Source organism: Ammospiza caudacuta, chromosome 8 (genome assembly GCF_027887145.1).
Source record: "Ammospiza caudacuta isolate bAmmCau1 chromosome 8, bAmmCau1.pri, whole genome shotgun sequence".
Taxonomy (NCBI): domain Eukaryota; kingdom Metazoa; phylum Chordata; class Aves; order Passeriformes; family Passerellidae; genus Ammospiza; species Ammospiza caudacuta.
In genome coordinates, this window is record NC_080600.1 from 11,592,571 (window position 1) to 11,734,669 (window position 142,099).

Genomic DNA, 142,099 nt, shown 5'->3' on the forward strand with positions numbered 1-142,099 from the left:
GAGTCACAGGGTGAGATTGTCGGGGTGTCTGTGCAAGGCCAGGAGTTGGACTCAATGATGCTGATGTGCTGATTCTGTGTCTTCAACATCCTCTCAAGGGGAAGCAGAGGGCCAGACACTGACCTCTTCTCTCTCGTGACCAGTGACAGGACTTGAGGACATGACAGGGGCCTCTGTCAGGCGAGATTTCGGTTGCATCTTCCAAGGTTCTTCTCCCAGAGGGTGGTGGGGCACTGGACAGTCCCAAGGCTGCCAGAGCTCCAGGAGAGCTGGACACCACTCTGAGTCACAGGGTGAGATTGTTGGGGTGTCTGTGCAAGGCCAGGAGTTGGACTCAATGATGCTGATGTGTTCCTTCCAGCTCAGCATATTCCATGGTCCTATGATCTTTCCAAGTACCTTCCCAGAGGCCTCTCCCTGCATTTCCTTGGCACCCACAAGGAATGAGTGCACTTACAGCTGTGCACTTCTGTGTCCCAGTATCAGGCCCTGGGAAACACAGCCTGGTGGGAAATGGGGAGGGCAGAGGATGTGGAAAACGAAAATGCATTAACTAGGGAGCACTTGTCAGGGCTTGTTAAGATCAAACACACTGTGGCTCCAGGCTTGGAGCTTTTTATTCATCTTGCAGCAAGGAGAAGCAGCTTTGCATTTCACCCCCTCCTGTGTGTGGAAACATGCAGCTGAGGCTTGGGTTGCTTTGTTGTGGTGTCCACCTGGGCCCATGACTGCAGTCTGGCAGGTGTTGGCCCTCCCTAGGGGCTTGCTGGGTGTTTTCTACTGTTTCAACTGTAGAAATAATACCTGGCAGGAAGTTTTAGAGTTGTTTTTTGTCCTACTGCAGCAGTCTGGTCGCTAGCTGGTGCTACTGTTACCAAGAAACCTCCAAAATTGTTGAGATAAATAAGACTCACTGTAAAACTGCCTTTTTAGTGTTAGTGAGTAAGGCTTTATTCCTCGCCAGGAGGAGATGTGTGGGGCTAAAAACATTTCACACTTACCCCAGTACAAAACTTTTTTCACTTATTTATACATTACATACATATACATATATATATACAAATACATTATCTATAATATTATTTATCTATATATAAATACATTATAGAAATTTATGTAAATTACATAATTTTCATTAATTATTATTCTATACTGTATTGCTTAGTGGTTTCCTGCCCTTCATGCTAATTTGGTCTCATTCTTTAGTCCTCCATCTGTTTCTCGGACAGGGACTCTCCAACTTTCCAGGCTTCTATGTCCTCTGGTATCTTCTGGTTACTAATGTCCTTGAAGGGCCATGAATTTAAGATCCCAGATGTCCAATCTTCAGCTCACTTTGGCTCTGCTTATTGACGCTTGTCAGGATTAAACAACTAAAGGTTTCAGTGAGTTAATGATCGAAGTAACATTAAGAAAGAGCCTGTGAAGAAACTTAAAAAGTGGGCGCTGCTTACAAGTAATTGATCAATGTAGGGGAATAGAATATAGGTAAATGAAGGTAGTATAGCAAGTAATCTTATTCCCTAAAGAGTTGCAGCTGGGTTTGTTAAAGTTTAGGAGCAGGCCTGACTTTAACAGGCTACAGCTGTAGCCAATAAGAAGAGTGTTATAAAAGAGTGGATTGCTTAGTTGAGGGGGAACTGGAGTTGGTTTGCTACTGAGAGGATGAGGAAGAGTCAGTGCTTAGAGGAGGTGTCTGCAAGAAACATCAAGGAGGTACGACACTCTAGCAATATGGAACCCTTGCAATGTAACGACAATAGAACTCTTGCAATATAATGACAACAGATGAACAAAATAAAATGAGTTTAGTTGTATAATACCCAACACTACCAAGAGCTCTCAGCTCTTACAGAGGCGTATAAAGCTGCGTTGCAGAGTGTCTGGGTTTAACCTAAGCCCGCTGAACACCCTCAGGCTGCTCACGGGAACCACCTGGGCAGGCTGCAATTGACCAGAGGGCGACTGACCAGAGGACGGCAATTGACAAGAGGCAACTGACTAAAGGGCGATTATCCGCAGGCTGCCACAGGAGCTGCCACCTTTACGCCCCGGAGTGCACAGCCGTGGCTGTGGGGCCGGCCCGGGCAGCTGAACCGGCGGCTCCGGAGCTCCGCCCGTGCAGGGGAGGAAGGCAACTTTCCCGGGGCGCCGGGCGCCGTGAGGGCGCAGCCGGAAGGTCCCGCCCGGCCCGGCCCTTTCCGTCCCGCGCCGCCATGGTGGGCAAAGCCAAGCGTCCGCGGCTGCACCGCGCCGCCCCCCGGCCCGCCCGGGATCCGCCGCCGCCGCTCCCCGGGCCCGGGCTCGGCCCTGCCGCGGGCGGATGGAGCGCGGCGGCCGGGAAGGTACCGGGGGCGGGGACACGCGGGGCGGCAGCGGGCGGGGGCTGCTTCGCAGTGACTCCTCCGCCTTCCCCCTGCGTAAAGGGCCGGTCCCCGCACGGCCTAAACCCCACTGGGGCTGCTGTGGATCTGGCCTGGCTGCGGGGGTGTCCGTCGGTAGCTCCGTGCCCGCCGTGGGGATGCGGCGGCTGAGGGGATGGCGCAGGCCGGGTCCCTGTGGGCCATGGAAGCCCTGGTGCTGCGGGGCAGTGGAAGGAGGCCCTGTGGCAGCCCCGGTGCTGCGGGGCAGTGGAAGGAGGCCCTGTGGCAGCCCCGGTGCTGCTGGGCAGTGGAAGGGCGCCCTGTGGCAGCCCCGGTGCTGCTGGGCAGTGGAAGGGCGCCCTGTGGCAGCCCCGGTGCTGCTGGGCAGTGGAAGGAGGCCCTGTGGCAGCCCCGGTGCTGCTGGGCAGTGGAAGGAGGCCCTGTGGCAGCCCCGGTGCTGCTGGGCAGTGGAAGGAGGCCCTGTGGCAGCCCCGGTGCTGCTGGGCAGTGGAAGGAGGCCCTGTGGCAGCCCCGGTGCTGCTGGGCAGCCGCTGTTCCCCACGCTGCCCTCAGCCTAACAGCATGTGGCAAGGCACGGCGGGGATGTGACGGAGCCAGGGGCTGCTCCAGCACAGGGCACCATGGCAGTGCCAGCCTACAGTGCCACTGGTCCGGAGCAGCAGCATTATAATGTCCCCACAGTGATGCGGGTGTCCCAGCACTGCTGCTGCTGCTCCTGGATGCCTGGGCTGCCTTGCCATGCGTGGAGCAGTGGGAATGGTTATCAACAAGTATTGGGAGAGAAGGGGAGTCTTGCAGTGCGTGCCTTCCATTTTAGTTTAGCATAGATAGAGGTGTTTATACTGAATTGTTTATGATGTTCTTGTTTTCTCCAGCTGTGTTTTGAATACACAGTTCAGGTGCCGCCCCCTCACAGCAAGGACACAGCACCAGTAAATGTCTTTTATGTGCCTGAGCTTTGCTTGTGAGGAGGGAGGAATTGCCTGTGCCGAATACAGCTGGGTTTATGTTCAAGTTATGTGTTGGTGATGGTAGATAGTGTTGGCTAAAGTAATGAACTCTAATCCAAACAGAGTAGCTACCGCAGATCTTAGGGAGGCGTTGCATGCCTAAAGCATGATGCTGAAGATTTGGTGAGTTGCTAGTAGTTACTGGATCTGCCTAATGTCCATTGATCTAGGCTTTAATCCCCTAATCCTCTCATTTGTTGCTTATCTTTATTGTTCAGTACCCGTAATAAACCTGTCTTTTCCTAAGGATGCTGTTCCTCATGGAAGTGAATGCACTTGAGTGAGATGAGGTTGACTTGAGGCAGAAATATTTTAGGAGCAAGATGGTCCAAAATGAGGTTTTCTGAAACTTTCTTCTGTGTGGAAGAGCTGGGGGTACCAGGGGAGACTGTAGGGTGCCTTTGTGCCCTTGTGTGCTCAAGACAGACATCTGCTCACTACCTCTGTTCCTATCTGGATGGTGCTAGGTTTGATTTTTCAACTTTTTTAAACAAGTGTTGCCTGGTAGTGTACTGATTCCTGCTTTATGTTTCTTTTGCATTAGGACTGGGACTTCTCATCTTCTGGTGTATTTTCTGGGCTGAAAATTGACCCTGATACCCTGGTACAGAAGCTTGACTTGGACTCCAGAAGTATCATTTCCTCCAGAACAGGTTTGTTGTGTTTGGAATGAGTGCTGCTTTATGTTGTGAGCCAAGACACTGGGGACTGTATTTGCAGTGGCTTTTAGTGGAAAAGCCAGGAGGAGGAAGCTCAGGGAGCTACAATGCAAACATTGCTTCCTGTGTTCCTCTGAAGGCTGTTAGGACAGGTTTGTTTTTGTTTGGGCTTCTGCATGGATGTGCATAGTGATCCCCAGGTGGGGGACTAGCTTCAGGCAGTCTGTGGGACATCCTGGTGCAGCCAGAGACTGCTAGGGCTGAGAGCACAGCAGGGCCAGGGATTTACCCCGATCTCTGGGCTTGCTCCGTGCCTGCTTTTGCCTCACCACCAGCCAACAGCTAACTAACCAACAGCAGAGCATGGTTACTGCAATGAGATTAAAGGCTTCACCTGGAACAGCTGTTTGGATGTGTCAAAGGGCTGCTGTCCTGTAGGAAACCAATCCACTGCTGTGCTGGGCCTTGAGGGCTGTTCCCTGTGGTTGCCAACAAGAGAAGGCACCTCTCTCTGCAGTTTTTCCTCATAGTTTTCCTCAATTTGCAAGTGGGCAGCTGCTGTTGGTAACCCAGTACTTTGTCAGCAGGTTCTCCTTGTGTGCCAGCAGTGCTTCAGTCCCAGCAGCTAGACTGCAGCAAATCTTCTGCCCTTTGCTGTTGTGGGGTCTGTGGCCTGAGGATTCCCAGGCAGGAGCATCTTAACTCACAGGGAGTATGGAAAGTGAGAGGGGGGAAAAGGGAGGGCATGATAGAGCCCTTTGATTTCCAGTCCCACAAGAAGAAAATGCTCTTTTTGACTGCTCACTGTGAGATAGAGCTTTGTACCTGAAAGCAGTTTTCACTTCTACATGTCTGCAAGGTCTCAAAAAATTTCTCAGAAACCTGAATCCCAGTCCCCCACAAACTGAATGTAAATCTTTAAAAAATCCCAGAAGGAACAAACTACCAGACAGAGTCTGGTAGCACAGCAAGCTGTCCTGATGCAGAAAATGCATGTGACTCCCAAATAGCTTCTTTGCTAATTAAGTTAATTTATTTTGTTCATGTGGATAAATACTACATTGACTTTGTTTTCCTGTCCAGGGCCATAAACAAATCAATCACACAAGGGCAAGTGGTTGCCTGAGCTACCCTGCCCCTCAGTGACATTTGGGCACAGAGTGAGGAAGTGGGGAGGTTGTGTGAGGACACATTTGCCAGCTCTCTGCACAGGAGCCTTGGCCAAAACATTGTTCTTGAAACACTGGGCTCATTGTTGGTCACTCTCCTGGGAAAAGGACATGTGTGCATCTATGTGTGTGTGTGTGCACATTGCCATCTCTTTAATTAAATCAGACAGCATGTTGTTGGGGGCTGGCAGCTGCAGCCCCAGCCTTTCATTGCAGGCTCCATGTCTGGGTTATAAATAGAGCTGTGCTGATGATGCAGATGTGCAGTGCCTGCCTGCCTCTCTGGGGGCTCTGTGCTGCCTTCCTGCTCACAGCCCTGCTGACCCTGCTGCTCGGCGTCCTCCAGATGATCAGCTAAAAATAACTGCTTATCTGGGGGCTCCAAACTGCAATTCAACCAGGCAAAAAGGGATTTGAGTGGTTTTTTTACCTCCCCAAGCTGCTGTGCCCTTTCTTGTTGTTGCACTCTGGGGCCACGAAGAGGTTTTTTCGTTATGGAAATCAGTTCATTTTTTAATGTTAATTCAGTGAACTGTAACTAGGCTGTGCATACAATGGCAGACACCACAGAGTTAGAAAAGAGATTCTAGACAGTTGTCCTTTGTCTCCTGGCATCTCTGGTCAGCTCAGAGCCTGTTCTGCAGTAAGTTCAACTTGACTCTAACCCTCCCTCCACCTCTTCCTCCCTTTCCCCCTCAGCCTAGTGCACAGGGCAGGAGGGTAGGATTCTCCTACACATTGCTATTTTAAGATTTAATAACAAGACAAAAGCATGCTTCCCTCCCACTTGCTTTTCAAGCTCTGAGAAGGTCAAGTTGGCAGACTGTAGGTGGGCTCACTATCTCCTGTGCTTTTCACAGCTACAGAAGATTTTTTTTTTTTTTGCCGAGGCTGCTGTGTGGCAGTTGGGAAAACAGGTATTTGTCCTATGTGTGTATATATCTCAGATTACCCAAGAGGTAACGTGAGATATATTTGCATTCTCCAAGATTGCTGGTATCTGTGTTTTGTGTTTAGATCTGGCCTTAAGCTGTGACTCTCTTCCAAATAAAACCAAGTCTGAGGAAAATCTTGGAATTGGATTAGGTTTTAGGGGATGTCAGCTTGGAGCTTGACAGTAGTCAAAAAAGCCAGTTGGATGTTGGGAAGTAGGAGGAAAAGAGAATGTGGAGAACATTGTTGTGCTCTAAATAAACCCATGGTGTAGGCAGGTCTTTGATGCTATGTGCACCATCTCAGGGGCTAACTAACCAACAGCAGAGCATGGTGACTTTAATGAGATTAAAGGCTTCACCTGGAACAGCTGTTTGGATGTGTCAGAGCCAAAGGGCTGCAGTCCTGTAGGAAACCAGTCCACTGCTGTGCTGGGCCTTGAGGGCTGTTTGTAATTGCCACCAAGAGGAGACACCTCTCTCTACAGTTTTTTCCTTATAGTTTTCCTCATTTTGTAAGTGAGCAGCTTTTGCTGCTCTTTTGGCTGTAGTGGTTTTGAGGGAACAGGGAGGAACATGGTGTGTGAATTGCAAAGTCCAGAGTCTCAGGAGGGTTATCCCAGTTAACAGGAGTGCTTGTGTGTGCTGGTACTGAAAGAAGTGAGGCCCCTTTTTGTGGGAGGATAAACTGGTGGTGTTTGCTCTTGTTGGAGGAAGACCTGGTGTTGCTGGGGGATTCTGAAGACTATTGGTGCATCTGGTTGAGGCAGGGTGCCCTGTGGAAGGATCTGCTGCTCATGGCAGTGGTGTGTTGCTGCCTTTAGGTACAAGGCTGATTCAGTGTGCTTGTGATTAGTGTGAGGTACCAGCACAGGCTGTTCTGGCATCAGTAATCCTTGTGGCAGGAGAAGGAGAGGGTGGAACTGTAATGAAAAATGTCACCAAAATGGAATTCATTGTAGGTGAGCCTTGCGTTCTGTGATATAAAAAGCCAGTGGTGTAAAAAGGAAAGTATTTTAATAAATGGTAGCTCTGTGTCGTGCTGTGAAGCAGACCTGCTGCAACTGCTTTCCCCTGCTCTGCTTTTTGTCTTTAATCATTAGCTCAGCTTAACAGCAGCTTGCAGATGATTTCCACTGGTGTGTAGGTACCAGGAGCCAGTGCCATCCCTGGGAATGCTGGAGTTCAGTCTGTGAGTTCCCCTGTGCTCAGTGATTGCTTCCTGTCAGTGTCGTTTACTTAGCCACTGACGTAATGCAAACCAGAGGCTTTGCGTAATCTAATCCACGCAGGGACCTCTGTGCCTCCAGTGAGAGGATAAATCTCATTTGGGTGAGCCTCTGTGGCGTGGGAATTAAATGTTTCCTACCAAGTCAGAAATAATGGCCTGTCATATCAGGGTTGCTGCTGCTGCTCATTTGTTCTTGTTTTCTTTAGCTTTCCTTCGTCAGCGTTTGCTCCTTGAAGTAAGGGCCTATTCAAGCTTGGCTCTGGCTGAGCAGTTGCCTGTGAATGTCTCTTTTTTTGGAGTGGGTGATGAAGCACTTGTGGAATGATATGAACAACTGGATTAGTAGCTTCCTGCTTTATTTTCAGCTGCTCCTGAAGGGAACGGTGACAGGCTGTGTTGTTGAGAAAACAAAAGGGCAACGACAGCGAGTTCACAAACATTTGCAAAACCTGCTGCAAAATCATCCTGATTTCTGAGGTTGGACATAAAGACTTTTCATTTTACAGGGAGGGTGATGAGGCCCTGTCACACGATGCCCAGAGAAGCTGTGCCTGCCCCATCCCTGGAAGTGTTCAAGGCCAGGTTGGATGGGGCTTGGAGCAACCTGAGACAATGACTGATGAAAGAGGGGGTTTAAATAGATGCTCTCTGCAGGTTTCTTCCAACCTAGGCCACTCTGTGGGTCTGTGATTCTATAGCAGGGTGTGAAGCACAGAGTGAGGTAGGTGATGAGCCTGAGCAGAGCCTGTGCTCTGAAGACCAGGACTGCCTTGCAGCACAAGAGCTACTGTCAGAGGCACACAGGGGTGTAGAGGAGGAAAATGAGCATCTGACAAAGGAAGAACTCCCTTCTCCTCCCAAAGACATGTGGAGATAGGAGATGATAAAATTAGACTAAGAAGGAATTCACTGACAGCAGTGAGTTTCTGGGGTCTGCAGGCTATGTACAGCCTTGCTTTGCTCCTTTCTGAGGTTTTCTGTGAGTTTCTTTTGATACCAAGCCTCTGTTTGCAGAGTCACTGACAGATCCCTTCTGGTTTGCACCTCAGCTTCTGCTCCGGAGTTCCAGATCTGCTGGGTCTGTCACCTTATCTGCTTCTGCTTGGGCTCTGCTTCTGCTTGGGCTTTGCACCCACTTGTCCAATTCTGTTCTCCTTTTGTAGCCTCCAAGAGAAGCAGCAAAGCTGTGGTTGATTGGTCCTGCCTTAGCTTCATGCAATATGATTTACTGTCCAGTCTAGAGGTTTTTTTTATGGATGTTGTACCAGAATGTTACAGAGTCCCTGTAAGACCTCTCCTCTGACAGCATTGCTGTTCCTGCAGTGTCTAGACTTGTGGTTACCCCTGAAGTGGATCCACACCAGTGTGGAAAAATTGCAGCCATGACCAGGCCCCCATTATTCTTCTGGAGATCTTGACAGGATGCCAATCTTTGTGTCCTGTAGTTTATTCCTGTCTGTTTATTGGATTTCTGCATGTTTATTAGCTTTAAATATTAAGGTTCCTCCTCTTTTGTCCTCATCCCTCATCTGTTTTGATTTGATGTCTTGTTTGTTTGTTTTACTTTTCTGGCATACTTGGATGTATAAAATAAAAATCAATCCTGTTTGTTGTAATGAATGCATCTGTTCTGAATATTAGTTCTAAACTTCTGCTGCTTTTTTTTTTAATGCATGCTTGGGGGCTTTTGAAATCTGCTTGTGCCGGTCATTCACATCTCTGGTGTGGAAATCTGCTGGATCCTCACAATTCTGCTGCTGCTGCTTTTCTTCAGCTTTTCAATCTGTGCTGGCAGTTGTCAGGCCTGCCTTGTGTTTGTTTTGTGCAGAACGCCTTCCTCAAGCTGTTCCCCACAGTAACACAGCTCAGATGGGATAGGAGGGTGTAAATGGGCTGCTCCTCACACTGGGGATGGCAGGGAGTGCCTGCAGCACCTCCAACGTGTTGCTGAGAGCTCCCTGGGAAATGCCGGAGTGCTGTGCTAGACCCAAGTGATGAGGTGTTCCTCCTCCATCTGGCTTTGTTATTAGCTGCCCAAGCTTTGGGCTCTGTGGATTTGGGGAGGGGTGAAATGCTGTCCCTGGTGCTGTCAGTGATGCCCTTGGTGGTGTAGCTCTGAAAGCATTTTAATGCTTTTGAAAATACCTGATGGGTGTGTGGGTGCTGCCCTGGAAGGAGCAGCTGTTGGTGTGGTGTTTGAGCAGGGAATTCCTGCTTTAGCTCCCCCCTCCTTCCACCCCATTCCTTTTGCAATGTGCCTGTGTCCTTTGTGTCACCTGCAGTCACCTTAGTGTCATCCTGTCAGTCCAGGATGTGTCCCAGGACTGAATGTGCAGGTCTCAGCTCAAAGGGAAACTTCCCTGTACAAGCTGGTGTTGCTTCTGACATTGTGTGTGCAAGTGTTTGACACCTCCAGTAATGAAATTTGCAAGAAAGGAAAAGGTCCCAGAGAAGGGAAAATGCTGTGTGGGGATTAAACTCTTTACCTCTCCTCCAGGCTCAAGGCTGGCCACTCTGGTATCTTGATCAAGTGACAGATGGCAGTTTACCTTATCTGGGTAAATTGCTTTGGGTAGCAAATTAATGTACATTGCTTCTGCCTTGCTGTTCAGCTGAAATTTATTTGGTTTTTTCTTTTGACTGCATCATTAGGACCTGCTTTTATCTTGATAATGCCAGATCACCTTTTAAGGGCAGATTTGTTGTCTGAGAGTTTTGTGACAGGCTGTTAGAAAGCTGCACTGTTTGGGAGGAGCTGAGGTAGTGGTTTGTCATCTGGGAAGCCTCCCCAGTGAGGTCAGATGGCCTCAGTGTGCAGGACACCTCAGACAGATTCTGTAGCTCCCAACAACCTGCCTCAATGCTGGGAGGTTTTTCTGTTCCTTTGGTCCAAAGGATTAAAGTCAGTGGGATCTTCCTTCAGCAGTCAGATTGAGCAAATTCTGTATCAGTGGTGAACAGCTGTGGGGTTTGGTTGAAATGGAGAACAGACCTGCTGTGAAGTGGGGATCCTACTGAAAACTAAAAACATTGGTGCCTTAAAGAGTAATTTTTAAAAAAAGGTTAAAAATCTGTGCTGCTTAATGTTGCTTTAACAATTTGTCTGTGCAGTGTGGTGCTGGCTGTGAGAATAGCTGTGGGAAGCTCCACTTTAATTAAAGTAAATGCAATTAATTGAGAAGCAGTAAATGAGCCTATGAAGCTTGCACTGTTTTCAGTGCTTTTACTTCCCTTCTGCAAACAGAGCCTTTCCATGTTGTGAGTGCCTTCTGCCAGATCACAGGAATCAGTTGTGTTAATATTTATGGAACCAATTAACTTTTTTGTTTTCTTTCCCTCCCTCTAGCTGTGGCTAAGTCTCTGTTCTTGAAATCAACATTAAAAAACCAAAAGACTCCAATTAGCTCGTGGTTGAGCACTACACAAACATTTTTCCAGGGAGCCCAAACCTTCCAAAATGTTTTGCAGGCTGCTCCAGGGGAGGAGGCTGTCAGTGGGAAGAGCTTGAAGTGAGTCCTAGCAGTTTGAAGGATGTGTCAGATTGCTCTAGTTTCTTATTATGGTTGGTTCCTTGGCTGTGCCTGCTGTGTAATGCTCACCAGCAGCACTGGTGGAAGGTACATGCCTGCCCTGGAGCAGCCTTTCCATGCTGCTGGATGGATGGAGAGAAGGATAATGGCTCAGTGAGAGATTGGAGACTTCTTTGGAGAAGCTCCTGCAGTGCCGCTCTGTGGTTTTGCAGAGTTTTCTTCCAGACTTTGTGAAAGTTGGGTGCTCAAACATGAGTTTTTTAGATCAAACTTACCAGTGCCTTGTGCCACTGAAGGGTTGCTGAATTTGTGGCCAGGGTGACCCTTTGCTTTCCTGGCCAGCAGTGGTGGGGCATGGCAGTTGCATGTCATGCCTTGTCCTGCTCTGGGTGATCACGATTCCTGGAGCTTTAAAAAGATACTGATCTAGCCTGGTATTCTCCTGTGAAATAAGTTTAAAATGGTTGGACATCCTTACACAAAAATAGATCAGTGCTGCAGCTGTGGTGTTACAAAAGAGGGTTATGAACTGAAATCCCTGTCTTTGCTGGACTAATGTTAAAGCTTTAACATAATTAAGTTATAAAATTATAAATTCTACAAAGAGAGAGGTGGAATGGCTCTGCACTGGTGCCAAAAGGGCCTCCCAGCACGAGTTCCAATAGTGCAAACCTCTTGTGGGATGGGAGAGGGATGGCTCAACACTGCAGGAATTGAGAAAACAAATCTGAAAAGGAGTGAGGAAGCACTTGTGGAAAGGGCAGGTTGATAGCTCTGGAAATCAGAGCCATTTCCTTTTCACCAGCAGTGGTATGGTGCTGTGTCAAGCTGTCAAATGTCTCTCTGAAATACGTGTCCTGGGAGTTCAATAAATACTCTGGTTAGGAAATTGGTGAAGGGTGGATGGCATGAGAGGTTTCCCTCTTCTGAGTTCTGAGTTGCCCCTTCTGACTTGTCTTGAAATGTTTCTGAGGTGCAGGAATAAGTGAGCTTTTTCCTTACCCCTCTGGGAAATGCCTATGTGAAAAGCTGCTTTTTTTTTTTTTTTTTTAACTTCTATGCTATATAAATCACATTTCTGATTTACTGAGTTAAATCTCTGCCCTGCTAATGTGGGTCTGAGTTACAGGCTGTGTTACAGGGACATCTCAAAATTTCATGTCTGTCATTCAGACCTAGTGGGATCTATAGTGTTTTTCTCTTCTCTGCAAGTTATCCTTTATTCTGGTCTTTGTGAGCAGTTTATTGACTGAGGTTTTCTTTATGCTTGGGTGAAAATGTACGTGTCAGCTGAAGATCTGTTTATCCCCTTCAGCATTTCAGAGTAGCACTGCTGATGCTCATATGTGGCATAACTGGTAATAACATCTCATTTGGGCTTAGGTTTTTATTCAAGTGGCTTGTAGAAGGGGTTTTAGTTGTTTTTTTTTTTTTAATGAAGCGTTTAACACAGTAAATATACGTTCTCTGAGCTAAATGTGGGAAACACAGCTATGCAAGGATTAAATGCAGTGGGTACTGGAATATTCTGGGTTGTTTGAAATGATAATTTGGACAGATTTAGATTGAACTAGCAGTACTGCAAATGTTCCATAAGGCAAACCACAGAAAATTCTGGGGAAGATCCTGCTGCAGGAGAACAGGCTGTCCAAGCAGTTCTTCAGACAAGAAGGGACTGTGAGCTGGAAGGCACATAGTGATAGTGATAACCAGCTCCAATGAAATGTGGTGTTGCAGAGTCCCAGGCAGGAAATCTGAGGGAAAATGGGGCATACAAACTTGTTCCCTGGCCCATGTGTGCTGTGTTTTTGGTTGCTTGGAGAACCCACAGCAAATCCATAGATCTACGTAGAGAATTTTGGCTTCTGTCATCGTGGATGCTTGTGCCTGGTGTGGCTGTGCATGTACATGTTCTGGGCTGATTTCTGCTGCATTTCTTAGCTCCATGGCTTTTTCACTTTGTTTTTCCTTATGTCTATTTTTCTCTCCAAGGTTATTTGTAAATTCAGGTCACTGAGTGTTCTTATGTAACGGAATGGGCTTCTTTAGCATGGAGAGGACATTCCCAGCTGCAGTGGGTACAGGCTGTGTCTGTGCACGCAGCAGTTATTTCACAATGTGGTTGGAGTTGAAATAACCTGGTGTGCCTGTCAACAGGGAGACATGGGAAGGTTTTTTGCACACTGCAGGAATTCTGTTGTCAGAAATCACAATTTTAGAATGGCTTTGTTCAGTGACACTTCTGCATTTTGCTCAGCAGAGCCTCTGGCTATTGCTTTTGCTTCATGCCAGTAATTTGTGACTGCAGGGCTGGGCTTAGGTGTGCTCCTCTGCAGCTGCAGGTGTGCTTGTTGTTTTAGTGTCTGTACCTGACTAGGTTTTTATTTATGGAAATAGCATGCAGATGTCTAGATACTGTTTATGTGGGAGTTATTACAAGTTCTTCGTGTGTTTTCTTTCTCCAAAATAGAGGGCATTGACCTGTTTGCCTGTATTGGGTGTAAGTGGCAGGACAGAAGCCAGAGCTGTCACATTCTGAGCACAGGCAGGTCCAAAGAGCTGAAGTGCACCCACTGCAGCCACAGCTGAGCCTGTCAGGCACAGTGGTGCTGTCTCTGGGAAAACATATCATTGAGAAGGAGTAGGAATAAAGTGTGAGAGCCCTGTAAAGACCAGGGACAGAAAAGGAGGAGAGGAGGTGCTCCAGTCACCAGGACCCCAGCAGATGAGTGTGAGGAGGAGGGAGCAGCAGAGAGTGACTGTAATACCATTCCCTGGCTCTGCGCACTGCTCAAGGGAGCTGGGAATGAAAAAGCCAGAATGAAGGCGTGGAGCTAAGAAGGGGATGGGTGGGGGGAAGGTGTTTTAGTGTTGGCTTTTCATCATCCAATTCTGCTTCAGTTGGCAATACATTACAGTAATTTCCCCCAGGTCAAGTCTGCTTTGCCTGTGATGGTAATCGCTGAGTGATCTCCCTGTTTACCTCAGCCCACAAACTTCTCATCTTATTTTTCTCCCCTGTTCTTTTGAGGAGGGAGGGAGCAGCTGGGTGGGCAGCTGGCCAAGGTCAGCCCACAGCATCACAGTAGCTCAGTAAAAAGTGAGATGAAACTCAGTACCAGGTAGAACTTTCCCCGTGGTGGTTCCTTACTGTGTTTTTCAACTGAATGTCTTCTGAGCGTTGTGCAGATGCAGGGACACTCTTGTAGAAAACTGAATTCCTTTGCTTTTAGGAAAGGCTCACAGATGTTGAAGCAAGTTATTCTTCCACATGTCTGTGGTACCTGTACACCTGTAACAAGGTCAGGTGTGTACCTGTAACAGGTCACAGGCATTTGTGTCCTCAATGTCAGAATTAGGAACTGCTCCCCTCCCTCTCTGCAGGCAAGGAAAGGGAGCAGAGCAGGACACAGCCACGCACTCCAGTCTGAATTCGGGGAAGTACAGAACATCTAGGTGGGCCTGTCTAGGTGTTTCTTCTGCCTGTCCTTGCAGTGTAGGAGGTGCTGCTCCAGCTGTCTCTGCATTGCTGGCAGTTTTGTAGCACAGGAGGATGTACCTGTGGCAGAGCAGAACAGATATCTTTTGAAAGTGTTCTTTTTCAGATGTTAGATGTGCTCATTAGAGGGCAGCAGAATAACTCTTCCTTTTTCTAGGTCAGGTCTATATTTTTGATTATTTTTCATCTCTGCAGGGCATAGAACAAAATTTTCCAGTTCCTGCTTCAGTTTTTCCTGGTGCATTAAGTGTACAAAACAACAATGCCCATATGAAAACCTTAGCCCATATTAAGAGATATGGAATATTTATAGTAAAAGTTGCTTCTTTGAAGCTTAGGGGGCTTGCAGGCTTATATGAGAGAGAGCTTCTCTAAATTAAACCACAAATGGTCAGCACAGTATGTGGAGAAACAGCCAAAAGAATTATTTCACAGCTAACTTGTTTTTTGCTCAGCTTAATTCTTATTTGACCTATATGTCCATATGCATCTATGGATTTATTTGCTGCACTCCAGCTGCTGCTGCCACCTTTTTCTGCTTGAAGAAAATGCTAAAGAACCAGTCTTGCTTCATCCAAAAGTAATCTTTAAATGAGATCTGATAGTCCACCCCCCACCATCCTCTGGAATGTAAATACTATAAATAATTGTGGCACTGTCTTTAAAGGCTAAGTGGGGCTGGGATTTGGAGTCCAGCATCACAATACTTAAAATGCATTATTTATTATGTAACACTCATAGAAGGCGGCTGTAGCACTGACTTTGTAGCCAGGGTGTTTCAGGCCTCTGGAAGAGCTGGGTGCAAATCCTGGCTGGGGGTGAACATCTCCCATGCACATCTTACTGGAGATGTTGTGCATGTTGTTGACTTTTGGAAGAGGGAAGGTGGTTCAAGACAGCGGGAATGGCAGGAAATTTTGTTTTGTTTTTTAGGTTTAGCAGCATCAGCCATTGGTTCCCAACAGCTGACTGATTTTGGAAGGTCCTCAGTGGAAGCAAAGCTTCATTAACCAATTTTTGCTCCTTGGCCTGACATGGAGGAGCAGGTGGGAGGGTTGGCAGGGGGAGACAGCACATCTTTCTCTCTTACCCACTCTGTTGTGTGTCTTGCCATCCTGCAGGCTTCTTCATCTCCCTGTCCTCTACCCAGAGGTGCTAAGGGACAGGTCCCTCAGGAGTTTGTGAGTGCCTTGTGTTCGTCACATGCATGGGGGCTCTACCAAAGCAACATGTACTTGCCTGCTGACAATTTTGTGGCACAATTCTGCCCTGAATTATTTTTGGAGTGGCAATATCCAAACCCACAAACTGCTGAGATGGAACAACCTTTTTGATACTGTCAAAATGTTGTTCCTGGCACAGTAGCTTGGATCAGTTCTGCCTCCTGGAGATGTCCAGATTGTGCTTTGCACTCCTGGTTTGGGATCCACCATGTAGCTGGCGTTTCTTCACGTCATGCTGCGACACCTCAGCACAGTCAGGGCTAATAGGGAGCTCCTCATCAGGGAAGCAAAGCTGAACAAAGCCATAAAAATGTGAACAATGGCTCATAGCTCTTGGCAGCTCTTGGGCCATTAGGTAAAATTAATATCCTGTCAGCAGGGTAAAAAGATGAAACTCAGTCTTACACCAAGTGAGAAACATGATGAGTCTGTGGGCGTGTGGATTTAACTCTGTTGGACTGTGATCCATATTAGGAAATTAGCAGGCACAGTGCTCATGCCACAGCCTTCTTCATGCAGAGCAACACTCTTCCTGCCAGCATCTTCTGTGCAATGGAGGAGGATTGCTGCCTTCCCTCATGTAATCAAAGTCTCTGCTGGGAGCTAACATGGTGTTTTGTTGGGGTTTTAGGTGTTCTCAGTAGGTGGTTTTTTTGGGTGTGGTGAGCCGAAGAATTGCAGATACTGCTTGGTAAAGGGTGTGTAGCTCTTTTGTTCAGGGAGCCCTTTCTCCTCATGAGGATGCCAGTCCTTGTTGCCCTGTAAGCGTGGGGACACTGAATGAGAGGTGAGGGCCTGGATGGGCAGTCTCAAGGTTTGCTGCTGCAGTCCCAGACCTGACGAGATCAGGGCAATGCCAAATGTCTGGCACCTCTGAGAGCTGACAAGGAGTGTCCAGAGAAGCACCTACTCATGGTAGTTAGTTCTTTTGCCATCCCCTGTTATTTCTTTTAACATCATGGGTGTTCTCTGCACAGCTCTGTGCTGGCAGCTGCTGATCTCATCTCTGCGTGGGGTGGATGGGGCTGGACCCGTTGATGCCAGTGCAGGCAGTGTAAATGAGACTTTGTCTGCCTGTGCTGCTGGCAGGCAAGAGCATCAAGTACAAAGTGGCAGAGCCCTGTCACTTTTTTAAAATTTGGCTTGCTTTAAAATTGCTTGCTTTCCTGGTTGTACCAGGAAAATATTTGAAGTTGGGGTAGTGGTGCTGACCTTCAGGGCTGAAATAAAGGTGAAGAGGTGATGGGCTGGAGGAAAAAAACCCAACAAAACAGCTTCTACCTCTTTTAGAGGGGATCACACCTTGTTTTTCCTTTTTTAAAAGATTTCTTCTGCATTTAACTGAGCCAAATGGGTATATTGGAGTAGAGAGACTTGCTCTAAGACCTTTGTTGAAAAACCTTTTTTTGTGGGCCAGACAAAGAGCTCCCTGACAGGAGGCAAGCCTACTTTGTCAGGAGATGAAGAGTTGTGTGGGAGGTCTGCAGTGAGGGGAGGGTCCCAGGGGTCTGTTGGTGGTGGGATGGTGCCCTGTGTCCCTGGAGTGGGAGCAGGGTGTGGATGTGGGTCTGTCCAGGGGGGAGGATGCTGTGTGAGTGTGTGTGTTGTGTAAGATGACAGAGCTGGTGATCCTGTCGGTGCCTCAGGGCTTTTGGGAGCTCTGAATTGTCAGTTGGAGCGGAAGAGCAGTTGAGACAGCACGAAAGCAGCAGCCACCAGAAGTGGCAGTGGCAGCCAGAAAAGATGTGAAGCAGTGTTTGGACCAGTTCCACTTAGAGGGAACTGTGCTTCCAGGAAGAGGGAAGGAGACCTGACATGCTTGGGCACCGCCTGGAATGAGTGTTTGCATGGGCTAGGCTTGTTGAACTGTTTAATCAACATCACCACTGTGAAAAAAACCCCATCAGAACTGGTAGCTCACTGTGTCATGTTTGAATGCTAGAGCTAGTAAGACCCTTTCAAGATTAAAGTGCCATTATGATCCCACGAAGGCTTCATGCAGACATAGGATCACCTTGATCTGTCCTTTAGGGGCTCCTGCTTGGCAGCTTCAGTCTTGACCTTGTGATGGAACAGTTCCTTATCCATGGTACTCAGTTGTACAGTGCTGTGTGAAAACAGCCATCTTGTTTCTGGTCTAGGCATAAACCCTCTGAGCAGGGAGGGCTGTGTGCTCCTGTGGGGCAGGAGGGGGTGCCTGCCTTCAGCAGATGCTAAGCTGCAATAGATGCTGAAAGTGGACTTGAGTTCCATCTCCCCCCCCAATCACAGACCAGAAGAGCAAGGATATTATGCCTTGTACTTCCCCAGGTGGTTATTTTTCCAGCTCTATTCTTCAAATCTTTGCTAATTTTGAAGTCTGCTCTATGTGCCCCTAAGAAGGGGAAGAATGGGAAGTGTTCTGCATTGCCAATCCTGTGTGTCAGGTGTTGCCCAACTGAGCTGGGGGCTGCAGATCAAACATGTGCCTGGCACAAGCTATTTGGGAAGTTTTCCTGGGTATTCTCACCCTCTTTATGTTAGTGTTTAGTCCTCTGTGTGTGCAGCAGTTTACAACGCTGTTTATGATGCAAATGGTGTTTGCACTGACTCATCAGAATGTCACTGGATCGAGCTAATAATTCTTAAATTATGTAAATAATGAAAGTCTGCTGGTGTTAGACTGGTTGAGTTGTGCTGCTCTTTTCTGTGTCTAAATCTAAAGTTACTTTGTATGTATTGCCTAAACAGACTATTGGATAAAAGAAATGAGTATGATTATATTTAATGTGTCTGCTCAGTGGTAGAAGATGTGGCTGGACTTGGTGTTTCCTCAGTGCTCCCAGAGTGCAGGTGTGTGGCTTTCCTGGAGTGTAGGAGCCCTGACAGCTGCAGATGGTGGGATTAACTCCTTGACGTATGCTTGTGCAATAGATAGGGCAGCATGGGGAGGGGACCACACCATGCTAATCTGCCACACAGACTTAACAATCAAGGGCAAGCTCTGACATGTGATTACTTTTTTCATTTCACTGTCAATGCATGGAGTGTTGTGAGTGGGGAAAAGTAACTCATGCCACAGGGAGCCTGAGACCAGGCATGTTAGAGAATCCAAGGAGGAGTACCAGGAGAGGAGAATTAATCAACAGTTAAAATAACACAGTGGAGATTTTGCCATGGTCCTAAAGCTCTGAGTAAGGTTCAGAGTAATTACTGCATAAAAAGAATTGATTGGAGCAGTCAGGAAGTGTCTCTAGAAACTCTCCTTCTGCTTTTCTTTCTGCTGTGTGTAGGCATTGCCCAGATCCTTGTGGCTGTAAACCTGATGGTGGGTTTACTGAGCTTCCTTAGCACAGGGGCAGGAAAAGCCCGTGTGCTCCACCTCAGAGGAGGTATAGGAGCTCACAGCAGTGTCTGCAGCCAGTGCTGTCCTTCCTGAGCTTTCACACTTATCTGCAGATCAGGTTTTTGGCATTGATGCCAGAAGTGTGAAATATGAGCAATGACTCAATTGATCAGAGCTCTTTGGCTTGGAAAAGAGCTCTAATCAATTGAGAAAAAGAGGAGCTAATCAAATTGGTTTGCCCCAGAGACTAAACTTGCTCCCAGTGTCTTCCAGTAAGATAAGCGGGGATAAAAGAAACTGGAAGATTCTGTGTTAAAGGTGGGCAGAGATCCATCAGTAAAATGGCAGTGAAGTTGCAGGACCCCTTGCACATGATTGTTCTGAATTTCTGGTACCCACATGGATTGGAAGCAGATCCTCCAAAATAAAAATTCCTTGGAGGTGCTGCATGCAGACACTCTCTACCTGGGCATTACACCCAGCTGTGGTCAGGCCTGGTATGTTCTTAGCTCAGTGGTGCTCTTTGCTGGACAGCAGGCTCCGGTTCAAGCCCTCAAAGTGCCTTCTGTTAGGGCTTTGTGAGGTGTTGGTGTGCAGCCTCTGCCTGTGGCTGGCCATACAAGGTGCAGGACCAGGGGGCTGCCCATGGGTGCTGCAGTTTTGGGCTGGAAGTGCTAAAAAATGGCTGTTTTTTGTCTCCTTAAGCTACAGCTGGAGATGGGGCAGAGGGGCTGCCAGTGGTACAGCTAAGCAGTGCCAAAGTGGAATTTTCTGTTCCTGCCCTGATCCCAGTCCCAAATACATTCATGCAGTCACCCTGCCCCTTGACTTTTTTAGCCTAAAGTCATCATTACAGTATTTCTGTTGCAATATGAAAACTGGAATGAGAGTGTTAAGAATTTTATCTTGTAGGTGCTTTTAATACAATTCTGTGGCAGACCTGCTGGAACTGAGAACAACTGATTAAAATACTTAGAGGGTACAAGTTAAGCTTTGGGCTTTTTTGCCTGTTCTGCCTGTAATGTTTTTGCAACTGCCAGAAAATTGGTATTTCTTCCCAGTCTGTTCTGCAGTCATTAGTTTGTACTGACTTTCTTCTTTCCTGTGCTTCCTGCTGTCCTTCAGATCCATCATGGAATTAATTGGTGGGGGGAAAAGAACAGGGAAAGAAATTTGTCCACTGCACATGGCAGGAATTAGCTGGCAATGCTGTCTCAGGTTAAGTACAGAATTGTAGCATGCTTTTTTTCCTGTAAGCTACCAAGCATCTGCTGTGTTTCTTGCTTCAAAATAGGATATGCAGGTTTTGTCTGGAAAATAAGGCCTATGGCCAAGACTGGAAATGTTGGTTACTTAGCCCTGGGGAGGAGAGATTAGAGTTTAACAAGCAAACAAGGGCAAGAATACAGTAAGCAATAGAAATGCTGACCCTGCTGCCTTCAGGAAAGGGTAACTTGAGCCCAAGTGGTTGGGATGCCACTGTTTGGAGGCCAGGAAAGAGCTACTGTTTGGAAAGCAGAGACAGGGATCTGTTAGAAAGGTCGGGACTGATTGGATTAACTAGGGCAGCACTGAACGATCATCAAAAACAAAGTAAGGTGGGGCAAGGCTTTTTTAAACTTCCCATTGGTCAAGCACTGGGAACTCTTAGAATAAGCTGGAACTTTTGTTTCTACACCTTTGTCCCAGCAAAGGCTGTGTCTGTGCTCCTGGCTTGGGTCTCACTGGAGCCAGGACTCTGCCCACTGCAGGGTTCCCCCAAGCCTTCCTTCTCACCTCATGCCCATTCATAAAGCAGACCAGACATTGAGTCCTCTGCTGGGTTTCACTTCTAATTGTTTTCTTCTGTTTGCTTACACTGCAGTTCAAGCTGTGCCTGTTTATTCCTTGTGAAATTCCCGTGTGCACATCTGAAGGAAAGTTTGTCATGTTTGCATCTTGAATTTAGAGGCACATATTCTTCCCTGGCTGTGTGCTCTGGGTCACACAGGGCAGAGGAGTGGCTGAGGGAGTGACACTGATTTTATGTGTATCCTATGCTCTGTCATGTGCCTGGGACCAGTCAGCAATCTGCTGTTTGCTAACACACAACATGTAACTTGTAGGGCTGTGGCAATCAGGGTACAGAGATGTGTGTCTCCAAATCTTATGCGTATCTGCTGTATTTTCTTCTTTTTCTTGAGGTCCCTGTGGGGGAAAGTCTAGTGTCCAGACATCTCTGCATGATTTTTTCATGTCAGCATCTCTGCATGTTTTTTTTCCTGTCAGCATCTCTCCAGGAGCCATATCAGGCACTTTGTGATTATATGTGTCTGAAAGCTGCTGCATCCTTGATGGCCTTGAACAGCCTCTTACCATCAGCTTTCTGATAGTCCAGAGATGATAGTTTTTGTTGTGTAGTCTTGGTGGGCTAATCTTTTACCAAGCTCTCCCTTCTGGGTTTTGGGTGTTGACATCCCAGTACCCCTTAAGAGTGAGTAGGAAAATAAGAGAGGACTCTAGGAATGGTGGAAAGCTCATTCCTGGAACAGTTATGGGACCTTAGGAGGAGATGAGAGGCACAGCAGGCTGAACTATACAGCTTTAACTCAGTCTGTGGGGAAGAAGAGAAGGTGCTGTAGCAGTGTTCATGGTAACTGTTTAACAGACAGATATGGGAGACACAGAATTCACTCCCAGAGCTTTTTGTTCAGAGTGCACATCCAGGTTTCTCTGTAGGAGTCCTCTGCCAGCTGCTCCCCTCCTTTACCTTGTGTCTAGCAACAGGGGCTCTTCTGGAGTCCTGTGTCTGAGTGTGGCTGGGAAATCATAAAAGTCAAAGTTGTGGTGTCATGCCAAGTCCTGCCTCTGGTCATCTCCTCTCTCCCATGCCGCATGCTGCCTTTTTCCCATTGGAGCTGTGGCCTCTGCATTTTGGCTGGCTGTTCTCCTAATTAGGTCCTTGGGAAGAGGCAGAACCCAGCTAAGAAATCGGTAGCTAAAAGTACTAAAGGAGAAGGTGAAATAAGGGAGGAAGGAAGATCTTTCAGGCTGTTGATGAGCTGGTGTTACAGCAGGTCAAAACCTGCTGCTTGATGTTGACCCCTGAGCTATTTCTGAAGCTGCTTCTGTTTTTTTCTTCCAGGCTGCAATCAGAGTAAGAATTGGTGCTGGAATGTTTGATCAGGGACTTTGTTTCTTCCTTCTGATGGTCAGACATTTATTTCTCTATGTTTTCTGTGTGTGGGAGAACTGTGTTTGCAGGGTGAGGGTTGGGGTGAGTCTACAAATGATTTTCTTATTTGTCTTGTTTCTCATGGCTTGGTTGGTGCTGTCACTGCTGAATCTCTTACTGTGACAAGATCATCCCTACCCACCCAGAAGGCTTGGCACAGGAGCTGGTGTGCTGTGTCAGAACAAAAACAGCATCCAAACTGGGCACTCCCATCTCTTGACAGCAGCCAGCGGGAAAAACCTGGGGAGTATAAAGCAACACTTTACTCAAAATGCTTAGCTGGTACTTAAAGCATCCCGTGCCTAATAACTATTACAAAAAACTAGTGAACTGCACAGGTAGAAAGCTGTAGGTACCGCCAGTGCCAAATCCATTGAGTGCCCCTGTTCCTCCAGCTGTGAGAGGTTCTGCAGACATTCCCTCTGTCCTTGCTTGTGAACCTGTCCTGAGGACTTGGGAGTGCTTGTGTGCTCATTCATGTCAGGCTGGAATGGGGCATCAGCTGCCCTAGAGATATGCTGCTACTGGTGAATTTTAACTTGTGTCTGAAATAGGCTGTGGGTAATTTAGACCTTGGGACTGAAGGCTGAGAGATCAGTCCAGCTGTCTCACAGCTCCCTGTGCTCCTGACCACATCTCCCTTGGTTTGGCTCAGCTTGTTCAAGAAGCAGGTGAATGACCTGGTGCAGGAGAGTTGGGTTTGTGTGCAGGAGACAGGGTGGAAGATGCAACAACAAATGCTTGGATAAGGTAAGCCAAGCTAAGCTCTCATTTACCAGCACCCTGAGCTACTGTGGAGTCTGCTTGCTGCTGTCTCTGTGCCAAGTTTCCAGATGTCATGTGTTGATAGTGCCCATGGTATTGATACTGGTTCACATCCCATGTCGATCTTTCCAGGGGAAGCAGCCCTGCCTCTGTGTCATTAACATGGAAGTCAATTACTGTTGATTTTTTTTTTTACTTTAGTTCCATTAGAGCCAAGCAATCCAATATTGCATTCAGTATTCCCTGGAGCAAGTCAGCACTTTGCAGACCCCTTCCCTGCTCCCCAAAGCACCCCCAAGCATCCTGGCAGCATCACTGCAGGAGCTGAGAGTGTCTGCATTCCCTTTAGCAGTAGGTGGGGCATTGGCACACAGAGACCTTGGAGTGGTGTTCTGGAGATGTTGCCTGTGCAGGCATGTGGTGGAAGAGGCTGCCAGTTTGCCGAGAAAACAGATTTACTGAACAGAGAATTTAGTAAATGAAATCAGGGCTCCTTCCTCCTCACCCAGCCAAGGGTGAGGGCTGCCTACCTTAGGTGTGGCTGAATACACTCAGGCTTTTGGACTGCTGACCTTTTTTTTTCTTAACAAATGTTTTGGTTAAATCCCAGCTTGATTGTGGATGCTGAATCACTATTTCTGATTAATGGAACTTTTTTTGAGGAGGTGTAGGGAAGCAGAGGTGTGACATCTCAGCTTCCTTGTCCTTGAGCTGTGCAGCTCTCTGAACAGTGGTGGCAGGGTGGTCCTTCCTACTGATGGAGTATCCTCTCTGCTGAAAAGGCAGCCTGAGATAGCTACTTGCCAGTGTTAGAAGGGTGCATTCAGGGCCATCCAGAAAATCCCTTTCCTTAGGTCTGGATTGCAATACACCCTTTAGATGCTAATTTAGCAAACCTTCCAAGAAGAGGCAGGGAAACTGTTAGCTGGGAAGAATGCTTTTGTGGCTCTTCAGAGGATTTCTCATGGTTTTGCCCATGTACTTTCATTGCATCCTTGTGTTTCTGGACACTTGTGAAGAAGGGAAGGCTTCAGGAATAAATTTTAGACTTTTTAGTCTTTTCCTACTTTGTCCAAGCCCATATTGCTGTTGGAAGAGTTGTTACTGTGGGAGATAGAGGGGTGCAGAGATCAGGCTTGGATGTTACTTTTGGATCAGCTGTCAGGTTTCAAAAGTCATAGGTTTAGATTTTTCTGGAAAACACTGATTGGCATAAGCACAATTGTTTCTCAAATGGAAGTTGCTGAAGTACTTGATGCCCTTCTAGCAAACTAGGCACTGAGGAAGTAATGCTAGGGGGGAATTATCTCCTCTCCCAGCTCCTCTCTGCCTTCTGCTGTGCCCCTGCATGCTAATTCCTTCTCAGCTGATGGAAGGAGAGCATCTGTGCCATCTGTGCCTCATGTGCCCTGTGCAGAAGAGCAGGCTTAGTGAGTAGGGTGCTTCAGGTCACCAGGCTAGGAACAGAAATGATCCTCCTCCTCTTCTCCCTGTCTGCCCAGATGGGCTTTGGTTTTGCTGTGACCTTTTTACTGGAAGACAAACCTCTCTGAACATTTAATGGTGTCCTGTGGGTGCCCACCTTCCTGTAATATCCTTGTTCCTGCCCCTTCCCTTGCTGTCCCTACTTCTCTCCTTTTTCTCTCTGCAAGAGCTTCATCATTATGTTGCTGTCATTTGAAACTATGATTTCAGCCAGTTTTGACAGTCTTCTCTTGACCTTCATGCTCAATTCTTCCTCCTTTGCTGTGGAGACATTTGTGATGTGATCTCTCCTCTCTGTGCTGCTGAAGCTCCTGTATGTAACTCCCACTTATTGCTGATCTTGTGGTTGTTTTGTTTTCTACCCTGGAGTTACATATCTGCACAGTCTACTCAGGGCAGTTTCTGGCTGGCATTGTTGCCTGGGAATATAATTAAGTATTGATCACTGGGCATTCAGCAGTCACATGAGTTAACATATTAATTATGTGTAAGAGTTTGTCATTCCAGTAATGTTTGTTCCCTACTGGCTGGCATAGTGTGTGTATTGAGAGGAAGGGTGTACATGGACCTTGGAGTGGTGTTTGCTTTCTCTTTTGCCTTTTAATGGTTATGAATCCCTTGACCAGTGGTGCTCTGGGCATTGCTCTTTTGCTGGTGCTGTTGTTTTTTGCCTGTTCCTGCTTGTTCTCTGCTGATCATAAATTTTCAGAAGCCTTACACTACCTCAGTGGTTACTTCTGACGGCAGCCAGGCTGGAGTAATCCCAGTTAACATCTTGCTTCCAGACTATCTGCCAGTGGTTGTCTTGATTGAGGAGCTGAGTAGCTGCTGGCTGGAAGATGTATGTGTGTGCCAAGCCTCCACATCACAGAGAGTGCAAAAAAATCCACCTTGTGCTCCTTGCTCCCTTCTTCACTGCTCTGACTCCTACCCCACCCTTAGCCCTACAGAGGGGATCCGTTGTGGATATGTGGCTTAATATGGAAAAAAATGTTTCTCTGCTGCAATGTCTTGCTACCAGTACACATTGGATTCTGTCCATTAAAATTCTTTGAAAACCTCTGGCCAAAGGCAGCTTTTAATAGGAGCTGTGTGATTACCCTGAAACAGTCCTTGCCAGCTTCCCCTGTGCCACAACTGGTGTGAAACATCATAAAGCCTGACCTCAGTGTGTGGGGGGAGATTATTCACATGTCTGGAGATGGGCAGTGGAGCTGGGGAAGGGTCTGGAGCAAAAGCCTGATGAGGAGGAGCTGGGGGAGACTCAGCCTGGAGAAAAAGAGGCTCAGGAAGGACCTTGTCACTCTCTATAGCTCCCTGACAGGAGGGTGCAGCCAGGTGGGGCTTGGGCTCTGCTCCCAGGGAGCAAGGGACCAGAGGAAATGCCTCACGTTGTACTGGGGGGGTTTAGGTTGGATACTGGGGTACTGGGGGAAGTTCTTCACTGAAAGGGTGATCAGGCATTGGAAGGTGCTGCCCAGGGCAGTGGCAGACTCACATCTCTGGACGTGTTCACAAGGTGTCTGTGGTGCTTAGGGAGATGGCCCAACGATGGAACCTGCACTGGTGGTTGGATTTGATGATCTTAGAAGTCTTTTCCTGCTATCCAACCTAAACTTTGCCTGACTCAGCTCCCTGCCCTTTCCTTGAGTCCTGTCCCTGGTCACAAGAGTGAAGAGGTCAGTATCTGCCCCTCTGCTTGCCCTCAGGAGCATGTTGAAGACCGCAGTAAAGTCTCCCCTCAGTCTTGCCAGGCTGCACAAAGTGACCTGAGCCCCTCATAAGGCTTCCCCTCCAGACCCTTTCCCATCCTTGTGATCCCTCTTTGGAAGCTCTCTATCAGCCTGATGTCTTTTTTGGTACTGTGGTGCCCAAAACTGCGCACAGGACTGGAGGTGAGGCCACAGCAATGCCAAGCAGAGTAGGACAATCCCGTCCTTTGACCAGCTGAAAATGCTGCATTATTTTGTTTGTTTTATTAGTTTCTCTTCTTTCCCCAAGGTATCACTTTGCCATCAGGTCAAGTGTGCACCGTCTCCACTTAGCAGGATGGAAAGGCTGAGCCATGGGATTGCTCCTGCCTCTCTTTTTTCCATCTCCATCTGAGGAAAGGTCCAGCTGTAGCCCTTGCTACTGGCTGCATCCCTGCCTTGTCAGATGATGCAGGGAGTGGTTCCTGCAGGCACTTGTTTCACCAAGTTGCACAGTGAACACGGTCTGGTTGCCTGTCCTTCCTCATTTCAGTCAAAGAAATGATTTCAGATGATGCAGTCTGTCTGAATCCCTCCATGGCCTGTTTTTCCCAGGAAGGTGGCTCTGAATGCTAAACCTGGCCCCAAGAAATGAGGAAAACTGGGTACTTCTACAAACAAACTAATGAATCCATGGAATGTATTGTGTGTAGGAGTGGTGGGAAGGTGGGGCTCTGCACTAGCAGATCCTGGTGTTTGCTGTAATCCCTGAGAAACAAACAACTCCACATCTCGTTCTGGGTGATGTCTCATACCTCCTCCTGTGTGCAGCTGGTCTGCTGCCAGTGCTGCAGTGCCAGCTGACAGTTACCTATTTGTCTGTCTGCCTTGCAAGTTTGTCCCTCTGTGCTTTTGTCCCTCTGTCCTCTGAGCATCTTTAAATCCATGTTTTGTCTTCTCTCCTTCCCTATTTTTGTCTGCTCTCTCCCCTTTCCCCAGAAGCCCATCAGGCCCCTGCTTTGGCTTTGAGTGGAAATGCAGCATAAAAAGCTGCCTGAGGCAGGCATGGCTGGAGCTGGATGATCTTTAAGGGCCCTTCCAACCCAAATAATTTTGTGGTTCTGTGATAAAATGCAGTGTCTCCATTGAATCCACCCACTGGGAATGTAATAACAAGTACAGCTGAGCAGAGCTGCCTCCCCTAAGGTGCTGAAAGGCATAGGTGAAAGAAACACCAGGTGCCAAAACAGTATGAGAGGGGTTATAGGAACCAGTGGCTGGAAAACTTCCCCAGGGAATGCCAGTTTAATTGTCTGCTAGCTAATATGCAGTTAAAAGACAAGGAAATGAAGGTAAACTGTTTGTGCTTTTTGGATAAATAAGCACCAGATAAAATCCAGTAGTGTAACTATTTCAGATCTAGGTCTTTCACTGTGTAATACTGCAGAGATACTGAACTACTGATTTTTAAAGCTTCTCAAAGGACAGGATAGTCAAAGGTAATCTTATTAGCAGGAAAGGAAAAGATATTTTGGGGAAAATCTCTTTCAAATGCAGGCCTGCAAGGCATTGTCAAAAAGCATAGTAATTTTTCGGTGTTCTGCCCTAAGGAGAGAATTTACCCATCGGTAAACATGAATTACTCCTGGTCTCAGAATAAATCTCGTTCCAGAGATTGGCTGCTGTTCTGGCTTTTATAGAAATGGTGCTCTGGTCTTCTCACTGCCCTTTATTGAAACTGCAACATCCACACCAATAGCTAAGGTGCCTATATCGCTGTTGCTAAAATACACATTTTTATACTCAGTAAAAGGACTCTTGCCAACTGTCCAAATTGTGCTGCAGACTCACTGGAGTCTACTTTGGTGGTCCACTTTGACCAGATAAAGCAGGTTGTTTAGGGCTGTGTCTAGTCAGGTTTTGAATATTTCCCTGGGTGGAGACCTGGGGGCTCCATAACCTCCTGACAATTTAAAAAATCATGAAAGTTTTCCCAAAAACTGTGTGCTCCTTGTCACTGGGCACCATTGGGAATAGTCTGTCTCCTTCCTCCTCTTCCTTTCCACCAGGTATTATGCACATGTATAGGATTTCCTTTGAGGCCTCTTTTCCAGCCTTTGCTCAAGTAAAAGACACTCCAGTTCCTTAATAATTTTAGTAGCCCTTACCTGGATTAACTCTCCCATTCATGTGTTCCCCTTGTCCTGGGGAGCCCAGGAGGGGACCCATTGCTCCAGATGTGGCCTCACACATCCAGATGTGGGGCAGAGGCACTCAGATGCTGTCAGACCTGCAGGAGCAGGGGAGCAGGTTTAGTGGCTGTAATCCCAACGAGGATCATGTGCTGCTTATCTGCAAAACTTCTGCCAGGGCTGGGTGCTGCACCTTTGGCAAGGCTGCTCTTTGGGGAAGTGAGGATTGCCTGTGCTCCCTAGGAAGTTTTTCCCCAAGAGTCTGATCTTAGGAATGTATATCCTTTTTTTATATATATGTATTCCTGCATCTTCCCCTGTGTCTGAATTGCAGCAGAGGAAGCTGCTTTAACTGGATGGCAATGCTTAATGCCCCTGTACAAGCTCACTAACTCTTGTTGGTTATCTTGAGCCAGTCAGTGTTGTTTCCTCTGGTTGAGGGATGGTCCAGGCTTCCCTGGTGCTGCCTGAAGGAGCATTTGGCCTCAGCTCCACTGTCTGCAGTTCTTGGAGGTGTTTCTCTTGGGCTTTTATATGGGGTGGTGGAAGCAAAGAAAATGTTCATTCTCCTCTCTTGATGGGGCTAGGGGCATGAAGTTGCTCTCAGTAGCCTCTGGTGGGGTTTCTCTGCTCACAGTGTTCAGGCAGGATGTTGGAATGGTCAGGTTTCTTGCCTTACTGTGGAAAATCTGCTGCAGACCTACAGCTCTCTCTTCCAGCTTGACTGCAAGAAGGCTTTGCCATTCATACAATCATAGAATTGTTAAGGTCAGGAAAACTCTCTAAGACTGAATCCCACCATTCCCCCTGCACTGCCAGGTGTGCCCCTAAGCCATGTCCCCAAGTGCCACACCCACACCTTTTGAATGCTTCCAGGGCTGATGCTGTGGGTTCTGCTGCTCTTGTGGCTGAGTGACCTTTTGTAAGGCTGGAAGCTGCAGCAGAGCTTGCTGAGAGCTGCTGGGCATAAATTAAATTCACTGTGATCACAGGTATTTAAATTGTTTTTGGGGGCTGCACAGAGAGGAAATATATGCCAGTGATAGCAAGGAAAAAGTCAACTTCTTTGCCATGCCATTCCTTGACAAATGAGAATATTTGCACTAAGTAATTTATGATACTTTTGGAGAACTCTTTTGTTGGATGAAATGCACACACCCTTGTTGCATGTACATAGAAAGGGGTGTGTGTGTGGGGGGGGGGTTAAAATGTCTTTTTTTGTAAGCAGACTCATTCTCCCAAAGCTGGAAAGGGGATTTCTTGAAGGGGATCACACCTGATCTTGGAATGTCCCTGACATGGTGTGTGTTTCCCAGGGCACCTTTCTGTGGGTGAGCCTTTCTGCATTTGTCTTGTGGGCTTTCAAGTTTTCCATGTCAGGGAGTACTGACACCTATCCTTTTATTTTCCTTTCTTCTTTTTACTTTTCCCCATGGCAGGGGTTTGTGATGAGTTAGTCTTTAAGGTCCCTTCTAGCCCAAACTATTCTATGATTTCTTTGTTTCCCGGAGCCTGAAATAGCAACACCAACCTCCTGTATTAGACTCTGCAATTCTTGGCTCAGAAACCCGGGTTCCCTGTGGCATTTCAGCCTTGGTTATAAAAATAACCTTCAGCTGCACAAGTGGCTTTAGGAGCAGTGACACACTGGGCCACCTTGAGCATCCTCTGTGTGCCTGTCTGTGACTGGGGCTGAATCTCTTCTGGGGAGGGCTGCTGAGAGCATGAAAGATGAGGCGCTAAAATGGACAAAGCCTTGGGCAGAGGAGAAGGAGGTGCTTTTACCTTGTGCAAGGGGCTGAGTGTGCCAGCAGCACTTCAGACACAGTGTGTAAGGACAGCCTTTGTCTCTGAGGTCGTCTTTCACAGCCTGCTGTGTACATTGTGACTTCCCAGTCACCTCCTGAGGGGATGTGCTCCCCCCTCTAATGGAACATCACTGAGTGCCCCTGTGAGCTGAGGCTGAGCTGGGCTGCCTGGGAGGCCTTGTGCCCGTGCTGGGGCTGCTTGGAGCCTGGGGATGTTTACCAGGCCTGGCAGAGCCATGACCTTGCTGTGAGGACACGGCTGCACTGCTGCTCTGGGCTTCCAGGGGGAGGCCAGGCTTGGAAGTAGGCTGTGCTTCAGATAACCAGGGCATCTGAAGGGGCAGAGAAGGCAGATCCCGCTTCTTGTAGGATGCCTTTGTTATAAATATGTAATTTAATAGTTGGCTCTCACAATTAAGAGACAGATATTTTATAGGTGTATAGTGATGTTGTTGTAATATGTCATTCCATAGTCCTCTTTCCTCCCCCCCCCTCCCCCCCCGTAATAGCCATGGTAGTCATGACATTTAGAGGAGGCTGGCTTGTTACCAGGAGCTAACATAATACCTGACCTCCAATCAAGATGTAAAAAGTAGTCTCCACCAATGGATGGCAGGGAAAGAGTAGACTGACAAAACTTTCAGAGGAACTAAAGATATAAAAGGCAGAGCATCTATTTTGTTGAGGAGCCATGTGGCTGGTAGTCATGGTGTGGGGGCTCCCAGCACTGTGATTTTTCCTTATTCAGTCCTTTGTTGCAATTAAATTTTACAAGTGAGGGTCATTGCTCACACCTTCCACATTGGGGCAGGAAGAATGCGTGCATGCTGGTATAATTGTGTGAACAAAAATAATGCAGCTTGTTTTAGATCATGAAAAGCAAATGCTGTATCCATGGAGAAACCTGCCCTGGCCCAGGAGGAGCTGGCACCTTTTCCTCCAATGCTGGTTCCCAAGCCTGCTCAGGGTGCAGCAGGGCTTGGATTGGGCAAAATCCAAATGTGTTTCCTGTGCCCCATACATACAGGTACCAAGCTGTCCCTAGGGGCTCCTGTAACAGCAAGAGGACAAAGAGTTTGGGTACAGCCCCTTGCCCCTGTCCTTGCCACCCCTAAGCCTTGGTCACCAATGTGCATCAATGCTTTGGGAGCAGTGGAGCTGGAGGTCACAGACTGGGAGCTGTCAGTGGGATGAGGGCAGGGAGCTGTGGAGCATCCTCTCAGCCAGAGGACATCTTGGCTGCTTTTTGCCTGGCCCGTGTTGTCCCTCAGCTCTGTTCCTAGAGGAATAAGAACACCTCAGGGGCCGTGCAGTGACAGCTGCCAGGTCACAGCACTGTTGCCTGTGCCCCAGGAGACTGTCCTTACCATTTCCCAGGCTCTTTATTGGACAAGAGCAGTGCGCCATTTACAAGTGACACTATGTAATTTAAGAAAACAACCCCAAACCACACCCAATATCTGCTTTTGGATGTAGTCTGACTTCCTTCATTAACTCATCTCACAGCTGTAGGCATATGCTCATTCTTGCTATTACACAACTGAGGCTAAAATTAAAACATCTGTTGTTATTTAACTTGAGTTTGCCAAAATACTATGTTTTGAGCAGCAACAGCTTTACTGTTGTGTATCATTGGGGTTTTGGAATATTAATTAATGTTACATGTTGTTTCTTAATGTCTCATAGCCCAGGAGGAGCTTTGCAAATGCCTGGTGCTGAAGGACCCTCCTCTGTCCATGTGGCATTGCACAGGTTTATTGAATATTTCTGGTAATGGCCAAATGCTCCAAGTAATGGAGTTTCCTGGAACTGTCAAACCCTCTTGGCTGCAGAGCCAAAATCAAATAGTGGGATCTTGGGGCAGGGAAGCCTCTAGTGTTACAGTTTTAACTCACTCCAGCTTCTTTCTGAATGCCTAGAAAGGATCAAATGGGGATTTCTAAGGTAGGATTTATAGACATATTTAGTCTAAGGAGTTCTTTATGAAAAGTAGTCACATATATATGTGTCTGCGTGTGTATATATATTCTATTTTTTTTAGTCTGAGTCCTTTACCAAAAAGCCCTGAAGATTTCTGAAATTAAGGAAGCCATCCTCAAAAATCTGCTTCTCTGTCATGAAAGCAGCATCCTAAGGATTGCCAGGAGTAGTACCAAATGCTTGATGTAGGTGGCAAAAAGCTATTGTGGTTTTTTTTAACCTGTTTGTATCTGGCATGTCTTGTACTGTACAGATCAGAGGGAAGAAAGAAGAAAGCACGTTCTTGCTAAAATGAATGATTGTCAAATTTACAGTGTGGAAATTATCCTTAGTTAATGTGATGGGGTTTGCTCACCTTTCCCTTAGCCATGTAATGGGGTTTGCTCACCTTTCCTTCATTCATAGGGTTTCAAAGGCAAGTGTTGTTAAATTACCTGTGGAATGGGCTGGAGAGGGGGATTCAAACCCTTCTGATTTCACAGGAAAATAATTAAAATGGAGCTGTGGTTTGGCTTGATCTCAGAGGTGCTTGCAAGCTAAATAAAAACAAAAGGCTGCCTTGGGGACAGTCTGTGCTGTTAATTAACCAGCTGAATTCTGCCTTCACTGTCCTCCAGTGGCTTTGCAGCGGTTTTGGCACTCGACATCACAGCTGGAAGCTGCCAAACAACTTTGCACCCTCAAGCAGCTGAGCAGCCTTCTGAGGGCAGGCTGGGATATGGAAATTGGAGTGTCTAGAGAGCCAAGTGATGGAAAAGGGCAGGAACTGGCTGCTGGCAGAGGAGGGATGCAGCTCCTTTCCCTCAGGCACTCTCTGGTTATCTGTGGCCACCTTCCCCCTCCCTGGCCAGCAGCAGGGTTGGGTTCCTGCCAGGAAAACAGCTTTTGTGTTTCCTTAAATATTCCACTACTGTTTTGGGGAAAAAAAAATACCAACCCAAACCTGAATTGCTGTTATTACTGCAGCTGGCTGAATCGGGCCTTTTTATTTTCATTAACAAATGCTGCCAGGCCATGTTTTTCCAGTGAAGTCATGAGTGTGTTTCCAGATGAGGGGCAGATCTTCCCAGCATTGCCATGGCTGAAATTTGGGCAGGCTGGAGCAGCTGTGATGTCCTGTGCAGGCAGCCTTCTGGAGATCATTGAGATGGGATAATAATTCCATAATAATGATAATATGTATGTCATAATTGACTGTCATTCATCCTTTTGTCCCCTGAAACCACAGAAATGTGGGGTGATGGGGCTGGGCATAGCTCAGAGTTGGTTATTGGATCATGCAATTTATTCTTACAGCATCTGCTTTGATACCACAACAAATGTGGTTTTACTAAGTGCTGTTTGGGAATTTATTTTTCTGGGAAATGAGGCTGTGGAAGCTCCAGCTTCATTCTCCCTTAGAAGCTCAAAACATGATGGTGATTGTTGGTTTTGTGGGAAGGTCACCTTAGCCCCAGCAAGTTTGTTCTGTTCTTAAGAAATTATTAAAGGATGCTTTTGTTCAAATCATCCCAAAGGATCTGTAGCTTCAGAGAAGTTATCCTCAGTGAGTTGTTTTCATAATTGTACTGAACTCCTTTCTTTGGGAAGGAAAAAAGGGGTGCTTTTTCTTTTCTACCTTTAAGAATAAGCTAAGGTGAATAGTATGATCTTTAGGGAGCTTGTTACTCTATAGGAATTCTAGTATTTCCAGCACATTTCAGGAGAAAAGTTGGCTCAAGTCAATTTAGGTTAAATGTGTGAGATGAGATACAATTTTATAGCACTTGCAACGGATCTCCAGTAAAAACATTTGTGATGATAGTTTACTTTATATTGGATATCTGTGCTCAACAGCTGCTTTCCAAATACTGAATTTGCTAAGTAGTAGGTACTAGTCTATTTTACAGGTTGCTAGTGACCAGCTCCTCCTTAGGGCTGCCCTTGGATATATTTCAGAACATTCTCCTTGTGAGGGTGGGCAGGCCCTGGCACAGGCTGAAACGGTGGCTGCCCCATCCTTGGAAGTGCCCAAGGCAGGTTAGATGGGGCTTGGAACAAGCTGCTCTGGGGCCCACAGCAGGGGGGTTTGAAATGGGATGAGGTTTGAGGTCCTTCCCAATCTGTACCATTCTGTGATCCTATGCTGATGATCTGATCTGCTTATTTGTTTCTTGTTTTTTAACTCACAGCAAGGCAGATTTGATTTGTTTGGCTAAAAGTTGGGGTGCAGGGTAGCCTTTGGATCTGCCTGCTGTGCCAGCAAGTTCAAAAGCTTCAAGGGTTGAACAGAATCTATTGTGCAGGAGCCAGGCTCCATCTCATGTCTCTTCTCTTCTAGGTTTGCAAGAAAAAACAGTACTTTCTAAAAAAGAGAAGATGAAGCTGAGGAAGGAAAGATGGCTGCAGAGTGAGTATTCCTGTGACACAGTATCACAAAGCATAGTTCTGATGGATCTCTGTACTCTGGGTTTGGGTGACAGAATCCTTCTCAGAAATCTTCATCCCTCCCCAGCACTGGCATAGAAGTTCCAGGTATTGTTTCTCAGTGTTTAGCACCAAGACTTAGTCATGGCCCCAGTTCTGCTTTTGATTTTTACTATGTGTAATATGTGTGACTACATAAACCCTTTGTTTTTGCAGAAAGGCACTGTGTCCATATAAGTTTAGCATATTGTTCTATCTTTTACAACTCTGGTACAGATGTGAGTAGCTGTCTGGTGGAGCTCCTCCTCACCCAGGAGCCAGAGGGATGGCAGGAGAGGCTGGAGCTGAGCTCTGTGCTGCCATCAGCTAATCCCAGACCTCTGGTGAGACCCTGCAGTGGGCTCTCCTGCCCCCTCAGTAGGGGAGAGCTCTGGACACTGCTGGCTGTGTTACTGCTGTTTCCCACATGCTGCAGGTCAGTGAACCCACTTAGCAGACAGTCTGGCCTGTCTCGAGCACTGAAATATGAGCTAACCAAGCCCAGCCCATGGCAGAAATGCTTCTCTTTGCCTGTTTTTGCTCGGAGTGTCTTAGCACAGGAGGGGACTGTGCAGTTGTACCCAGTGTGGCAGAGGGGTTCCTTGTGTCACCTGAAGGTGTTCTTGGGACAGGCTTTGTTCCTAACACCTTCTTGCCCAACAGAGTTGGACACAGACTATTTTTGGGGCAGAGGCTTTCTGCTACCCCAAATGCTGTCTGTGCCTGAGCTCTAAGCCCAAGCTCATTAACCTTTCATTTCACCAGCTGCACTGAAGGTGTGTCTGGCTTTTTCTTAGATAAAATGGTATGAATTTAACACACATGAATGGAAGGAAACCTCCTCCCAAACAACCAGCCAACAGCTTCTGAGTGCCTGGACATCTTCTTTGGACACAAAACACAGATGGCTTTGCTAGTCAAGTTCAGCTGCTTTGGGAAAGCCCAGGAGCAGGATCCTTACAGGGTCTTATTCTAGCCCTCCTGATGCCTTTGTAGCATCAGTCTTTCCCAAGATCATGCGTGCTGTTTTGGCCCTGCTGTGGCCTCTTCCCTTTCTCTTGGCTTTGAAATTACTAAAATGAGGGAATACAAGTGAAATGCAGAGACTTTGCTCTGGGGAGAACAAATATCTGCCAAGACAGGTAATTTAGCCTGAAGTTTACTGTCTTGGTCATGTTAAAAGTGCTTTACAGGCACAGTAGTACCTAAAAACTCTGCCAGTTCTTTGTGGAGAAAGAGCTTTTTGTCCCCCAAAAAGAGAAGCCAGCTTGGACTGCTCAAGTTATCACTACATCTCTGTTTTCCTAAATCTGAGTTTGTTGTTTCTTCTTGTCCCAGGGCTGCTTTTGTGACACTGGATGCCAAGACCCTGGGAACCAAAGATCAGCCAGTAGTGCAAATGCACAACTTTCTCCCATTCCAATAAGTAATCTTAGGAGAGACTAGAGAGGGGAAAAAACTTAAGTAATGCTTCAGACATTAGAAGTATGCACATTTAAAAATACATATGTTGCATGGCTCCTCATCTGAACAAGACTTCATAGGAAAAGAATTTAGCATGTTTGCGCAGAATCAGGTGTCTGAAAATTTTCAGCACATACTGTTTATGAAAGCACTGAAGTAGTCAGCTTCATAAAGCCAGACCAAAAAAAGAAGTCATGCAGAACAGAAAGCTGTGTTCTTGGCAGGAATTGCTGTGAGGAGAAGTGTTTCCAATCCTGATTTGTCACAAACATCCATGTGCAGCAGAGCTGCAGTTCATGAAAAACTGTTGCTCTTCTACTCAGCTGAGCTGGAGAATGAGCAAGGCAAAGGTATTAAAGGAGCAGCCACTGAATTTGAGTTCAGCTTCCTTGACTGTGGGAGCAGGATTAGACCCAGGCTTGTGGTCTGTAAGTGGGACTGGCTGCTTTTGTGCTCCCACCAAAAATACTTCTGGCTTCTGTTGGCCTCTCTGTGTCACCAGCTCTGCCCCAAGGCTTCTGGCACACTGTCATGTCCACACAAGGAGTTTGTAGCTCATCATCCCTGCAGTTGTCCAAGGGATTTGTGGGTCAGGTGGGGCATCTTGGAGTTGAGCTGGAGGCCTGTAGCAGTGCTGGGCTTTTGTGGGCTGTCCTAAAGGATGTATTCTGCTGGTGCTCACCCTGGAAACTGCTGGCTTTGGGAAGCATGAGCAGCTGTGGGACTTACTGCCACATCAGAGAGCCTCAAGGACTGAGGCAGAAGCCTGTGGCTTTTAATGTTCACCTCTTAAGACAAAGAAGGAGACAGATACAGCATTTGTGGAGCTCTCTGTGCCTGCACCCTTGTCAGAGCTGCTGCTGGGAGACCAGGAAACCTGGTCCTGAGAAAGGCTATGTGCATCTGCCACTTGGGGCAGTGCTTTTCCAAGGGTCCAGTTTATCCAGCATCTGTCTGCTTGCACTCCACAATGAGTCATTGAGGTGGAGCCTTGACTCTCTTCAAACTAAGTAAACAACTGACATTTAGTCCATCTTTCCTGCCTCTCCTAGGAGACTGTTGTTTGGTCCCAACAGCAACAGAGAGGGGGCTGTGCCTGTTTAAGGCCAGATTTGGAGTTAACTGTATTTGTGTTGTCCCTTCCCCTCTTGTTTCCCAATTCCATGCAAGGTCAGTGTGGTTTTTGCCACATCAGGACTCCTGTGCAGTTTTGCTGAGAGCAAAGAACAGTGTAAGGGATGGAAAAGGACAGAATCTGGGAATTTCACTCCCCATTGCAATGTCAGAAGGGATGTATATATTTACAAGCAAATACATCAATGGAGGGAATGACCCAGCTGCATTTTGTTCATTTTTTCCCTGGTTTATATCACTTCTGTAAATGGTAAAACTGATGAATTTCTTAGCTCAAGGGTTATCTCCTGCAGGTGTTCCCCCTTCTTGCAGTAATGCCTTGTTTCTGATGCAGAAATAGAGAGTGTGAAGATGGCCAAGCAAAAGCAAAAAGCTGAAGCGAAGCGGAAAGCAACGCCTGTGGTGGGAGACATGCAGCCCTTGATGGAAGCCCTGCCTGAGCTCTCCTACCTGACCACAGGGAGCAGGGCAAGGAAGCCTCTCAAAAGGTTGGTGCCATTTGGAGATGGACTGTGTGTTTCCCTTCTTCCTGCAGGGTGGAGGGGCCTTCAGCTCAGCTTGTAGCTGCAGGCCATGGTCAGGAGAACAGGGTCTCATTGGCAACTCTGTTTTAACCATCTTTATGCTTTACTTGGCACAAGAAAAAAAGATTAAATGTGTCTTCTGAACTCACAGCTGAGAGGGGCACCATATTGCTTGGATGGGGCTTGGCATGAGACAGGCTGGGAGCATCCAGATGTCCTAGAAGTTGCAGGAGTGGCATGTGGGTGTCCATGTTGTGATGCTGCTTGAGCTCACCTGATAACCTCATCTTGTGGTGTTGCAGGCTGGCATTCCATCCTTCCAGGCCTTCATCCAGGCTTTATCCTGAGGCACTTCAAGCCTTTGAGCAGTGCCCTTTGTGCTGTGGCCAGACTCTTTGTTTTGTAGTGTGACTTTGGCCAAGAGCATGGCTGAGCTGGCTGTTCCCTGTGCACTGTCAGCTCTCTCTCTCCCTATCCCAGACCTTTGCCAAAAGCCTCTCCTTTGAGAAGCCCAAGTTGGCACAGTGGAGGTGGGAATTTGACATGGGCTGATGTCACCTACCCTGCCTGTGACCTGCTAACCCCAAACCAGCCCCCCTTGGTACTGACATGGAGGAGCTACAGGCTCTTCTTCCCCTTGCTGGCTTCTGGCTGCCCAAATGTCTGTAGAGGAGTGTTTGAAATAATCAGGAGGCCTTTATAGGATTTGAATCATTACAGAAAGGAAGGGTAATACTCTGGTGATTTGTCAGCAGTATTAATAAAAGATTAGATTCTCCAGGAATTTCATCTCCTGCAGGGTAAAAGCGCATTACAGGGAGGTTTTTATTCTGCTTTATAATGAATGAAGGCAATGAAGTGTAATGAAGCTGAGCTGCTAACAGGGTCCAAATGAACAGGCAGCATGCTGGTGATTTTGAGGGGAAATCCAGCAGGAAATACACCCTAGGATAGCTTTCCTTTAGGCTTTGCCACCCTCTGCAGAGCTGCTCACCTCTGAAGGGACAGCCATGGTGACTTGGTGGCACACACAGATTTGGCAAGCCCTGCTCTGGTGACCAAGGGCTGCCATCCAGCTTGAGAAAGGATTTTCCTGATCTTCTGTGAGCATTCCAGGCAAACTAGGACCAGAAGTTGTCCCTGTGCTGAGCTGTTAAAAACGAGGGGAGGGAAATGAGCAGGAACTGATTGAATTAGAGGTGGATGATGGAAATGAGTGACATGGAGCAATGTGAGGCAAGGGCAGTAAGAAGAAAGGAAGAATAGGGGAAAAAAAAGGCAATATAAGGGGATGGAGGGTAGTATGCCAGAGAGACAAGTAGGAAGAGGAAGTCACTGTAACAAGAGACCAGATCCTGCTGTCTTGAAGAGGAGGTGAGAAATTGTTGTGTTTTCTGACTTTTGGGGTAGATTAGGTGGGGGTGGCCATAACCCCCAGCACCCACCAGTATGGGAATATTCCTCCTTGACCCCTGCTGCAACAGAGAGGTGGGATTCAGGCCCTCTTTCTCCCCCTTGCCTGTGTGCTGAGGCTCTGCTTCAGGGCGAATTGGGGTCCCCAACCTCTTTTTCTGTTAATTTTCCTATCTGTGTCATCCTGAAAAATGGAGATTTCTTCTCCTTTCCTTACTGTCCAGTTCTACCAGCAGCTCCTGTTGTGCACCACAAGTCCCCAAAGCAATCTCTGTGCTTCCTGTGTGTCCCTTACTGGGGCTTAGTGCTGGCTTTGTGGTAAATCTCTGCTGCTGCTTGGCGTCGGGCGTCACGAGGGATGGTATTACACCCCTGGTCCCCTTGGACTTTGCCCAGGGATAAGGAATGCATGGAGAGGTGGCAGATCTGTACCTGCTGCTGTGCCTCTTCTGCACACAGTGCACCATCCTGCATTATAGCACATAGGGCTGGCAGCTCCCTCCTCTTGCTGAGCGTCCCTGGTGCTGCCAGGGTGGCTGTGGAGGCTGGAGCTCTGCAGTGTCAGCAGCAGGGAACATGAGCTGTGCAGAGGTGACACGTGTGGTGGGGAGGGGAGGTTCCATGGAATCTTGGCTCTAAGCAACAGGATCAGTTTGACCTGGAGGTCAGTGATAAGCAGAAAGGGATGTGGGCATGGACAGCTAATGACCAGTGCTGGCTCGGAGAGGTCTGGTGTTCCTGTAATGCCTCCTGCTCTCTCAGCCTCAGGTGGAGGGAGTTTGCATTTCCTTGCAATGCCTGGTTGTGGAAATAATTGCCTTTCAGGAGAATTTCCATGCAGGATAATTAATTACCTGTTCTTTCTGGAAAGGCAGATGCAGAATCTCCCTGGACTGTTCCCATCTACACAGCCATTGCTGAATTAATGCTCTAACACTCACTTGTTTTGTTTCTTCTCTCCATAGCCACATAAAACCAAAGGCAGCACCAGCAGACTTCTGTCTGATGAAACAAGCTCAGAAACATCAGCTCCTGTAAGTACCCATTTGTCAGTGTCCAGTTCCTGCTGAGCCTCAGGGAATGGTTGAGACTGGAAGTGGTCCATGGGGTGTCACCTGGTCCAACCCTTGTGCTCAAGCAGAGTTACCTAGAACTGGTTGCTCAAGAGCCAAGTCCACATGGCTTTTGAATATCATCAAGGATGGAGAACTTAAATGTGTCCAAGTAACTCCTGGACTTAGTCTGGCAATTCCTTTTTCCCTGTATGTTGGATAGCTTATACTGCCACCAAGAACTTCATTTACCCTCAGCACATCTCTCCTGGGGCTAGGCTCTGTGATCTGCCAGTGTTTGCTTTACTATTTCTTGGATTTCTGTCAGTTTTGAGCCATTCAGCTGCAAACTGAGTCTGAACAGTCAGGCTACAGATGCAGCACTGCTGTCCATGAATACCTTCTCTGTCAGAAACAAGCCTGTGTTGGTGCTGGGATGCCTTTCTCACTCAGCTCTGCCTTGCTTTGCTTTTGGTGGCCTGGCAAGTCTGTGCTTTTTGTGAGAGAAAAAATTTGGAGGAATATCTTGAGGTTTCTTTCCCAAGGTATTAGTTTGGATGAGAGGTTCCCTAAGCTTCACCTTAATACCCCAAGCCAAGCTTCAGGAGCATTGGCTCCTCTCTCTGTTTCTCTGGCAGGAGCTTTGAAGGGGAGGGAAGTAGCTGAGCACTACCAAGTGTTTGTCTGGCAGGGCTGTGGAGAGCCTGGCAGTCTGGGGGAGATGAGGGTGCTCTAGTGGATGTGGCTGTGTGACAACTCACAGGGTTTTTTTTATACTCCTGCTCTGTTCTTGTCCCTCCCTGCTTGCTTGCTTTTTGAGACGAGGCCATTTCCCCAGGAAGCAGCTGTGACCAGGCATGCAGAGGTAATTCTGTCATGGTGTCCAGCTAGTGGTGCATGTAGGATTACCAAGGCTCAATATTCAGCCATAAAGAGAGTCAGTAGAGGGGCTCTCTAAAGAGAATTTGGTGTTGTGCTGGTGCAATCTGAAGTAATTTTCATTCCTGGTGATTGACCAGATCCACAGTCTCTTGTTTCTGGTTTACTAGGGAAAAGCTCTAAAAAAAACCCCATTCCCAAGTGATGCTGGACACTGTCATAATTGTTTGTGTCTCTGTGGCATGAGATCAAAGTCCCTGGCTCCCATGAAGCTGGCAGCAATTTGAGCTTTGCCCTTGGCTAAATTAGGTTTATTCTTGCACTGTCTTTCTCTGAGATTTACACTCAGGATCACTGTGTCTCAGCAGAAATCTGCTACTTTATGAGTGGGTCCTTATCTGCTCAGTTCCTTTCACACGAGGCACTTAGAGAACTGGTGTGTTATTTTTCTTTCCTCAGAGAGGAGGAAGTGGCTCGGTTTCAAGAGGTTATCAGCGATCCCCAGTACAGAGCCAACCCCCTCGTGGCCATCAGCAAGCACCTCTCTGAGAGGCTGGGGCAGGGGGAAGCAGGGGAAGCCCTGTAGAGCTCCAGCTGGGCCCAGACATGCACAGGCTGCAGAGGAGCACATCCCCGGCACCACATCCCAGCCTCTTGGCTCCTTGGAAGCGGTTCAGCAGATGATGAAAACCAAGAGCCCTGCTTTCTGTCTGCAGGAATAATGCAGCTCTCTCCCGACAGGGCAGCTGCTCCTTCACAGGGTGTTCTGAGACATTCTTGGGCAGGCATTAATCTCCCTGCAAAGTGTCTTGGTACATTTGCTCTTCTTGGGAGCAGGTATGGTTTCTGAAATTGTGCCAAATGCCCATGTGTCTCTTTTCTGTCATTCCCCCTCTCTCCCTGACAACTTTGAGAAGAGGTTCTTGCTTGCTCTGTTCAGGACCCCAAGCCCTGGAGGCTTTTGGAGTTTGTCATGACCAGTGCTGCTGTTCATGGAGATGGTTTTCTGTGAGAAATTTGGCTTTGGAATAAACATACTTTGATACAGCACTGAGTTTGTCTGGCTCTTGTTTTGGTAAATAGGAAATGAAATATGAGTTTCTTTCTCTGGAAAAATGACTTAAAATAATTGTTGTTTCCATGTGTACAGTGAATCAGGAGACTGCTACAAGCAATGACAAATGACTGCAGATCATGTCTAAATCAGGGACTTGCCTTCCTCCTGCCCTGGAGGGGCTTCCTGTGAGTGATGCTCATCCCTTTTGGCCTTTGTGTCTTGTTTAGCCTGCCCTGTAGGAAGCATCCCAATACATGTCCAGCCTGCAGGCTGTGAACTTCAGCCAGTCATTTTTGGGATTGGGAACCTCTGGAAAGGATTTTCCTTTACCAAACACCAATGTTCACAAAACCCCAGTGAATTTTCATGGGGCACAGCTGAAGGCAGGGCCATTCCCTATTAGAGATAGTTCTGATTTGACACCCAAAAATACCAGTGCTGTCTTTTGAACCATAAAAAAAAAGTTTATTGATGCTTGTTAACCTTGGGAAAGCAGCCTGCTGCAGTTGACTCTGACCCCAGTTAGTGCCTGAAACCAGCTTCAGTGGAGGTGGCTGGCACCTTGATCATACTTGTCTTGCCTCAGTAGCAATGCTGCTGTGTTCTGTCTCCAGGCTGGCGCTGCTGAACAAAGGCTTTGTCTGGTGCCTCTTGGCTCTGGCAGCGCGGGCGCTGTCGCTGACTCTGCCTGTTAGAGCAATGCCACTCCTCTTCCCACAGGGCCTGGCAGCAGCTGCCTGCTGGCACAGGCCACAGAGAGAGAGATGCTGACTCTGCCCATCCTCCATTCTGTGGCTCTCAGGCTGGCCAGCCCCTGCTGCAGCCATTCTTGTGCAGAAAGGGAGATGAAGAAGGCAACGACATCCAAGAATTGAGATTGTTCAGCCTGGACAAGACAAAACTTGGGGGAGACTGAGCCTGCACCCCCCTCCCTCGGTGTCTACAGGGGCTTCAAAGAAGGCGGGAGAGGACCAGGACAAGGGGCAATGGCTTCACACTGCCAGAGGACTGGATAAGATATTGGGAAGAAATTGTTCCCTGTGAGGCTGCTGAGGCCCTGGCACAGGGTGCCCAGAGAAGCTGTGGCTGCCCCATCCCTGGAAGTGTTCAAGGGCAGGTTGGATGGGGCTTGGAGCAACCTGATCTAGTGGAAAGTGTTCCTGCCCATGGCTGGGTGTTGAAACTGAATCAACTTTAAGGCTCTTCCCAACTCCAACCATTGTATAATTCTCTCATTCTGTGATTCTAAGTACAAAGGAAGATGGAAAACTGGAAACAGCAATGAGATAAGGAATGGTAACAGCAACAATGTTAATAAAAGAGTACAAAAGAAGGGGGTGATTGATGTGCAGCAATGCTCACCCAGACCCTGAGACAATGAATGAGGACAGACAGTGCTGCTATGTTTTTCGTTGACTGCAAGCCAGTCCCACATGAGGTGGTATGGAAAAATCCCTGGGTCCTAATCAAAACTTGGATACACCTCTGCAAAACCAGCTCCAAGCACTCCAGGCATCACTGCCATGAAAGGTTCTGTATGAGAGTAGGTCTCTCTGGGGTGGCAGCAGTGTAGGGTCCCTACCCCTTGGGCTGCTGGTGGATTTCCCAGCACTTTTAGGTGCTACAGCCAGAGTTGGTCACTGGAAATGTGGACACCAGCAGTGGAGTTGTCCAGCACTTTTTCCTTGCTCATCCTGCTTGCTGGGTCCCATTGGTTCCCTTCAAACCCCTGGGAGCCAACAGAGCTGAAGCCTTACGATGTGGGAAGCAAAGGGGTGACTGATCTGGTAGAGATGCTGAGCAAGGTGACCCCCAACCTTTTTACAGCCTGATGGCTGTCCCCACGTAGAGATGTTGGACCAGTGACCTCCCTCCTGTACCCAGCCTGGTGGCCCTTGGATGGGCTGGCGCCCACTTGGCTGCGTGTGTAGCTCTGAGCCCTGTGTTTGGAATTGTTGGTCCCCCAGGAACTTAGCAGCAGTTAAGCATGTGAGTGTTTAGAGCTCCAGTTCACAGCCTGCTGCTGCTGCAGGCATCTCCTGCCCCCGCCATCCGAGCAGTTGAGCAAAGGACTTAAAATCTGCCAGGAAACAGGCGTCTGAGACACAGAGTCGCCTTCGCAGTTGGCGTGTTTTCAGCATGATAAAAGCTTTCACGCCTTTTTTTTTCTTTTTTAGATAGCACGGTGGGAAAAAAATAGCTTCCAAGCTGTAAGGAGTAGTTGTGCCAGAGGGGTGGGTGGGTGGGGGCCCAACCCGGCAGCTCCAGACTTGGCAAGAAATGAGTAAGCAGTGAATGCATCTCAGCTCGGCTCTGCAGAAATTTGGGGCTACTTTTTTGAGCTGTTCTCTTTCTTGTTGGGGATTTTGCCTTTGAAGGCTGTGCCTGCAAGTGGGAGCCAGGGTATCCTGTCCATCTGGTGGTGCCAGTGGGTATTTTCAGCTACACACAAAGCAGTGGGTGGAAGGGGATTCTCCCTTCCCATCAGCTGCTGGGTAGTGTTGTTGGTGTGCAGGGATAGTTTTTAATATCCCTGCTCTTCCAACTCCCACGTTTTTCCATGGTACCTGTGATGGCCCATTGGCTGGTTCCTGCTGGAGCAGGGCTTGCATCAGGGCAGCAGCACAGCCTGGAAAGGTGCAGTGAGTCACTCAGACACAGTCTAGCCCTAGGAAATCCCTTGGGTTGTGAGCACATAGCCTACGTCCTTCTTCCTTCCGCCTGCTGCCTTGGAAAGTTTTCCTTACGCACCTCATCCAAGTCTCCTTTGCCTGTGGAAAATGTGGCTTTTGCTGGGCTGAGAGCACCTTTGGTTTGAAGCCATGAGCTGCCTTATGTGCCCATGGCTTTCTTTAAACCCTGGAGCTAACTAAGTATGTGAGATGGCTTTTGCCAGCCTTGCCAGCCCCAGCACTGAGGCATGTGCTGATGCTCTGGATATTGGGGTGGAACTGGCTGCCTCCCAGGTTGCCACGGAAACCTTGTGGCTGCTGGGCTCCACATGGCTTGTCCCAAGTGCTGGGGGGCTGCCATGGGCTCCTTGAGGTGACTCCCAGGTTGTCCAGCTGAGAGCAGAAAGCAGTAACAGCCAGCCTACACTGGAGCTCATCTGCCATGACCAGAACCTCCGTGGATGCTCAGGTTTAAAAACTGACCTTGTATTGGTCACTGAGCAGGTTGCTTCATGACATGTTGCAATTCCAGCCCTCAGCTACACTTCTTACTGTGTACTTAGGGTGCCAGTGGCAGCTGGTGAATATTTGGAGCCGTTGGAAATATTGGGAGCATGAGGTCCCTGCTGCAGTATGGTTGCTCTCCTCTGCTCCCTGGCTAGGGCACAGCAGGACTGACTGCCTCCCCATGCATTTCCTCACCACAGCCACTGCTCAGTTTGAGCTTTGAGCCTCTGTGGGTCATTCAGGGATGTATCTGTAGGTTTGCTGTCTGGGGGTGAGGAGTTGTCTCCCAGCTCACAAAAAAGACCTGCACTCCTTACCCTTCCATAACCTGGCACGTCACCAGTCACACCCCAGCCCACAGGAGAGTCTGCCTGGGGCACCTTGCCAGGGATGCGCCTGTAGGTGCCAGCACACCCCTCCAGGCACAGTGACGTTCCTCAACAATCCTACTGTGGGCAGTGTTTCTGACCAGCATTCAGGGAGCTCCAGACAGCTGAAACCCCAGTGTCTCCTGCTCCTTCTGGCCCAGAAAGGGCTGGCAGAGCAGAGATTTGGCACTATGGACGTCCTGCCACTCTTGCGTGCTCCAGCATGTGCAGTGAGTGCTTTCCCCATGTGGGGTTATTTCCTTTCCCAAATGCCCTCTTTCCTGGCTGATCCTTACATTTCCCACACTTGTATCTGTTTCTTTTGCCTTTTATTCACCCCTGCAACCAACCCAGGTGGGTGCTTGCAGGAGCAGCCTCAGGGAACCCAAGGAAATGCAACTGCATGCAAATTTGAGCTGTGAGATGGTTTGGAAGCAGATGAGATTGGCAGCAGCAGCTCCTCTCATTGAGGTGTTGCATAAGAGAGGCACAGAGGTGAATCACTTGATCCAGCTTTTTCTTCAGCGCTCAGCCCCAATTGTGCCTGCCCAGAAGAACAGGTTTCACCATTTTTGCCTGTTGGCAGCACTGCCCTTGGTGGCCATCCTGCATGGATGTGCTGTCAGTGCTGTGTCCTGGCCTTCCCAGAGCACTCAGGTAGGATGCAGCAGACCTTCCCTTGAGAGCTGTTCCTGCTCTTTGCTTCCTCACCTTTCACCAGTCACTAATCCCAGGAGGGCTCTACCTCTTATCCCATGGCAGCTGAGTTTCTTTAAGAGCTTTTGGGTATTCTTTAAGTGCTTAAGAGCATTGCCACACACCATTTTGAAATCCCCATAAAGTCCAGTTAATTGGATCACCCTTATCTCCATACTCACCGTTTCCTTGCAAGGGAAAGCCATGCCCTGCATGCTGACTCTTCCCAATGAGATAATTATCTGGGATCTGCTGATTCTGCTCTGCACCATGGTTGCTTTGTTAAACCTGGCTTTGTGTTTTTATTTTGATGAGCAATTTAATGCTGGCCAGACATTTTTTTCTGGGAGAGGCAGCTGGTGTGTGGCTCTGTGGTTTCTCTCTGTCTGGTCCTGATGCCTCATTGGGTGCTCTGGCAACCCAAACTGGGACTGGCATCAGGAGTGAGGTTGCTGACAGCAGGACAAGGATTTTTGTGGTGGCTTTCTTTTTCCCCTAACCAATTCAGTTTTCCTTATGAAATAAGTTAAACATGTGCAAACATATTTAAATAGTGCAAACAAAATACAGTGCTTGCTAGCAGAGTTTTTAAGATTTAGATCTCTGCATCTGGATTCTCTGAGATTTTCCAGAATTCTTGATTACAAGTAGGATGCATAAAACGTTATCTAAGGGTTTCTCTGTGCTTTAACACTCGGTGTTCTGTGCCAGATGAGGTGTGTTGGTGACCTTGTTTGAACTCTGTGTGATTTGTACATGAACCACACAGGTCTGCCTGCATCTGCTCCTTGTGACTTGTCATCCCCAAACATCTGGGGAGCCACAGTTGTCCCTGATGGTGGGCAGTGAGAAGTGGGGTCTGGATCCATGCTCAGTGTTCCTAAACTGAGAATTTCTGTGGTTTAATGCAGTGCAGGTTCTCTTTGAGACTGAGTAAGCCATGACCAGGGGGTTGCTGCTGGTCTGTTTGCTCAGGGAGTGGGTGGGATGCAGTTTGCTGTGCAGGATGTTGACAGTGGTGTACAACACATTGTTTGCCTGATGCTCCCTGGACTTGGTTTCAGCAACTCGAGTAGGAGAGGAAGCTTAGACAAAGAAATGTCCCAAACAGGAAGGTGCTAGAAAGGGAACAAATGTCAGGCCCTGAGCAGGTAAAAGCAGATGATACCAGGATATCCTTCCAAGTGAAGGAGATGAAGGCAGAGATAATCACCCCGGGGCAGGCACCTCTTTGTTCCAGCTCAGCCAGCCCGGGGCTGGGGGGATGGACAGACCATTCTCAGCTGAACACTTGATCTGTGTGTAAAGTGTGGTTTGTCTGGCTTCAGCAGGAACTGTTTGAGGGGTTGGTGGACAGAAGCCAACCCGTGGAAGGGGAGAGGCAAGAAGAGCTGCATCCCTGGGGGATGCTGCTGCTCCTGCTCCCTGCTGTCCCCAGGCTCGGCAGGGAGGAAGGGGGAGCTCAGAGCCCTGATGTGGGACAGGGCCATGGGGACATCAGTGTCCCAGCTGTCAGCCCAGACAGCCTGATGGGTTTATGAGCACATCCACATCCCTGCTGCCACGGCCTGGAGCTGTGCTGGTGGCTCCAGGCTGGAAGCCGTGTTGGTGCTCCCTGGCTGTGTTTACAGCTGTTTTGGATACATTAGCAGCTGTCCTGGGTACATGTAATCACTGCTCACCAGTGTGATGGTTCATCTAAACACCTTCCACTTCACTGGCAGAGCAACCCCTGTCTGCCTCATGAATCCCTTTGCTTTGGGAGCAGGAGGTGTTACTGTGGGAAGACACTTAACTCTTCCCACTCGACTGTGGGAAGACACATCGACTCTGTTGGTGTTCCTGCACCCAGCTTTTGGCCCTCTGTGTAAAAATAGAGCTCGTGCTGCTTTAGGGGTGCTGTGCCCACGATGCTGATGTTGGAGGTGGGTCCAAGAGAACACTGGGATGCTCATCATTGCTCAGTGTGCAGGGCAGGTGCATCAGACAAGCAGTGGATGCTGCAGGCACCTGGGGTGAGCTCTGGATGCTGCTGCTGCTGCTGCTGCTGCTGGTGAGCAGTGTAAACAGAAGCGGTGAACCAATTTAAGCAATCCTTTTCCATGCATTTTTCCAACTTCTCACATGTCTTGGGATTTTTGAGTTGGAGATGTTATTGTACTTGAATAGCATTTGCTGGATCTTGCTTCCAGATTTTCCTCCTCCTAATTTCCAGTGATAACTTTACTTTTTTTTTATTTTTTTGATCACTCCTTGTCACAATTTCACAAAAGGTCGGCTCTCTCTGTCTTGGTGCCAGGGTCTTGTAGCTGAGCAGTAACAGCCAGCCTACACTGGAGCTCATCTGCCGTGACCAAAACCTCCCTAGATGCTCATGGTTTAAAAACTGATCTTGTATTGGTCACTGAGCAGGTTGGTTCATGACCTATTGCTGGGCAGTGCTCAGACTGCCCCCAAGGCAGTTCTGCATTTTGGTGTCTGGTCCTGCCTGCCCACTGTGACCCCAAGGGCACATTTTGCCATGGGTGGCACCCACAGCCCTGTGCCTATGGGTGTGAGAGGATGAGGAGGAGCCAGAGTCCTTCCTCTGCCCTGTACAGGTGGGATAAAAAGACCAGGACCATTGGTGCTCGTGTGACATTGCACTGGATGTCACTCTTCCTCCAGCCCTGAGGATGGAGTTCCCTGTGGATATGGAGATCCCTGTCTTCAGGATGTGTTCCCGGCCCAGTGTGGGACCTCTCTGTCCTGGGGCTGCCCTGATCCAGCTCTTTCCATGGATGCCATCAGGCAGGGCACTCTGCTTGGCTGTCACCTGATGTGTTTGCTGACAGGCAGTCTGGCACCAGCATCCTGCCTGTAGACCCAGCTCAGGACACTGTGTAGGCATTGAGGACACACCTCAGCATTGTTCAGGGGTCTACACAAGCAGGTTACTGCAAGAGGAGCTGCCAGACTGCCTTGAAGCATGTGCTGGCCTTAGAAATTCCTGTTTCACACCATCTATGAAGCAGCTGAATCTCTCATTAGGCAGCTGTGCTCCCCAGTTGTCCTGCAGCAGCAGCCACCACCCTGGTGACAATGCCATTGTCCTTCCACAGCCCTGCCAGCCTGCCACTCAGCAAGGAGTGGGTTAACCATCCTCCCTCCTCCTTTCAGCAGCATGGATTTGGAAACAGGTTCCCCAGGCTTGGCAGCTGCCCTGCTGAGGATCATATGGCGACAGCAGGGAGAAACTCCTAAGCTTGGATCTGCTGCCAGGGCTTTTCAGGGATGCAGCTTCTGTTGGGTTGGTGGCACAGAATGGTGGAGGAGGTGCTGGGTCTGGCAGTGCATGCACCACATCCTCAGGTGAGGTTAAGGACTCCAGGAGTAGGTCTGTATGAACTGGCATGCTGCATGCAAGGTGTGGCTCCAGTACGGCGGGTATGGGATGGAGAATCCATCCAAATCCTTGCTCAACTGTGCACCAGGACCAGCACACAGGGATGTGTTCAGCACACAGGGATGTATTCAGCACATGTGGGGACTCCAAGGAGCAAAACCAGTTTGCAAATCAGGTTTCCCTGAGGTGGAAAATCTCTGTCAGAGTGTGGAAATCGTGGAGCTGCTTTTGACTTGGGGAGTTTGAAATGCGCCGTGCTCACTTCTGGCTGCCTAATATTTCCAATTTCCCAGGACTTGGATGAAAAAGCCATTGTTAAAGAGCCATTCATTTATTAAAGTGGGTTTACAGAAAACAAACTGAGCCAAAAAACCCCGACCAATAAAAAAAAACCCAAAAACCCACACCAAGGTTTGAATTACTTGGAAAACTGTGGTGTTTCATAAGCACCAGCAGCTGAGTCATAGTGGCTCAGCTCAGCAAGGACAGTGCTGTCTGGGGAGGGAGCCCCTTTCATTCCACAGTGGCAGGGAGCTGTCTAATCCATGGTGGGATCCATTAAGTGGGACAAGGAGCCTGGGAACACGCTCTGCCTCCCACCCCAGCCTTGTCCCTGCCATATTTTGGGGTCAAGTTGAAGGGGACCACAGTGGGTGACCCAGTCCAACCTCCCAGCTCAGGCAGGATCATCCCAGAGCACACAGCACAGGATTGTGTCTGGCACTGATTTTCCCAACATCCTGGTGGGACACAACCACTTTGGTGACACACAGGAGGAACTGAGGAACGTGGGTTTGTTTCTTGGCTTCAGTGCTGATCCTAAGGCAGGGGGAAAATGCAATAGTTAGTGTTACATTTCCTGAGTGTAAAATGGGGTAAGAAAACACAGACAGGCCTTCCCAAGGCATTCCCAGAGGTGAAGGCATCAGCAGCCAAAAGCTGCCTGCCCGTTTTTCCTGCTGCTCCTGAGCAGGGCAGAGGCGAAGGGCGGTGCCTTGAGAGAAGGAAGTATAAAAATAGGTTGTTGTTCCAAGCACTGGCTTTTGTGTGCTCCTCTTTACCCTCTGCCTGCATGGATCTCTACCTCACCAGGAACTGGGAGAGAAGGAAAAAGCCACAATGCTGCACCTGGAGCCCGTGCTGGGCAGTGAAGGGACATGGTGATGTGGGTGGCACCACCTAAACACTCTGGAGAAACAGTGAGAAAGCACACAGGGTTCTCAGCACAAAGGTTTAGCAATGCCAAGGTGGTTGATGCAGCAACACGTGTCAGCACATATCCAGGACCATAGGAAACAGCCTCAAGCTGTACCAGGGGAGGTTTAGATTGGATATTGGGAAAAATTCCTTCACTGAAAAGGTGGCCAGGTAACCTCAAAGGGGCAGAGAGGTGGGAAGGTTAAGATTTCTCTGAGCAGTTGATGTCTGTAGTCAGCTGTGGCCAGGAATGAGATTTTGGGACATGATGAAAGTGTTCTGAAGGGCACAAATGAGGAGTGGTATCAGTCTGCAAGCCTGAATTGGCTTTTGCAAGTCTGAATCCCAGTTCCTGGTGGGGAAAAGATCCTGAGACACAGAAACTGGGGAGAGCAAGGCCAGCACTGCATTCCTCTGTGTGCTGCAGCATCCCACAGGCTGAGCTGGGCTCAGCACCTGCAGGTGTCATTAAACTGCAGTGACTTGCAGTGGTTTTAAACTGACAGGTTTAGATTGGATTTTGGGACAAAATTCGTGGCTGTGAGGGTAGTGAGGCCCTGGCACAGGTTGCCCAGAGAAGATGTGGCTGCCTCACTCCTGAAGTGTTCCAGCCAGTTTGGACAGGGCTTGGTGCAAATAGTGAAAGGTGCCCATGCCCGTGGCCGAGGGTGGAACGGCATGAGCTTTAAGGTCCCTTCCAACCCAATCCATTCTGTGACTGTATGTCAAGGGCAGAATGCAGGTCAGAAAGCTGCTCCCTAGGTGGCCACAAGCCTGCTGTCACAAACAGCCCAGGTTTAGCGCAGTTATTTAATCCTTTCCGGAGCCCCTGCTCCGCAGGAGGCTGATGCCCTAAGACACATCAAGAGCCATACACGCGGTGGAAGCACTGATGAACTTTACTGACGGTGTTTGGGTGGCGATCTCCCTCCTTTCTGGAAAACACTGTTTGGCCTTCTCGTCTCGGCGCGCTGGGATGCGCTCGGACACGGACACCGCATCCAGGATGACGCTGGAATGGCAGAGGCTGGGCCTTTGTGCCCCGTGGGCGGTGCTGGGTGTGCCGGCAGTGAAGGCTGGTGCGGGACCCCTCCGGGTGCGGGGTGTACGGTGCGGGGTGCGGGGGGCCCGGCCGGGATGGGCTGTGGGTGCGGGACCGCGGGGTGGGGGGGGGGGGGGGGGGCGAACCGTGCACCGCGCGGCCCCGCCCCCGCGCCCGCCCAATCAGCGCCGCTCCTCCCAGAGCCCGGCCCCGCCCCTCGCCTCCCCGTTGCCATCTCCGCCGCGCGCGAGCGCGCGAGCGCCGTCGGCCCCGCCCCCGCCCGGCCCCGCCAATGGGAACGACGGAGCCGCCCGCGGGGCCCCGCCCCCGCGCGCGCGGGGCTCGCGCCGCTGGCGGGCCCGGCGCGGCCTGCACGTCGGCGGCGGCGGCGCGCGCACGGAGCCGCGGCGGCGGCGGCGGCGCAGCGGGGCCGCCGCGGGGCTCGGCCGGGACCGCGCATGGCGGAGCGGCGGCGGCGGGGCCCGGCAGCGGCGCGGAGAGAGGTGAGCCCGGGCTGCGGCGGCGGGGCGGGAGCGCCCCGCGGGACCTGTCCAGGTCCTGACGCGGTGGCAGGTGCCGGTGGTTGCCGGCCCGGCCGCTCCGCACCTGTTGAGGACGGCGGGGGCCGGGCCGCGGCGGAGGTGCCGGTGCGGGGGCGCAGTGCGGCGCGGAGCGGGGCCCGGCCGTTCCCGGCGGGGGCGGGCGCCCGGGCGGGCTCCCCCGGGCAGGGGCCGCGGCGGTGGCGGCGTTGGGGCCATTTTGGGGGTGGCGGCACCACGGGAAGTTTGGCCTCGGCCGCCCGAACCGGGGGCAGCTCCACAGCGGCACCGGCCGCCCGTCAGGGCCACCCGGGGCCGCGGAGAGCCCCGGTGCGGGGCAGGCGCTGCCGCGGGGGGTGCCTGCCCTTCTCCCGGTGTTCCCTTCTGGCCGTGCTCCTCCGCCCTGCCCTTCTCCCGGTGTTCCCTCCTCGCCGGGCTCCTCCGGTCCGGCCGCCCCCGGCACCGCCGCCCGCCCTCTGCAGTGGGGAGGCGGCGCGTCCTTGGAGAGCAGCTCGGGCGTGAAACGCGGCTGCACATCCCAGCGCCTTTGCTTCCCGGCTGGATAACCCCGCAGAGCCCTTCTCCATCTGTTGCCCTGGCCCCCGGTGGGTTTCCGTGGTCCTTTGGGATTCGGTTGGATCTGTGCTGTGTTCGGACCAAAACTGCAGTCGTGAGATGTGTGGTTGTGCTTTTCAAAGTCCGGTTTGCTTAAAAAAACAGAGATAAAAGGCTTCCAAAGGGCGCCTGTCTGGTGCCCGAGGGGCATCGCTGGCCTGGGCTGCTCCTGCTCTCTGCCCGTCTTCACCTTGCACCTCTCAGGATTCAGGTGAGGAAGCACTGGCCATGGCAGAGAGGTTTACAGAGCATTCAGGACTCTGCACTCAGGCTGCACAGAATTGATGGATGAGCCATCATCAGCCATGCTTGGCCTGAGCTTAAATGGTTTTTTTATAATTTTTAATTTTTTTATCTCCTTGTTTTGGTGATATATAAAGGAAAAACCAACTTCGTGTAATTTTTTAGCATAAACACTATCAGGGTCTCATTTCTTACTGTTTTTTATTTTATCCAAGTGGTGGTGAGCTTACTGGAGCTGTTGGGTTCTCCCAGGCACCCTGCTTGCTCTGTGAGTTACTGTCACTCCTGAGAGTGAAGTTGTAGCATTGTTCTTGGAGCTGTTTTATGCTAGAGAGTGGCAGCAGGCCAACCTTCCTGGACGCACAAGATGTTTAGAATAATTAGTGATGGAATACCCCTTGCAAATAATTGTTTGGGTTTATCTAGCACTCAGTTGTAGCAATATCTACCTCTAAAAATAGGCAGGCCTCTGTGTAATGAGCCTCGTAGTATAAACAAGTCATATCTTGAATGACTGTTGTTACTTTTGGGATGTCCAAGATAGATGCCTTTGGGAGTTTTGCCAAATCTTCTAACTTTTTTTTTCCCCCTCTGCAGTGAGCTATGTTTCTTGGCCCTTACTCCATGCAGTTGTATGCACTGACCAGAGGCAAGGCTCAGTAACCCTCGCTGTTCAGGGCTGGCACAGCTGCACAGAAAAGCTTCCCAAGGTTGAGCAGTCCTGGTTTTCCCATGCAGTCCATGCTCAGGTGGCAAGCAGTGGGCTCTGCCAGGTGGTTGCATCACCCCTGATGGCACTCTGGGGCACTGCCCATCATGAATTCAGCACAGAGCCCCGCTCATCCGTGCTCTGACTCCACAGTTTTCTGTGACACAGGGACAGAGCAGCTCGGGTGTGATCCTGGTTGTGCTGCTCCTGCTTGGGATGCCTTCCAGGTGGCCCAGGGTGCAGCTGTGTGAGCACACCGTTCTTGCTTTCAGGAGTCAGGAGCGAGGGTGGCACGAGGAGTGTTCCCATATTTTGCTGGGTGCTTTGTCAGAGCCCAGGCTCTCACGTGCATGTGCTTTTTGGGGTTTGTTTTCAGCAGCCAGCACGCTGTATTGCTGACGTTGAGGAGCACTGGCTCCTCAGCTCGAGAGAGAAAAAATAGCCAACTTTTTCAGCAGGAGGAGTGCTTGCTCTGTGTTTTCTGAGAAGGTAGCACTGTGCTCAGTGTTGGAAACAGGAGTGTCTCATAGCTTTGATCACACTGCTCACGGACCCCAACCCGCTTTGATGCTGCCCCCAGTTATCCAGATTTATCTGCTCAGTTAGAAGCTGAGTGCCCTTTTGTGGGCTGTGTTTTGGGAATGGAAATGCAGTCCCATAAGCCCTCAGTGGCAGGCCTCTGTGAGCACAAAGTGGCAGGCTATGAGCACAAAGGTCTTCTGGAGAACTTTTAACTAAATGGGACTTTTTTCTCTTTTAAAAGCCACCCATGTTTTGGTTTGAGTAAAGCCTAAGTGGCTTGGCTTACCAGTTCAGACAGTTTGGGACTGGGACCAGGTGAGGCTCTGCCATTCCCTAGCAAACTGATGCCTACACTTGGCAAACCCCGGACTGCTGCCTGTAGTTGTTCCCAGTCACCCAGTCAGAGAGCCCTGGACAGACCCTGGGTGTGCCATGCCCTCTCAGCAGTCCGTGTTGCCAGTGTCACCTGTGCCCTGAGGAGGTTTTGGGGATGGCAGTGCTGGCTGTGTTTCAGGTGGGGAGTGTTTCCCTGGCTGCAAGGGCTGGGCTGGGTGTTGGTGCCAGGGTGGTTTCAGGTGGGTTGTCCCCAGGTGCTTGCACTGAGTGCCTTGTTAGACTCTTGCATTTGACATCAGGAGCTTGAGGGTCTTTGCTTGGATGCCTGAGATATCTGCTCTGATGAAGACAAACCAGAGCTCTTGCTGTTCCTGCAGCTTCTGGAGCTGGTAGGTGCTTGTCACATTTGAAACTCAAGCCATCCAGCTGCTGCAGTGTGGATTTCAGCTTATGTTGAAGTACTGAACATTGAAACTGTATGTTTGGGTTGTATTTATCAGTGGATGCTGTTATTTATGTATCTTGGTTTGAAAGGAAATACCTTTATAGTAGAAATGCTGCCTGACCAAAAGAAAAAAAAAGCCCCCCCAAAAAAACCTTGGTGAAATGATTATGTAAGCAAGTGAAATGGCATTCTAAAGCAAAAGTTTCTTTCCTGTTTGGAGACAGCGTGGCTGGGTTTTTTTCTCTTTCCTGCTGTTTAACATTTTTAAAATCCTTTTAGTGAATGTTTTTTGTATGGAAGGTATGAGAAATAGTTGTTTTTGCAATTTAAGTCCTTAAAGAGGTCATCGGCAGGCTGTGGGAGTTAGCAGGAGCCAGATATGAGTATTTGGGCCTGTAGCTGACCAAAGCAGCAGCACATGAGTCCATTTAAGCCATAATAAAGGTAAAAAAAACCCCAAAGAAATTAATGTAACTGCTATTACTGTGTGAGCTCAGAGGATGCTCGGTACAGTCATCCTCTTAGGAATGTCTGGTTGCAGAGGGATTCAGGATCCTTTCCTGTTCCCTGCCTGTGGGTCAGCTTTGCTGTGTGTCTGTCCCCAAGGCAAGGGAATCCATCTCCTCCACAAAAGCTGCCGGGGTTACCTTGAGCTTCTGTTCCCAGCAGGAGCACGGGCTGAGTCAGTGCTGCCTGCCCAGGGCTGTGACTCACTGCTGTCCCCTGAATGCACAGCCAGCCTGCTGCCAGCACTGCCAGCCTGTGCCTGTAACCCCATTCCAGAGCTTCCTCTGTGAGTATCACCTGCTTACAGGGCTTTGGGAGTGCTGCACTGCTTTCCTGAGCTGTGTGTGCTGGTGGAAGTTGGTTGTTACTGAGCTTTTGATCTGTGCGATGCTGAGCATCTGTGGACGTGCCAGGGAGCTTCTCATGTGTGCAGTATTATAATTCCATCTTTGTGGCCTGTGTTCCTTCTTTACACTTTAACTTATTTTTTAAATTATTTTTTTAAGCTTTATGTGCTTGAAGAGGAAGGATGCTTTTTCTTTTGGAGAAATGTTTTCCCTGATGCTCCAGGGTTAGGTCTCTTTGTGGTTGAGAGCTATTCTGTACTTCTAACTCAGGATTGCTTCGTGAACAATGTCTTTATTGAGAGCTCTGGCTATCTTCCTGTGCTTCAAAGCTCAATTTCCCATTGCCTGGCGTGGTTAGTGCCCTTGAATGAAATTGGTTAACAACTTTAAAATCCATCAGATTTGGCAAGAGAGTGGATTTGTCCCAGGTAAGTACTGAGCTGTGGGAGCACAAGAATCTGTGAGGAAGGAAATCTCAGATGAGTGCTCTGCTGGAAGAAAAGCTGTTGCTGGAGTGCAGATATTATTGGACATCAGAGGAGCTCTGTGGTAGCTCTGAGACAAACAGGAAATCAAGTTTCAGAAGTAGTTCCAGTAAAAGGTAGGTCCTTATTTCCCTAAGTATCCCTTGTTTTCCTTTGTAAAAGCAGAGATGAGTGATCTAAGGAGCAATCTTGCATCATCATAGGAGATGGAACAAAACAAAAGGTTTAGGTACAGTCCCTCACCCTGCCCCTGGGGGCTGAAGCATGAGGGAGACAGCAAAGATTTTAAATTTCCCTGTAAAGGCTCTTGCAGTTTGTTTGGAATAAAGTCCTTTTATAGGTGTAGCAAAGCACCGGGGTCAGGATTTTTCCATGCAGAGTGCTTTTGGCAGAGATGCAAAAGGAAGGGCTGCTCAGCAGATTGCAGAGGAATTTTTGGGTTTAGTTAATTTTACAGAGATTTTAACAGAATGGCGTTCTTGGACCTAGGTAAGGTGAAGAGTATTCTGAGTACCCTCATTTGGAGAAAACATGTGAGGACTATACCCTATTTTGAATTTCAAGTAGAAATATTCCTCATTTGGGGTTGAGTTTGGTACTACATGGCAGAAAGTACTTTCTGATTACTTTGCTTCCTGGTGCTTTTGTTATTATGGTACTTTTAAGTTGCATAAATAATTTTATGATGGGCCTTGGGTACAATTATATGTGAGTACTATACCAATGTCAATTTGTCTTTGTTCCAAACTCAATTTACCAGTGGCTCCTCCTTTCTGCTATTAGTTTTGTCATATCACCTCTGAAAAGAGATGAACTATTTAAAATTTGATCAAAAAGAGAACAAGCATGTATGCTAAACACCAGTTTCTTTCATTTGTCACATGTAATGTGAATATGAAGTTTTTACGTAGGAATTGTGAGGCAGCCTCAACCAGGAGGATTTTTTTTCTCATTTGGTCTGTGTAGGTTTTGAGGTTTGCAAAGGTAGTTAATACTTTCCCTGCCATTCTGAAGGCTTCTCCTGAAAGTGTTCAGTGTGTCTAAAGTGAGGTTAATTTTGATTTATGTTGATTAACTCAGCTCTTCAACTTTATTTGCAAAGGAGCCTTTAAGTTTAAGGTTTCACTCTCTTTTTCCTTGCTTAGTTATGCTCTAGTGTTTGTACATCATCTACTGGAAACCTATTAGAGGGGAAAAATACCTTTGACTTTCTTTAGATGCAAATTTTATAAAAGCTTATTTACAGAGGCCCTTCTGTGTCAGATTGTGCTTTTTCACCTCAAACACTGAGCACAGATACCGAGTACTTAATAAATAAAACAACTCTAAAATTCTTTGGATGGTTCCCAGTAAGAACACAGTAGGATCTCTAATTAAAACATTCTGATCAAAACTGGACTAAGATAACACATTTGAATGCTGCTTTTGGCCTTAGAGTTGCCATGTTTTTCACAGCTAAAGGATCAGTCCTGGTATTTTTAAATATCTGAAAAATGAGAAGAATTAATGTAAGCCGATGGCTGAACTGCTTTATTTGGGAGGAACTTGTAGTAAAGCTGGCTCTGTGAGGGAACCAGGCTTATAGCCCTCCTCCACTGCCCAGGTTTTAAAGCTTGCTCTTGATATGCAAGAGTAGCTCATTCTGGGAGATGAAAGGAGGAGGAGATAAATTCTTTTGTTGCGTGCTTACTCACTTTTATAACCATGATAGCCTTTGGTCAAGTTTACGCCTGGAAGGCACTTTATAGTATGGGTGTTTCCCACAGTATGGAAATTACCAAGGTGTATTAAGTAGGGAGAGAACTCCTTTGCCATAGCTTCTGAATCTGGAACACAAATAGTGGCCTTCTCCTTTAAATTTTGGTAGTTTTGGTAGCTAAAACTGGTGAGCTGATTGAGCAGCACCTTTGGGATGCTGACTCTGTGCAGGTTTGCACCCCCTTGGACCTGTTGCCTGTGGAGTCTGCACAAAGTCTGAGTGTTGTTCACAGGTGTGGAGCCACAGGCAACTGCAGAATCATTATTATTTGTTAAACCAGAGTCATCTTTTCCAGCTGGACTAGAGCATATTCCTGTTTATTTTACCTGTAAGCTTTTCAGAGCAGCTCTGTGGCACGATGCTTGTATTTTCTCAGCCATGGTGGCTTTGATGTCTTCTCTGGGGCTGCGGCCCCTCTCTTGGTTTAGAAGCACTTGTACAGCCAGCAAAACCATCCTTGCAGTGCTGGCAGCAGACAGGCTTTCCTGGGATTTACTGTGTATTATACAGACCTTCTTGTAGTGATATTTTTACAGATGCTTTTTGTCTCCCGCCGCTCACCAGTGCCAAGTGGTGTTCTGCAGTTTGATGTCATGTGATACTCTGTTTTGATAACAAAGAGGAGCTGGAAATTAATGCTTAACTCAAACCAGTGATCCTGGCAGTTGTGGCTTGGGTGTGTATGCCAGTGTTTTAATTGGAGCTGGGAGCATGCTTCTGAGTGTACAAAAACATGTAAATGTGGCACATAGCTTAGTAGTGGACCTGGTTAGACTCAGTGGTCTGAGGCTTTTCCAGACTTGACAATTCCATGGTTCTGTGACAATCCTGCCTGTCTTTGCCTGTGTGCTTGAGGGGGGACAGCTTGCACAGGCTCCCTTTGGAGGAGGGTGAGTGCAGAGATGAGCTCTAAGGGGAATGTCCACTGCTCTAAGGTTGTGATTGGGTTGTGCTTCTGTTGCTAATGGCTGCTCAGAGTTTGATTAATAAGAAGCTAAATCGGGGCCCTTCACTGCATTAGCAGCTCTCAAGAACATGAGACAGAAAAGCACAGCTGATGTGAGCCAAAGCAGCAAGGGCTGCTCGGGAGTGTGTGCCTGTGCTTTTGGCAAAGTACTGCCAAAGGGGTGAAGTCTCCTGGAAAATCTTTTGTGAAAGCGGAGAAAATCCTGTCTTCACTCCATAATCTACCATACATGCTGGAATTGGTGGGAGCTCCCCCCTCTCTTTCACGAGGACTGTCAGGTCCTTCCATCAAATCAGCAAAATCTGCTTTTTCTCGTGTCTTTGAAACTCTTGCATTTAACATAACAGATTTTTGCAACTCTGCTGTTTTCCCTGAGGATGATAATGAGTTGGGCAAGCTTCCCAAGTGGGGGAAAGGGTGCATTAGTCTGGAAACTTTGGGTAGTTTGTCTCTGTTTGATGCTTTTGTATGCAAGTTAATTTCCCCAGACCTCAGTGCTGACAAATATGGATAACGAGGGATAGTGAGTACTACTGTAGCTCTGTTGTTTTTTTTTCCCTGGTGCAGCCTAGTTTATCTTCTTTTATCCCCTGAAAGCTATTCTTAGTAAGTGGTTGTTTTTCTTGAACTAAATGAGTGAATAATCACAATTTCATTCACTGTCCTTACATATGTTTAAATATAGTATTAACCTAATCTTCTTACATGCTTTTCCTTCTGCACCCCCTGAGTTCCTGAAGGAATCAGGTTCACTGTTAGTAAGATCTATGAATGAACTTGCCTGGAAATGAAATACTTCTTTTGAGCTTTGGCTCGTGTTTATTGCCAAGATGGTAATTTATTCATATATTTGGACAGCAGCATCATTCCTCATGCACATAACTTCTGTGCTGTCAAGAGAACTTCTCCTGCGTGCAGATTCCTCAGATACAGCCTGTGAGATGGTTTTGTTGGTTTTTTTTTCCCTGCTCGGAAGGGAGAGCGCTCGTTGGGTGGGAAAGCTTTGGTGCTCCATGTTAGGAAGGAGGGAGGGAGGGAGCTCTCCGTGGTACCGAGCGGGGCCGGGGCCGCCGGGCTGCGGGCGCTTGTGCCGCGGGGAGGAGGGAGGGAGGGAGGGAGGGACGGGCTCGTCCTGCCCTCCTGCTCCTGCCACATCCCGCTACGTAACACACCATGCAAACTATATCCCACGGATTTTGTAAATGTTATTAGATAGGATGGATCTAGAGAAACAACTTCAGCAAATATAGCTAGTGTTCTATAACTCTGTCCTGTTGTTTCTCTCATCCCTGTGTTTCAGATCACGATGGCTAGCTGGGCTTTTTTTTGCAGCGCAGGTAATACCCAGTGCTACTGGGTAGTGTTCCCAACCCCGCTGATTATTTTCCATCTCCCTTGGCCTCCTTGTATGCTTTTTCTCAGTAGCTCAGTGAGGTTTCAGTCAGCAGCTCAGCTGAAGGTGGCCATGACTCTGTTGGGGCCACTTGCCCAGCCTGGCTGTGAACACCCCCAGCTTCTCTCAGCATCTGTGATGCCCTTGCTGGCTTTCAGCCTTTTTCAAGTTCAGGGTTCACAGAATAGCCCGTGTTGGAAGGGACCCTCAAGGATTATTGAGTCCAGGGCAACCCCAAGAAGAGCTGTGGCTTGTTCTCCTTTCAATATTTTCTTTCTTCAATCCTTTGTTCTATAGATTTGCTTTCTTTTAAAGTTTGCTTTCCAGACTTAAGCGAGGCTCCCCAATGGCTGTGAGAGCATTTTCTAAGTAACTGCTCTTGATGGCTTTCAGTGAGTGTGGAAGGAAGTAGAAGTACATTTGATTATTGTAATAAAAGCTCTGTTGAGGAATATGGCTATTGACTGTTGCTTTCTTGCCAGAGCATCACCTGATCTGCAGGACAGCTTAGCTGAAGCAGGCTGCTTTTAAAGCTGAAGAGAAATAGCCAATATTTTCAAGGTCATAGCTTTTAGAATGCTGTGGTAGAAAGTAGGGAAAGGAATTTTTCTGCTGGTAGCTTTCAGTACAGCAGAGCTCCTCAGCATTATTTATGGCTTTGGCTTGAGTATTTTTGCATCTTCCTGGGTCACAGACCTTCCTTGCTGTCTTCTGGTGGTTTTTTGCCTAGGTTTGGTATCATTTCTGTAGTCCAAATTGGACATAAATTGTAAAAACACAAAATAATACAAAAATTGTATTAATGGGTATTTTTACATCCAGTGGTACTTAAAATGCATCCAAACACCTCTTGCTCCAGCAATTGTCCTGGCAGCACTGCTAGTGAATACTACTTTAATATGTGTGCAGTGGCGTGGTTTTGAATAAATGACTTTTGGATCTATCTTAGGAGGCTGCTGATGTTCTTATTGCTGGATTTCACCTCCTGGAGCTAAGACTTGGTTTCTTGTAAAGTGCATGTTCACAGTGCATAGGTTATCCCTGAGAGAACAGCCAACTGCCTGCATTTCTGAATCAGTAGCTGCTTCTTTACTTCACAGAAAATGCGTGCAGTATGTGCATACATTAAAGATACATGCATATGTATAATACTTTATCTTCAGTACTTTGTCCAGAATAAAACCTTCAATCTAAAAATAACTATAGTAAAAGGACACCAAATTCCACTCAACATGGAGTTTTTTTGGCATGTGAACTGATGGACTCTTTGCTTCTGTAGCTGAGCTCTCGTAAGTATTCTTGATGGCCTTAAATGGCTCTTTGTGGTTTTGTTGTCCTGAACCTGAAGGAAATGTTATGTCTTGAATTATTTGCTCCCCTGGGTTTGTGTGCCAGGGGAATGGGGATTTTCCATCCTCTTACCTGGGGCAGGTGCATCACAGGCTGTGCAGAAGCAGTGCTGGTCTCCTTGGAAATCTGCTGCTGCTGTAAAATCTTGGGGGTTTCTCTGGTGGTGTCATCCTTGGACCTTATGGCTGTGCTGCTGTAGGTGTTGGGAGCAGCAGAGACAGAGGAAGGGTGTGGTGGTGCTGCTCCAGGTGTGTGTGTGCCCTGTGGGATGGAGGGATGGCAGCAGGCATCCTGGGTGGCTCCACTTTTGCCTGGAGTGGAAATACAGCTGAGCAGGGAAGACACAGCTCTGGTGTCCAGCAAAATCCCAGGCGAGTGATTTCTTCAGTCCTTCACCCACGTCCCAGGTGAGGGCTGGTGTCGCTTGGATTTGTCATCCTTTCTCCTGGAGTCCTCCTTTCCTTCCTGGCTGCTTGGTGGTGGGTACTGCCTGCCTGTGGCACACGTGGGAGGCTGGCAGCTCTGCCCTTCTCCTGGGGCCACCCAGATGTGCTTTCTGAGGGCTGTAGAGGGATAGATGAGCTTGGGGCTAATCCAGTGTCCTTGCTCTGCCAGCATTTGCAGCCTGTATCAATTCTGCCTGAAAAGCATCGACTGTTTCTGGCCTTTGATTCTGTGCTGTGCTCCCTTCCAGCACTGATAATTGTTTCCCTTTTCTCCTGTATTTGTACAGTCAGACTCTGATTTGTTCTTCTTGACTGAGCAGCTCTTTAGGGTGCTTCTCTCAAGCTCCCTGTGCCATGTGTCACCCTGTAGTCCTTCTGTTTGCCTTCTGCTGTGATGTGATGCTGGTTTGCAAGGGGTAGCAAAGTTGGGCAGGGTCATGTTTGCACAGACCCTGAGAAGCTGTGGCTGCTCCATCCCTGGATGTGTTCAAGGCCAGGTTGGACAGGGCTTGGAGCAGCCTGGGATACTGGAAGGTGTTCCTGCCCATGGCAGGATTTGGAATGAGATGAGCTTTAAGGTCCTTTCCAACCCAAACCAGTCTGGGAGTCTATGATCTGCAACTTTCATCACTTATTCATGAATTCTTCCTCTCTAAGTATTTTCAGGTTTGTCTTGCTGGGAGATTCTTTGGGGTTATTTTGTATAAATAACTTAGTAGATAAAATAGGTGTAAGTATTTCAGCTCCCATTTGTTTCCTTTGGCTATCAGCAACAACTTTAATACTCAGCTTTTCAGGTAACCTAACATCATTTGTTATTTATCAATTTTTATCTGAACTCAAAAAGGCTAATGAAAATTAATGTGTGAGTTACCTCCCAGCATCTCAGCCCTTGGGGAGACACATCAAAACTGATGTCTGATGTAGTCTTGAGTCTTGATACACTCCAAGTTTTGATCCAGTTGCCCCCTGATGTGATTTTTGTTCAAGGGGAATCTTATTTGTTCCTGCAACTCCTTCATAGCAGGTTGTAGCCAGGTAGGGATAGATCTCTTCTCTCAGACAGCAGGTGACAGGGCCAGAGGAAATGGCCTCAAGTTGTGCCACAGCAGCTTTAGATTGACTAGTAGGAAAAATTTCTTCACTGGAAGGGTGGCCAGGCACTGGCACAGGCTGCAGTCACCATCCCTGGAAGTGTTCAAAAGGTGTAGATGTGGCACCTGGGAACATGGTTCAGTTGTGAATGTGGAGGTTCTGTCTTAAGAGCTGGGCTCAATGATCTTAGAGGTATTTTCCAGCTTTAGTGCTTCTGTGATTCCATGTGTGAGTACCATAGACCACAGGTCCTGAGCACCCTGGTCATGCCAGCATCTTCCCTCTCTCTCACTTTGCTCCTGCCCTATCCAAAATCTTCTGGGTGTTTTCCTTGCTTGTCTTGTCAAACTCAGGGATGTATTACAGTTTCTTGAATACAAAGGTGGTAAGTCCCATTTCTGCACAATGTGGCTGAAAAATGTCTAATATTCTGTGATGGCAAACACTCTGCCCACACACCCGAGCAGTGATGGCACTCAGATTTTACACCACAAGTGTACTTGGTGCTGGGGTTTTTTTGTTTTGTTTTGGGGTTTGTTTTGTTTTTATTTTTTCTTTCTTTAACATAAAATAACTTGCTGTTGAATAACTCAAGGAACTGCTCAGGAAGGGGCAGTTGGAGTCAGTCTTTTGTTAGAGAGATCCCTGACAGCCAGTTGCAGGCCAGATCCTGAGGAAAGCTTCCAGGATCTCAGAAGACTGGCGGGAAGTCAAGGTGCATCAAAAGTTAGCTTGAAGTCCTTCAAATCTGCTCATATTTTTGTAGGAGAAAAGCAGAAATGTGACTGTAAAAGTGAAATGTAACACCTTCATGTTCTTAGAAGTCCAGCAGCTTGTTCTTCCTAAAACCTTTTAGGGATGAGACAAATGTCAAAATCCTGGAGGTCACCACTACGCAGATGCAGACTGTCAGTGAGACTTGAGTCACAAACATGGGGTGCTTCTAGTTCAGCTTGCTGCCGCCATGCTGTTCTCTGGGACAGCCTCAGAGCTTGCCTCTCTGGAGAAGAAAGCTCAGTGCAAGATGCAGCCACTGTTATTTTGGCCTCCTGCTGCACTGGGACACTTGGTGTCTTTCTTGTCCATTGTGGTGGGGTGAGAGCACCACGTGCCCAGAGTCCTTGCTGTGGTCTGATCCCATCCCTGCATCTCTCCTCTGCAGCCTCCAACTCTGCCCAGAGCACAAAATGAATGTCCATAGAGAAGCAGCAAGAAAACAACTGACCTGGAAATATGTTTTCCAGCTAACCCAGTCCTTTGTTGGGAAAACAGCATGATTCAGGTTTTTTTCACAGTTTTTAAATTCCTTGTACATGGAGTTCCTGTAAGGTGCAAGTTAAAGCTAAAGGAATAAAGAGCTCTAAAGCTCTTCCACATTACTTGCATAACGTTTATTTTAAAAATAATATGAAACCTGTTAAAAAGGGTGTTGGTGGGTGCACTTGTACAATCCATTATTTTTTCCCCTGGTGTAGTTTGTGCTTTCTGGCATTTTGTGCACAGCAGATGCAGTTTGTGCTGTATCTCCCATGGGGAAGCTTTTGCTGAGCTGCAGGCTGCTGGAGAATGGGAGTCAAAGGATAAATCCACAATTCCCCCTTTGTCCTCGTGGGTCTCCAGCTGGAGTGCTGTGTCCTGGTTTGGGCTCCTCAGCACAAGGAAGACATGGGCCAGTTAGAGTGGGTCCAGAGGAGGCCCTGAAGGTGCTCCAAGGTTGGAGCCCCTCTGCTCTGGAGCCAGGCTGGGAGAGCTGGGGTGTTCACCTGGAGGAGAGAAGGCTCTGGGGGACCTTAGAGGCCCTTCCAATGCATAAAGGCGCTCCAGGAGAGCTGGAGAGGGACTTGAGGCAAGGGCCTGGAGTGAAGGAGAAGGGGGAATGGCTTCCCATTGACAAAGGGCAGCTTTAGATGGGATATTGGGAAGAAATTCTTCCCTGTGAGGGTGGTGAGGCCCTGACACAAGTTGCCTAGAGAAGCTGTGGCTGCCCCATTCTTGGGAGTGTCCAAGGCTGGTTGGACAGGGCTTGGAGCAGCCTGGGATAGTGGAAGGTGTCCCTGCTCTGGAAGACGTCCCCACTGGTGGCAGGGGCTGGAACAAGATTGTCTTAAGGTCCCTTGCAACCCAAACTGTTCTGACACTGTATGAAATGCGCACAATCAGTGGCTGTGTTAAGCCTTGTTTTCAGCTTGTACATTTTACCTTGGTGAACTCTTTCTACTCAATTTGCAGCACTCTCTTCTACTGTTTTATCTTCATCTCAGGGCAATACTGCAGTCAAGTTGCCTCTGGTGAACAAAACTGAAGAAATTTGTTGTCTGGGCTGCATAAGATCTTGTTTCCTGCAGTGATTTGTGTGTGGCTATGTCTTTGCCTCTTGAATCTTTTCAGTAGGGGGGATGGTTTAAATCTCTGTCATGTCACTGGTATTCTGTCAGGTGCTGAGAGGTAACACTTGGCCTCTCTTGGTGTCCTGTTTTAAGTCCAGGAATAAATGACATTGGTTCTTGGCGCTGTAGGCATGGTCTGGGAGCTCCCAGTGAAGGGAGTATCACTTGAGGCATGGCTGAGCATGCACACTTCATCCCACCATTGCTGATTCCCAGTCTGTCTCCCAGCTTTGTCAGCAGTCTCTGTCCCACCAGGAGGCTGGAGGCAGTGGCACAGCCATCCCAACCTGTTTTAAAAGCAGAGGTCTGGGAATAAAGTGCCTTCTTCTAGCACTCCTGCAGCAATAAACTTTGTTTAAGGACTGTGGAGAGTGACTTCCCAGGTACCAGCCAGGGAAAATACACATCCTCAATGCACAACATCATCTCATGGGTTTGAGCACTGTTAAACTGAGTGATAATTATTTGGCATCTTTTATTAAACATTGATTTCTAAGGCATTTTTCTGAAGACTAATGCTAAGTACAAAGTGTTCACATGAATCTAATCTTTGCCCTAGGACTGAAAACAATCAAATCTGCCTTGTTGTGAAGGCTGGAAAATATTGCTGCTGTTCAAAGGAAGAAAGATTTGCATTCCTCTAGTAGGTGCTGCACATATGTAGAACAAGCTTGAAGGAAGTTTTACAGGTATTTTTTTTTAAATGAAAGGGAGTTTTACAGGTGTTTTTTTGAGGTGAAAACCCTGGTTGATCACTGTAGCATTGAGAAGAGCTTCCAGCAGTTTTATCAAGTTGGTGCAGCAACATCTGCTCCAAAGTGGGGCATCTTCCAGTGTCAGAAGTGGTCAGTGTGGTGGGATGGGTGCGTTGTCCTGTCTCTGCTGCTCCTGTAGCCTAAATTCTTGTCCACAATTTTTCTGTAGTAAAAAATAACTTACTTTTCTATTTTAGCTGTTGTCTAAAAGCTGCTAATACCAAACAGAGAAATTACAACTGGCTTCTTAAATTCTGTTGCTTTTTAAAAGCTGCTGCTTAGTCTGGAGGTTGCACTTTTGGACTGTTACAGTTTGACTAATGTTTAAAGCAGCTAAATGAGTAATGTAAATATTTAAACACTAGCTATAGTGAAAACATCAACAACAAGATTAAAGCCTAAGCTCCCCTGAAGACATTTATGGTAATTTTGCTCATGTTAATGATTCCTTTGGCTTCAGTCACCTTCTCTTCTAAGGTGACTGCTCTTATCCACGGGATGATCCTGTGAAAAGAGGAGTGGCATTAAAACCTTTAGTTTTGAAATAATGTTGTTTCAGTATAAAAATTTATTATTGAGGCTTTAGGATGCCAAATGTACCAGTACACTAGTGAATATGATTTTTCAGGCATAGGAGATGGCAAAATTTAAAGTTAGAAGTGAAGAGTTTCTTGCTGATACTATGCACATATGTGAAATTATTTTTGCTGAGAGAATGTTTGGAAAATACTTTACTGTGTTTCTTCCTTAACATTTTTTGGATAATTGTGTGTTTTAGAATAAATGATGAACATTTGTTTGTTTGCTGCAGTAAAAGCTTGGATAATACTTGGTGGAGTAGCATTCTCTTTTTTATTTTATCCATGGATTCCTGTTGCTTAATAGCTGTTGAATTTTCATAGCTTTTGAAGTGTCAGTGAACTTTGTTTCAGTGTCCTGTGTACCTGTTTGTAAGTTCCAAAAGAGTTTGTTTAATATCAAGGGAAAGAGAAGCATTTGACAACTTGTATTGTGAATAAACTGTACTTCTTTTTCCAGTTGCAACATACATGTCCTTTTTTTCAATAATTTTTTTTCTTTGTGCTGCTCAGTTGCTAGTCTTTCTTAATTTACTTTAGAGTTTTAAATGAGCAGTTCAAAAGGGCTATAGGGAGTGTGGGTTGGATTTGGGCTGTTATTTCTTTGATTCAGACGGATAAGCTGAAGTAAGTACATCATAGATGTCAAATTGTTTCTTCATGTTTAGATGGAAAATGTTTTCAGAGGAAATCCCAATTCTGCAGTTGTGCTGTTGAACTGCATTTGTAGTTTATGGTGGAGACTCATGCCTGGTGTATGAAAAAACATGCATCAGCAGTTGAGATGCCTCAGCAGATTACTTTGCTTTTTCAACATGTGAGAAGTAAAATAAATAGGAAAGTAAATACAGAAAGGTTGTAAGTGTTTTTTTTTTTGTTTTTTTTTTGTTTTTTTTTTTTTTTTTATCCTGACCACAGGGGTGGTGCTGAGTGCCTCCAGGTTGTTGCCTTGTGTTTGGGTGGGTTTTGCAGCTTTATGTCTTGAGGTGCTACCTCAGATGTCTGTTGTGATTCTCATTGCCTTGAAATATTTTCAGCTGATCTTTAAAAAGTCAGTATTTGAAAATATTCCTAATTAGCCATCATGCTGTGTTCTTCAGACGATTCTCAAGTATCCTTTGCTGCCCTGGGAGAAATCATGGACAAGTTTCTGAACTTTTTAGGGTAAATTAACTCACTAGTAAGGGACACAGAGTTGGTTTATTGAATTTTTTTCAAGGTAACAGTATGGAGATGCTGTGGCAGAGTGCTGAGCTCCTAGAGGAGCCCCTTCTGGCAGGGTCTCCCTGCAGAAGGGTTTGAGGAAGCATGTCATGATTTGAACAACCCCAAAATAGCCATTTGTCGCTGGACAGAGCCAGGTGGGACATGCTGTAGTTCAGAGCTTTGTTCCTGCCTTTTATAACATAGTGGTATTTCCTTTTCTTTGCTTTTTAGAGTTTTTACTGGTTTAAGGTGTTACAAGTCTCAGTTTTTCCTCCACCTGTCTTTACTGCTCACAGTATAACAAAAAGAATTACTAAGATAAGCCTTTTTTCCCTAGTTCTTAACCCTGGCTGGTTCTTTCTCTGTGAAACTCTCTGCAGCTGTCAATGTGTAAGGACTTGTGGTATCAGTGGTGGACTTAAAGTCTCAATTTTCATGGGTTGTTTTTAATTAGTTAGGGAATTATCAACTGGAGTAATGTTCTGTATAAGGAAGATAACGTGAAATCTAAATTAACTCAAGGATATACTAATATAAAAAAATATTAGCAGTGTGTTTTCTCAGGATTAATTGTAACTTTAAGCAATGCTCACACAGGAAGAGAATTATCAAAACCTTGTTTTGAAAACCCATTTTTGGTGGTTGTTGCTCCAAATACATTTTCACATCACACTTAATTTATAGCTCATATTCCAAGAGTTTGGAATTTTTTATTGTGGGTATGGGAACACAAGGTTGTGACTTTGACTCTGAACTCAGTATTCTGGGCATTTTTCCTGCTTTATCATAAGACCAATGTAGTATTTACATGAATCTTTTTATTTTTATAGGAAAATGCCACTATGAAGTGTTGAAATTGAAATGTCTTAAAAGCTGGGATCAAATTGATGCAATATGCTAGTTTATGGACTTTAAATATTATGTCAGATTGCTTTTTGACTAAGAGATGTGCAGCTATTGGGTTGTGTTGTGTAGCTATGCTCTGTGTAACTTGAATTCAGTGCAGGATTCTGCAGGGTACCAGCACCCTCTCGTGGGCTGTGTGATTTAGAACTGTTTTAGAATAGTCTTAGCTTCACACTGCTATGGCCCCTTCAGTGTTTTTTTAGAATTAGGAGATGGTGTGTTAAATTAAAGCTGTCTGTGCCTGGTCCAACAGCTGTGCTTATTCGTGGAAATAAAATTGCTCACAGCATTCCTGTTATCCTGTATCCTCCTCAGAATCAGAATCACAAAATGGTTTGGGTTGCAAGAGACCTTAGGTTGGAAGAGACCTTAAAAGTGGTGGTGTGTGTGTGTTTTACCCTACATCTGCCAGTTGTTTTCTGCCCCACTGCTGGCAGTTGAGGGATTTTCCTCTTTTGCAGGAGAATGCAGCCTGATGTCAGTGGGATCAAGCAAGTGGTGTTTGGAAAGGGGGTTGTTGTATGAGGGGCCTTTTATATGGATTAAAGTCATTCCCCAAAAATAAGAACCAAAGATCTAAATTAAAAAAAAAAATCTAACAAGATGAGAATTCTGGATTTGGATTCAGGATAAGTTGGGTGGGATAATACAAATATTTATTTTGTTTTTACACCATTATTTACCACTTTTTTGCTGACCCTCTCTCCTAGAAGGTGCAGAGATTGCAGATTGGGTTCTGCTACATAACTGCTTGTACCTTAGGGATGTTTTTTCTGACATCCAGAATTAGACATCTTGAGTCTTGATTTCTTTTTAAATTTTTCTTTTTTTCCAACCAGGAATGTCCAGAATGGTCAGGGGTTACAGAAGACTTGGCTCTGAGAGTGTGTATCTGTAGTATGGACTGTTTATTTTTAGAGAATCAGAAATGTGTCCCTTTTTGAGGTCAGGAGTTGTTATTTGTAATGCACCAATTGTTAAAGAACCAAGCAATTGACTGGATTTCCTCTTCTTGCAGGTTGCAGAATCAGCATGTCTCTCCAATAGTTAAAAAGGTAAGCACACTATATTTTCAAACATGCAGCAGGATTCTCTGTTTTCTGACTGGTGCATTTGGCTCATAACTAGGAGGAGGAGAAACTTAATGTATTTGAACACTTATTTAGTATTTTGTTGTTTTATCTAAAACATTTATTTATTTTTGGACTCTAAATCCTTTGACAATTATTGGATCAGCAGCTTGAAAATAGGATATTGATTTACAAGTTGATATTACAAAAACTTGGTTACTCTTCTGGCTGCAAATTGGTATCCAATGCATATTAATTATTAAAGTAATTATTTATTAAAGTAAATAGGCAGAGCTGGCGTGTAGGACTTGAAAGTTTGCAGTGTGTTTGAGCAAAGCTTAATAACTGATTTTGGTGGGAAAAGAGGAAATAAGCCCAAATTGTAAGTGTATCTCCTAATCCCAAACACCAGCCTACCTCTATGACTGATTTCTTTTCTTTTTATGAAACAGCTTCAAGATATCTGAGTCTCTTCTGACCTCCTTTAAAACTATTTTAGATTTTTCTTCCAATTAGTTATTATTTTCCTTAGCACTGGGTAGCTGTATCAATTACCTTTTAAATGATGTTGAAAATATTAATATTACTTATTGGGAGGTCCAGGCTACTCAGTTTTCCTCTCTGAATACTTATAACTTTTGCCTTGGTAGCACATCATAAATACATTTCTGACAATTGCAGATACTTGAGGAGTCCTTCAGAAAAAAAAGGAAAAAGTTAAAAATGAGGCATGCAGTCCTCACAGTAATCTGGTAAGAAGGAATAAATCTGCGAATTTCCTAAGTTATTTCTAATTGGGAGCAGAGCTCTCAACTTCCTTGGTTGAGGGATCAATAGATGCAACCCCAATTATTTCTGTAACAGCAGATGGTGCTGTTAGGATGGATTTAATCACCTGAGGAACAGACTCCAAGCCGACCAATAAACTCCAGTATGGGGTTATATCAGAGCTCTTGGGGCTCCCAGTGTGCAGCCAGCAGCTCTGGATCTGGAATTTCCTGTGCAGAGCAGCTTCTCAGGATGTACTTTAGCTCCTACTAATTCTAGCAGTTGATGCTAATTTATATTTGTTCTTGCTGAAGTGCACAAAACTAAAAGAAAAACTGCTGTTGGCCTCTAATATTGTCCTTGTGCTTGAAAATACCCAGCTTGCTTGTGGGAGCAAAAAATTTAAAAAATCTTTAAAAGCACTTAAAAAATACAGTGTATGAGCATTTCTTCAAAGAGTACGTAAAGTAAACTGATAATGGGCACCAAATCTATAAGTAAATGAGAATTTCAAGGATGTTTTGGTGCTTGGAGATTTTCATGTGATACCTGTTTAAAAAGGAGAATTGAGGAGGCACTGAAGTTTTCCATCAGTCTTGCTGTGTTGCTTCTGATCTTGCCTGGGTTGGTTTATCTCTGGAATTTGGGTGGAATATGCTTGAGTTGTTTAGTGTCTCTGCACTCGTGGTTCAGGGATGCAGGTGAAATGGGAGTATTGGAGATGGGTAAGTCCCAAATTCCACCTGGGAACTGCTTTTGCTTTGGAGAGAAGGCAGCCCATTTTCTCCTTGATGCCTCAGTGGGTGTCAGATCTGTGAAATACAAGATATTATAGGATTTACTGCTTCCAGCACACACAGGAACACTGAATGCCATAGTTTTGTTCTGTGTGCAGCACTTCCTTCCTTGCACTTGGTTTTCAACCTCCTTTTGTCTAATCATGTGGACATTATAAGATATTTAAGGATATTGAGTATTTAACTTCATGAATATTACAGATTGGTTATTACAGGGTAGTTCAGCCTGGGAGAAGAGAAGGCTCTGGGAGACCTCACTGTGACCTTCCAGTACCTGAAGGGAGATTATAAAAAGGGGAAGAGTTACTTTTCATGTGGGCAGATAGTGATAAAAGAGGAGGAAATAGTTTTAAGCTAGGATAGATTTAGATTAGAAGTTAAAAGGAATTTTTTTTTTCTGTGAGGGTGGTGAAGCCCAGAGAAGCTGTGGCTGCCCCATCAGTAGCATTGTTCAAGAGCAGGTTGAATAGGCTTGGAGCAACCTGGGATAGTGGAAGGTGTCCCTGCCCATGGCAGGAGCTGGAAAGAAGTGAACTTTAAGGTCCCTTCCAGCTCAAACCACTCTCTGTGGTTTAGTACTATGATATTTTTTATTTCCTGAAACTGTTACTAATGTTACCCCTGCAGCAGGTCACCAAGTTTCTCTCCCAAGGGCACTGAGTATGTTCTTTAGCCAATAGTCAGATTTTAGAGAGCTTTTTCTCTCTTCAAAGCTGTCATCCTTCAAGACCTTGTCCTAGGCCTCCTTCCTGAGTGTCATAGCCCAGAGTCACTGCCTTGAGGAGCAGGGGTTGGTAGAGTTAGGAGCTACAAAGGTGACCTGAAGAAGTCTCTTTTCAGTCTTTACACCAAATTTTGTGAATCAAATCTCTGACAGGTTAGGGCAGATAAAGTAATTATTAAAAGCAAAATCACTTTTGACTTCAGATAGCTAATGGAGCAACTCTTCCCTCAAAAGGAAGGAGAAATACACATTTCTATGTATCTCAATCTTTGCTGTGCTGAGAACAAGGTGGGGAAAGTTTGAGCAGCTGAAGGAATTATGGTAAAAGACTCAGTAGTTGCACAGGCTGCTCTTTGCATTTTACAAATTGTGCTGTTTTCTCAAAGATGCAGAATGAATTCTCATCCCCCTAAGGGGTGTTTTTTCCCTTTCTCTCTTTGTCGGTGTTGCTGTTCCTTCAGAGCTGTGTAGATGTAGATACCTCGCTCTCCATGTCCTTGGTCTGCCACACACAGCTTACTGTGTATTGAAATGTGAAACTGGGCCTGAAACTGTTAATTAGCATGCAGAAACAGTTAATTAGCACACCAAATTAGGCACAGCACTAGTTTTGGGAGTTGCTCTTCGATGGGACTCATTTCCTCCTGATCTTCTTAGTGGTGATCATGTGACTGTGCCATGACTCTGGCTTGTTCCTCCATGGTTAGTTCTTCTTTCTAAATTCAGTGTAAACTGAGCTCAAATAATCCTCTTACTCTTTCTTCATTCTCAGAATGAGAAGTAGTGTCTAATAACATGGATGCTGAAGTAGAACTTCAGTTCCTTTGTAGTGGGGAAATTGGAAGCTTTTAGTGCTTAGGCTTCAGACAGAAATAATTACAGTCACTCAGTCTGTGCTTTCCATCGCAGTCTGGAGATGTAAAAGCTGCTATCTGGGATCTGGGAATGAGTGCCAGCAGGTAGAGCTCCCTGTTAGCACATCAGCCCAGTTCCACTGGTGAGCTGGGGCATGTTGGGCTTGGTTAGTGAAGTATTCCTACTTCAAGATGCCAGTGGCAATGTTTTTCACAAAATGCCAGCCTGGATAGTTGTCAAAATAGGATGGTGCATGTCAGTCATGTACCAGAGATCATCTAGATTCAGTCATGTGCTGTGTTCCTGATGTACTGGGAAATAAAGGTCTGAGAGCAGCTGGAGGTGTCTGGTCAGAGAGGTCTCATCACTGCAGTAACAGACTGGAGCTTGCCCCTGCAGGCATTCCCTGCTGCAAAGTGCTTTTTTGTCCTGTGAGGTTTAACCTGAGGGCAGGATTAAAGGGTAGCTGCAACCCTCAGCCTGTACTGATGATCTACATGTCCTAAAATATCCTCAAATAATCTGAATATCTAAAATATATTGAAAACATCAAATTACCTAAATATCGTAAAATATCCTCTACATATCCATAAAATATCCTCAGCCTGTGCTGCTGATGCTGTAGGGTCTACAGGATCAACATATCTTTGTTGGTCACTCAGATGGGGAAACAGGATGATTATCCCATAATGTGACATGTTACTTTTTAGTTTATGAAAAAGCTGGAAAATATAGATAAAAGATAATGGATAAAAGAAAAAAGTTAATGTTGACAATGGGAGGCCTCTTGGTCAGGCCTGATAGAAACCCTTGTATGGAAAATCTGTGACTAAAGTATATTTGAGATGGGCATATTTATGTATTCCTGCTATTTCCAACTGCATTCTGTGCCTTTTGAGGCACTGGATGAAGTAGGAACCTGAGAAATGATTGTAAAGGATGCTGAAAGCATCTTGTTTCATGCCCTGGGCTGTACAAATATTTCCTTGCTTATGTCTCTCCTTGTTTCTGAGCTACAAGACTGAAGAGTTGCCCTCCTTTATTAATAGGAAAATAAAATTAATTGTGCCTTTCCACACCTAGGAGTAAGGATGCCTTTGATCTAGTCCTTCTCAGAGCACTGTCCTTCCTTGCCCCTTGTGTGACAAAGGGTTAATTGTCACATGTGCCTCTGGCAGTGGGTAGGGGTGAGCTGCATCCTCTGCTCGTGTTGTTCACTGGGCTGTGCATCAGTGAACAACAGGCTTCCAGGGCTGGGAGAGGAAGCCCAGGGATAACCCTCCTTTTGGGAACAGCTTGCTGGGCTTTGGGAAGGGGTGAGGGGTGGCACAGGTGCCAGGGGTGCATGGCATCACATCAAGCCACGGCTCTGGGCATGGGGAGCCTCTGCAGCGTGGCGCGAGCGCACGGGAAGCGCAGGAGGATGAAGAGATCTGAAAGGAAAGGTAGGGCTTTAATTGCTGCACTTAAATGCTGGAACAAACGACTTGGTGGTGTTGTAAATGTGCTTTTCAGGTGAGGTTTGAACCTCTTTGCTAAGTGCAGCTTCAGTGTTTGCACTTTGGATTCATAAGAAATCCATTTTGTCAGAAATATTTTGAGCAAATCCATTTCCCAATGTTTTATTTCACTTGACTTTCAAAGTTTGGAAGGAGAGGACTTTTGAACAAATATGGAACTTGCTAAAACTGCAGCTTTCTGACTTAGGCTGTTTTCTAACAGCTCCGTGTCATCTCTCAGGTTAATGGGATTTTTTCCATATATGCCATTTGCTGAATGTAAAGTGTTGTTAGCTGCTAAATTTCCCTTTCATGACATATTTAGGTTTTTTCTCAGTAATGAGAATAAACCAAGATAACTCTTAAGGTCTTTCACAACTCTTTTTTGCATGCAGTCAATACCTAGGGTATTCAGAAGAAAAACAGGTTATCTCTAAGTTCTCGTGTGCTGTGTACTTGCTATAGCTAACATTTACCTAAAAATCTCTCAAGTAGTCTCCTGTGGAAATAAAGGCATATTCTGTTGTGTTTGCTGCTGCATTTTTAAGTACTTCTCATGTTCTTTCTGTCTTTGGGAATACTCTACAGGAATGAAAGACTTTAAAACCAGGAGAGGATTAATAGTTCACTTTTTCCTGGCTCCAGTTAAATTAGCATACATGTAGATACTGTTTTCCTGTTTGGCATGGCTGGCTTTTAATGCGTCTAGGAAAATAAAGGTTTTTTTAGTCAGAACGTTTCAGGGTGTGCTATGCAGATTCCCCTGGCTTCAGTGAGTGAATTTAGGGGAGAGTTGAGTGCAGGTTTGTTGCTCTGTGTTATGAACAAAACAAACATGCAGTCAAACCCTCAATTTATTTTACCAGTATACCTGGGAGAAAACAGTCCCTGTAGCCATGGAGCTGGCTTCTCCTACAGTCACATTCCACACATAACCTGCTGTAAATACACTGACCCAAATCCCTTTGTATTTATGGCACTGATTCCTTATTGCTGTTCTTGAAAGCTTTGGTAATCTCTGAACAGCAATTAAGCTTTTTCCTTTACTCTTATATTTTTTTCCCCAACAAAAGTTTTTTCCAGTGCTGAGAGTGTTGCTGTAGTTGTATCCCTTATCCTATAGCAGGATTTTAGAAATGAAACTCAGGATTTTATCATGCTTGGTGTCCAAGCTTCAGTGAAGTCCTTTTGGAAGGTGTCCTTGCTCAGATGCCACTGACCATTACCCGACCTCGTGAGGTGTCTTTGTGTCTGTAGGACCTGAGATGTTCCTGAATGTCACTTTACTAAATGGGTTATTTACAGGCAGGGAATGTGTTTATTTATGCAGTTTTGCTGCTTGAATAAAAGTTTGGAAGGTCAAAGATACCAGTAATGCTGTTCCTTCTTCAAAGTGAAATGATAACTGAATCACTAATGACTGCAGAATAATCAAGCATGCCTTGGCAGGAGAGGAAGCTTTTTTTGTAGTGAGCAGCCTGGGCTCAGAGTCCATTTGGTGAAAACATCTCCCCTGTCTTTCTGAGGGCATAATAGGTCCTATTTTATATGGCAGGATTTGAAAAACCTTTTTTCTTATTATCAAATCCTCTACCTTTGAAAGCCAGGTGGAAAAAAAAAGAAACCCATGGATTACAGTGGGAGGAAGTTTGGAAGATAGGTGTGTATACTGCGTTCATTCTGTCTGCCCAGCTCAGTATTGTCCCTTACACATTATTCACAGAATTGTAGAAAGTTAAGGATTGGAATGAACCTTACAGATCATGCAGTATCAACTGTGGGCAGGGACACCTCCAACTACACCAGGTTACTCAAGGTCTTATCCAGCCTGGCCTTGAACAGTGCTGGGGTTGGGACATCCACATCATTTCACACTCTTTAAATAGCCGATTCATTCTCTTCCAAGTATTTTTGATTTGCAGTGGGTGGTTGTTAGAAGTCAATTGTAATGGAAATCAGTTACTTGTATGAAACACACAGAGTCTTGTAGTGCTAGAGTGAGGGAGGCTTAGCTTTGTGAAGTGGTGGAATCACCATCCCTGGAATTGCTCAGGAAGCAAACAGACATTTCATGCTTTGGTTCAGTGGACATGTTCATATTCAGTCACAGGGTGGACTTAATCTTGAAGGTCTTGAAGTTAGTGGTTCTGTGACTCTGCTGTTCTTTACCAGACTGATCTGCTGGTGTAGTTGTGGGACTGGAGGGAGGAGTGAGTGCTGCTAACTGGACTCATGCATTTTTTTTATAAAGACAAGATTAGAAAAAAAAGTGATCATTATTTATCTGCCAAGAGTAGTCTAACTCTTAAACACACGTGGTTAAAGCTTAAAACAGAGTGTTAGTGTCATTTGGCTGCAGTAACACTGTAGGATTGCATCTCTTAGGTGCCTTAGGGCTCTTCTATCAACTATCTTTGGCTGTTTATCTTCCTTGCTGCTTTCAGAATCTGTTTCAGCACAGTTACTAAAATGATTAAAAAAATGCAAGTAGAGTATCTGTTTGCCTCTGCTTTTAGCAGGCAGGAGCTTGCCTTTTCTCTCCTTCAGGCTGTGGGTGAGGTGCTGAGCCCAGGCTGATAACTGAGCTCCTCAGGAGGGTTTGTGCATGGTGTGGAAGTGTGGGGCAGCTCTACAGCTTTTTTCACTTCTAGCTTGGCTCAGAGAGCTCACTGATCTCCTTGGTAGAAGTTAAACCAGCAATTTGTCAAGTCTTTAATCCTTGAGTACAAAGTGGTGCTGCAGGAGTAACTGGAGCTGGTGTGATGTGCTAATTGAGGTGATAATTATTTACAAGTCCTGTTGATTACAGTCAGCTAATTTCCTCTTGTTACAGTGGAGTGTGCTGATGTTGTGTAATGCAGACTGTCTTGGGTTGGGCACAAGGGGTTATAAGTAGATGGGATGACATCAGGTGTGTGTTCAGTCCCTAGTGGGGTTGCACAGGGCTCTGTCCTTGTCCCTGTGCTCTTCAACATCTTCATAAACAGCCTGGAGGCAGGAATCAAAGGAATACTAAATACGTTTGCTGCCAATGCTAAATTGGAAGGAGCTGTTGACTCCCTTGAGGGCAGAGGGGCCCTATAGAGAGACCTTGATGAATTTTAGAGGTGGACAGTCCCCATCCATAGGAAGGGCTTGTGCTGGATTCTGAGTGTGTATAGACCAGGACATGAGAGCAATGAGAGGCTGGACAGCAGTGCTGTGGAAAGGGACCTGTGGGGTCCTGTTTGATGGCAAGTTGAGCAGGAGTCAGCAGTTCCCTGGCAGCCAGGAGGGACATCAAGCACACAGCATCGCCATTTGGGCAAGGGAGGAGATTGTCCTGCTTTGCTCTGGGCTGGCATGACCTCACCTTGAGTCCCAGGGACAGGTTTGAGAACTACAATGGAAAAAAAACATGAAGCTGTTAGGGATTGTCCAAAGGAGTCTGTGAACAAAGTGAAGAGTCTGGAGGGGAAGCCATAGGAGGAGCAGCTGAGAGCTCTTGGCTGTTCAGCCTGGAGGAGATTGTGGGGAAATCTCATTGTGGTCTTCATCATCCCACTGGCCTTTGGCAGATTGGGGCTGCTTATTTCAGTCACTGATGAACATTGCAGTTTTAGGAGGGATCAGCTGGGTAAATCCAGTTTTGGTCAGGATTTACCCAAACAGCCCAATGCTAAGCCAGGGCCTGGGCTGCTGCTTTTAAAGGATGTTTTGAACTTATTAACAGTAAGTTTTAAACCTAGTAAGTTGGTACCTTAAAGCCTTAATACCCTCCTCCCTGTTTTGCAGACAGAAGCCATCTCCGCCAGCCAAGAAACCAGCAAAGATATTTCACAATGGATGTAGACGATGAAGAAAACATGAGTAAGATGTGTTTGTTTTACACAGTAGTAAACTCTCTAATAATTTCTGAAAGTAATTTTTTCTCTCAAGCACAGGGGCAACTGCAAAGAAACCTCAGGTGCAGAAATGAAGATACTTTAAAATTCAGTGAAGAAGAGTGAATTGGAGCTTTTGCATTAACAGTGTTTTTAATGTGCTAATATAGTTATACCTTCTGTATTGTACTTTATACCTTATATTTTTTCCTACAGCAGCTGACTAATCAAAATATTTCCCTCTCTTGAACCAGCAGTGAAGGAGGGAGGGATAGTATCAGTAGTGTTCATGCCAAGGGTAAAGTACCAGTAAGGAGTGAGAGGAGAGATGAAGGAGATGGTGTTGAAGAGTACAATATAAAGAAGAGAGAGCAGAAAAGGAGAAAGGAAAAAGCAAAGTTGGAGCTGGAAAAGCTCTGTGCAGGTCTTACATGGGCTGATGATTCTCTTTAGATGGTGATGGTCTCAACCCTGAGCTACTGAATTATTAAGTGGTTTTAAAGCACAAAAATAGTCAAATAAAGTGATCATCTTGGTGTGTACTTGATGCAGCCAAGTATGTGAGACTGCTAACCCTGGGGTATAATTAAGATCCAATAACTTATGAGAAAAGGATTCTCCTTGAACTGTTCTAAAATATTTTTACTGTTATTTGCTTTTCGACTGCCTCTTTTTTCCTGTGACTCAGAGAATTGTTCTTCTGTGCTGTGCCTGACTGTAAATAATTGTACATTATGTTATAACAAATGTGCTTCTTTTTCCCCCAAGTGACAGTGGCTAAAGAGTGCATCTGGCAAAGGTGACAAAGCCCAGCACTGGCTTTGGAGCAGAAGAATTGTAATTCAGTCTGGAGAAGTTAGAGGAATTTTATAAGGAGATGAGAAAGTTAGATCACTATGTTAAAATAAACCAATCAAACCCAAAGCAAACATCATCCCCCCAAAAAACCCAAAACCGAAGCAAAAAATACCTGAAATAGAATGAATCTTTTTTCTTTACTGAAACAGTGAACTCAACTGCAATATGCTTGGTGTAATTTTCTTTCCCTTGATATATAAGAAATTACTTCACATGGATATTGTAACTGTTTCTAAAGGTGCCTTCCCTACAGAGGCCTTCAGAAAGTGTAATTGGATAATTCTCATAATTTTTTTTGATAAAACATCCCTTTTCTCAATAATGGTACAGCTGAGAATGAATGGAAGATGCCTTCTTAAGCTGGAGAAATATAATCTCTTTATATAGGGGCATTCTTTAATTCCGTGTCATTAAGAAAAACACTAAATATTTTGTCTGCTTCTGTTTTTTTTGTGTGTTAGTGCATCAGTATGGGAAGCCATTCAAGGAATTTGTTATTTTGTCAGGAGCTTGGCTGCATGGAACTGTTTAGGGAATGCATTTGTATGACTTCAGTTTTGAGATGTCAGAACCTTGTCTGAGCCCAGTTTATATCAAGTGCAAGATGACCTTCCTTTGTGTGCCCACACAAACACCATAAATTGGGAATGTTAAATCATCTGATTTGGGGAGGTCAGAAATCAAAGTTTAAATTTTTAAGTTCTTTGCTTTGATTTGTGTAGAGATATGTTTTTTAACTTTTTATCTCTCTTTACTTTTATATCTCTTATAATTGTGAAGTGGCATGTTAGAGGTTACCTATTTAATTTTTTATTATTTTATGTAACTGCTTTTGGGAAAAGGTTCTTGAAGGAAAGGAAGGTGGGCTATGCAGTCTTTGTAGCCTGTGGTTGCATAACAAGAATTCTTCTGCAGAACCAGAATTAAGATGATTTTTTTTTGGGTTCAGATGAAATATAAGACAGTGATGATGTCTTACATTAATAAATTAATATCCCTGAGAAAACAGTGTTGCAGACTTCAATTTTTAGTGTTTTCCTTCTTTAACCTTTGGTCATAGAGACGCTACAAGATATTTGGGGAAAGAGATGGTTATTTAGAATGTTTTTATTTGGTTTTTGTTGCTTTGCATGGCCGGTGTGTCTGCAGCACTCTGGACACTTAAACACAAGCATGTGACTCTCCTGACCTTTATCTTTGGTGTATTTGCTCCTTTTTCTAAAGGGTGCTCTGAAGAGAGTATGTGTTTTTTTTCTGCTTGTTTTTGAATGAAAAAAATGACTTATTTAGAATTTCCCCAGGCCACTACATGAAAGCAGCAGTATAAGGGGCAGCTAGAACCATCTTTTGGTTCAGCTAAGAGTTAAATTTAATTAATTGTGTTCCAGATCAGACAGAGCAAGGGGGAGTGTTGCCTCTCAGCAAGCAGAAATGGAAGATCCCAAATGGATAAAGCATCTTAATGGCAGACACTTTTTAATTACAGGGAATAAACCCAGAAGTAAACTAGAGCATCACCACAGAAGATTTGTTTCTTTACTGGCATGAAGAATTCCCCATGCCTTTTTCCTGCTTCAAATGTCCTTGGGTTTGTAAGTGCTCACCTGAAATCTGAAGGGCAGGGCTGTCCTTCTGCTGAAGTTTTTGTTGTCACTATGATTTTTACTAAGGTGGCCTCCACAGACATAAGTCAAATATGAAGCTGCCAGTTATTTTTAATGACTAGAAAATACACCAATCTCATGAAAAATATTCAGTTTTAAAATTATGGGTTGTATAAATGTTTAAGAAAACAGGATCTCAGTCATTAATTGTTTATGTATGTGCTAATGCTGCTTTAAAGCCTTAAATACACAGCAGATGTGATGGACTTCAAAGGGCTCTCTAAAGCATTCATTCCTTGAAGAATTAAATTTAAAGAATGGAAATATTAGAGATTTCTGTAAAATCATGCACAAGATGGGGTGTTTAATATTAGAACATCAAACTTTAAAAAATAGCAAATAAACCCTGGTAGATGCAGTAAGACTAGCAGGTGGGGGATCAAAGAAAGAAATGGGAGATGTTTTCATTTGTGATGAAGTGGTGAAGCGCCTTGCTCAGGACATGGTGGATACCACAGGTTTATGGGGTCTTTCAAAGCCATTAGAAAACTTTTCTTTGGGGAAAAAGAAGCTCATGTGGCTCCCTGCCATGATCTCTGGGAGAGGCCAGAGCTGTGAAGCTGCTCTGGGCATGGTCACTTATGTGTCCTTGTACTGGTGTGATGCCCTCTCCTGGGGTCTGTTGGTGGCCCTGTCACCTGTGGGGAGCTGGGCAAGGTGAGCAAGAGCCAGGAAAGGCCATTCCTGACTTCCCTGGAAGGGTGGCATGCCTGGAAAAGGCATCCAGGGAGATGAGTTGGAGGAGTTACTCCATGTAACTCCAAGATGGGAGGTGACATCTCAGATTGGACAGGTTATATTTTGTCTTATCTTCTCAAGCCCTCGGGTAATTAGCCCCAACCTGGGCTGGACAGGTTGACCAAAAGGACCAAAAGCACACCTTCATCCTTGAGAGAGGGAGGGACCTTTGCTTGCAGTGTTGCAGCTCTGTGGGTTGAAACAAGCACAGTTCCTTTTGGTTTGCACAGAAAGTCTTTCACTTTCCATCACAAATTTGGATTTGGATCAGCTCCACAGTTACCTCCTTTCCTGGTCTCTTGGTTTGACTCAGGATCAGCTCCTGATCCTGAGTGTTCTTCCTCTCTAAGTTTGTTCCACCCTGCAGGTTCTCCAAAGCTAACAAAGCCTAGTAGCTCTCAGGCAAGGAGTAGTTTTCTTCCCTTCTCTCTTAATAATTCCAGGTAAGCCTGCAAGTTTATTTCCTGCTCCCTACAATTCCCTCCTCTCTGTCAGGAGATTGTTTCCCCTGCTTGATGAAGGAGTTCCTCCAGCTGACATGCTTACATGGAAAAGCTTTTAATGTTCAGCTGAAGTCTGTTCAACTCCTGTTTTCCTCCTGCAGGCACTGGTAGTGGTTTTCATATGAAAAGTAGTGAAACCGGAGACCATTAATTAGTGTTAAGTCAATGATTTCTGTTAAGCCTGAAAGTCTTAGTGATTGATAACAAATATCTGGTGCCACCAGTAAGGGCAGCGTTTTAGATGAGAAACTCACTGTAAGGAAAGATTTAAAAATTTCTTCTGTTGTCCTTAGACTCCTCTACCATAAATACATATTTCTATAAAGAATATATGCATGAACACTGTGTATTGACAGTTATGGCCCTATAGCCTTCATTCTCCAGGCAATATGTATATCACTGAGCAAGGGATACTTGATTATATCTAGCACATTTCTAGTAATGAAATGCTTCGGAATTTTGATTCTTGACAGAATTTAATTGACTTAATTGCATAATCAGTACTGTGCAATTATTTTTGTGCTGCTGTGATTTAACAAAATGTGTTCCTGTTTTGGCTTTTTCTTTTCATCTTTTTTTTTTTTTTCCCCTTCCTTTTTTTCTCTTTGAGCACCGAAAGGAGTAACCTATCGAGCTTTTGCTGGAGGATGTTATAAATGAAAATTTAGTAACCATTCCATCAGCTTTGTAACCTGGGTGAAGTGATGTGTGCATGGTAGGGGATTTTTAGGGAAGCCTGAAAGCATGACTGGAATTTATCACTGAGAGAGAGCTTCCACCTGGTTTGCTCTAATTTCAATGACCATTTACCACCTTGAGTCAGTGTAGATATAATACAGATAAATTCAAGTTTTGGAACAGGAGAATTAAAAATAATTGGTCTATTACATTTGCCTTTTCATTCACAAATGCCAGTAGAAAACACCAATAGTTAATTTCCTTAGTTTCTTTATCAGGGTGAAGATGAGGTCTTTGAACTTAGAGCAAATTCAATTCCTTATATATATCTCTGACATATCATTACCCCAACTTATATTTTTTGAAAACAAATCATTACATTATTATTATATTGTCTTTCCTGCACTCCCATTAAAATATTCTCACAATGATTGTGCAGCTTTTGTCACACTTCTATTCTACATGGCCTTAGAGAGGATCTCTAGTGATTTTTGGGTTTGTAGCTCCATTACAGCAGTTTCCTTGACAAGGAATTATGCTTGTAAATGATGAATTAGAGATTTTTTAAATACAAGGCTGTATGGAAATATATGGTCTTGTGGTCCTGCTGGCACAGGGGGCAGCTGTAGTTCCTGAGGAAATTGGGATGAGATGAGATGAAATGAGTGTTTAGAAAAGACATAAAAAACGCACTGAATTTGAAAAGTATGGAATAGCTAAAGAGAAATAAAAGCATTCAAACACTCTTCAGTCATGGTACCTATGAAAGAGCTGCCTAATTTTTCGTTGCTCTGGACAAAGGTTTTATTTATGTAGTTTTTCAATTTAAGCAACTAAAATTACTGTGAAGGAAAAAAATGACGTGACTAAACTGATGATGGAATAGAATTAAATATGTGGTTCAGAGCTGTGGTCTTAGGCATCCATTTTTACTTTGCTAGTGGTAGTTGTTTGTTTTGTGGGCATATGTTGCTATAGCTTATATTGTTTATTTAAATTATTTTTGAGGCTAAATATAACTTAGAAGTAAAAGTTTTGCTCTAGCATAATTAAAATGAAAAAAAAAGTTGTAGTGATTTTTTTGCTGTGCAGTTGTATCAGGTGTGTGGTTTGAAGACTGAGTGTGTTATTTCTTGAATTATTGAGAGGTTGTGTTACATTATCATCATCTCCAGTTGCATTGCCAAAAATATTTAACCTGCGAGCGCACATCACTTAACCAGTTACAAAGAGAGATAAAGGAATCTATAAATTTTGCATTTACAAGATCCTGCACCGAAGGCATTGTAAGTTACTCTTTCTGGGCACCGCAGGTTCGAGCAGCACCGACATTAAAGAAAACCGCAATGTGGACAACGTTCCCCCCAAGGACAGCGCCGGGCAGGGCCTTGGCGAGGGGACCCCGCTCTCCAACGGCGGCGGCAGCAGCAGCAGGAAGAGGCCTCTGGAGGAGGGCAACAATGGCCACTCCAAATTCCGCCCCAAGAAGAGGAAGAAAACGCCCGGCCCCGTTCTGCCAAAGAACGCCCTGATGCAGCTTAACGAGATCAAACCCGGTTTACAATACAAACTGCTCTCGCAGACGGGGCCGGTGCACGCCCCCATGTTTGTGATGGCGGTGGAAGTCAACGGGCAGGTGTTCGAGGGGTCTGGCCCGACAAAAAAGAAAGCCAAGCTCCACGCTGCCGAAAAGGCCCTGCGCTCCTTCGTGCAGTTCCCCAACGCCTCGGAGGCCCACCTGGCCATGGGCAGGACTCTGTCGGTCAACACGGACTTCACGTCCGACCAGGCCGATTTCCCCGACACCCTCTTCAACGGCTTCGAGACGCCCGTCCCTTCCGACGCTCCCTTCTACCTGGGCTCCAACGGGGACGGCTCCTTCGGCTCGGGCGGCGACTACGGGCTGCCATCGTGCGCCGTGGCCAGCAGCCTGTCCCAGTCCCCCCTGCCCCCTGCCTCCCCCTACCCCACGGCCAGCGGCAAGAACCCCGTCATGATCCTCAACGAGCTGCGCCCCGGGCTCAAGTACGAGTTCCTGTCGGAGAGCGGAGAGAGCCACGCCAAGAACTTTGTCATGGCCGTGGCCGTGGACGGACAGACTTTCGAAGGGTCGGGAAGGAACAAAAAGCTGGCGAAAGCTCGGGCTGCTCAGTCGGCCCTGGCTTCCCTGTTCAACATGCAGCTGGACCAGACTCCATCTCGGCAGCCCATTCCCAGCGAGGGGCTGCAGTTACACTTGCCACAGGTGAGAAGCCTTTGGGTGTTTGTGTTGTGTTGTGATGGCTTTGGCTAACGACCAAGAGAAGTCAGATTGTGTATTGAATCAGTTTGAACAGCATTTCTGCTTCTGTAGGTATGTGTGTCTATATATATGTATGTATATCTGCATTATGTGATTTATACAATTACAGCTTCTGACAATTTGTGTTCTCTTGCACAGAGAAGAGGCTTTGTTTCTGATGTTTTCAGCCTTGATTCTGTTGTGTAAGAGAGCACCAGTGCCAGCTTGAATTATGGTTTGTGCTGGGGAAAGATTGAATCACATCTTGCTCATCTCAGGCAGCAAGACTTAGATGGGTTTCAAGTGAGAATCACTGCTTTAAGTAAAGTTATTATTTGGTACAATAGTTTTTAGCAGAGAAGAAAACCATTCTCTCCTGCAAACACAAATTATTGTGAGTCAAGGTCAAATTTAGTGAGGCTGTTGCAACTGCAACTGATTTCCACGTGCATGTATCCAGGATGTGTGGTTAAATGGCTCTCATCTGAAGGGTTGTGCTCTAGGCAAATGAATTAATATGCATATGGAAGTTACTTAGGCAAGTAAATATAGCTAAGAAATAACTGAATTCAAATAGTTAATGAACTATTTGAGGGCAAGTATCCAACATACCAGACACAGATCAGAAATTTGAAGTCACGAGAATGGAATAATTTTGAGATTCTTAAATGCTGAAAAATTCTTCCTATTTTCTTGTTTTTGTTTCTTCCCAGTCTAACTACACTAATAATTGTTTGACTTCTGTATTTCTACTGCATCTCTTGGGTCTTTTTAATGATAGGATATGCCCATCTAAATTAAAATATTTGTTGGTGAATTCTTTTGCAACTTTCTGTTTATTATGAGAATTACAAAGCTTTGACCTTTTCTATCTCAAAACCACTGTTCTAGATTTCATTAAAGTTCTAACATAGTGTTCTTATTTGATAATGTGGGGTCAGAGTATAAGTAAATGTGACTATTTTGAGTATGTTGTTTTCTCAAAATATATGGACATTATTAATGTTTTAGAACTTTCTGTATGGTTTCATTTTAATATTCCACAATTACCGTGTTACTGATAAATGTCTCTTTCATTTTCAAATCCAGGATCACGCTGGTTTGGGTACTTAGAATATTTTGAGTAGATTCAGTGATTTTAGACTGTGTTCTCTGTTGTTAAAAGTAGATTTGACCCCAGACACCAAAAAAATTTCACTGCTGGTAATTCATGTGTTTTTAGTTCTTGCATCAGTAAAATGGTGAAAACTGAAACTGGAAGAGGAAAGTGTGAAAAACTCAAGCTGAGCTGGGAAAGAGATGGTACATGGGTGCTGCCTCACTTAGACCCTATTTCAAGTAATTTTTTTATTCAGGGGCTTTTGATCAGCTTGTCATCAGGATGTCATCAAGCACTTCACTGTGTTGCTTTGCTTTGAATTATAATTAGCTGTTAGTGAATTACATTAGGTCTTTTGCATATTAGTGATTTTGGTCTGATATGTATTTAATGATTTAAGCAATTTGTGCTGTTTTCAGGTCCTGCTTGATTTATCTTCTTTTGGAAGTCTGTGAGTTGTTTAATTACTTCAGACATAGTTTACTGTGTAAAAAAAAAGTGTTACATTCAGAGATAATCCTAAAAAAATGAAAGGTAGAAATATGTGAGGGGAGGAGAAAATCAAATACCAAGTGCTTAGGGGAAATAAAAGAAGCAGAGTGTGGTTTTGCCAGTGAAGATGGAATTGACTGTTGGGTGGCAGGTCCAAACCTGCCTGTAGAACATTTGTGGTGAGAAGAATGGAGTTGAGAGATGTTCCCTGTGATGGTGGTGGGGGTGACTATGGCTGGATGTCTGTCTGTGACCCCAGCAGAGTTGCAGGTGCCCCAGAGAGAGTTAAATGCAGAGAAACAGGTGCAAAGTATCAAATAGTACAGAAGGGTTGCTGTAGTCAGAAATAGATTGCTGTGAGAATAATCTTATGGTCTGTACAGAAGGTTATGGACGTGCTGGTGCTGTGGTTCAGTTCAAGCTTGTCTGCTTGCTCACAGAGATGAGGGAAGGTTCCCTGCAGTCAGGAACATCTCTGTGCTGGGAAAGTGAGTTAAACCCAGGAACACACTCAGTGTGTGCCTCAGAGTGGGTAGAAATGTCCCAGTGAGAAACTCGGCAGTTGTGCATTTAATGCACCTTGGCAGTGAGCGTGCTGGTGTTGAACAGATTGTCACACTTGCATTAGAGGGGTTTGCCTCTCCAAAACAAAGGAAATATTTTTATGGTTAGCTCTGCTTTGTGAACTGATCAAAAAAAAATCAAGGAATAACAAAATAGTTTGGGTTGTAAGAAACCTTAAAGATTATCTTATTCCCACTGCCTGCCATGGGCACAGACACCTTCCACTGTCCCAGGATGCTCCAAGCCCTGTCCAACCTGCTCTTGAACACTTCCAGGAATGGGGCAGCCACAGGCTCTCAGTGCCATGGCCTCACCACCCTCACAGGGAAGAATTTCTTCCCAATATCCCATCTAAAGCTGCCCTTTGTCAATGGGAAGCCATTCCCCCTTCTCCTTCACCCCAGGCCCTTGCCTCAAGTCCCTCTCCAGCTCTCCTGGAGCGCCTTTATGCATTGGAAGGGCCTCTAAGGTCCCCCAGAGCCTTCTCTCCTCCAGGTGAACACCCCAGCTCTCCCAGCCTGGCTCCAGAGCAGAGGGGCTCCAACCTTGGAACATCTTGGTGGCCTTCTCTGGAGGGGTCTCACACCTCTGTCAAGGATGGCATGGTGCTGTCCCTAAAAGAAGTTGTCAGGCCAGTACCAAATGCTTTGGAGTAAAACTGAGAGAGGAACACATTGGTAGCAGTAATTCCCAGTAAATGCTTCAAAGCTGCAGCAGTCCAGGCTGCTGGGGTCACTCAGGGAACAGTTTTCCATCAGACACTGGGATCCTGCTGCTTGGAGAGATCACCTCTTCAGGACGCTAATGGCTTATGTTAGAAAGCTGATATGGAGGTTTTACTGATGGTATTTCCTCAAAGTGCTTACTTTAAAAGACAACTGATTAGTCAAGGTGGGAAGAGAGCTGGAAATTGAATTTGTACACATTGAAGCTTAAATACATTAATTTAAATTAGAAAGCTTGACTGTGGTGAGAGAAAGCAAGTTGAGCTGCACAAATGAGCAATGTAGTTGCAAATGAGATCAGTTTGAAAAACATCACTAGAGTGAGTGTTTTTAATAATTCACCTAATTCAATTTATCCTTTCTGTTGCTGTGGACAGACATTGAAACAAAATGTTAAGCAGGAGAAATGGGGTGAGAAGCAGTTCTGAATGGCTGCTTGTACTTGATGTGGTTTTTTAGTCCTGGTTCTGTGTGGGGCAAGGGGAAGTATGAAAAATTATTCAAATTTATAAAAGATAGACAAATAGTTATGAGCATGATTGGAGATCTGGGAAAGCTGCTTCTGGAGAGGTACTGAGGAATTCTAGGCAGTTCATAGCAGTGGATTGCTGAGTGTATACAGGAGAATAAGAATGAGATGGATTCAAATCTGGGGAAAAGATACTTTGAATATAGTTATGGGAATATCATACATTATATGTTAGAATAATTACTGTGGAGTTGGAAGAAATATACAAGATACATCAGCATAAACAGTGAAAGACTCTACAACCAGGCAAAAGTTTCTTTAAATCATTACAGGAAACTTCTCTGAATTGTGTGTGCTGGTCACTGTTAAAAAAGGAGGACCTTGATTTTACCCACAGTGAGAAATTTACATGAGCTGTGAAGATAAGAAAAAAAACTAAAACGAACCAAGGGAGAGCATTTCTGCTTGAGAAGGGTCCCTGGAGATTCAAGAAGAGCACAAAGGACTGAGATGTTTTGGGTCAGTTCCTATGAGAGCTGTGAGCTATTGCTGCTGCCTTTCCCACCATTCAGGGCATCACCAGCATCCATCTTGCATGGTCTCCAGGGCCTTCCAAGGTCTTCTTCGGCTCCAGATTGACCTGAACTTCATCAGCTCCTGGATATTTTTCAAATGGGAAGGATCAGGGTGGTTCTGCTACAGCATTGCTGCAACATCTGTATTTAACCAAACCCAGTGTGTGTGTAGAAAAGGAGTGGATTTACTGTAAATTCATCAGAGAAGGGAGCAACGCACCCAAAATAATTTGGAGCTCACATGCCTTTCTGAGCCAACTGTCAGCTATTTTGGGTCTTTCCTTTTTTGAATTACTCAACTTGGAATAATGATTTAATGCAGAAGCGGGGGTAGAGAAACTGTGTGTGTCAGATGTTAGGGCATTCACAGGGAAGGTGAGACATGAGTTCAATTTCTGTTCCAATTAACATTTATTTATATCAAAGGCAGTAGAGCAGAATGTGATGTGAAAAATCCCTACTCAGCTTCAAGTCCATGGTTTTGAGATGGGGACAGCAGGATGTCATTTCTGGCCAGGAAGTCTTGTTCCTGGTGCTGCCTTATTCCCTTCTCTTCCATGCCCTTAACTGTGGCAATGCAATAGCCTGCCTGGGAGAGAGGGATAATTTTTGTGATTTCTTGGGTAAGTGTTCTTACCAAAGACCAGAATCTTAGTGGCTACATCTGTAGGCATTTAACAGTGTTTATTCCTCACTGCCCAGCTGTTGTCACACAATTTGTGTATCAAATAGAAATAAGAAAACTTTAACATATCTGCCTGTTTTCAGGCAGTGATTTTTTTTCCTGCTCTCCAGTTCATCCTGGATTGTTTGGATCTCCAAGATTCATTTTGTATTGCTTGACTTCTGCTTAGTTCTTCTTATGAGTCCTCCCCAGTGTCCAGCTCCAAGTTCATCCAAGCATTTTTAGGTTTCCTTGCCAGCAGCTTAGCTCCAGGCTCTGTGAGATGCAGCTCCTGTTCTGCTGTGCCAGCTTCCATCCTCCTGGAGGAACTCACCGCGTGCTCCTTTGTGTACCGACACCACAGTTTGCTCTGCTTTGCTTGTTATGTGAAAAAAAAAAAAGCCCCTTCTGGAAGAAGCTCATGGATGCAGCCTGTGTGCAGGCTCACTACCCAGCTGCTGCTCAGGGGGCCTTTTGTCAGTGGTATTAGCAGGCAAAATGGCCTGGCATTGCTTCCCAGAAACACAGGGCAGTTTCAGTTCCCAGAGTTGTGGGAGACTCCTCCAGGTACCAATCAGCACTTCTTTAGAAAAGGTGAATCACATGGCTTTTTCCCTGCATGCAAAGCCTTTTCTAGCAGTTTTGAAGCCTCTATTAAGCATAGAATCATAGCATAGTTTGGGTTGGAAGTGACCTGAAGCATTTCCTGTCTGGAATAGTTTGTTTCTGTAGTATTCCATCACAGTGTCATTCAGCATGATTTTGCTATGTGCTGTCCAGCACATCACAGTGTAGGGCAGAGCAGAAAATACATGGATTACAGAAGTGAGAGCATGGAACTTGCAACTGGGAAGCAAATATCCATCACTACACAGTGAGGCTAGGGATAAAACACTGCAATGGGGAATCTGTGCCTTGGCTATACAGTGATCTGCCCTCATGGCTCCAGGGAGCTTAATAATTTAAGCCTTTTGTGTATTAATTTCCAATTCTAAGACCAAGGTGATTAAAAAACAGTCAATTATTTGCATTTTCTTTTGTGTATTTACCTTCAAGTTCAGCTTTCTGCATTAGGTGAGTACTAGGACAATTAAATGCTGATTTTAACTGTGTGTTTGTGGTGCTGGCAGAACATAGACTAACCCAATTTTGGGTCCAGCAACAAAAAGACTGTGTTGGAAAATCCAGACATGTTCATGATCTCTGAGCTAAATTGTGTTCCTGAAAAATATATGGAGTTTCTGAGTTGCAGTCCATTCAAATGTTTGAGGAAAATTGGTGTTTGCAATGTCAGGAGTCTTCTGATTCCACAAGTTGAGCGATTGCAAAGCATGGATGAGGCTGGTGCAGCTGGGACCTGACTTCTGGTCAGTGTTTTCTGTCAGGCTCTGGTGAGAGCTGCTGAGCTCTGTGATCATGACACCCAAGCTTTAGTTATTTCTTGGCTGCTAAAGCTTTTCCAAAAGAAAGTTAACACTGAGAGCATGTCCACAGCATTTCTAGGCTGGTTGGTTCTCCTGAGCCTTGTTAAGGAAATGGGGGAATTTGGCTGGTGGTCTTCAAACCTTTTTCTTCTCTTTTTTCTGTTTTGTGTTTTTCTTTCCCCTTTTTCCCTTTGGGCATCTAAGATATCTGTCTCAGAATGGTTTGGGTTGGAAGGGACCTTAAAGCTCATCTAGTCCCACCCCCTGCATGGGCAGGGACACTTTCCACCAGACCACATTGCTCCAAGCCCTGTCCAGCCTGGCCTGGAGCACTTCCAGCAATGGGGCAGCCACAGCTTGGCTGTTCCAGTGCCTCACATTCAGCATGTGAATGGCACTGGTGGGTGTGACACAATACCTGTGCTCTGTGGCATGTGCAGCTGTGGGCCAGGTGTGCACACCTAGGACATCTCAGATACTGCTGGTTATCAATGCATGGTTGCCTTGGCTTCAGCTTCTTTTCAGGTGAAAATACAAGAATTTGGTCTTGACTCATTTTTTCGTAGCAGTTACAGTTCCAGTTGCCTTGAAAACAGCAGGTGAGATTTGCTGCAGTGCTGAACTGGATTGTCTGTCAACAGGAGCAGGACTGCTGTTTCAAAGTTCCCCTTCCTTTCAGAAGTTACCCCCACTTATAGCTGATTTAAAGTTCAAGTTTTCCTGAAAGACAGAAATCTTTCCTAATTTTGAGACAGCTTATTTGGAGTTATATAGTGATATTTTCTATTCCTAGCTTTGTAGAGGTCTTGTAAAAATAGGAAGCATTACATTAGGGTTGAAAACAAAATTGTCCTTATTTATATAATACTTAGATAAGGAATAAGATTGTTATAAATGGTTCATTTGAGGGGCATGGAGTTTTATTTCAATCTTATTGTCAGGTTCAATGTTGAGGATACTGAAATGATGAGTTTTGAGGACTGAGCATGAGAGGATAGATTTATCTGTCTATCCAGTTGTTCTCCCAAGCCTCAAATGTTCATCAGGATCATGGGCATTAGGTGCTTCAGTGCTTTGCTTAGCACTGTCTGACCTTGTTTTGGTACACATGGAGCACTCAAACCTCTGCTTCCACTTGCAAGGGACACCTCAATGTCAATTTTTGAAGTGAAAAATAAAAACTCACTTCATTTGCTTTGTCCAATTCTTTACAAGTGTAAAACTTTATAACCTAATGCTCCTGTAACTTTAAAATTATGTTTTTAATGTGCATTTCTGTGTGGTCCTACAGGTGTTAGCTGATGCTGTTGCACGCTTGGTTGTAGATAAATTCAGTGATTTGACAGAAAATTTCTCATCTCCACATGCACGTAGAAAAGTCCTTGCTGGAATTGTCATGACAACAGGTAAATTAAAAAAAAAAAAAGTAATATCTTGAATGCTTAAATATGAGAGCTCTGTTTGCATCTAGTAAACTCTTTTCAGTCAAGCAGTATTGAAATGTATTTTTACTGTTTAATCTTGAAGGTGGACTAAATATAGTAATTAAATCTCAGGTACTTACAGGAAAATTAGACCTGCAAATTCTTCTTTTTCCACAGAGTTCCTGTCCTCTGCCTGAGACATCTGAGTAGCTCACAAAATTCAGGTTTTAAAGTTAATCATGAGGCTTTGGGAAAATAAATAAAATTCCCCATTGGTATTCCTGATTTGGGCACATTATGTAAGAATTACACTTCTTTTCAAGGTTTTAAGATTTTGCACTTGTTATTCTTGCTACATTTTATTCTTAGTGCTCTATGTTAGTCATTTTAGCAAAAATATCTGAAGAGAGCAGTTTATGTTTTGGCAGATGGCAGGGGTGTGCACGTGTCAGCAGTGGTGTCGTGGCTGACACGAGATCTCTGCTTGTCCAGATCACCCAAAACAGTGAAGTTCTGCCCTAAACTCATCTGTGGCCATGCTGCTGCTGACTTTCCTCACATTAAGGTTTCTCTTGGTCTTCAATCCATGTGAACCCTTGGTGCAGTGTTCATTTTGGGGCTGTCCCCTCTGTGTCCCCTCCTGATCTCTTGCCTTCCCACTCACACAGGCTTTTGGGAGGTTTGGGAAGCCTTGATGTTCCTCAAGCTGTGTTGAGCAACAGCCAGACCTCCATCTGCTAATAACACTGTTTTAGCCCCAAATACATGAGGAAAATGCTGTAGTTTTGGTTATTTTGTTTTGTGACATTTATTTGTGTTCTGTGATATTTAACAGGTTTTTATGCTACTTACAGCCCTGTATGTGCAATTCCAAGAAGAGTCATGTGCCAAAGAATTAAGACTTAACTAAACATGTGGATGCCTTTTGGTTAACTGAAGAAATAGCTTTACACAGAATAAGAAAATATCTTGCCATGAACATGTGTCTGGGGAACACCTGGAATTCAATGATTCCATGGCACAGCCTTGTGTTACAGCTTGGTGCTTCTCCTCTGGCCTGTGGGCTGGCCCAGCTGGGCTCAGGTTCATTTAAATTGTTGGGCTTTTTTTTTAACCCCTGAGTGTTTTGCTAAGTGGCATTTTGACCCATCTTTCTTAGTCCTTCATCCAGCTGGGTTTTTTGAGTGATAAAGGCACTTCTCTGCTTAGAAAACACCCAGCCAACATATTTTTGCATGGAATGGTTTAATACCAAGAACTACACATTATACTGGTACTCTTTACAGCTATTTAAGCATTTATATTTCTTTTTCCCCTAGTCTTGCCCTTCCTGTATTTGGCTCAATACCTTTCCATAACATTTTGCTGCTTTAATAAACCAGAGTCCTTCAGATTTCTGTGAATATCTGCACAGGTGACCAGAAGGTAAAGCTGCAAGTTCTGGCTGCCTGAATCTCAGGAAAAAAAGCATTTTGGATCTCAGGCTTTAATTATTCTTCTTGAAGCAGCTCTTTCTACCTGCAGGTTTTCAATTTTTAACTTGTCTGAGCTCCAGCATGAAAAGAGTAGTTCTCATAAGAACCACTGATAGTGCTGGTGCAGGGAGATATGGCTGAGTGAAGCTTTTGTTTTTAAATAAATTATCAGAAGAAAAACCATTTCTTTTTTTTTGAAGAAGCAAACCACCAAGAAAAAAAGCCTTGTTTGTTTGGGTTTTGCAAGAATATCACTGAGTGCTTTATTTGTGATGTTAATTGCCTCTCCTTTCTGAAATTTTGTTTTGCAGGTACAGATGTGAAGGATGCCCTGGTAATAAGTGTTTCTACAGGAACAAAATGCATCAATGGTGAATACATGAGTGATCGTGGTCTTGCATTAAATGATTGCCATGCAGAAATCATAGCTCGGCGGTGTCTGCTGAAATTTCTGTACACACAACTTGAGCTTTACCTAAGGTAAGCTGGAGGGAAAAGATGCTGAGCTGATCCCACAGAGCTGAAAAGGTGTCTGTGGAAAACATGTGTCTTCATGATTTCAGTGTAAAGCACTTGTCCTGTTGCATTAGGATGTTGAATTTAGACCTCGTGCCCTTTGCCCTGAAGTTTGAGTTGAACAAAACATTTATTCAGTGAGGTGTCAGTCATGAGAGGGGAGGACAAGGAAAATAATTGGCAATCATTTTGTAAGCTGTAAATGTATAAATCAGAATAATATGAAGTGAGCTAAAGGTTGCTGATGTTTCATTTAAGTGTCTGAAAACTCTTGACATCTGGGATTACCACAGGTTCTTTTTCTCGTTCTCGATGGTCCTTTAATTTTGTTAATTGTCACAACTGTTAGATTTATATAACAGAAATTTCAGCCATCCTGTGTTTGTTTTTAGTGCCTGTTAAGTCTGCCCAGCTTATGCCTATTTCCATGTTAATGTCAGTTTTGACTCCAGCTTTCTTCTCTGTTTCAGCAATAAAGAAGATCAGCAAAAATCCATTTTCATCAGGTCAGAGCAAGGCGGGTTTAAGCTGAAGGAGAATGTGCAGTTCCACCTCTATATCAGCACATCTCCTTGTGGTGATGCTCGGATTTTCTCACCCCATGAGGCAGCACAAGAGGGTATGGCAGCAGTCCTCCTCTTCCACCCAAGGGAGCTTCAATTATTCTTGGGGCATGTACAATTGGCACGGTTAAAATTTAGGTGTCTTCTTTCCTTTTAGCATAGAAGTGTGTTAGACAAAGATCTCTTCCAAAAAATCTGAGCTGTTCTTCCTCTGTGGTAGAAGTTCAGTGTAGAGTGATGAGCCCTGTGGTCTTGAAGAGGCTGATGCTAACTGAGATAAGCCAGTGAGTCAGCAAGTATTCCTACAGAACTAACCATCCCCTTTCCCTGTTTCCATCCCTAACAGCAGTTCTCTGCCCGCCCCTTCCACAGTCTGCCCATTAACTTCATTTTAACTCTGTAACACACAGAACAGAGCTCCAGAGCTGCCTGCTTCCTACTGCTCCTTTGGTGAAAGCTTGGTTTAACTGCAGGTGTGTTTTGGAAGGCAGTATTTGTGAGAGGTGTCTGGTGCTGTAGCTAAGTTGCCAAGAGCAGTAGGAACTGTGGTGCAAACCAGCAGTAACTGCAGGCAGAGCCCTCAAGTCAGTCCTTCTTACTGTGATTCTAATGTCAAACCCTCGGAGAAGGTTCCTCAGCTGATGCTCAGTGTTTTTTGTCCTTCAGACCAAGGGGACAGACATCCAAACCGCAAAGCCAGAGGCCAGCTCCGGACCAAAATCGAGTCTGGGGAAGGAACCATCCCTGTGCGCTCCACCACCACCATCCAGACCTGGGATGGGGTACTGCAAGGGGAGAGGCTGCTCACCATGTCCTGCAGTGACAAGATAGCCAGGTGAGACTCTGAATGCTTGGGTTTGTTGCTGTTATTGCTGGAGGAGGGCATGGGACAAGGGGGAATGGCCTTAAGCTGAAGCAGGGCTGGGTTGGGCGGGATATTGGAAAGAAATTCTTCCCTGTGAGGGTGCTGAGGCCCTGGCACAGAGTGCTCAGAGAAGCTGTGGCTGCCCCATCCCTGGAAGTGCTCAAGGCCACGGCTGGATGAGGCTTGGAGCAACCTGGACTAGTGGAAGGTGTCCCTGCCTGTGGCAGAGGGGTGGAATAAGAGAAATCTTTAAGGTCCTTCCGATCCAAAACCATCCTGTGGTTCTGAGGAGGGGTGCTTGGTACCCACACTGAATGTGCAGGGAATTGATGGGTTCATCTCACTGCTTGGACACAGTGTGAGGGTGGCTGTCACCCCTGTGATAAAGCTCTGATTCTTCCCCTGCAGTTGGTGTCAGAGGCAAGGTCTAGTCACTCTGTACCATTCCAGCCACATCAAGTCATGACAGCTTTGTTTTGTATTTCTATCACTGGGGAATAGCAGAGGAATGGTTTAGATTTTTTCCCCCTAAAGTGGTATAGCATTAGGAAAACAGTAGAGTAAGTCTATTGCGTTACTTATATTTAGATAACTTCCTCTGGTGATATATGCCTTTGCCCCATCATTGGAAATGTTCAAAGTCAGGTTGGATGGAGCTTGGAGCAACCTGGTCTAGTTGAAAGTGTCCCTGCCCATCCACAAGGATGGAAGAGGACAAGCTTTAAAGTCCCTTCCAACCCAAACCATTTCAGGTTATTAAAGATTCCTACATTTTCCATGAATAGTATAGATTTGTATTATTTTTTATGGTGAAAAGTGTCCCTGTTAAAAAAATCCTAATTGATGGGCACTTCTAGTTCTTAGTCTAGAATTTTATTTCTAGTTTAAATATTTTATTGAAATTAAATATTTTGTTTCCAGATCATTATTTTAATTTATATTTCATCAAATTCCGTTTTTGGAGTTTTTCTAAATTCCTTTTTTCTTTTTGACAAAGATCGAAAGATTTTTGTTATTTGTTTTCAAAATCATAAATGGACAAAAAAAATCAGCAGTAGCTTTAACAAGCATTGGAAGGATGGGAGAGTTGCAACATCATAATTTTTTTAAATGAGTCTGCATGTTTGCAGCCTTTGTGCTCTTGCAAAGTAGATGAGGAATGCCAAATTTTCCAGCTAATGATAATTTGGTTATTTTCATTGATATGTATGCTATATCTGTTTTAATTAAAAGAGCTTTGCTGTTTTCTCAAGCCACTGTTAGCCTGATTTAAAGTTTAATAAAGATATTAAGTTGGAGCTATTCTTGTGAGCTGCATATGCCAAATGAAAAATAGAGGAGGAAGGTTATATAATGGCGTTGTTCCTTTAGTCTTGTCTCAACTAATCACCATCTCTACTGAAGGAAGATGTTTTATTTTAGTTTAAATACCCCTAACATAATTGAGTAGTGCCTTTCAGAAGCTAGGACAGGCAGCTGGGGAAAGGTAATTCTATAAAAATGACATTTTGGCCTACTTTATAATACTTTGAGTAAAATTCACCAAATAAATCCCCAATTTCATGCCAGGGGCTTTTCCCAACCACATTCTTTTATCACATTGTCATTGCAAATATATTTTTAAAAAGCCAGTTGTTGGGCTAGAACACATTTGACTCTTTTGTTGATTGTGTGTGATGCAGAACAGAATCCATCTCTCACTTCCATAGCTAGCTGTCACCTCTCCTTGGGGCTAATGGGAATAATTTTGTTTGTGCCAATGAAGGAAGCAAATAGAACCCCTTGACACACAACAAAGACTTTAGGATGGGTAAGGAGGCCCAAATTTTCTTTTTTTTTTTTTTTAACATTGCCCTGACATGTTTTGTCCATTTGCATTTGAGAGAATGCCTTGCTCCATAGTGTCCAGCAGTCAGTCCTCCAGAATGCCTCAGACCCTGGAATTTCCACTGAGCTTTCCCAGAGGTTCACAAGTCACGGCCTGGCAAAGATGTGGATGAATTTGGGGTGTGGGATTGCAGTTGTATCAAACCACTTGTGCCTCATCTCTGTGGATTATCTGGATAATCCAAGTTGCTGTTTCCAGCCTTTGGGTGCCTTGCTGCAGTGTGCTGCCCAGCACCCTCCTAGACCTGGTAGGAACATCCAAGAAAAGTTGTGAGAAATGTTTGAGGGCCATGAGTGTAATCCCACTTGGACTGGAAGCATTAAAACAGGATTTTATTTTCATTAAAACAGGATACTCTTTTCCTAATTGTACTCTTGTCCTGGTGTGTTAGAGCTTGGTGGCTCTGCACTAAGGTGTTAGGGTGGTTTCTGACCTGAGTTAACATAAATATACATGCATTTGTTTTAAATTATCCTGGCCTGCTGCCATGCTACTTCACAATGTTGACTTTTGTCATTTTTCTTTTGATGTGTTTTTCTGCCCATATTTTTGCTTTCACATAATTACCTTCTCAGTAAACATTCCAGTTAATGGCTAATGTCCTGCTGAGAAGCACAAAATTCCTTATCACAGTTTCTTAGAAAAGCTCTAGGAGCTGAGAAGAACTTTTCTCAGTTGAGTTATTAAAAGGGAAGTCTGCTTTAAAGAAGAGAAAATATTATTCTGATAAATTATTGTGTAAAAGAACATCACACACCCATCCACTGGGCTTTTGTGCTCATTCAGAGATTTGGGAAATCCAAACAGACCTTTGTAACTCAATCTTTCTCTTTTTTTTTCCCCAAAAGTGAGCATTTCTCCTTGCCAGTTCTTAACCCAGTGGCAGTAGCTGATGTGAATTGCAGTGCATGGTGGCTTTGTGGCACTGGCGTGAAATACCTGAGGGCAGGTGGTGAGAAATGACTACCCAAGGTGTACCATTATGGAACCTCTCAGCTGAGCTCACATGTGTTACAATTTGGTTTAAACCGAGAAGAACAAAGAAAACTAAGTCTCTGTGTGTAAAAGGGGCAGAACTTTGAATGTTCTAAAAATACCCAAAAAATGTGATTAAAACCAGAGGAGGTTAGATCTTGGTACCAAAAAAAATGATGTATTTTATTTAATAGTAAAAGAGGCAATGAGAAAGAAGGAGGAAAGAAATAAATAAAGAAGTGTGTATGGGGGGTAGGAGAAGAGTGACAGGGGTTAGGTAGGAGTGTGTCACCCTTCTGAGGGTCCCAATGATGCCTTGTTGCTCCCCTCCATGTGTTCTTGGTGGCGAGGGTCCCCTGCAGCCCTGAGAGGTACAGAATGCAGTGGATGAATGTCAGTTTTGGGCAGGTGGGGATGCCCAGGTGCCTCCCTTGCAGGGGGCCAGTTGGACACTGTGCCTTGCGGGACTCTGGGTGTGTTGCAGCATGTGCAGGGTCTGGGGACCCCTTTGGGGGGGCTTTGATGGGCCATGACACCCCTCAGCTGTCCTGCAGCTTCTCCTGGGGTGAAGGTGAGCTCTGCACAGCAGAGGGTGGCATTGCTGCCTCTGAGCAGGGGCTTTGTCACCACACAGCCAAACCTCTCCTCCCTCCTGCCTTGGGTGCAGGGTGTGTGCCAGCCTGGCAGCTGATGGCCCCAGGGCTGTGCTCTCCACCCACAAGCTGTGCTGAGCTTGATCCATTCCTCTGAATGTATTCTTCACCCCCTAGCCCAGACCTGAGTCACTTTATCTTATCAACATGCACTCCAGGCCCCCATTCAGGGTTCTGGTGGTTTTCTCTGCAGCTTTTACACAATTTGCTGTAATAGGCAAAGGTCCTTCATGAAGGTGTTGAAGTCATAAACTATAACACTTCAGTCTCCAACAACATGCAGGCAGCAAATCCAGGCAATGCCAGAAAAGCTGGGACAAGGCAGAGCTGTGTGGTTGCCTGCCTCAGTGCAGCTACAAGGGGAGAACTTTTCATGTCTATAACTGCAAATCTGAAATGGTGTTTTTGAGAAGAGCTGCTGTCAAAGACCAGAGACTTCCTGCACTTATGGTTTGTAGTGTGGGCTGCTGACCCAGCCACTTGATTTAAAAGCAGCTCTCACTCCTTGTGAAGGTACTGCTGCCTGTTTACAGTTGTGGCTCTTGAAGAGCAGTGGTCACAGAGAATTAATCTCTTTAGGAGACAGAGAGAAATGAGGTTTCAAGTTGTGCCCTCTGCATACCAGAAGGAAAAGTGATTTCTGGGATAGTGCTACATCTTCTACCGTGTCACCTTCTCTCACTTGCCATCAGCTGCAAGTAAAAACTTGTGATAAATGAAATGGCAACTAAATAATTTTCATATCTTCATAGTAATTGTTGTTTATAAATAATATTGATATGAGAAGCTCTTTGAACTGTAAACACTTGTCAGGTTTTGCCTTGTTCAAGTGGTTGCAGGAGACTTATTTTCCTGAGATGAGTTTTGGCACCAGTTCCATGTGGACACCATTGTCAGTCACATGTAGTGACTCCCCTGCCCTCTGCTCCTCTCTGCATGAAAATCAGTAACTAAAATGTTTGATATTAACATCAAGTTGTATGACTTACTCCTGTTAGGCCTCCCTCAATTCTGCCTTTTGTGAAAAATAATGTGAATAACAGAATTTCTGTGCCTTTTGCATTTGGAAAGTTCAGAGGAGAATTTTTACCTGGAACATTTATTTTTAACTGGTTTTATTTTTGGCAAGAGGTGCTACCAGCACACTGTGAAAGGGCTGCTGAGAGTTAAATTTTGCTTACCTTCTCATGTGTCAAGAGCTGTGAAATCAGCTGCATTTCATGAAGAAATCCACAGACATTTAGGAACCCACTGTAGACACCCCTGAGCAGATGGTGGTCCAACATTGCAAGGAGGAGAGGACTCCTCTTGATTTGGTGTCAGTCTCTGCTTTCTCCACCCTCTTTTTTTAGTGCAGTGTGCTTGAGAACAGCAGAAAGGCTGAGGAAGTGCATCCATCCTCCAGACTGTTATATGAACAAGATATGCAGCAGTGCTTATAGAATAAGAAAACCAGTGAGTGTGACAAATGTATAAAATTGAGATTTTTCCCACTGAGGTGCTCATCTATAAGGCACTGGGTGAGCACAGTACACAGAGTAAATAAATTCCTCTGTGTAAATGGACAGGAGTTGAACACAGACCATGTGCATTGATCTGCAAAGGTGTTGGGATGTACTGGTTTGAAGGAGCATTTCCCAACACTGTCCTTCTACTCCAACAGTGAAAGAATCACAGTTAGCTGTACCCCAGCTCAGATCAGGGCACCTCTGTTTAAATGTTAGCAGTTGGAATGTATATCTTGTGGCTATTTATACCCATCTAAGAGTTTGCACTTTAAATGTCATTACTTTAAGGTAAAGTTTTTGGAGGTTGTCAGAGAAAATTCTTGTAGTAACTTAAAACCAGAACACTCAGAACATGTTAAATACTGTCATAAGACAATTTTTTTTGCTTACCTTAGACAAGCATTGCAGGTGTTTCCAGTGAGAAGGTGTTCATTGGGAGAGTTTCCCTGGGTGTTCTTTCCCATCTGTAACTCTGCTTTACATGCCTTACTTGAGGCATTTCAGTATCTGTGGATGTGATGCAGCATTCCTGTGTTCTGCTCATGCTCATTCTTTAGCACCCAGGTTTGGGTTTGTAAGCTTTAGGTCACTTCACTTAACTCTTCTCTGATGCTATTTTTAATGTGAAGAAAAAAAAAATCAATTGTTTAAATGCTCCACTGCAAAGACAACACTGACTTGAAGTTTTCTGCAATGCATTTTTCTGCTCTGCACTGCATGGTTTGTAGTTAAATACAGCATTTGGCCCCTTAATTCCAAAAGAAATGTTGCTTTCAGTAAAGGTTAATGCTATTTTGGCAGCAGTTGTTGGTGTGAGTTCTGACAGTCTGTGTTTGTAAGCTGGAGGATGAGGCAGTTTTACCACTTCTGGAGGTGATGCCTGTGGCCTTTTGAAAACTGATGTGTGGTGGTGGTTCCTTCTCAGTTTATATTCATAAAAGTTGTTAGAGTGTACATGCTGATGGAAGTGAGATATTACTGTTTGACAGAAGTACAGGATAAAAAAGGAGCAAGAAGAAAGAAGGAAAGGACTGCAGGGAGACTTTCACTCTGCTATGATCTGCAGAACACAACCATGAATCTGCCAGGGAGAGGCTGAGGGATCTGGGGGAGCTCAGCCTGAAGGAAAGGAGGCTCAGGGGTGGTTTTCTTCCTCTCCACACCTCCCTGGTGGGAGGGCAGAGTTAGCTGAGGGTTGGTCTCAAGGGACAGGACCAGAGGAAATGGCCTCAAGCTGTGCCAGGTGAGGCTCAGGTTGGATATTGGGGAAATGTTTGGCCAGGCACTGGAACAGGGTGCCCAGGGAAGTGCTGGAGTGTCCCTGGAAGTGTCCAGAAGGTGTGTGGCAACTGGGAACAGAGGTGAACAGGATGGTGCTGGACAGGGTTAGTGCTCGGACTTGTCCAGCCTTAGTGATTATGTGATTCTTTTGGATTTCATCTTTGTCTCTGCACTATAACCAGTTCCTGATACAACAATACATTTCTGTAGAGAAGCAGATGTTCCTCTATTATAACATGAAATTTAAAGCTAGTTTTTTAAACCTGACCACCACCCAACCCTGCCTACTGAATCTGAAGAGTTTTGGTTGGTGAGTGGTTTGTGCAGTGCTTGCACAGCCCCCTGCTCTGAGCCCAGCACGAGTGTGTGCTGGGGGCCAGAGGGGATTCAGCACAGCCCAGAAAAACAGTTCATACAGTTCATGTATAACATCAGTTCATGCAGTCCTCTCTGCAGAGCCTTACTCAGCTCTCCTCACTCCTCGTCCTCCTCTAACCAGAACTTGACAAGACAAATGTCAGCTTTCATTTTCTGCACCACAGAAGGTCACCAGCTGTGGGAGGAAGCAGCAAAACACGAGCTCTGGAAATACTGAAGTCAGAAGTAAGGAAAAGCGTCTGGCTGAGGGATTATTTATAAGGGCTTGCCAGAGGAGTGCTTTGGCCTATTTTAAAATGTCTATCATCACTTGAGCACTGATCATGTAATGTAAAATGGGATGTGCCTTGTCTTTGCAATGCTCACTCTTGAATTCTCTTTCCAGATGTTTTTTCCATAGTATTACCTGTGTCTGTAGCAGTCAGAAAGGTATATTGGTCCTGGGAAGCAATAATTTTCACTTGATATCTTTAATCTGACACTTGGTTGTTGATTGTGTTCTCAGTCTTCTAAAAAATATGCCTTTATTCTGTGTAAAATGCACTTCATATATTAGCACAGTATTTTTATTCACTTATTAAGGCCAGGTTTTTAATGATGGGTGAGTAAATTAATGAATATTGCCTCCACTTTCATCATCACTAAAGATATGCAAAGAAATCATTTCTTTGGATTAATCTTTGTTTTACCATATTTATATTTTTTAAAAAGAAGCACGTTGCAAGTCCTGAAGTGTAGTTCAGTTATTGCAGTAGTGAAACAGTTGTGGTGTGGAGTTCTTAGCCTAAAAGGATGCTGAAATGTATCCTGCCCTGCACAAGCTGCAGGAAACACTGTTAGCAGCATCAGAATTCCCTGTTTCCATAGGAGAACCTTGCAGCCTGGTATAGCATGGGATTTTTAATAAGGACAACCATTCTGTGCTCCTATGTTTTATCCAAGCACCAAAGGAAACTTTTCCTGCTGCTTGTGTCTGGCTTTTGCAGTTGTACTCCAGCTCCAGGTTGGACAGGGCTTGGAGCAACCTGGGATAGTGGAAGGTGTCCCTGCCCATGGCAGTGTTTAAACTAGATTATGTTTAAGGTCCCTTCCAAGCCAGACCATTCTGAGACTCCAAGACTGAGTTATGCTATGTTCATTGTCCCTCAGTATTCCTCAGAGCAAGGCAGTGAAAATACTCTGCAGGAGATGTTGAGGTTTTCAAAAGTATTTTGTGTGACAGTTACAGAGACACTGAGAGTCAAAACTTTGTCAAATGAGCACAATTAAAAAAAAAAAAAATTATCACAAGCAGGATTTTGCTCCTAGGCATTCTGTATCCCTGCCACCAGACCTGATCCAGTATAAATCCCAGTGCTCAGACAGGGATTTATGTTTGGAATCTGTGGAGTATCTAAAGGGAGCAAGGACTGTATGCATTCTTTGTGTGTTTTAAGTTTTCATATTCAGTTTTGTCCCTGCCCATGGCTATGGCAAGCCAGTGCTCATGCCCTTTCTGTCAGCAGGGTGTTGCCATTGGGCCAGGGTTTGAAGGACAGGCTTTTCCTTGTGGTGGTGAGGTATGGAGGTATTGCAGAGAATCCTTGTTGTGCTCTGGGAAGGATGCTCTTCTCCCTGCCAGGTGTCTTCTGCCAGTATCAGCTGCTGTTTCTGGTGAATATCACCATTGAATGATCCTGTCCATCTCTGGCATTAGAGTGCTGGAAAATGCATCACCAGGCATGTTAGCAGGGGTACAAGTTACAGAGTGCTCCTGTTTTAGGTCATTTTACTCAGGATTACACTGAGTGTCCCCCAAGCTGATCTCTGAAATTCTGGCAGGTGTCACAGCTTATCTACCATGGTCATGTGCTGGTCAGGAGGAAGGGTTGAAAGTCTGGTCCATTGTGATTAACTGCTGTTATGTCTGGCAGATGTTACTTGTTTCATTAAAAAGAAAGTGTTTTTTTGTTTTTTGTTTTGTTTTGTTTTTCCCTCCCTCTTAGGTGGAACGTATTGGGTATTCAAGGAGCCTTACTTAGCCTCTTTGTGGAGCCAATTTACTTCTCTAGCATCATCTTGGGGAGTTTATATCATGGGGATCATCTATCCAGAGCCGTTTACCAGAGGATAGCAGAGATAGAAGATCTACCACCTCTTTATACACTCAACAGACCTTTACTTAGTGGCAAGTATCTAATGGAGAAGGCCGTGCCGGTAACTAAGTCTGTTCCAGTAGCTTTGTGATTTTTTAGTTCTCAAAACCTTGCAAACTGTGTGCTGTGAGTAAACTGCTTGCTGCTTGCAATAGAGAAGCTGTGGTCAAAATATAATACAGACACCCAGTTAGAAATACCATAGCAAGGACCTTTAAAAGTTGGGAAGAGCTGGGGGATGAAGCTTGGGGTGAGTTTTCACACCATGCCTGTCTGGAGCATGCCCAGGGAGATGTGAGGAGAGTTGAGGGCTTAGGGAAATTTCCTCCCACCTGTGGAATAGTGTGTTAGCACTCACTGTCACTTCTCTTGCACTGCACATTTTTGTTGAGTGGTCCCTTCATCTCTCAGTATGCCAGCGTGTTTCACAATTCAGAATGGACAGAGATAACACCTCACCTGTCTTAAATTCTAAAATGGCTTGTTACAGTAATGCTCTGAAAGCTTTAAAACTGAAATCTCATCCTCCCTCTCACTCACTGTGTTTATTGCTTTGTTCTGTAGAGGTTAGCTTTTGGCATGTGTTTATTTTTCAGGGAAGAAAAAGCAGCTCATAATTTTGAAGCATGTTTAAAGTTTGACATGATTTTTTAAAAAAGATTTTGGGAGGGAGTGGGGAAAAAAGCCTTGTGAACAATGAGGATTTCTTTAGGTAAGAAAGATAATTTTTGGTAAGGATTCTCTGAACTAGGATGTATAAAAATGTTAAATAATGTATTTGTCCTTATATTAGCAAGTAAGTAACAGTTGTAACACTGTACCAAATATCTAATAGTTTTATGGGCATAGTAGCTGGTGTATGGACTGTTTTTGCCTGATTTTGGGGAATTTTTATCAGTCCTTCATGACAGCAGGTTTGTGGCAGGGTGAGAAGCATTTTTGTTATCCTTTTCACAGCATGTAACAGTACCTTGTCGTCTTGAAAATCATCTTTCTGCTATCATCCATTTCCCATGAAAGAGAACCATCTGTTTAAACAGTTGAGCCAGGACTTGCTGTGCAGCAGAGAGGGTCTGGAAATGTTCTCAGCTGTGGAGTTTTCACAAAAATACACATCTCAAAAATGTACAGCAAGGTTCTTTAGGAGCTTGGGTAGAGAATTGTGTTGATGTATTGTCTTTTACTGGTTCAGTCTTGAAAGCTGATTTCCTGACCTCTGCTGTTGGATTCAGCTGGGGCATTTGTGTGGCTGCCCATGTGCTCTTGGATTCACATATTTTTCAGTGTATTCTTAGCTAGAAGAAGCATGGCAGAACTACCTGTCTCCAGTTCTGTGTTCTTGCTTGTATCACACACACACCCCTCTGAGATTTATTTGCACCAGGGGGATGAACTAGAACAGAAATACCTGTGTTGCCCCACTGTCCTGCCTGTTTAGCTGAGAGAGCACTGTAAAAACAGGTTTTCTTCCTCTAATAAAGCAAATTTTATGTCTGCTAGGGCACCTGCAGTAAGTTAAAATTATTTTGAGGTACTGTTTATATTGCTAAAAACTGTCTTTTTATAATCTTTGTTTCTTTATAAGAGACTTTTATGTGGCCCTTTTGGCAGCAGATTGAATCCTAGAATCATTAAGGTTGTAAAAGACCCCAAGGTCATTGAATCCAACCATGAGCCCAGCACTGCCCTGACCAGCACTAACACATCCCCATATATTCAGTTTCAGTGGGAAACAGGCATACCAGAGCAGATGTTTTTCAGCTGAGGGATGCAGGAAATCTGTCTGTTCATAGAAAACTCCCTCCTGTGCTGACTCTTGGAAGCCTTGGTTTCAGGATTCAGCTTTTGAGGGCAGTTGAGCTCTCCCTGAGAGGTGACTTGAAGAGAAGACAGGTTTGAATCTTGTAAATTTGTAGAATAATCTGAAAAAAAATTGATTTCTCAGTCAGAGTGAGGGTGCTTGGATAAATCAGCCAATATCAAGTTGCCCATGTGCAGGGTGACCTGCACAAACTCTTTTTGAGGGGGAGCCACTGTGGGAGGTGGGCATGCAGAAGTTCACCTGGGCTGAAGCCTGAGTCAGGTTTGAGAGATCTTTGTGTTTACAAATCCTTAACACATCTTTCAGTTTTTCATTCCTGGTTCCATTTTTTTTAAAAATGCTTTCAACTTTTTGCCATCCACAGCCTCCTTGAGTAAGGAGGACTATGGAATGTACAGGAAAGGTTTGTGCAAGGAATTTCCTTTCTGCTAATTTCCTCAATTAGATGTTCCTCACTGCTCTGTGAGATCCAGGCCATAAGCAGTGATCATGACACTCAGTTTTCTATGCCTCTCAGATATTTCTTCCTACATAAATCCTGTTTTTTGCAAGCTGAAGTGTCCTAGTCTCCTTTGTTGTTCCTTGCACAGAGACCCTTTCACATAAAGGATCATTTTGCAGCCCCATTTTTGTGCTAGTGAGAAATTCAGGATAGCAGTAGCTGAAATTCAGGATAAAGCAGCAGTACTAGTCCATGTAGTGGCATAAATTCTGTTCACTTCCCTGATCCTTCACTGATAATTCCTGACCTTCACTTTGATTGCTGTTGGTGACTGACCTGACCTTTTGGTAGAGCTGAATATTAGAAACTAAAATCTCATTCCTGAATTCTAATATAGAGCTCCAAGTCCAGCAGTCCTTGTGCAAGATTGCTTTGGGTTTTTTCTTAATATGCGTTGCTTTATATTTATCTGTCAAGAATTTAATCTCTCTTTTTATTGCCTAGACACCCAGTATGGCAGGTTTTTTCTGCTACTTTTTGCTATTGCTCCTCTTATTGCTGTTTGAAAATAATTTAGTGTCATTAGTGATCCTACCTCAGTTTTCTTCCCCCCCACACATCCCAGGTCTGCCCTGAGCTGGAGGTTCTCCAGCTGTGTCCACTCTTCCCAAAGAGGTCATCTTTATCCGAGTGTTAGTGAATTTGTTTTTAAGGTAGACAAAAATAAGTCCTCCAGCAGAACTTCTGGTGATTTTTTATTTGCCTGTTCCCTTGGTACCTTATTCTCCTGTTCACATTGGTGTTTTGCAGCTTCCTGTGTCCTTTTTCATGAAGCTTGTTTTAGCTCTCTCCTCAAAGAACTGTCAAACTTTATTATTTATATAAGCAGTGGCACCAAGAGCTGTGACCTTTGCTTTTGTTTATTATATCTCTTTGTAATAATACTCAACAATAAGTTCTGAGCAAGGTTCTCTAAATAGCTTTAGTTCTATGAGTTTTGAAAGAAGAGTAAAATATTTGATTTTCTATCCTAAATTTCTGTTTCTAATCTAAGCATATTGTGCTGTATTCATGTCTAGATTTTCATGGGGAAGATAGGACCCACCTAAAGGTTTATCAAATGCTTTGATTTTGAGATGACCTTTATTCCCTGCCCTTGCTACTTGTGATCCACCATCACAATGACATCTCTCCAGGATTCTTGCATGCAAATAAGCAGCTGAATGGGTTGTTATTAATTAAATCTATTTGAAATTCTAAATCTGGGTTGGTTTTGGTGGTTTTTAAAAATATTTAATTAATTCATCAAAAACCAAGGAATAGAATCATATAATTGCAGTGGAAATGTAGTGCATGCTGGATGTTCAGCTTTCTCATCTTTATTTGATTTGTTTGTGGGACTGGTTGTGATATCACAAAGCATTTTGGAGTACTTGATGACCTCTGTCTGATCCCTGTACTTGTTTAATAGTGTATGGAATAAAAGAAAAGGTAGTAGCATAGATGTCATTTAAGAAAAAAAAAGACAAAAAAATTGTCATGTGGCATCAATTTCTTAGCACTTTTGCCTCAGTACTTTTGGTGAAACCAACTTTTGTACCAATTCTCAATTTTTTCAGCCTATATTTTAAGAAAATGGGGAATAGTAGGTTATTTTCTGTTATTATTTAGTTAATTATTTCTCATCAGTCATAGTGACAAGATTGATCCAAACCAAGGCTAAAAATACAACAGCTTCAGTAGTTTATATTTCAAAGGGTTTCTTTGTTTATTAAATGAGGAATTGATGATAGAGAGCAAACTGCATTTTGCTGGGTCATTCTGACCTTGCCCACTCTCAGTGCTGGGCCAGAGGTGCCATGAGACTGAGCCAGGTGAGCCAGTCCTGCTCCCAGGTGCCCAGCTTTATTGGGTTGTGTTCCAGATACCAGCCAGAAAGGCATCCTGCTGTGTTGCTCATGTTCAGTTTCCACAAATTCTTTAGATTTTATTAAGTGTAGGACCTGGCCTAACAGTGAAATAAGTTCTCAGTGGGAGCTGCCTTAAAGTAAAAGTGGGATTTATATTTACTAGAAAGAACAAATTGCCCTGGTGCTTTGTTGTCTCCTGGTGAGGTGACTGAGACATCCTAAACAGAGTTTTGCCACCCCTGCAGTGTCTGAGGAGTTACACATGCATGGCAGCAGCTACTGTGACCTTCATTTTGTATAGTCCATCTTTGGGGTGTTGTGAGGAATAAATCCTGCCCTGGGCAGGCAGCCAGACTCGGTTTGCACTTGGGTTGGATTGTGGTGGCTTTGCTTCTCCATCTCTGCAGGTAGAGCCATAGTTGGAAGATGTTAACCTAATTTAACACCTGAGCAAAGTGATTTGAGTCCTGTTTGGAATCCTGTGATTCCCTGTCTCTGGGCTCAGTGTGCAGCACTGGCCTGTGGAGTGGGGAGACAGCTGGAACACAGTGGATTTGTGCTGAAAGACCCAAATGTCTGCCAGCTCTAGCTTTGTGGAGGGTGCTGAGCATGGGGCTCGCTTTCAGTGGAATCACAGGATGATTTATGTTGGAAGGGACTGTAAAGCACATCTCATTCCACCCCCTGCCATGGGCAGGGACACCTTCCACTATTCCAGGTTGCTCCAAGCCCCATCCAACCTGGCCATGAACATTTCCAGGGTTCATAGTCATTTGGAAGTGAGGTGAACCCTATGAACTCCTGCCACGGAGCTCTCCATGACCCCCACTGCCAAGGAGGCTGCTTCTTCCAGCAGTGCACACTTGCCCTGCTGGGAGGGACAGAACTAGAGACCACTTTAGCCAGAATGAGAGTGAGATGTCACTCTGTGAGTGGCTGAGAAATCTGCAGGAGAAAACCCTCAAAATAAAAGATCTGCTTCTAAGTTTGTTTGCCCTCCAACCCCAAACCAAAAGCCAAGCATTTGTATTTATTATCATCATTAAACACCACTTTTCTTTCAGGTATCAGCAACGCAGAGGCCCGCCAGCCAGGGAAAGCCCCCAACTTCAGTGTGAACTGGACAGTGGGTGACTCAGGCCTGGAGGTCATTAATGCCACCACGGGCAAGGACGAGATGGGGCGCGCGTCGCGCCTCTGCAAGCACGCCTTCTACAGCCGCTGGATGCGCATCCATGCCAAGGTACGGCCCCGGGGCACCCTGACACTGCTCAGGGCTCAGGGGAACACCTCCGTGGGCTTTGGGCACTCAGAAATCTGCTGTGCTTCTGGGCTTGCTCAGCCTGTTACAAGCTGAGCCTCCTGTTAGAGCCACACAATCATTAGAGCTGGAAAAGCCCCTTAAGATGGTCAAGTCCAGCCATCAACGCAGCACCACCACCGTGTTCGCGTTAAACCGTGTCCTCTAACACCACATCCCATGGGATGGTGAACCCTCTACTTCCCTGGGCAGCCTGTTCCAGTTCTTTACAACCCTTTCAGTGGATTTTTTTCCCCTAATACCTAGTGAAATCCCTAATATCTAATTCTCTAATATCTAATTCCCTAATATCTAAAGAATTCTCTAATATCTCAGTCTGTTTTAAGCTGAGTCTTGTGCTTTCCCTAATATCTAATGCATTCCCCAATATCTAATGAATTCCCTGGTATCTCAGCTTGTTTTAAGCTGAGCCACAGAATCATTAAGGCTGGAAAAGACCCCTAAGATGGTCAAGTCCAGCCATCAATGCAGCACCACCACCATGTTCATGTTCAACCATGCCCTCTAGCACCACATCCACATCAAATGTTATTGGAACACTTCCAGGGATGGTAAACCCACTGCTTCTTTGGGCAGCCTGTTCCAATGCTTTACAACCCTTTCAGTGAAGTTTTTTTCCCTAATACTTAATTCTCTAATGAGTTCCCTAATACCTCAGCCTGTTTTAAGCTGAGCCTCGTGTTTTCCCTAATATCTAATGGATTCCCTAATATCTAATGAATTCCCTAATACCTAATTCCCTAATATCTAATTAATTCCCTAATATTTCAGCCTGTTTTCAGCTGAGCCTTGTGTTAGAGCCACAGAATCATTAAGGCTGGGAAAGACTCTTAAGATGGTCAAGTCCAGCCATCAACGCAGAACCACCACCATGTTCACGTTAGACCATGTCCTCTAGCACCACATCCCCAGGGATGGTGAGCCCACTGCTTCCCTGGGCAACCTCTTCCAATGCTTTACAACCCTTTCAGTGATTTTTTTTTTTCCCCCTAATATCTAATGAAATCCCTAATATCTAATTCTCTAATATCTAATTCCCTAATATCTAATGAATTCTCTAATATCTCTGTCTGTTTTAAGCTGAGTCTTGTGTTTTCCCTAATATCTAATGACTTCCCTAATATCTCATTCCCTAATATCTAATGAATTCCCTAATATCTAATTCCCTGTTATTTAATGAATTCCCTAGTATCTCTGTTTTAAGCTGAGCTACAGAATCACTAAGGCTGGAAAAGCCCCTTAAGATGGTCAAATCCAGCCATCAATGTAGCACTACCACCATGTTCACATTAAACCATGCCCTCTACACCACACCCTTTTCAGTGATTTTTTCCCCTAATATCTAATGAAATCCCTAATATCTAATTCCCCAGTATCTAATGAATTCCCTAGTACCTCAGCCTTTTTTAAGCACAGCGTCATGTTTTCACTAATATCTAATGAATTCCCTAGTATCTAATGGATTTCCTAATTCCGTAATATCTAATTAATTCCCTAATATTTCAGCCTGTTTTAAGCTGAGCCTTGTGTTAGAGCCACAGAATCACTAAGGCTGGAAAAGACCCTTAAGATGGTCAAGTCCAGCCATCAACGCAGCACCACCACCATGTTCGCGTTAAACCATATCCTCTAGCACCACATCCCCAGGGATGATGAACCCTCTACTTCCCTGGGCAGCCTGTTCCAATGCTTTACAACCTTTTCAGTGAATTTTTTTCCCCTAATACCTAGTGAAATCCCTAATATCTAATTCCCTAATATCTAATGAATTCTCTTAATATCTCAGCCTGTTTTAAGCTGAGCCTCGTGTTTTCCCTTCTATCTAATGAATTCCCTTCTATCTAATGCATTCCCCAATATCTAATGAATTCCCTGGTATCTCAGCTTGTTTTAAGCTGAGCCACAGAATCATTAAGGCTGGAAAAGACTCTTTAGATTGTCCAGCCATCAATGCAGCCCCACCACCATGCTGACATTAAACCATGTCCTCTAGCACCACATCCCCAGGGATGATGACCCCACTGCTTCCCTGGGCAGCCTGTTCCAATGTTTTACAACTCTTCCAATGAATTTTTTTCCCCTAGTATCTAATCTAAGCCTTCCCTAGTGCAACTTAGGGCCAGGTAGCTGCTGCCTCATGCAGTAATGGAGAAGAGCAGTGTATTAACTTACTTTTTAATGTGATGCTGTCTGGTCCAAAATGCATATTCCTTGGTTTATAGCTGAGTAAGCAAAGGATGCTGTTTTCTTTGAGCTTGCATTTGCATTTTAATTTATTTGGAAGGATAATCCCATTTTCACTGCTGAAGTTTCACTCTTTACTCTCAGGAAGAAAACTTCCAGTAATTATGCCTGTGGCTTTTTGGCCTCAAGGTTTTGTTTGATGGATCTTTACCTTGTTTTAATATTAGCTGTTTAAATACTCACTCTGGTGCTGTTTGGCCTAATGGGGTCTTGTCTCTCTCCTTGTCTTGTATCTGACCCCACAGCTTTCCTCCAGCTTGCGCTCCAAGATCCTCAAGCCCAACCTGTACCACGACACCAAGCAAGGAGCCACGGAGTACCAAACTGCTAAAGAGTGTTTGTTTAAAGCATTCCTGAAGGCAGGACTGGGAGCCTGGGTGGAGAAGCCCATAGAACAGGATCAGTTTTCCCTCACAGTCTGATTCACAAACTGCACATCACTGGTGAAGGGGAGTTGTTCTGGAGATTCCTGGTGTCCAGCGTTGCTTTCTGGCATCTCCACAGCCGTCAAAACATCTTTCTGCTCTTTGGAGTTGGGTTTCTTTGGGTTTTTTTTGAAACTTCACAGTAGCTGTTTCTGTTTTGCCTAAGTATTGAAACTCAATGATGATGCAACACATAATTGTATATTTTGTTATAGGAAAGTAATTTCTGGTGTATTTCTAGAAATACTTTTACTGTAGAAAACTTGCAGTAAGGCTGTCCTTACTGTATACAATGACTCATTTTTTCTGGGTTAAAATAATTTCTTTTTTAATTCAATGTCATCAAGTGCATGAAGAAATTAATAGTTTCTCTAGGTTTTACACCACACTTTTAGGAAGTAGCTTACTTTTTAAAAAAGAAAATAGGTGACAAAGCTGATTCTACTCCTCTGTTAACTTGTTTTTCAACTGCAGATATTTTTAGTACATAGACCACAGAGGCGGAATGGAGTCTGGACAGCTAGTTTTTTTTCCCAATTCCTTGCTCTTTAAAACCAGCTGCTGAAAATTTCATGTCTTTGATGTATGTATTTATTAGTCTGTGAGCCAGTTTTTAACATGCAGCTTTTAATTCTGTTTTTAAAAATACATTTACCTCCCATTTATACCATTGTGAAGTCTTCATTTTTTTTACCATTGTAAACTGGAAACACCAAAATAATTATTTGTAAGTTAAGAAGTTTAGTCTATCACATGCAGAAGCCTGTTTAGAAGTAGATGATTTGTGTATCCCAGGAACTCATCTGAATACAATCTTAACTGTAACAGCAATGTAACAGCTTTAAAAAAATCTGCTCATTTTAAGGGCACCAAGCCTGAGTTGCCAAAACCAGTGACTACTTGTTGGGTATTAATTGCTCTCCTCTAGAAACTCTTGTAACAGAGAAACCAATTCTTAAAACTTATTTCCTGTGAGTTATATCTGCTTTCAGCCAAATTGTTGTGTCTGAGATTCCCTTTTGCCTTTGGGCTTTCCATGTGTGATGGGCATCATGAAGCTAATTAGGTAAGTTGCTCTCAAACGTGTGTCCATCTGTTCTGACTGTTCCTTTCACAAGTGTTTTTCCTGGAGGTGTGGACACTTGTGCTTTATGTAAAAATGTAAGATGGAAGCGAGATACTGAGGTTTGATGAACTGCTGTGTAGAAGGAGCACCTCAGCCCCAGCACCCCTGGGGTCAGCAGGTCCTTGGGGTGCTGAAGACTTTGGCCAGAAGTGGGTTTACACCAATCATGAATCCTAAGGCATTTCTGCTCGAGTAGGAGCCTGTTCTCAGCTTTGAAGACCTGAAAATCACTTGTGCGTGAGTTGGAGTCTCTGGGTTCATGTCCTGGGAGGAAGACACTGAGGTGCTGACAGTGCATTGGGGTGGTGCTGTGGAAGACAGCAAGCATTCCTCTGGGAAGACAAGAGAGGCTGTGACCCAGGGCTCCGTCAAGGGGATTGATGCTTCTGGAGGTTATTGCCTTTTCCAGATGCTGGGGAGGATGCTGCAATAGAAGAGCTGGATTAATTCACCTTTGTGGTGGCTTCAGTCACCTCATTCAGCTTCTCATTAAAGCTGAGAGCACTCCCATGGCCCCTGCAGGCCAGCAGGGCTCTTGGAGTCATCATCCAACCCAGGTGCAGACTGACCTCTTCCAAAACACAAAGGAATTCAGTTACATGTGGTCAGATTCTGCAAGCTCTGGGGCACCAGTCTTGGGATTGACCTTGTCTTGGTCACGCTGCAGAAGTTCTGTTTGGGGCTGTAACTGGGTGTGTGACCATGTTTCTTTTTCTGAGGAAAAGGTGGTCAAGCTGTGTGTGTTTCCTTGGAGTCATTGCTGCTCTCAGGTGAAATACACATTTTTAAGGGACTCATTCAAAAGTTGGCCTCTCTCTGATTTTTTTCGAGGACTAGGAAAGTAGTAGCTCAAACTAATTTTTTTAATTAAGTCAGAAATATGAACAAAATATTTAAATAGTATTATAGACCTAGATTTTTAGCTGTTGGAATGAACTATTAACATTAAACTATAATGGAAATATATTCCATGACAGAATCTTTTGACAAAGGAGTTGTGCCAGGTTATTTGTGAGGAAAAATTCTGTCGTTGGTAATTCTGGGATTTTAAAAAGAAGCTGTCCAGGGTAGTCTGCAATCCATGTCTGTCTTGTGGGAGTCAATAAAAACTGCTTGGCTTCCTTCAATCCCTTGTTCCTTCTTGTGCAGCTCACAGTGGAAGGAAGTAGGGAGAGCTCCCTGAAAATCAGTGTCACTGAGCAAGGAAGGGATGGCCATGTAGGTAATCTCAAGTGATTGTAAAAAAGATCAGACACCTCAGCCTCTGGCAGCTGCCAGCTTTTGTAGGAAACCAGCTTTTGGAGACTGAGGGCTCTGGAAAACCTGGGCTGGGTAGGTGGGAACTGGCCTGCACAGGGAGGCTGTACTGCTGCTCTGGGACATGCTTCTATTCCTTTATTTTTATTTTCCCCTTATATTTGATTGAATATTTATATAATTATTTTGATTGAATATTTGCATAATTGAGTATTTGTCTCAGGATCTTCAAAGGACTTAGAGTAACAACTTTATTGTTGATGAATACTTGAAATTGAATTTAAGGTGTTTTTTTCTCCAGATGGCAGTCTGGCTTGTAGTAAAGTTTTATAGGTTAGGTAAATAGATAATTTTAAATATAGATGTTTAAAAGAAAATATGTATATATGTATATGTTCTGCAGGATCATTTTAAGAAAATCTGGGCCTAAAGGTTAACACTTGAAATCTTGCTTATGGCTGTACTCAGGACTGGTAATAACTGTAGATTATTTACTGATTGTGTGAGTGTTGTTGTGTGGGAGCTTGTTAGCAGTGGGGGTGTCCAGCTGACTCTGCCCCTGGAGCACCTGGTGATGGGAACAGGGACTCTGCTGCCTTAGAGATGTACAGCAGAGGGGTTTCTGTACAGCTGGCAATTCCCATTTTCTCCTTGTCTTGGAGAAATCTTCTCATGGCTGGTCACTGCACAGGAAGCTCTGGAATGGAAGGGGTTTGTGTGCAGTTCCTCTAAATGTAAGAGAACTAGCAGCTGAAAGGCTCAGGGTCAGGGAACTGGGGTTGCTTTTCGTCAGTCCAGCTCTGGAGATGGGCTGGGAGAGCTGCAATGTCTGTGCAGGCACAGTTTGGGTGGTTGGGAGTGGGGCTCATCCCCAGTGGGCACAGCTGTGCAGGACAGGTGAATGCTGTTGAAGGGAACGAGCCATGGAGTGCCCAGGGGCACTGACCAACCCCCAAAGGGAACAGAGGGCACACAGGTGCAGGGCAGCAACAGCAGGGGATAAAAGGCTGGGCTGAAGGACAAGAAGGGCAGATGCTTGCAGCCTGCTGAAGAGGTGAGGGGTTACTGTGTGTGGGCAGTGCCTGAAGCCTTCAGAAGGGGTAAGGAGTTACTCTGAAGCTTTCTGATTTTGTGTGGTGATACTCTGTGTATGGTGGCTGTCTCACTGTGACATTGCTGTGGCATATGCTGAGACAGGGCTGTTCACCAAAAGACAATCCCTGGGGAGGCCTTAGAGCACCTTCCAGTGCCTAGAGGGGCTCCAGGAGAGCTGGAGAGCACCTGGAGTGCCAGGGTAATAGGTATGGCTATAAACTAATGGAGGTTAGATTTTTGACTGGATATTGGGAAGAATTTTTTCCCTGTGAGGGTGGGGAGGCTCTAGCACAGCGTGCCCAGAGAAGCTGCCCCATCCCTGGAAGTGTTCAGGGTCAGATTGGATGGGGCTTGGAGCAGCCTGGGACTGCCTGCATGTCTATCCATGGCAGGGGGCTGGAACTGGATGAGCTGTAAGGTTCTTGCAAACTATTCCATGATTTTGTGATGCCCAAGAGTGCATGTAGCCAAGGAAAACCCCACAAGTCACTGTGCTCTCACTGCAAGTGTGCTCAAGTGAAAGCTGTTGGTTCTGAGTGTTTGGGAGCATGAGGCAGAGCCTGTGTCAGGGAGTAGTGCTGCCTTTGGAAACCAAGCTCTGGTTTTAGAAGAATTGCTAGCTAGGAATTGAGAATGTGTTCTAAGAACTGCTTAGTCATGGTCACCACATAATTAAAATGTTAAGTTTTTTAGATAGCATTAGTTTTCAAAATAGTTTTATGTCCATTCCTTAAATTATTGTTTGGAAGGCTCATGCTTGCAGAGAAGCTGCACTTTGAATTCTTTCCGATTTCATCATCATTAACTGTTCACTGTGAAAATTATTCCAAAGTTTACTGAAAAGGAAGGAGAGCTGCAATTCAGGTAGAGAGTCAGAACCAAAATCTATCATGTTATTTAAAACCTAAAACTCCACAGAAATAAAATGTATAAAATATAACTGTTCTGTCTCAGAATCACTGCCTGGGTTTTGTTGGGTTTCTTTGTCCATTTTTAAATTTGTTTTCTAATACAAAGTGTTTTCAGTTGAGCTTCACTGTTTCCACCTGGACTTTATGTGCTCCTGTTGGCAGAGGAGGTTGTGTTTATCCTGGGGCTGGAGCTAGCAGAGGCACAGAGCTTTTTGTGTGTCCATCTGAGGCTTTTGAGGCTCATTGGGCCTGCTGCTCTTCCTTTGTGCAAACAGCTGGAGGATTTGCAGCAATTTTGGGTTGATCCCTGTAGGAGAAGTTGTGTGGGTCTCTGGGCAGGCAGGCTTGGTGTTTGGAGCTGCAGGATGGGGGGTTCATCCCTAGGCAGGTGTTTGTCCCTAAAATGGGATGAACTCTGGCAGTTTTCCCTCCTCAGTGCATCCACTGGCATTGTGTGCTTGAGCCCATACAGGGCTTCCCATAAAACTGCTTTTCCTGGGAATAATGCAAACCAATCATCAGGGGCTGCAGGAACTGAGCTGGGGCTGGAATCCTGGAGCTGGCAGGGCTGTGGGGCCCGGGGAGGGCACACATTCCTTTTTGGATCATGTCCATGTACTGTGTTTTTCTGCACCTTTCAGCCAAAGGCCTGTCCCACTACCTGCTAATGAATGGGCAATTAATTGCACCCACAGCATTTGTGTTTGCAGCAATGAGTTTTGTGGGTAGCTGTGCTTTGTTTTCTTCAGTCATTCCAGAAGAGAGGAATTGAGAGCTGTGTTTGCAGCCAGCCTCAGCAGATAGAGCAGTTTAAGTCATACCTGTTCTCTGGAGGGGAAGCTCCACAGTTGGTGTCACTGCTGTGTTTTTATGTTTGTAATATCTTCATCACTATATACCAGTATCATTTCTGTTGCAGTTTGGCTGAGATGTCCTCAACAGGTTTAAGATGCAATGTGTGTGTGTGTGAATATGTATTTATACATCCCTGTGTATAATATTGCTGTATATTATTTGCATTGAGCAGTTACTCTTCCCTGTGTGACAGTGCAAACACATCAGCTTTACCTGCCTGGTGTAAGATTATTAAAGAACACTTTCAGATACTGTCCTTGACACTTTCTCCATTCATGACCCCAAATTTGAAGAGGAGACCTTGTTATACCTCTGGTTTGTCACTTTCCTTCCAGCATTTCTGTCCTCCTCCCAGTGTCACTGCTGAAGCACAACCCCTTGGTCGATTATTTTAAGCAATGACTGTTTTGCATACTACCTTGCTTTGTTTAAGTAATGTTTGTACAGAGATTTCAAAATATAAAGAGCTATATAATTGCTAAGTTTCATTATTATTTTTTTTATGTCAGTGTTGCTAGTGACAGCAAAACAATGAGTGAAATGTCACAAAATACTGGGCATATCCTAAAGATGGTGGTATTGGTTATGTCCTGAAGAGCTGCTAAGAGCATGGGAGAGGGGAGGGCAAGTGACAGGTCTGTGACTCCAGTGGGGACACATGGCCTGTGGCAGGGTCTGAGAAGGGCTGTGCCACCTCTGGTGTGTTTTAAAACTGGCATTTTGCACCCAAATCCCACGTGGGATCCCCAAACCTGTGGGTGGTCACCAGGGTTATCACCCCAGCACGTGTCTGCCATTGGGTTTGGGTCCTGAGCCGGTGAGCCCTGTGGGTGCCAGCACTGCCACTGCCCAAGGAGGGGACACAGCTTGGGACTCGGCTCCCCAGTGCTGCGACAGCAGGAGCCCAAACACCTGATGGCCACCTTCAGCAGCACCTCTCCCAGCAGAGCAGGAAGGTCTGCTCCAAACATGCTACCCTTGGATGCCTCTGGAGAATCCTGCTCTCAGTTTTCAGTCAAAAATGCCAGCTCAGATCCAGGGCTGCAGCGCTGCCTGAGGAGGGGCAGGGAGCCATGGACACATGGCCCCTCTGGATCTGTCACCCTGGAAGCAGGGGCACCAACTTACCTTGCATAGAAGAAATAGAGATTAAGAGAGTCAGATCCAAGAGGGTTCTGCTCCAGAACTGCTCCACAGCTGCTTGTGGGACTATCATGGGTAATAGCCTTCAGACTGATATTTGCTGACCTATCATCTGGTTTATCAATCAGTTCCTGATTGGAAGGAGGGGTAAGATGGGAGATCCCTGCATGGGTGATGCACCTTTTTAGCAAAGACCCCTTGTAAGCTCCCATGATCCTTGTGGGTCCCTTCAACTTGGAATATTCTGTGATTCTGTGACCTTTCCCAGGAACAACAGCAAGGAATGTTCTAAAAGAAGCTCCATCAGTGTGAAAGTGGTTTCTGGCTTGATGGGTCTAGGCTGGACTTGATGACTTCAGAGGCCCTTTCCAACCTGACTGCACCTGTGGTGCTGACACTGAGCACTTGCACAGCCACAGTTTGGAGGATGCTGGATAAAGGGCACCACATGGAGAGGCAGCAGTGCCAAGAGCATCTCCTGGCTGAGGCATGTTCCCCCAGGCTGTGGCACAGCCAGGTGACAAAGCCCACCAGGGTTAATTGCCCCAGGCTCAGCTGTTGGTGCCTGGTACAGGGCAGTGATCTCCAAGGGCAGCACAGGGAGGGTGCAGGAGCTCTTCCCCTGCAGGTCAAGTTGTGTTTATTCTGTTTTGCTTGGAAATCTGTTATTTGTAGCAGATGGGAAGATTATGGGAGAGCTGAGCAGTGAATTATTGGAAGCCTGTGGTTTCCAAGGTAAGTTTTAATGGAGTTCTTTGTCACTCTCATGGAAAAACTGGGCTCTGAATTTCAGTTCAAGGCTTTGCAAATGGCCAGAATCCCTGCAGTTTGCCCTGCCACAGTGGTAACAACACAGAGGTGGGACCTGCTGGTGCTGCTGCTGATTCAGCTCTTCCCACTGAGAGATCAGGCCAGACACGAGCACTTGAGCTGCTGAAAATGCCAATTATCTCCCCCCAGAGCCTGTGCTGAAGTGGGGTCTGCAAACCAGGAGATGTGCATGTCAGGCCAAGTGCAGAATTTCTGAGGACACGGCCTGTGCCTGGAGTGATGGCCCAGCTGATGCTCGCTCTGAGTTGTTCAAACCAAGGTCTGGAACAGCAGCAAACACAGAGCTCCTTCAGATGGCACACAGCAAGGACTGTGTGCTTTTGGAAAACAAACCACTGGAGTCCCAGCCATGAGAGGCCAACATTTGAAGAAGACAGCTTGGCAGGATTTCTGCTGCAGCCACTGGCACTTCTGCCATGGGGGCAAACAGCCTTTGGAGCAGGTTTGTTGAACTCACACCAGTAAGGTGGGAAGCTGTGAGCTGGCCCCTAAAGGGACCCAAGGGATGCCAATAAGAGGTAAATGCTTTTAGGGGGGCTGTGCCCACAGGGATCAAACTAGAGCAATGACCATCACACTCTGAGAGGACAGCAGAGGGTGAGATGTGTGGCTGCACAGGCACCTCTCAATTCACTGAGGCCTCTGCTCGCACAGCCCCACAGCACTGAGCCTTCCTAGGACCCAGCAGGGCTGTACTCCTCTTCTTGCAGGAATATAAAAGGATATTCATCCCCCTCTCAGGTGCATGGCTGGAAATAGTGAAACCTCCCATGAGCCACAGAGGGGTGAGCCTCAAGAGACATTGTCGTCCTTGCATGGCTGTGCAGGCAGCCAGGCTGCTTTTTAAGGGAAATGTGCTTTTTCCATGGATGTTTCCAGCACTGCAGTGGGAATCTTCTGGCAGCTGTCACTTGTGGATGTTTGTACCACACAACAACAAAAGATGAACCATCCAAAAAGGTGGGATTTGGCAGCAGCCCTGAGGGGGAGCTTGGAACAATCAACAAGACTGTAGCAGGACAAATGTTGTTTATATTACAAACCAGACCCTGATGAGACAGGCCAATATGATTTTTATTTCTGCCTCAACATGTTATGAATCCATTTTGTAACACGGGATGGAAAATTACCCTAGGGCTATGCTGAAAGCCCTGACATGTGCCACATGTTAAGGAGGGGAGCCCTGTCCCAGGGAGGTTTCACCTGACAGCCAGCCAGGGCAGACAAAGCTTCCACGATTTTCCCTTCTCTCTTTGCTATCCCCTCTTCTGCAGAGACATTTTTTTTTCAATGGCAAATTCTCAGATATAGAGAATTCTCAGGTTCTCAGATATAATACTGCTGCATTTGTGCTTTATTTTCATGTGAGGAATATAAAAAAGAATCCTCCCTGACTGCTCTTACAGCAGGACAGGACACCTGATGGGAAGACAATGATGATCTTATCAGCCTCTGTTCCTTCAGCATCCCAACAAAGCCACCCACTCCCCTGCAGGTGCAGAGTGAGAAACAGAAGGCCCTGATGCTGTGCAAGTGCTGCTCAGCAACAGCAAAGCATTGCTCTCTTGTCAACACTACTTTGGGCTCAAATCTGCAACTGTGAACAAATATAAACTCTTCCAGCCAAACCCAGTGCAGCTTGTGTGTTCCAGTTCCTCTTGGTGAGGAGCTTGTCCCTCAATTTGGGTGTAAACTTAGAATTGCAGCATTTTAAGAGCAGAATCCAGCATTTGTTCTTGCTGGATTTCACTTGGTTGGTGATTTCTGGAGTGCACTGATCCATCAAGATATATCTCTGTAATGATCTCTATATCCCCATGGGAATTAATTGTTCCTTCTAATCTGTTACTGTTGGGCTAACTCTGAGCCTGGGGAGCACATTCAGGCTGCCAGCTGAATTTTACCTCAATCTGCTGCAGCTGCTTTGAGTCTGTTTGTAACAGTCCCAGCTAACAGCTGGGAAGCTGAAATTATCCATAAAGGCAAGGATCCTGAGATTTTCCTGAATAACCTATGGAATAATAACACAGTGGTGCTCTTTTGATGGATCCTGCCGACTTATGAGGCAAAAATTATTTTCCTCACTGATAAAGGTGAATCCTGCTGTGCACAAACAGCCCTGGCATTGCACAGGTGTGGTCCAAACCCACAAAAAGTTGCCATTCTCAGAGCCAGATTTGGACAAACTGCTTCCACTCTTCCTGTTGGTGTCATTCTCTACAGATGGGAAGATAAAAGAGAATTGCACCTCCCCTCCCCTCCTTTAAAAATCTCCCTAACGCCCTTGGCCTTCTCCTTGGGACTTTGTTGGTACACACAGAAAAATTACAGCCAATAATAATGATCCCAAGGTCCTATGAGGCTGTGGAGGTTTCCTGGTAATGTCTTATCCTGAGCCCCAAGGAGGCAGAAAAATTCCCTAAAAGGAGAATTTGGCCAACAGCTGGGCCCTTTTTTCCCCAAAAAGGCCAGGTGGTGTTTTATGTGTTTGGTTTTTTTTATATATATATATTTTTTTTTTAATTTCGTGGAGATGGTTATTAATTACCTGAATGTACAGGGTCCATGTGTTGACAAGTATACACCTGTGAAAAATCTCTGCAGTGCTTGGAAGCTCTTCAAGCCAACTTTTTCCAGGATAGCTATTGGTGGCAGGTAGAATTGCATTTAAAAATCCAGTTTTTACAGTTTAACAGTGTACCTGCTGCTTTGCAGGAAGGGAGGAGTCTCTTCTGCCTGTGGCTGGATGTGATTTAATTTATCAATTAAAACCAAATTAAGGGCTTCAGCTGGTGCTGGGAGCATGCTCAGGAAAGACAGTTCTGATTTTACTTACATGGGGTTTCTTGTAAGACTGCCCATGACACTTTTTGTAGTGTTATGGCTTCAGTTTGAAAGGAATCTTATGAATATTTATTTTCTGTTGTCCGTTTCACAATCACATTCCTCAGGTATCTCATTCTTTGGTATATAGATCTGTGCAGGTTTTAATTTAAAAAAGGGATTGTTCAATTGTTTCAACGATGATTTCCCTACTATTTAAGTGATTTTTGGGGTAAAATCTTGGGGTTTATTTATTATTTTCCCTTTCCACCCCTCCTCAGTTCAGCTTTCTGGTCACTTTCAAAGCGAGTGGTATTTATTTTCGTAATTCACTTTGACTAACATAAAGGGAGAGAGAATGTCACAGTGACCCGTGTGTGCCTCTCATTTTTAAATTATTGGCTTTTACCTCCACCGTGTGGCAGCTCTTCAGAACTGCTTTTGCACAGAAGTAGATAAAAGGACAAAGATGAGTTTACTAAATGGGTTAATTCAGGCTTCTAAATATTGCTTCAATGAGGTAATTCTTAAAATTCTCAAACATTCTTAAAATATCACCAGTGTTCACTCATTTCCATTTTGAGATGGGTGTGTTGACCAAATGATATTTCAGCAGAATATACCATAATGTAAATTTTTTTTTTGTATAAAAATAATTATCTATTTTCTGATAGTCTATGTGCATGTGCAAAAATACAAAGCTTTCATAATTTTCCTTTAACTCACAGATGAGCCTTCAAAAAGTGCTGCTTAACTATATTTAGGAGCTCTAGGCTGATCAGGTATTAAGTGAGGGAAAACAAAACCAGCTGGTCCAGAAGAAATTTGGATTCGGGAGCTGGTTTATTGCATCTCAGACTGCAGGTGAGAAGGCTCAGGATTAAACACCTTTAAAAACATCCTCGGTAAAATGCATCTTTAAAATAACACCTGCAAAATGCTTTTTGCCTTTGTTAAGGAATGCTTTGGTTCAGGTATGCTGTTGAGCAATGTCTGTGAGCTGTGCTTCTGCCAACCAAGTGATGTTTTCCACTTTTGCACAAGCAAAACTCGTGTTGGAATCAGGCTGAGAAACTCTAAATTCTGCTGTTATCTTGGTTTCTCGAGTTTTTCAGCTTTGTAAGTGGAAATAAATTAATTAATAAATAAGTTTATTCAGCTTCAATAAAGAATTTATTGCTGATGTGTTCAGGTGCAGTTAAAGTGACCCCAAAATTCTGATCTCTGTGGTTTGTGGGTTTTGTTCATTCCAGTTCTTGGCCTGAAGAACTGGAGTCTCCCTTCTGCTTAGGAGCAGCAGGAAAATGAGAAATTGTTCTGAGTAGCCTTTGTTTCATGGTTTCAATTGTTTATTGTGTCAGGTTTTGGTATAGTTCACTGCAGAAATCTGTTTATGAACAGATTCATCATTGGTTGCAAGGATGAAATAATGTTTTAGTATGAAAAACTCAGAATTTTTCAATATTTTTTTCTTTTCTGTTGTGTATCTCAGCCATCTAATTTTTAGGTGCTGGTGAGTGTTAAATAGTGTTAAATACTGTAACACTTAAATAGTGTGAACACTTAAATAGTGTTGTTCTTTTGCCAAAACTCCTGTACGGTTGGCTTGAAAGAATTTGAATTACAAAGTTGTCTGGAATGACAAAAAACCCACTGTAAAATAAATTTTTAAAGCTGTTTAGATCTTTTAATATATTAATAACATATATTATTAATTCAACTAGAGTCATTTTTGTCTCCTGCTCAAAAATTTTTATCAATCCAGACTGCAATAAAAGTCAGCTCTTGCAAGAGCATCTTTCTAAAAATTAATCTTGTTCATGAATATGAGCATAATGAAGAATTTCAAATGTACTTTTAATTATGTTGTTATGGAGACAGCTAGCCTAATAGACACACAATGATTAATTGGAAAATGGGTGTTTTAGTGCAGTGGGTGACAGTTTTCACTCTCCCTTCACCTAGAGATGGTCAAATTTAGATATTTCTGGTCATCTTCCTAGCTGAGCCTTGAAATATTTGTTTTTTTTTTTTTTTTTTTTCCCCCAGATCTAAGCAGAGTTGCCACTGGGGAAGGTCCTGCAAGGTAGAAAGCCCTAAATTATCCAGACTGGAAGGGACCCATAAGGATCGCAGCTCCCAACTCCTGTCACCACAGCTATGGCACTGGTACCTGTTTTAACTCACTCCTGGTTGTACTGTGGTGGTGGTGGCATTCTGAGCCCTAGGAGATAAACCCAAGTTTATTTAGGAGAATTACAGCTGTAATAACAAATCATTGTGATGCAGGAGCAGCTGTGCGGATGCTTTTATTTCTAGGAGGCTTTTGTGGCTCTGGGTGGGCATTTAATGAACATTGATAAATGATTTTTGTGTGTGTGAGAGAGTCCAGGGAGTCATTGGTGCAATGCACAGTGTGACAAAACCAGGTCAAGTATAACTAATCCAAAATGAAGAGTAAAATCTGCAAGAAACCAAGAATAGCCTGGAAAAGTGATTGGGAAACTTCCCAAACATCACCAAACTACTGCAAAATGCCAACAAGTGTTGCGAAATGCAAAATGCAAGATTTTGTTCTGATTTATCTCCTGCTGTCCGAGATGTGTGTGAAAAGTTCATGTCCTGGTTTAAAGCACAAAATGTCTGCTGAGGAAGGTGGAATGGAAAAGAAAACCCCCTCCCTCCAAATTACTACAAGTCTGGAACTTAGGGGCGTTCCAGGCAAAAATGAAGGAAAAGGAACAACGGTTCTTTATTTAGGATATCTCTGTGTGTGTGTGTATTTATATAACACAGAACAGAACAAACAACAACACAGTAACAGAAGTTTCCCACCTGCCAAGCATCTTTTCAGATGAAATTTACTGAGAGAGAGAGAGCTACCCCAAAGCAGTTTAAAATTCTGACTTAAATTTAGCTTTGACATATAACAAGGGGGCACTCGGGTCTGAGCCTTGACACCTTGCATGGGGAAAATGAGGCTGCATCAATTTACTCACTTTCAACCTTATCACTGCATATGGAAGAGAGAGAAATGGCTCAAGAACTCTTTCTCAGCATTCTTCCAGTGCCCTTTTTTTTGTGCTATTAAAGTAACATGATCAAAATTGCCCTCTCTGTTTCTTTGCCCTGAGCTGGAAGCTCATGGGGTGTGTTTGACAGGGCAATGCCTAATTTTTTATTTTTTTTGCATATATAGACTTCAATTTTCAGGTAGAGACTAATGATTGACCAGATCATTTGACATGAACTCCATATATACATCTATATTGTTTTTTTCTCTGCTGCGAAGAGCCAAAAAATCATTATACTTCACCTATAAGTCTAATAGTTCTTTTCTGAAGCCTTACAGTATTTTATTTCATGTTCTGTGGGTTTAATTTTCTCAAACTTTTGTCTCCTGAAATCAGCGAGAATCTTAAAATTGAAATCTCCAGCTGTGAAATGACAGGACTAAAATAGGCTGGTGAGTTTGACAGAGTGTTATTTTATTGTTTTAATAATACCATTAAAACCTGGGTTGCGAGAGCTTCACTCTTGTGTGGGGAGGGTCTTGCTCTTGTAGGAAAATCTCTGGAATCCAGGTACCTCCTCTCTTATTTGCTGAAGGGTGTCTTCAGTAGGAATATTCAAAATCTGAAAATCTAAACCTTCCAAATCCCGCGTGGAGGACTCGACCTTGTGGAGCACAGAATGATTTGTTCCAGCGCTTGCAGTCACACTGATTTTGGGCTCCCACTCTGGTCGCAGTGCCTGTGGTGAGCGCTGCAGAGACTCTGGGAGGAGGCGCTGCCCTGCAGGGCTGGAAATGTGGGACTGATGGAGATTGGGCTCTTCTTTTGCAGGCATGGGAGTGATTGGGCTGAAAGGTCAAGGCACCGGAACCAGGGGGATTCCTTGGGTTTTAGTTTTTATGTTTTTCAGGTTCCGTGCTGCTCTAGTGTGTAGTTCTGAGCTTCATATGAGGGGTTGGTGAGCTCTCTGCACAGAGTAGGGAGACAAAACAATTCCTTCTCCAGCTGGGGACCAAGGACAAATGATCCAAATCTCAGGCCCAAGAGCACAAACAACATGGGCTGAAGAGAGAAAAACAAGCAGGATGGGACTGCATAACCTAAAGCTGTAATTGGACAATTAACTCCAATATGCAAATGGAGCAGAACTTACAGAAGTGAGACACCCTGTGACCAGGTGTCCATTTTGTGACCATTTTGGTTCATCTTGGGTGCAGCCCTGGCTGGGCTCTTGTGCTGCCCAGGGTGCATCCATTGAGGCCTTTTAATAAATCCCTACTTTATTCTTTATTTCCATCTAGCCTCAGTTCTAGGTCAGCCTTCACGAGAGTTACAGGGTGGATCTAGAGTGACACGTGTGGATCAGCCTCTGTTTAGCACTGCAACAAAAAACATTCTTCCCTTCTTGCTATGGAACAAGCAAATTTATTTTGTTTGAAGAGAGCTGGGTGTTGGGCAGTTTCTGCTGCAAAACTGTGGCTAAGGCTGTGTCAGTGCACCTTTTCCTTTGGGGCACACAGAGCTGGAGGTGCCTGCTCCCCTCCTTTGTGCTCCCCCTGATTTTGCAAACAGGAGCCCAAGTGCATTGAGAGGAGTGGAAATAATGTTTTACCTTATCATTTTCAAACGAGACAGCACCAAGAGCTGTACACAAGTGTTGTCACTCCAGTGCAGCTGGGTTTGTGTCATGACAGCGAAGAGGAGAATAGAAATGGGGTGGCAGCAGGTATTACATACACGAAAGTTAAATCACAGTCTCCTGCAGAAGGAATAGAAATCTCTCAGTGAAAGAGAACAAGGAAATATTGTATTACACAGAGGAGACAGGGTGAAATCCTCCTGCATCTGAAGTGTCAACTGCACACTGCAGCTTCTCTAAGTGAGGGGAGGAAAAGCTTGGTTTTTCCCTCCCAACAGAGGTCTTGTCAGATTGGGATTTAAATGCTCAGCTACCCTACAAAAACCAGACCTATCCTAATACATGCATGAAAGATTTATTTTTTTTTTTAAGAAAACCACAACTTTGGTAGGAATGTTTTGGTGGATTGTGATTTTGGTGGCAAATAGAAGCAATGCACCAAATTCTTCTTTTTTTCCCTTTTTTCCCCCCTCAGGTTTTAATAATATGTATAAATTACTATATAAATATTTTTCTTCCCAAGGATAAGGAATGTAAGCTTAAAATTATCACCTTGGTGGAAGGAGTATGGCCTGTAGAAAGAAAATCCAAGTGTGCATCTCTGCCACCAAAGCCTTTGCAGGGCTTGGCGTACTGTCCCAGGTATTGATCCAAATGTGTTTGCCTGGAATGTTACGACTGATGGCTGCAGGTGAGATGTCACAGGGTCTCTGCTCAGGCAGTGTGGTTTCAAACACAGAGCTCTGCAGAAGGGTCTCAGGATGAGAAAGAGCTTTCTGAGAGGTAAAAAAAGACACCAGAGGTTGGGGTAATCTCACCAACTGAGTGCCTGCTCACACATTTTTCCACCTGGCATTTTCTGGTCACGTAGATTAAGCTTTGCTTCTGCCCACTAAAGTATGAGTGGAACAAAGGGTGTCACTCGGAATCCAATGGTCACTCCAAAAAATTCTGATTAAAGATTTAGGTGCTATTGAAAGTGGTCATATTAGGTTGATTTTGGACTACAGGTCCTAGGTAATTGGGAAGAGATAAAGAGTCAGATCCAGCTAAAACATTCTTTCTAAAAATAAATTTTAAAAATTGAAAAATGAAAAAGTTGGCTTGGGAGTGATAATTAGGATATTTGTTTTGTTGAAACTAAGTTTTTTACAATATTTGGCTTAGTAATGTAAGCTGTGTGTGTATCCTTTAGTCTCCTTATCTCTGTATCCTTATCTCTGTATTGTTAGACTCCTTTAGTCATCACTTCAGTGATGCCATTTAGGTTTGTGGTTTTTTTCATGAGATTTTGGCAGTTTAAGATTTTTTTTTCCTTCTGCATTTCCTTCTACAAAACCCTAAAACAGAGCAACAGGGTATCTCAAGTTGGTTCACAAAACTGATGCCAATGGATGCAACTGAAAAAACAAGGAACAGTTGTTTTGTTCTTATTTTATGACAAAAATAAAAACCCTCTGGTTTTTACATTGGAAATATCAAGGGAACTTTCTCAGTATTGCTGGTATTGAAATACAGAATTCAATGTTGTTTTAAAACGAGAAACCTACATTCGGCCCAAATGAGAAGCTGGGTAATGGGTTAATTAATAATTGATGTTAATTACAACTTGTAACCCCTTGCCTGCCAGACACAGTTTTACTGGGGACAAATGAAGTGGGGCTGACCTAATTAGTGTCTCATGCTGTCCCTTGTCACATAATGGGGTTGATCAGCTCATTCCTTAATTGCTTCTCCTGCTGGTGCTGCAGAGAGAATCCTTCTATTCATGGAAAAGCAAAGTACATTTATAAAAATAGAGTGTTCACTTATTGAGTTATAAAGCGTCTCAGTGTTCAAGAGAATAGAAAAACCTATAATTCAAAATGTGATTTATGTTCCGTTACCTTGTTTCTGCCTTCACCAGTTTGCAAATACTGAGTTGGGCTGATTTGCTGGAGGGACCTTTGCCCTCCAGGGATTACTAGTTCCAGAGCCTCATTGTTATTTCATTGAGGATTTTCTTTTAATATATTCTTGTACCAACAAATTAAATCTTTAGGTTAGTTTGTCCATTAGTACTATTTTAAAGGAACTGTTGAGTACTGCTTATGTATTTCTTTATTTTTGCTTTGGACTTGTACTGTGGAACAGACTGGCAACAGTCTCAGATAATACTTTTTATTGACAATGATGAGCTCAAGTTTACGTTGGACCAGTCTGAAGGTGAGGGACCCAATTCCAGGAAGAAATGTGTAATTTCTTAGGATATCCTCGTTTGGCAAATCATTCAGGGATATGCTGCTTTGAGATGACAGGTTTAAATAATAAGGACTTTAGAATAGGTTTCACAGGAGGCCTGGAGCTTACTTTAGACATCAATGTCTTGCTGGATAGAAAAAACCACCAGTGAATATTATAATATAATTTTTTGATAACAAGAAAATAGATATAAAGATTTTACATTTTTTGGGTGCATATTGTACTACCTGTACTCGTACTACAAAACCTGCATGTGCTTGCATGCACTCATGTGCAGAATTAACCTGTCCTTTCGTGGTTTTCAGATGTGAAAACTTGTTTGCAAATATGCAAAATAACACATACAAGCAGAGATTTTATCACAGTTGTGATGGCATTCACAGGGGTCCCAGGATGAGGGAAGAGACGAGAATGTTGACTCCACGTTTCAGAAGGCTGATTTATTATTTTATGATATATATTAAACTATACTAAAAGAGTAGAAGAAGGATTTCATCAGAAGGCTGGCTAAGAATAGAAAAAGAAGGAATGATAACAAAGGCTTGTGGCTTGGACAGAGAGTCTGAGCCAGCTCACTGTGATTGGCCATTAATTAGAAACAACCACATGAGACCAATCACAAATTCACCTGTTGCATTCCACAGCAGCAGATAATCATTGTTTACGTTTTGTTCCTGAGGCCTTTTGGCTTCTCAGGAGGAAAAATCCTAAGGAAAGGATTTTTCATAAAAGATATATGTGACACACTGTGTTGAGTGAAAATCAGCAAAAAAATGATTTATGTTCAAATTCAGGTGCGTTTCATTTTTTTTTCATGTTTGCAATCTGAGTACAAGGTTGTTTTACCTAAAGTGCACGGAACAGGGTGTGTTCTCAAGCTAATTATTTTTAAAATGCATCCTGCCATGTTTTAAGCTGACAAGGTTAGACTGTAGAAACAAACTCTGTCTCATCATTAGCTCTTTAAGATCCATTATTTCCAGCATTTGGAATCAGAATGGAAATCCTCACCAGGGTTATTTTCTGCAGTGCTGTCTCTCCTGGTGCTGGCTCTGCCATTCTCCCCCAAGAGAATGCAGGGCTGGCACGGGTGGCAAACACATAATTCCCATTGCATGTGCAGAGCCGGGAAATCAGCCTGACTAAATGCCTGGGAGTGAAAACTGCTGCTGTGCATTCCTCAGCTGGAAACACTGCGAGCTTCAGGAATCAATATTGATAAAAAGAAACCGAGTATTCATCGGGTTTGCAGCACACAGCTGTTCACTGGTGTGTGTGTGTGTGACAGCTTAAGTGGCTCTTGTCAACAGTTGCCCACCCAGAAAAGTGGCAGTCCTCGATTGGGGTGTTGAAACAAAATGATCTCTAAAGTAATCCTGTGCATTTCTCACAATAGAAAGTGAAATTGAAATCTCTGGAATGTATTTTGTGAGGTGGGAAACAATTCAAATAATTTGTTTTCTATAACAAATCAGTATAGCATAAAAAAAAAAAATAAGGTTTTTAGAACTTATTTTTGGAAGACCAACTTGTTCTTGTGCTTACCAGCAAAGTTCTGGCCCCACATGAATCTTATGGTTATACCAACAGTGTTTGACCAAAATGGTCATGGTATATTGTTGGTTTGGGGTCATGTATAAATTATGAATGGGATGGGATTGCTAGGAATGTGTTTTGAGTTGCTTTATTTTTTAGCATTAGTTTTATTACATTGTTATGATAATGGGAAGATGTTATTAACTTATATTTTAGGTAGCAGATTAAGAATTTAATGTTACAACTTACCTTATAAGTTTTTTGACTAGTTACACAACAGCTTATTGACAGTAGTTTTATTTAACTACTATAAGAACACATATTTTTGGGTAAAATAATGTTTGCTTATTTTGAATGCAATATCTGCTTGTAAACCTTAAAACACAATGCATGGAGCTCCATTATTAAGCTTAGAACTTCCTCATATCTCACTAGATAAACTTTTCTGCAGTTTAGGGAGTTATTCTAGACAAGCTTTAATACACAGACCATTGCTCTAATTGTCCATACTTTTCTACATTTTAAATAATTTTTCTGCTGACCAATCTCATGGCTGCTGCTTAGCTCTAATCACAGTTCTGCTGTCTCTGAGGCCTGCTTTTTGCAGCTTTCCCAAACCCCTCTGATTTTATAGATTCCTGCAATGATATAAAGGGAGTAACATTAGAAAAAGTAATATGTGTCAAATGTAAAATGAAGGAGAAGTTTAATTTCCAGCAGTTGCAGCAATATTTATTTCCTGAAATACTCTCTTTGCTCAAACACTCACAGTGTTTTTTAAACAGAGCAAAAAATTCATCCCCCACTGAAACTAATCATGGGTGAACCACTGACTCCTGTGGGGTTTGACCCCTGCAGTTCTCAGACACTGATTTCTGTGGGGAAATCACATCTGCAAACTCTGAAAGTGAAAATTCACCGTGTTTTTTCCTAAATAGCTTTGTGAAATTGAAATCCAGGGTGGATTTGTGATTGCAAAGCATTCTCTCAAGCAGAGTGTGGGGGGAAGTGAATGGAAAAAAGTTTGGGAACTTCGGTAAAAGTTGAAGCATCATAAAGAATTCCTTGAACAAAGATTTGTCCATCTACCTTAATGTATACCTTTTTGCTGTGTGCAGGTGAAATCAGCCTCAAAGCTATTCAATTTCTCTCACACTTAGCCTTCTCTCACTCGACAGTGCAACTTCAAGTTGTTTGTAACTAATTCCAGAGCTGAGAAACACTTTGCTCACGTGGAGAGAGAGCATGCATAAATAGTGTGTATGTCTTTTTGAAGAAGATAGAGCAATTAAAATCATTATAATTTATGCACATAATTATGTGCATAATAAGTGTATAATTTATGTGTAGACAGGGGAGGAAAATTCCTTTAATGGGGAAGTAGGGCTGAGAAAACTGAGAGGTGAGCTACTGATGTGAGAGATGACTGCAAATTTCAATTTCATGCTTTCCCTTTTCACATTCATTGTTGCTATCTTATGAGCCTGTTTCTGTGGAGAAGTTAGTCCTGACCCAGACCTCTTTAGAGAAAAAGCCTGAAAATTAGAGTGGAAGTGTGATGACCTGTGTGGGGAAAGAATTTGAAATGTTCTGTGTGTACAGTGCATCCTCTCATATCCCGTGGCTTCAAAGTACCACAGGGGTAACTTGGCTTTCTTTTTTTCTGATTTATTTTTCAGAACTGGGTGATGTAATTTGAGACCAAGTTGTAATTGCCAACCAAATAGATAAATTCATTAGATCAAAAGATTTTACCACGGCCCTGTGAGGGTGTTGCTGTCCTGGAAGTTTCTAGGCACAAATGGAAACACTACTGATATAAAGCTCTCATGCAGGTCCATAAATTGCCCTGTGAGCCTTTATTAAACTGGAGGAAAGGGTGACCTGCTTGATAAATAAGGACTGGGCTGTGCTGAGCAGCCTGGAAACAGGTCAGGGAATGCTATAGCTGTTGTCTTGTAACATATTAAAATATTGCCCTTCAGCACTTTTGGTGCTCATCTGTAGCCCAGAAAAAGAGCAGCGCAACATAAACTCTCATCCCATCCTGTGCCTTTTGTTCTTTCTTATTTTTTTTTTTTTTTCTGAAACAGCTATCCCACTTTCCAGGGTCTTTCAAACAACACAGAAATGTGTCTGGGTTAGGAAAATCAGGAGATGGATGTTTTTCATATCCAACATTACTTGTCTTTAGGTCAGCACTATGGGTCATGAAGATTATTATTTATTATGCTTCTTGGTTCTCAAGTAACTTTGTTTTGAGAGCAGGTAATTGTTTTTGCTGTAGCTGTTGTCCAAAGGGCACTGAGTATCCCAGAGCAGCTGCCTTAGGTGCAATAAATACATGTACAGGCAACCAGACCATGAATGTATTTTACCCTTTATCTGTGGGAATAGCAAACAGTGACTGTGTGCATCTAAAGACCTAAATTAGTCTTTTGCGCCACTGGAATTTTTTTTTCTTTAATGAAACATTAATTCACTTGGCATTTTTGTGAGCAGCCACTGTTTTACTTTCTTTCTACTGAAGCAAAATCTTACAGTGCTGCACATTGCCACCTTTTTCCTGACTGTTTTTGGAATGTCCTAATTGCTTTGAAAAGGAATTTACTTCCCATTCCACTTCTCTTGCCAGCTTGGGTAAAAATGGCTTGGTTGTATACAAAAAATAAAATATATCAGAAAAAAAAGAAAGCAAAAAAATTTATATTAACATGCAAGTTAGAGAGTGATGCAACTGAGGGATCAGAGGCTGTTGTCAGAACTATAAAAACAGCTGTACTGAGTTATATATATTATAATATTATATTATAAAAACAGCATAGTCTAAAGTATGAAAGGAAAGCAGGGTGGATGAAACTGGAGGATTTCATCTGTGCTGCTTGAGGCAGATCTGTAGCACTGGATGAAATGATGGTAATTTTTAATAAAAATCCCTTTGAGGTACTCCTTGAAAATGTGACCAACTTGCCAGCAGAGCTGTGGAAACCAGAAGTATCCACTAAAGGCAGCTGGGGCCCAGGGAACAAATGGATTTATTCCCAAAGGAATAAATTTGAACAAGTGAATAAATTTGATCAAGTCCCTTAGATTTGCTTTAGGACTTTGGGTTAGGATCTGATTCTGTAAAATTCAGAGCAGCTTTAGGAGTGCTGATGAAGCTCAGTCCCTGCATGAAGTCTGTGTCTGTACCACCTTTTGACAGCTTGCAGAGAGTTCTGCAGCTTGTGTTGTGAATCCTAAACCCATCAGCCTCCTTCCTCCTTTTGTTTGAGAAAGAATTAAAGATTTAGTTGGGTTTTATGAGTGCTGCTGGTTGTTGCACTGCACTGTGATTCTGTGCTTGCCAAAGACAGGATCCTTGAGCTTCAGGAGTGTGGCAATAGTGACCTTCAGGATGCTTTTGGGAGGACCAAAATCTTGCAGGGATGGATGCCGGGAATTATGAGGCTCTAAACAGAGAGCAGTAAAATCTTGTACTGGTGTGACTGCTGCTTATAGAGTAAAATTCTCATTTTGTTGCAATATGAGCCACAAAATGGAGGTGCTCAGTGTACCAGTTTTAACTTTCTCTTGGATCATTAGTAAGAAACAGAATATGGTACATAAAAATAGCCAGGGAACACCAAGGGGTAGCAAGAGCTGTATGGATATTTTTCACAACTGAGATGCAATTCATGCTGTGTACTTTCTGTCTAGTTTATCTGGAGGAAAACAAATCCACCTCCTGCAAACTTGGAATGTACTTGGGTAGATGCAATCCCACAGCCATTCTTTCCAAAGCTTATTTTCCCATTTTGTGCATGTGAACGCAAATCCAGATACTTGCTCTGCAGAAACATGGGTGCAGAAAACCAATTTTAATTAAACTTTAATAAAGTTTTAAGTAAATTACTATTATAAAGCATTCTCATTAAAGCTTGACAGCAGATGATTTAATTATTTTCCTTGGATTAGGAGAAGCTAGTTTATAACAAAGCCAGGAAAAACAATCAGCTTTAAAATTGAGGTTATCCAGTCCTTTTGTTTGCTTGTTTGATCAGGATTAATCAATTCACCCCCTGTTCTGCTCTACAAACATGGAGGCTACAAAAGCCCCTCCATCTAAGCCTGGTTTTGAAATATGATATATTTTAGCATAAACTCACCGTGAAGATGGTGGAACCTTCCTCAGTTTTTAGCTCTGGGTTGTGTCTCTCCTTCAAAGTACAACTTAATGTCTAAATTTTCAAGAACCATGCAGCCCAAATCCAATAGTTATAGTTGGATAGTTTTTCTCTAGGCTAATTAGATAAATAAGAGCTTGGGAGCTGATTGTTTTTTGGCTAGCATGAAGGCCTTGATGTGTTTTTTTTTAATTTTTTATGGATAGCTGGGTCAGCGATCTATACTCATTCAATCTGTGACTCTCCTCTATGTTTCATCTTTGCTGTCCTATGAAAATGCTCTTAATGAACTGTAATAATCTGTGGCAAAGCCTAGGGTTCTGGTTTTGAAATATGATATATTTTAGCATAAATTCACCTTGAACCTTCCTCAGTTTTAAGCTTTGGGTTGTCAGAGTATCTTCTTCGCAGTACAACTTAATTTCTAAGTTTTGTCAATCAGTAGTAGCCCATTGAGCTAATTGTTTGCTTGCTTGTGTGTTTGGAATCAGCAAAATTAAGAGAGAAATGAACAGAGGCAGGCTGCTTTCTTAACAGAGTCCCAGAAATAAGAATAATTTTCTGTGTGTTTGAACGAGCCTGCAGCCAATGTCTCTTTTGTCTCACAGTGACATATTAGTCTCCGAGTTCCTTGGAAAAGAGGAAAATGACTGGCCACTGGGGCCATTTATTTTTCTTTCTAGGTGTTTAAGGAAAAAGAAACACAGTCTGTTGCCTCACTCTACTGCCCCTCCCATTCCTGATTCAGAGAACAAATCCCCATGGTGTTATTTTAAGGACGCTGCTCTGAATTTTGTTGCCTTTCCAGTTAAAATAAAATATCATTTTTTGTAGCTGCAAAGGAATTGGGTGTACAGAACTCCATGAAATAATGGGTTTGTGGTTGAGTATCTCTCTTAGCTGTTTCTCTATTGCACTCAGGGACTCAGCTGCATATAAAAGAGCAGAAATTCATACCTAGGTTATTCTTTGACCAAATTTCCTCCCTTCGGTACAACAAGTAGATATGATTCATGTTGGGTAATAGAGCAATGGATAAGAAGATATTAAACTCTAAATTTTTGGTTATCAAAATGCATGAGAGGTACAGAGGGGATGGGGTGGAGGGGTGTAAAGATGTAAAGGAGTGAATTAACCTGGCTTGGACAACGTGGTGGTAAAGCTGGACTAATCCTGGAGATCCATTGGAAAGATTTAGGACTCATTCTCACACAGTGGGCAGCTGCAGCAGTTTGAGGTGTTGTTGCCCTTTGGCAGAGTGTGGGAGGAAAGTGAGTTTTGAGATGAGTAAATTGATTATTGTCTCCTAGATCAGGGTACTTCTGTTCTGTTTTGGGGTGTATTTGCTGGAGATGACTATGCAGAACTGCTCCCTCAAGCTGGGGTTTGAGTCCCTCTTCTCTCTGGCAAGTCATAAACTGGTTATGGGGTTCCTAAGCATCTTGCTCTTACAAACTTCTAGATATTGTAGGCTTGAAACAGTCCCAGAGTGTGACAGTGTTCACAGGGGTTCTTGGATGAGGGAAGAGACGAGAATGTTGACTCCGTGTTTCAGAAGGCTGATTTATTATTTTATGATATATATTACATTAAAACTATACTAAAAGAATAGAAGAAAGGATTTCATCAGAAGGCTGGCTAAGAATAGAATAGCTAAGAATGATAACAAAGGTTTGTGGCTCAGCTCTCTGTCAGAGCCAGCTCACTGCGATTGGCCATTAATTAGAAACAACCACATGAGCCAATCACAGATGCACCTGTTGCATTCCACAGCAGCAGATAATCAATGTTTACATTTTGTTCCTGAGGCCTCTCAGCTTCTCAGGAGGAAAAATCCTAAGGAAAGGATTTTTCATAAAAGATGTCTGTGACAACAGAGCAGTGCAGCTTCTTAGAGGAGTTAATTTTCTGCTTTGCTACAAGAGGACCAGAATAACTTTGTGCAAGACAATTTTGTGCATGTTGAAGAGAATAGTATAATATAGTGTGGATATAACATACTCTAAAGTCTAGTAGGAAAGCAGAGGAGGTGAAACTTGGGAATTTCATCTGTGCCACTCAAGGCAGCTCAACCTGCCAAGAATGTGGCAATGCCCACGTGCCCTGGTGATGAAAAAGGGTCCAAACCTGTGCTCACTCACAGGGCCCCAGCATTTGGTACATCTCTGGTAACCCCTTGAAGATTTCTGTCATTATTTCAATGGCCTTTGCATGCCTTTGAGTATATTTTATTTTTCTTTGGAAGAATTCTGTTGATGAGCAGTATTTTTTGTTCTGCTGAGAATGCCAGTTCTGTGTTTCAAACCATAACTGTTTAATATATGTATTGTACATATTTGTGTATATTATGTCTATATAAAAGTCCAATAGAGAAATACAGCTAAATGGAGCCCTATTTTAAGCAGATGAAGAATGAAATCTGTGTTTAAATGGGTCTGCTTTGCATGTACTGCGGCCTCTGGGAGCTGGCTTCCCTCCCAGTCTGTGCTGATCACACTCCAAGCACCTTACTGAGTGCTCTGAGATTTTATATGCATATATATGAACATAAAAAGTCTAGAAAGTCTGGAAATCCATGCAGGAATTGCTTCCAACCCCTTGGCAAGCAGCCAGAGCAAGTGTGAGAGAAAATGAGGATTTTTTTGTGGTTTTTTTTTTTTTTTTTTTCCATTGAGCTCGGGCAGTGTTTGGTACCTGGGTCTCTCCTGGGTACTTAGGGATGCACTTGCATGCAGTGGAGCTGTAATTCCATGCGTTTCCCCATTATCCTTAACTCTAAATTTGTCTCCCAGCAGCAGTGCTGCATGCTGAGAGTCCAGGGGGCTTTTTACACCTATGCCCATGATGATGTCCCTTGTAATGAAATATAATGCTTACAATGTTTAATGGTTTTGTTTCAGAGCATGATGTCAGGGGCAGGAGCAGTGAGCCCAGCTCTCCAGCCTCCCAGCCGAGCACTTAACAAGCCCAAACTGATGTTTTATCAGCTCAGAGAAGCCAAAACCACTTTGTATTTTATTCTTAGAAGAAGCTGTTATTATTTGTACTTATTTTTTTGGCATTTTTATTCTTTCTGGCTCTGATTTCAACGTGCACCGTGTTGGCGTTTGGTGTGCACCTGTGAATTCAGATATACACAGAGAGTGGGAATGGCTTGATTTTCTATCCAGTTTATTTTGTAGAGGTCCTGAACTAGCTGACTGAGTGCTGTGCAGCTTTGGTTGGATGTTCAAGCCCCTTCTTTGTGCTTTCAGCAGCAGCAGCAGGGGCTCAGCCTCTGGAGACCTCTCCATGTGTGCTGCCAGTGTCAGGACTGAATTATGGAGAAGCCAATTAGGATCCATCCCCAAAAAAATCTCCACTGAGACAAAGCAGTTGACAGAGCAGTCTTGTTTCTTAATAAGCTTCAGCAGGTCTAGGAACAATTTGGTCGCTGGAGAGTTTCTCAAGGAGGCACTTTAAAGATTGTGGAGACTGGAGTTTTCAGGGTGATTTTCATGCCTGCCTTGCCTGCGTGAGGCAGGGTGAGCCAGGATTTCAGTTTTCTCCTTGTTTTAAATCTCTTTTTCTGCATGTGGGCTTGGTGCAACTGAAGGAGGAGGGGAGGGGAGGGCAAAGACACTCGGCAGAAATCAGTCAGCTACAACAAAAACACAGCCAAGTCCTAGAGCTGGTTTTGCTGCGGAGATTGAGGGGAGGAAAGGATGTTAAAGTGTCAGTAGGGCATCAGAGCAGTTGCAGAGTGCAGTCATCCCTGGGTTTTGAATTCCCAAACAGATTTTTGCAATAGTGTGATATTTCAGTTTGACTTCAGCCATTTTAATCTCTAACAAGGAGGAGGAATCCAGGGCAGCGGTGTCAGGAGAGCTGCAGGAGATTATTTTCAGTGACGTTTGTTACAATAGCCTGGAATTGCCAGGCAGGGTGCTTTTCTCCCTGCTCAGAACCCTTCTCACCAAGAGCAAATGGAATGTAGTTTTCAGGTCTATTGTCCCTGAAAAATGGTGTGAGATGCCCCTTCACACTGTTCAATCATTCCCCTGGCCAGCACTGTGCAGAGCTTGTGAGTTTGATAGCTGTGGCTTTGATCCAAGAGTGGCTTCCCCAGAGCCCAGAAGGGAATTCCAGGGTGCTGGAGCAAAATTGATTTTATCTGAGCCACAAAATGTCACAGACATCTTTTATGAAAAATCCTTTCCTTGGGATTTTTCCTCCTGAGAAGCTGGGAGGCCTCAGGAACAAAACGTAAACAATGATTATCTGCTGCTGTGGAATGCAACAGGTGGGTCTGCGATTGGCCCATGTTGGTTGTTTTTAATTAATGGCCAATCACAGTGAGCTGGCTCAGACTCTCTATCCGAGACAGAAGATTTTATCATTCCTTCTTTTTCTATTCTTAGCTACCCTTCTGATGAAATCCTTTCTTCTATTCTTTTACTATAGTTTAAATATAATATCTATCATAAAATAATAAATCAGCCTTCTGAAACATGGTGTCAAATCCTCATCTCTTCCCTCATCCTCAGACCCCTGTGAACACCATCACAATCGACCTCTGGCTGAGGGAAACGACAGATAAATACAAACAAGAACTTGCATGAAATCCCAAATATTACTGCTTCATTTGTAGCCTCAATTGCTGTGATGCCTAAATTATTTTACAGGGAAATTCAGTCTTTATAGTTAATCTTTCGGAGGTCTTAAACTGATTTTTCTGCTCTTCATCCTCAGTAATTGTGTGCACTCCTATCCTGGTCCTCAAAAGCCCAAACTGAAATGTAAAATCTCTGCATATAGGAATTACTTTCTTCATGTCTTTACAGACTTGCTGACAGAACACTCAGGGATAGAAAAGACACAAAATGAACAAGCAGGTAACAGGCAATTTTTTATGGAATTCCAAGTGCAATTGTTCCTTCTGTCAGCAGAAAAGTTGTATATGAAAAGAACTGCTAACCCAAATGGAAGAGCAGACAAATTTAAATGTAAAAGTATCCTACTCTGCTTCCCCTTCTTCTGCTGGCCCAAAATAAGATTTTTGGGCATTTTGGATAGATTGATGTAGTGTGTCACTGTGTCAGGACTTGGAGTTTCAAGCCAGATATGGTTTTGTGGTTAAAACCAGCGTCAAAATACAGGCTAGAAATGAGATTATTTTTTTGTGCTAAAACAAAAAAGCCTTCAAGACAGTAGGGGTTTTACTCCTGAAGGCAGGATATATATCCATGTGTCTCATTTAGGATTCACATTGAGGATCTTGTGGAGATTCATGTTACCTGCAGGTTTGAGGATTGCTTTTTATTTTATTTTAGTTTTAGGATTTTTTGGTGATACAGTTGTACTAAAAATGTATATAAACTCTCCTAAGCCTGCTGTGGAACTTGTAAAATAGTTTCCCAAACAGCTGGAAATGAAGAATTTCAGATTTTAAAACCTTTTTTGACACAGTGCTTCTGTATGAGCTCAGGGATGGAACAGCCTGTACCTGTGGGCAGTGTTGGCTTTTCCAGAACTTGCTTTATCAAGTGCCCAGAAGATGGTGCCATGGTGTTGGTTTTGGCTACACAAGTGCTGAGATCTTGAGGTTTCCTTTGGGTTTGAATTAAATCAAGTAATTTTATATGCTCTGATCAGAAGCTAGCATTTTAAGAAATGGAATTTTTACAATAATTGCAGAGGTAATGTGTATTTTTGCTGAAGAAAGCAGCTGGATTTGATACACATGGCTGAAACAGTTCCTTATGTCCTTACAAACAGAACCAGTTTTTTAGGGAAGCTGTGACTTTGCTTAATCCCTGTTGATGG

At 44.7% G+C, this 142,099-nt stretch overlaps 2 protein-coding genes across 3 annotated transcripts; both read left to right on the plus strand.

Annotated features, from left to right (window-relative positions):
- The first annotated feature begins 1,655 nt into the window (after window positions 1-1,655).
- On the plus strand, window positions 1,656-42,058 carry SLX9 (SLX9 ribosome biogenesis factor). 2 transcript variants are annotated; one of them, XM_058809697.1, is made up of 6 exons: window positions 1,656-1,716; window positions 3,939-4,047; window positions 34,418-34,486; window positions 37,475-37,628; window positions 40,043-40,111; window positions 41,468-42,058. In XM_058809697.1, exons 1-6 carry the CDS (start codon window positions 1,666-1,668, stop codon window positions 41,592-41,594), a joined length of 579 nt encoding a protein of 192 aa, XP_058665680.1. In that variant the 5' UTR covers window positions 1,656-1,665; the 3' UTR covers window positions 41,595-42,058. The 2 variants fall into 2 exon arrangements, with proteins under 2 accessions (XP_058665680.1, XP_058665679.1); XM_058809696.1 differs by lacking the exon at window positions 1,656-1,716 and adding an exon at window positions 2,179-2,345.
- A 10,283-nt stretch (window positions 42,059-52,341) lies between these two features.
- On the plus strand, window positions 52,342-119,351 carry ADARB1 (adenosine deaminase RNA specific B1). Its single transcript, XM_058809559.1, has 11 exons — window positions 52,342-52,435; window positions 70,541-70,577; window positions 79,010-79,084; window positions 84,853-85,784; window positions 93,124-93,238; window positions 95,043-95,211; window positions 95,718-95,866; window positions 96,477-96,645; window positions 105,344-105,525; window positions 110,732-110,910; window positions 113,478-119,351. The coding sequence occupies exons 3-11, from the start codon at window positions 79,057-79,059 to the stop codon at window positions 113,652-113,654; spliced, it is 2,100 nt and encodes a 699-aa protein (XP_058665542.1). The 5' UTR covers window positions 52,342-52,435; window positions 70,541-70,577; window positions 79,010-79,056; the 3' UTR covers window positions 113,655-119,351.
- The last annotated feature ends 22,748 nt before the right edge of the window (window positions 119,352-142,099 follow it).

What these genes read in the sequence shown, in the direction of transcription:
- ADARB1 (XM_058809559.1), top strand. Translation starts at nt 79,057, where the DNA reads ATGGATGTAGACGATGAAGAAAACATGA. An exon ending in TGGAATTGTCATGACAACAG is followed by an intron (nt 93,239 to 95,042) that starts GTAAATTAAAAA and finishes TTTGTTTTGCAG; the next exon opens with GTACAGATGTGAAGGATGCC. An exon ending in GGATGCGCATCCATGCCAAG is followed by an intron (nt 110,911 to 113,477) that starts GTACGGCCCCGG and finishes CTGACCCCACAG; the next exon opens with CTTTCCTCCAGCTTGCGCTC.
- SLX9 (XM_058809696.1), top strand. Translation starts at nt 2,217, where the DNA reads ATGGTGGGCAAAGCCAAGCGTCCGCGGCTGCACCGCGCCGCCCCCCGG. An exon ending in GCAAGGAAGCCTCTCAAAAG is followed by an intron (nt 37,629 to 40,042) that starts GTTGGTGCCATT and finishes TTCTCTCCATAG; the next exon opens with CCACATAAAACCAAAGGCAG. An exon ending in GCTCAGAAACATCAGCTCCT is followed by an intron (nt 40,112 to 41,467) that starts GTAAGTACCCAT and finishes TTCTTTCCTCAG; the next exon opens with AGAGGAGGAAGTGGCTCGGT.